Here is a 144179-nt window from a genome sequence, read left to right on the forward strand (position 1 = left end):
ATCATGTATTAGAGTTGTTTAAATCTAGTTGCATGACAGTTTTGGAAAATCTGCAACTGCACTGAAATACCGATTAGGTTTGAACTTAGCTTATCCTTGTTAATGTTTATGGTCGGAAATGTTTGTTTTCAAAGTATGAAGTATCGAACAACACAACTAGTTCCATGGTCATCTTTAGAAGTTGACAAACTTTATCTCGATCAATTATATATAAAATCTATCTAAAAATCTTATAAAACCAACAAAAATTATATGTTTGATTTCAAATTTTTTATTAACTTGTTTAAAAAACAGTTAAGCTTAGATAACAAATTACTTTGGCTTAAAACTTTAACACTTTTACTTTCAAAATATCAAATAGTTATAATTAACTTACGAAGTTTAACTAAGTTCTGTACTTTAAAAATATTATTATCAAATAGTGCACCTAAAATACTTTAATAAGGGTACTAACATAAAATAACGAAATATTGAAACAAAATAAGAAATCAATATGTATTTTTAGCATAACAAACATTTTAGTCTAAAAGACTTTTAGATTAAGATCGATTTCACTAGTGAAAATATTACTAAACGAAAAACTAAAACATAAAGTTGTCACATTATACTTTAAATGTTAAGTTTAAAGAACTTAGCAAGAATCATTACACTAAAAAGAAGTCAATGAAACATTTTTCGATCATAAAAGTTTTTAACAAGTTGTTTAAAATCTGGAAGTTTATTTGAAGTAGATATTCTTAGTAATGAATGCAAATTGGTATCAGTAAGATTTGAACGCAGCTTACTTTTGTTTATATAAATGGTTAAGAATGTTTGTTTGCAAAAATATGTAGACCAAAACAGAACAAATAACTTCATTGTCATCTTTTTTAAATTAACAAATTTTGACTTGTTAAGTAAGTCATAAAATCTGTCAATTTTTTAGTTTTGAACTTTTCTTTTTGTGTACTGCCACATTGAAGTTCAACAGTTCTATCAAAATCACTAAGTACATTTTCGGTGTCAAACGTCGACGGTGATGAAATAATGTCGAATTCTTCACTTAATTGTTAAAAGTCTGCAAAACGACGACCAAACTTGTTATCAAGTGAAACTATTGTCATCAATTGGTCATCACTAAACTTAACCCTATATTTATTCAAAAAATCCTTAATGAAAAAACAATAGCAGAAAAACTGCAAATTGTAGTCTAAACTTAAAACATTTGACAAAAATTTAAATTTGAGCAGTTTGACTTAAAAAATTTGTCGATGTTTAAAAAGATATTTTTTTTTTACTGTTTTAAACATTTAAAAAACAACTCAATACTTATCTGGAAAAGACAGCAATTTTCTACACGTCTATTTTTTATGAAAACATTATGGTAGGTAAGATCATCAAAGTTACTTCAGCAAACGATTGCTTTGGGATAATTTGAGAAAGTATTACTTCAACTGACTTGAAACAGAACAAGATACTATAACAGAATAGTGTTTTATCACCACAAAATAATAAGCCATTTTAACAAACGCTTTCAGGGTAAAAGTTTTACAGTTTTGTTTAATGAAATAGTTCAAAAAAGGTTTTGTACAATTTTTGTGATAATTAAATTGGCTGGCCGGATTTTATATAAATTTTGAAAATGCTTAGCGGGCCGGATCATCCACTTGCGGGCCGGATCAATGTTGTCCGCGGGCCGGATTCCATTTAAAATTAAAAAAGGTTTGGGGGCCGGTCATTTTCACTCTGCGGGCCGGATCCGGCCCGCGGGCCGTACGTTGCCCACCCCTAAACTAGAGCATAGATCAATAATGTCACTTAAAAATAAAGCTTCTGTACACACTATATCCGAGAATTAAAGTTTATGTACATGCTAGTAATTTAAGCAGAGTTATAAAAAAATGATTAAGCTTCAAACTAATGTACTATAAAAAGTGAAAAAAAAAACAAAATATTATATTCAGAAAACAACTTAAGATATATTGTTGAAAATAATGATTAGCCATTTGAAATAAAGTAGTACTACTTATTTGTATACTTATAACTAGTAAAAAATATTCCAATGTACATTGCTGTGCACAAAAGGACTCTTAAAGATGCACTACTGTGACTGGGTAACTAAAAAACTGCATAAAGTTTAACTTTACCTTTAGAATGAAGTAATATAGTTATACAAGTAAAGTTTAAATTTAAAACTAACCAGTTGTTGTTAATTTAGAATATTTTTTTTTTTTTGGTCGTCGCATTGGTTTTTGTTACCTGGTTTACTTTGATAAAGCTTAGATAAATATCCTTTGTAATTGCTGTGTGATAAATGTTTTAACAAAAAAAAAATAATTCTTATAAAATTGTTGCTATAAAATAAACTATTTAATAAGCTACATACATAGTATATAAATATTCGCTTGAATTTTTGTTGTTCAAAGAATGTTTTAAATAACTGGTTTGATTTGTCCAATACTCAAATTATATTAACTTATCTAAAGGTTTTTTTTTAATTTTAGGTATTTTCTAAAGGGATATCAAATTGCATTTGATAAACTGTTTTGTTTTAATTGAAAAACTTCGAAAAGAGACAAGTGAAAACACAACTGATGCAACTTGGATACAGTTTAAATGAAGAGAAAATAAAGAACAAAAGTAAATAGAGTGCAAAAGCAATCAAAAACTCTTGAAGCAGTCAATAACTATCATGGAGAGAGTTATACTATGCATATAGGTGTCTGTTGAGAAGGTGTCAGTTTTATTGCAGTAAGATTCGAGTCAAGACCTTCCAGATGTAGTTCCAGAATTGTAACTAATAATTGTTAATATAATTTATTGTAATATTATTTTCTTAAACAGAGTAATTTATTAAAAGTGTTTAATGATTTAAAGTTCTTTTAGTAAATTATCATTTAGATTAAACATTTGTTTAAGTATCTGTCTCTCAGATTTATTAAGTAAAGTCTTTATTTTTTAATATTGTGTATAGTTCTTCAATACATTTTACACTCAGTTTGTTATGCATAGATTGTATAGAATAGCTTCAAGTATGATTTAGTTATAATTTTAGTTTAAAATCAAACATTAGTTATAGTATGGGTGTGGAACAAACTTAAAAATTTAGTAATTTAAGTAACTTACAACCGTTATAGGTTTAGACTTTGTTTAAATTTAATTTTTTTCTTCTTTACACAAGCTTTAAGATTTAGCGTAAAACTTTACTTTGTTATTTCAAAAAATAGGTGTAAATAAACTATTTAGACTTAGTAAACTCAAAAAAAAAACTCGTTTAAAAAAACGGTAACAATTCAGTGTTTCTATATCTTATTAGTTAACCTCTCAAAAATTTCGTTCATTTTAAATATTAAAATTTACACATGCAGTTATAAACTACTAAGTCTTACAAAAAAATCAAATAGCATGTAAACAACGAAAACATGTAGTAATATAAGAATAAATATAAAACTGTATAAAAACCGTTTTTAAATACAAAATAACTTACTTCATTTTAAGGGTTCTATGTTTTTCTGGTGAGCATTAATTTTTTTTCTTGTTTTCAAACTAAAAAACACTTTGGTATTTTTTTATTAGAAAAGTATTCTGTAAAATAAGTATATCTAAACACATTTTCAATTCTTTTTTATTTTTTTACTCAGAAAGAATTAAAAAAAAAAAATTATTCTTGAAAATACTTTTACTAGTTTTTTACTAACATGAGGTTAAAAATGAGCTTTAATAAAACAGCAAATTCAAAAAATAACTTTCCGTTTGTCTAGACATAAGTTAAAAAGTTCATTTAATTGTTTTGTTGAACTATTTACATTTTCTACTTTAATCAAATTTATACACTTAATAAAATGATCAAGATAAAAAAAAAACTTCTAACTTTTATGTTTAACTGTCAAACGCTATTGCTTTTAAATTATACGGAAACCAAAATTGTTAAATTAAGTTTCGTACTTTTGCAATATAGAAACAACACGTAATTAACTGTATAATATTGTTATTTGAACATATAATTAGGTTTTAATATTTTCTTTTGTTACTAAAAATTTTTATTTAAATTTTGTTATTTTAATTTTAATGGATAATACAATTGAAATAATTGAGATGCTTTGAGCATGAAATGTCGTAAGCAAATAAAAATAAATTTTTTTTATATAATAACTATTTATCTCTGCAGTTTGCGAAGAGAACTTTGACATTTGTTAGTTAAAAAACAACTTTTGAAACTTATTAGCTTATACATAAAGATTGTAATAAAATTTACTGAAACCTATAAAAGTTTTTACTGCAAGTTTTAAATATCGACATTTTAAAACAAAGTATCAGAAAAACTTTTTAAAACACCAAAATAATAAAACTTTAAAAAAGAAACAAATGTTTTTTCTTTTTTTTTTTTAATCAATACATTAAATAACATAAAACTAAATATGAATCTAACTCAAGCATTTATTATTATAATTAAATATGTTTTTTTATAAATAAAAACATTAAAAATTACCTAATCTAAAGAAGAATAAAAATTACACCACAGTTGCCAGATTTTTATGAGCAAATGTCACAAAACTAATTGAGCATAAAATTTAAAATTTAAGTATTAAACATTATTTCACAATATTTAGAACTTTTGATATTTTATATTTAGAATTCTGAAAACTTTACGAAAAAATAAATATTGTTCTTTATAAACGTTTGTTTATTATATTCTAAAATATAATGCTTTATTTAATGTGTGGAAATTTTCTTATTGAAATTGAGCAACTATGTTCACCAGCACTGTAATAAGGTCAAGGCTAGTAGTACATATACTTTAAGTCATTCTGATTTGAAAATTTGCTCAGTAAGCAAAAAAAAAGTTTTCCTTGTTTTTTTGATTTTAACAACTGAAACTTTATTTTTTGACCAATTTTTAGTATATTTGGGTAAAGTAGAGTAGGGATAACGGTATTAAAAAAATAATAATAACTGCTGACTCAGCAAATGTGCAAAACAGACTGAACTAGAAGTATACTTTCCTAATTGTTTTTCTTATTCTATTTGAGCATGAATTTAATTTTATCAAACAAAGCTTAAAAATATAATAATATACATTTGCTTAATTTACGAGAGTCTTATTTAAAACTGTTAATCTGTTGTGACATGCACTCATCCAAAAGTGGCAATTATGAAAATACACATTTAATTTAATACTACAATAATTTTCAAGTATGTTTTTATAAATGTTTAAGCTTTATGCGTGTTAAATTTTTAAACAGACGGTAAAATTAAAATAAATTAAATAGATTAAAGGTTAAATCATCTCAGTTTACAAAGTAAAAACATCTAAAAGTAAAAAATAACATAAAACTTTTGCTTTAACGTAATTTTTAAATCTAAGGATTTCAGAAAAAGAAAGTTGTACATGAGTAGCGGTAGCCAAAGTTTTAAAAGAGTTAAGTAATCCAACTACTGTTTAGGTAATGTCAAACAAACATTAAAAAAACATTGTTAACTAAACTCATGTAAAACACGAAATACAACTTGGTGTTTAGCTTAAATCTCGATGTCCAAAAAGTCTTTATTCACACCAGCAGATACTTTGATTACAACTTAAAAGGTTCAAATTCTTTATCGTACTAAATACACTATATTTTTTGTTTAGGAAATATAAAACAGTTTTAAATCAATTGTTTTGTTTTATTTATTTTTATACAGCTTTAATCTAGCTTAATAAACTGTTTGAAATTTATATCAAAACTGTTTTCTTTATTTTCTTTGTATCAACTTTAAACTTACTGTTCTATTAAGTTTCAAAGTGTGACTTAGGTCTTAGATCATTTTCGCATGACAACCTTTAATTAACACAAGTGAAATTTTTAGGTCGCTTTTCTTACAAACAAATTTAAAATTCAAAAAGTAAAAAGTACAGTTATCTTTAAACTAATTTTTATTTCACATAATGCACAGTCGTACGATTTCGGTTGATTGAAGCTTCCCTAGTTCCCACTATTATGGTGATCAAAGTAATTCGTTTGAAAACACCTTTAAGTTTGTTGTAAATGTTGAATGTATATTATCATAAAAGTCCCTTAACAAAGACTATAGTACATGCCTTTGTACAGATTACATTTTCAGCAAATCTGTTAAAATATTCTGGAATTTGGGTCAAAAATGCATTAAGGGACACTTTTGCATAGATTAAATCTTACTTAATTTCATTTTTTAAATTTAATTACACTTTTAGTTTTTTACTTCTCTTTTTTTAAATATCAATGTTATCCCTAACCCTTGGTCAGTAACTTTTTTAGTTCTTCTTATTAAAACTTTAAATTAGTATGTTTATTTATTTTTAACTAACACTGTTAGCCCTAATCCTTATCTCTAGTCATTAACTTTTTTTTCTTAATTTTTTCTTTTGTTAATTTTTTTCTTGTTTTTTTACTAACACTGTTAACCCTTACCCTTATTTGGTAATTTTTTATACTCTTCTGCAAAATTCTTAGTTTTGCAAAAGTTACCCTTTTTGCAAAAAGTCCTCTTGCAAAACTGAACCATCTCCCTGTAATTTCCATTGAACAATTAGTTATTGTTTTTTCTTTTTTTTTTTTATTTGTTAATTTTTTTCTTGTTTTTTTTACTAACACTGTTAACCCTTACCCTTAGTTGGTAATTTTTAATACTCTTCTGCAAAATTCTCAGTTTTGCAAAAGTTACCCTTTTTGCAACAAGTACTTTTTCAAAACTAACCAATCTCCCTGTTATTTAACAATTAAGTATTGTTAGAAACCAAAATAAAATATCTTAAAAAATATAAGAAAGAAAATTAAAGCTCAAAAATATGGATTAATAAATGTCCTTAAAGCACCATTTAATGTAAATATTAAGTGTACGTGCATTATTTTAGACTTTGTGTTAAATAAAATTAATTTGTATATGTAAATACAAACTTTAAATTAAAAATAATTTTTTTTTAATATATTATATTTTATTCTTTATTTATATATATTTGTTCTTTTTATTCACCTTACAGTCTCTAAAATTAAGGTCTAGTTTAGATTTAGAGCTTTTCAACTCTATACTTGTCTTATCAAAGTGTAAAATTGAAAATGTAATATATTTTCACTTTGATATTGTTAATCATTAAAAAAAACACTTTAAAGTAGGTTTAAGGTATATATTTAATATTTTACACTATTTAAGACAGTATTTACCTCAAATAAAATTTAATACTAAAAATGGACCAAAAAAGTTATTCTCAAAAAACCTTGGCAATCCTGTAGAAAACTTAAATATTTAGGCCACCTTGATCTTATTATGTAGAGTTTAGTCTGAGCTATCAGAAATTTTTAAACACTTAAAAAAATGCAAAGTAACTTTTGAGATATAAACTTAATAAATTTGTACTTTTTCACCATCTAGCAAACAAAAATATTTTGAGAATTTTCCCTAAAACTTTTTTTAATTTTCCCTGGTTTTATTAATAATTTTTAATTAAGAACCCTACCCTGTTGACAGTGTTTCACATTTAAACAAATTAATATGGTCCTAAGTATTTAAAATAGTAAAATGTAGCTATCAGTTTTAAAGTTTTGTCTTAATAATGATAAATTACTATATTATTACAAATATCAATAAATTATTAAACTACTACAAAGTTGTTGATGTTTAGCTAAAAGTGTTTTTCTAGATTTTTTTTTATAAACCTGTGAATTAAATATTTATAGTAATATATATTAAAAGATTTAATTAGTTTCACTTTTATAAGTTTTATGAAATGTTATTACTAAAGATTTAATATAACTTTGTTTTCTCACAAAATTAACTTTTAAACTTAATGTCTAGCATTTAAATTATTTCTAAAAAAAAAACCATGGACATAAATAAAGTTAAAAATGAATTGTCAATTGACATGGCTACAATGCTAAAGCAAAGTTTTGTTATGGATTCAGTCAAAGAGTTGTTTACTGAAAATTCAACAGAGATGAACTTTAGTCATAGTAAGTCTTTATAAATTCTTAATATATTTTGCTCTCTTCCAACTTGTGCAAAAACATTTATATATTCATATATATTAATTTGATTAAATAACAAACAATAGGTTTATAGAAACGTTTTGTATATTAGATGTATTGTCCCTTTATATTCCTCAGTAAAGCTAAAGTTTATTATTACTGTTAAATAGAAATTTAGAATTTTTATAAATATTAAGACAAGTTAAGTTTAAAAAATACGCTGATTTTAGTTATATTACTGGTTTAAGAGTTTGTGCATTTTGAAAAGCTTTCAGATTATATAGAGATGACGGACTAGTAAAAATAAGAAGCAAATCACTGAGATCAGCTGAAAACTCTGTTAAATACTTAGTTAAGTTTTTTAAACAAAACCACTTTAAAAAGACAATAGAATCTGGATTTTGCCCAACAGATATTTTGGATGTATCCTTCAACATATTAAACTCAAGACATATTATTATCTATAGAGGGAAGTCTAAAACTTCAATTAACATAAATATAAATAAAATAAAAAGACCAGGGACTAAAAAAAACTTAAATTATTACTTTTAAGTATAAGGTATTAAGATGTTCTTGAGTCTATAACCAATTTGTTTAAAGTTGTTGATTGTAGTTTTAAATCTAAAAAACAAATACAAAGACAAGGAGTTAATCAAAACACAAGTGTTGACTTTAATGTTTTATGATATTTTAAATTTTTGTCAAATATTTAAAAAAATGTTGTACAGATTACTATAATTATCTTTAAAGCGATAATGTTATTTTGTTTATATTTATTGTTGCTTGCAATTTCTTTTTTACATTTACTTATTAAAAAGTCTAAGCTTGAATACTTTTTGTAGTCTCTACAAAAAAATTTTAAATGCTTCTTTTAAATTTTTTATTGCTGTTGTGTTGTTTAAGTGCTGCTTTATCATTAACATCATCTATACCCGTACTTTTGTTTGTTTGAGTATAAGAATAAGTCTTTTAAAGTCATTTAAAAGGCTTACCATTTTTTAACTTTTATATACAACTATAAGTTTAGTTTATAAAAATGTACCAAATATGTGTAGTGAACTAAAAAAATATTAGATTATTAAAGTTATGCTTCTGAAGGTAGTAACTAAAGTAAATATTTCTTGGTGTTGTTTTTAACTTACTAAGTTTATGGACAAATGTTTTATTAGTAAAAAGTTACTAATAGAATTAATATAGTGTATTGAGTTCTAGTATGAAAAATATTTAAGTTGAAAATGAGAAAACTAACTTAATAATGTTTAATAATTATAAGTTTTAAAATAGTTTAATTATTAAATTTAATTTTAACTCCAATTCATCAATTGGTTAATTTTACTAATACATTAACCCAAAATTTTGATAAATTCAAAGTGTAAAGTTACCTTAGTGGTATAAAAATTAATTTTATCATATTACTTAAGTATTTAGTTTCTAAATCAAATAAAAAGTACTGCGTGCAGTTTTTATGTCTAGGAGCAGCTTCTTGTATCATTTGTTTTAAAAAATTCAATGCTTTACAAACATATAAAATTTAAATGAGTTAGTGAAGTACATAAAAAAGACAAAAATATTTCATCAACTTTTTTTCTGTTGCTTTATACATGTAATTATAATAATACTATATTTTAAAGATGGAGTAGAAATGAGTCAGTCTCCTTTTCCACACTGCGTTATTGAAAATTTTGTAGAAAGTACAGACAAAGGTAGTTTTAAAGTACATATTTTTAATTTTTTAACATTAAAACTAAAGTTACCTTTAGCTTTATTTTTTGTAATGCATTGCTATGTACTTTTACTTGAATAGTTTTTGAAAATCAGAATTATGGGTAGCTGTCAAATTTGCATGAGCGTACAAAATTGCACAAAGATATTTTTGCACAAAGACACTTTTGCACAAGCAAACAGTTTTGCGGGGGTTGGATTTTTTTTACTATCACTGTTACCCCTTACCCTCGGTCAGTAGCTTTTTTTTTTCTTTTGGTTGATTGATTTTTTTTTTGTTTTCAAAGGTCAGTAAATTTGTTTTCTTATTAATTTTTCTTTTAGTTTTTTTTCTGTTTTTTTATATACATTTTCCTGCTGTTATTTTTTTAACCTCATGGAAAAATGACCCTCCTTGCAATATTGCAACATGTGCAAAATTGACACTTGGTGCAAAATTATCTTTGTGCAATTTTGTCCCCTTGTGCAATTTTGTCTTTGTCCCTAGAATTATCTACAGATGCTGTTCTGTTTCTATGTTAGTTGAACATGCAGAGATTAAAAAAAAATTTGGGTTTATTATATTAATTTTTTATTAGTAGTTGATAACATGTAATAACTGTTTTTAACACTCTAAGTCTAATGTAATTCGTATTAAACTGAATCGCAAAACTATTAACAGTCCTCCATGAAAAATTTTGTGTATACGTTTTTATTTTCAGTGAAAGTTAGGTTAGACTGATACAAAAATTTATCTTGGTTAAGTCTGCCTTAAAACAGGGTTGCCACACACTCAGGATAACTTAAGACTGTTTTAAATTTTTGAAAACTTCTGAGTTTAAACTTTTTTTACCAGGATGAGTTAGGGCTGTTTGGTTTTTTACTAAAATCTAAGGATAGTTTTAAATTTGTTTGAAAATCTCATTCTACGTTTTCTTTCTAGATCTTGAATGAAATTTAGTTGTTTCAGCTTCAATATTTTGATATTTTAAACCAATTTTGTTCAAAAACTTTATTTGTTTTGGTTTTGAGAATTTTATTTAGAATTCTTAAACATTTTAAAATATTTTTTAACGGTTTAAAGTTTTCAGAATGACTCAGGACAGTTTAAGGTTACAGGATACTGTTTTTGACTTAAAGAGAGGCAAATATGTTACAAGTCTTAACTAGAACAAAACCAGTTTACACAATGTCACATGAATTGCTATTGATGGGCGTGTGGTTCAGTTTAGTACTAATTGAGATGACAGGAAAAGTCTTGTATTTGCAGCTAATTAGCCAAAAGCATTAATATTAAATTAATAACTCTTAATGTGTAAAAAAAAGATATTTCTTAAAGGTGTAAGCAAATTTAATTTATATTTGTTTTTGGTATACAGGGTTTGTGCGCGTCAGGCTAAATCAGGCTAAGTCAGGCTAAATCAGTTTTTTTGAAAAAAGTTGAAAAAGGTCAGGCTAAATCAGTGTTTTTATTTAAAAATTTGAGAATCTCAGTTCAAATGCTCGAAAATTTTTGATAAAAAAAATTTGAAATCTTTTTAAGGTCAAATTGAGATGTAAATTTATTTCTAAATAAAGATCTAATTACTAAAGACAAAATCAGTCAATATTTGTAAAAATAAATGCTTAAAACCTTTTGTTGAATCTCTAAAATAGTTTTAAGAATCTTCATTATTTTGTTTTGAGTAGATTATATACGTCATGATTATGAAAAGTCATAAAAAAAATACAGTTTAACCATTACAGTTTAGTTCAACAACTTAGCTATTTGTTTGAATTTGTTTACATCAGCTATGTTTTTCAGAGCTTAGTTGGTTGAATTTTTTTTATTTCTAATTTAAAGGCTTTATACCAAATACTTTTTAGATTAAAACCCTTAAAAGTTTATTCATATACTTTACTGTTTGTTAAAGTTATTATAAGTATTCACAACACTAAACTTAGCTTTAAGATATAAGTACAAAGTTTTGTGGGAGTACAAATTTTAGGTACAATTCATTTTTTTTAGAAAAATAAAATAATAAAGGTTTTTTTTTTAATTTAAGTGTAAGCTTTTTAAATCTGGTATGACATCAACAATCACTGTATTTGTTTAGACTTTAGAGTTAAGGATTTATAATTATGTATCAATTTTAAGTATTAGTCAAAATACTATAATAAACATTTTTTACATGTTTTAATACTCGTGTAAGCATTTCATTTTAGATTTTAAGAAAACACGACAATGCACGTCGTATTGTTATAAATCTTCTGGTTATAATGTTTTTACTTAGTGTTTAATTAAATTGAACAATTGGGTTTAGTAATATATGTTAAATTTTTACACTAGTAATAGATAAGATATAACACTTATTTTAAAACTTATCACTGAATTTGTTATGTTAAGGGCATAGGGGGGTCAATCACCTTTTGCACAATTTAGTCTTATTTTGTTGAGTTGTAACTAAGCTATGAGTTGCTTTTGCAGATTAAAAACCTCAAGATATGTTTGAGATATAGCTGGTTGAAGTCAGAGACCACAATAGTACTAATCAAGACCCCTTCAATACCTCAAATGACTTCTAAAGGGGATTTTCCTTACTTTGAAAAAATGTCAGGCTAAATTGGTCTCAGTCAGGCTAAATGAAAAAAAAAATCGCGCACGAATCCTGGGTATATTGAAATATTTCTGATGTTGATATATTGCAAAATGAATTGCACTATAAAAGATATATAGAACGTTACAACTTAAAAAACAGCTACTTCAGTGGACAATTTATTAGATCAAATGAAAGAAGAGCTACTTGATATGGAGTATAAAGAAAAATCAAATGATCTGTATAACTTCTCACAAACACAAGAACTCATGGATCAGGGTATATTTTCAATTACTTTTATATTACCTGATTTTTTTATTCACTCTTTAACCTTCTATTTAAGATAGAATTTTTAAAATAAGTTTGTTCCTAAGTTTTTCAAAATCATGAATTTTTTGTTTTAACTATTAAGTTTGATAAATGATATCTGGTTTAAATAAACACTGACTTTTTTAGTACAAATTTTAAAAGACACTCAAGTCATTTTTAGATTTAATCCACTTGTTAATTCAGCAAAAAAAAAAGAATGATTTAAATTAGCTTGTTGAGTTTTTAAACCTAAAAGTAGCGTGAGTGATTGCACTCCTGATATATTATTTACAGGGAGTCAATCTTTTTTCGGAGAGGAAAATTTTAGTTAATAAATTTTTTCACTGTGTAAAATTTCTTCAAATTATTTTGTATATATTTTTATTTTAAACTTTCAAAAATTAGTATTACTTTTTTGTTGTTTTTCTATTGTTTTTATTCATGTATTCAAAATAAGTTTTATAGTTACTTTAGATAGATAATAAACTAGGTTACAAAGGTAAATATTTGAAAACATGTATTTTTTTTCAGTAAAATTTAGCTTACTTACTATCCATTTCTCAACGATTTTTATAATTTTTTTATTTTAAGTTTGTCTAAATTTGATACATTACAAAGTTAAATATTCTAGGTGTTTGAAAATGTAGAGTCAGCAAGCGTAAGTTACTCAACTTGCATTTAGTAGTTGTACAAAAGGTATAATCTTAGAAGCCTATGATAGTTTCTAAGGTACACCGACTACAATTTTTCATTCGCCCATAAATTTAGACTAGTTTTTAACAAATCTGTATATGTTTTATAAGTAATATTTTGTAACCCTCCATTGTATTATGATTTTCAAAATTCTAAAATATAAATAAAAATATTAAAGTTAAAGGACATTCTAAGAAAGCTTAGTTACAACTAATTCTTACTTTAACTTTACATTACTTTAAAAAAATATTAGCTGTATTAAAATAGTTTAGTTACCTTTTGATATTTTTAGCATACACTAATTTCATCTATCTAATAGTTTAAAACTTTGTTTTAGCATAGATTTTTATTAATTTGACAATATTTTCTCGAATACTTGAATAATCAAGCCAATTGAATTAATAGTTTAATTATTTATTAAAGAGTAAAAAATAGAATACTTAACTGATGTTTTTAACACAGATCTCAGTTTTAATAGAAAATCTCCCAAGCTAAATGAGTTTAAAGATATAATGAAGAAACAGCTGCAGCCTTGGCTTTGCAAATGCACTGGTATTGACCTGAATGATGAAGTTGATATGTTTTCTGCACAGTACTTCCATACTGGTTAGATATTTATATGCTGTTTATTAAAATAGATTAGTTTTAGAAGTGACCAATAAAAATAATAAAATTTTCAATTGAAACAAAAATTACTTATTTTTTACCTTACAAAAACTAAGTAGATATTTATTTATTATATATTAGTTAAAGGTCACTTAAAGCACTATAGTATTTTTCAGGTCTATAATTTACAAAATGATTTATTAACTCAAATTAAAACATTATTTTACTGATTTTATAAATGTATTACAAAACATTTTTTTTATATCCACCACATTGAATAAAGTAAACGTATAAAATGCTAACCAGTTTTTCATTTATAGTAAATAATTTTTAGCTCACTAAACTTGAATGAAATTAAAAAACTGTTTAGTATTAATATTGATAAGTTATTGATAACATATTAATGCAGACCACCTGTTGTGTCACGATGATTTGTTGGAAAACAGGAGGATTGCATATGTTTACTATATAACTCCTCATGGTTGGAGCGAGGCGGATGGCGGGTCTCTTGACATTATCGACAATATAAAAACAGGTAAATTCAAACTTGTTTGTCTTGAAGGATTTAAGTTATACAGTAGTACTTATTTTGATATAAACAGGGTTGCCGGAAAACCTGGAAGCCTTAAAAAACCTGTAATTTGACAATTTAGGCTAAAAGACCTGGAATTTGAGAAACTTTAAAAAAAAACTTGGAATTTAAAAAAATGTTTACATGTTAACTAGAAAAATTTCATTTTGACACGAAAAATCTATCATAAAGATAAAAAAAATTGTCATCATCAAAAATCTTTTTATTAAAAAACACATTAAAAGTAGCTTTACAGTAACTTTTCAATGTTTTTCTACTATTTACCACAGTATTTAAACTTAACTTTAAACTGAAAATAGACCCAAAAGTTTGTACTTTTAAAAATTTAGGTGAAATTTTGAAAACTGGGAGAAGATTTATCAAAAACATTTAGCAACTCTGTATTAAAAAAAGCTGGTAATTGTTCAGTTTTACGGTTTAATTACTAATGACAATGTTTTATTCGTAATGAAAGTTTGTTATAACGACACATACACAGTGTTGCCACTTTACCTGGAATCCTGGAAAAACCTGGAACTTTGAACAAAAAACCTGGCATTTTTAAGAATTTTAACACGTTCAGTAGTAAAATTTTGGTTTAACTCAAAAAATTTATCATATAGATAAAAAAATTTGTCATCACCAAAAATTTTTTTATTAAAAAATACATTTTAAGTAGCTTTACAGTATCTTTTCAATCTTTTTATACTATTGAACACAGTTTCTTACCTTATATTTAACTTTACACTAAAAATAGACCCAAAAATAATTACTTTCAAAAACCTGGAAAAAATTTTGAAAAAACGAGTGGCAACCCTGCATACAATGCTTTCAAAATTAAATTAGCTCGGTCTTTAAAATAACATGAAAAATGATTAACTAATAGAAATAAAAACAACTTTTAAAAAATAACCAATACGAAAGCATACTATATTTATATTTTCACCACAACTTTGATCCTTTGTCAAGAAAACACATATTTAAGATCTTTTTGTACTTTTTTGTTATAAATTCTTATTAAGATAATACACTAAGTCATAAAGTCGGGGATAAGTTTTTCTACAAAAAATAATGTTTAATTTAAAATGAAAGCTTAAAGTATTAACTATAAGTCAGTTATTATAGGATATCATAGTTTTTACAAACTTTGTAAATATATTTATTTTTGTAAACAGTTTTCAATGCAAACATAAGGACTGCAATTTTTCAATGTCCAGCTATCGGATATTTAAATAATAATTAGAGTCTTGCTTTTTTTTTAATTATTTTAGCTAGATATCTCGAATTAAAAGCAAACGATAATTAAATAATTTTTAAGTTTTGGAGTTTTCAAAATATTAAAAAGTATTAGACTTAGATAAGAAAAATAAAAATAAGGGTGACTTTTCATATAAGATTTCTTTTTTTGGAATAAAATTATTTTAATTACTGACGGTTTAAGTATTAGCAACGAACTTACTGTCAAAATTTGAAGTAGAATAGCTAAAAAATGAAAGAGACATCTTTTTTTTGTGAAATATTCTCTTTTCGAATTTTTTATTTCCCTTTCCGTAAAAAACTTATTAAACTCACCGATTTTTATGCGTTATGTCTAAAAAAAATTTAATTTTTTTTCAAACTGATAGAAGTATCTGATAGATAAGATAAGATAAAGCTCTACAAATTAAGGTCAACTAGTAAAAACATATGTGATCCCCTTAATGGTTTAAAATGTGAGTTACAAGTTTAATAGTTGGTTGTTGATTTTTATGTTCTATTCACTTGTAAATGCTACTCATTTTCTTTAATATATTTGATGGTGATATCTCATAACAAGTTAAGTTACACACCCAAGAACTTTCAAAGTTTTTATTTTATGTATTTAAGTAAAACCAATTTAGTCGTTTTTTAGGCTTGGTAATAGTTTTTAAATTAATGCTTTGATTTTTTTAACTAAACTTTTCTTTCGTAAAACAGATAAGGCTTACAAACCAGGTAGCATTGTAAAAAGAATTCTCCCAAAACGAAATAGTCTAGTTCTGTTTGTAGTCAGTAACAAGTCTTTTCATCAGGTTTGAATTTTTAACTTGTTTAGTTTTATAAATTTTGATATTTTTATTAAGGTACGAAGTATATGTCGTTGATTCAAAATAAACAGTTTTCAAGGTTGCCACAAAACCTGGAATTTTAAATAATTTTTACATGTTAAGTAGTAAAATTTCGATCGGACACAAAAAATCTATCATATAGATATAAAATATTATCATCAAATTTTTTTTTTTTTAAACACATTTAAAGTAGCTCCACAGTATCTTTTCAATGTTGTTATACTATTTACCACAGTTTTTTTTTCCTTAAACTTACTTTTTAACTAAAAGTAGACCCAAAAACATGTACTTTTAAAAACCTGGAGGAAATTTTGAAACCCTGGAAAACATTTGCCAAAAACCAGTGGCAATCCTGAGTTTTGTATTTATATACTAATAAGAGTAAACAAAATATCTATATGTTAATTCAGGTAATATGATTATGATAATAGTAGAGGACCTGATGACTCATTATATAAATTAAGTATTACTATATAAATCTAACCTTGTTAATACATTCTTAGTAGTATCTCTTTGTGATATTAACCTAAGTACTGTTCAAAGGTTTTATAATTTATTAGACATTTCAATACATATAGAGTAAATACACACTATACAGAATACATAAACATAATAGTCGATTAAATAGTACTCAGCATAAAAAAGAGTTAGCAGGTGACTTTGGCTCACCATTCTACCAAAAAGCAACGTATATTAAAAATTGTCATATTTTAGCACTAAGAAATATTTTTTTTTGCAAACTCTTCTATTATATAATTAAGAAAGCAGTGAAGAATGCGATATTGCTACATTTTGTTACTAATTTTGACTTTTGTATAAGAATAAATAAAAAATACAGTACAAAAAGCTTAAATTTTTTAAGATACACGTTTTACAAATAATGAACTTTACCACACGACCATCAACAACAGTATCTGAGACAACCTACGAGTATCTAACATCTCAACTTTGTTGATGATGGGGGGGTAAAAAATTAGCCAAATATATATGATATTTATCACGATAAATCTTGAATAGTTTAAAAAAAAAATTCAACAATTTATTACTGAATTCTTTAATAAATATTTTATTACTTTGTGTATTTTTAATTAATTTTTAATGGATAGTTGAAGTCTAAAAATATCAAAATGATACGTTTTTACTTTTAATTTTTAAGACTTTGCTTAAATTTATGTTTTCTATACATTAAATACTATTTTTTATATAATGTATTGACCAGTTTCGTTCTTAACTTTTTTTTTTCGTTTTATGCTTCAGTTATTCCCAGGTTAGTGAGGTGTTGAGCCAATCGAAAGTGAGATTTTCTGTAACTGGTTGGTTTCACTCGAACAAAAAAGTCAACCATCACGTGACAGCCTCACATAAAGATGCGATCATGAATTCACTGCCTCTTCACCAATCATTAGGCGGCAAGGTTTTTTTAGCACTGATAACTTTAGTGTATTTTTGAATTATTTTAACGTTTGAAATGATGTAAATTTAAGCAATTATATCACCTTTTTTTTAAATATGTCACAAAACATGGAAACACCTTACAGGAGGTTATACAGAATTTAGCTTTATAAAGCTTGCATTTTTTTTCTGAAAATGCCTTTAACATAATTTTACTTTTCGAACAAATCTCTAATTTTTTAATTTTATAAAGTCTTTTTGTATAGTTATTTTTTTTATTTTTAGTTACCTCAAATTTTTATAATTTAAGTAGGCAACTTTTTAGGTAATTTAATAATTATTATATTTTTTTGAACTTCGGTATTTCCTACACTGTTTTAGTTCTTTTAATTTTTTTAAACTTTTGACTGTTTTTTTTGTTCTGTTTAGAATAGCTTTGAAAGTTTTTGTATTAAGTTGAAAAACATTTTTAATTTAGTATATAAACTTTAATAGCAGACTGTGTACAGTTATTCACAAGAATTTACTACAAAAATGTTTAGACCCAACAGTTTTTTTAGCACTAAATACTTTGTTTAAGTAAATATAAAGTACAAATAAATTTCATAATAAAAAGAAATAAAAAAAGTAAAAGAATTAACTACAATAGTTATTATAAATGTTTTTAAAAGTTGTTAGTCCAAATGTTATTACAAATTCTTTACACTTAGAAGAACTGAATAAGTTTATATACTTAACTTTAAGTTAGAAATAAATCTAATTTTTCTAAATTTTTTTAACCTTGTATAACTCAAAGGTAATTTGATTAAAAGACATAAAATAAATTATTTCAATACTTTTCATTCATATTAGTTACTAACACTATTATCTATGTTTTCAAAGTTTGTAAATAAAAGTACATAGTATTTATAAAAATTAAGCATTTAAATGTGTTTGAAGAAACAAAAAACAATGAATGATGTTGTTCATCAATCCTTTCAATATAAAGAGTATATAGATGAAGGACAGAAATATTTCGAAGAAAATTCTGAAGTAACACTCATTGATTTTCTACAGGTTTTGTTAATATGTTTCAAGTATTGTATAAGATTTGTGTTTATTACAATTAAATGTATTAATTAAAAACTTTTCTTTATTGTTTAAATACAACTCAAAAAAACTAGAGCAAAATATTGCTTTTTTTTAATTGTTTTATAGAAAATTAAAGTAACATATAATGAATGATTTCAGACTCTTACTTACGACCAAATGTTGAGCGCATTGAAGTTTCTTCGCGATGAGGGAAAATTTGAATCTATCAAAATGCTGAACAGTCATAGTTACAAAGCTTTACCTTCTTCAATGTTCAAAGTTACCAATGAAAATTCTGATAATTGTGTATCTGCAAATGACAAATCAAGTGTCCATGAAGAAATTGTTCAGAATTTTGTGCGAGTTTTTACTAGCCAAGCCATGCTTCAGTATTTTGAAGCTTTGACTGGTAATTATTTTCAATCAAATAGTTTTTAATTAAACTAGAATCAATTAATCAAACTTAAATGCTTTAAATGTTAAAATACATGTTTGTTTAATGTTACAACTTGGGTAGACTAACTCATGCTATATTTAGATTTTAAAAAATATATATGTATTAGTTTGTTTTTTTTTAAATTGAACAAGTATTTTTTATAAGTGGTGTTATACTTTAATCAAGTTTTTACTTACTATGTTTTAGTCATTTATTAAATATTTAAATAGATAATTATGTTATCTAGTAGGTTAGTTTGTTCTTATTATGGCTACTAGTACTTAATAATTTCATGATTTATTTTGTTTTAATGATCATATGCTCAAAAAATACTGAAACTATTAAAGTCATCTTTTAAAACTTACATATCATATTCACAAAAAATAAAAGTTTTAACTATGTAGAATTTATAATGACATATAAATAATAATAAAGAAAATAATACGTATGTCTTTATTTTATGAACTTTTCCAAAAAAGTTTTAATAAATGTATTTTTACAGACTTGAATTTAGACCCTTTTAAAAAAGAAAATCTTTCTAAGAAAAAGCAAAACTGCCAGTAAGTTAAAAAATAAAGATTATTTAAAAAAAATTACTTCAAATACATATTTTGCTTTCTGATTTTGATCATTATAATTTAAGTGTTGTATAGTACGAATTTGTTTCAAGAAAATATTAGATTTACCAATAATAAAAAAGTTATAATTATAAAATTTAAACTATTAAAATACTAAGTTAGATAAGTTTTTGACACTTACTATTGCAATTATTTACAAAAGTTGTTTTTACATATTTTCAATTTAATATGATTCTTTTTTATGACTAAACTGAAACCTTCAGTTATTTAATTTTATATTTTTACTTTTATTAAACAAACACCTAACAAATAGATGTGAGTTGAGTTTATGGGAAAGAGGATCTTATTCTCTTCTCTCGAATTTGAAAAACACGCAGGAAAATTCAACTTCATCAATGCAACTCATTTTGTTCTTTGGAGTTCCTAAAGGTAATCTTAGTTTTTAGTTTCTATTTAAAGTACGGAAATCTTGGATCTAAAGTAAAAAATAAGTTTAATGTTATGTCTCTTCATAAAATTACATGTTTTTTCAATACTTATGAAAACTAAACTAACATTATAAGCTATAAACTTTTTAAGTCAGCCTTACTTGTTGTTAAAACAAGCTTTAGAATTATTTTTTTACTTTTATAGTTTTTAAAACTTTCAAATTTTGTAAAAGTATGTTTTTGTTAGTCCTGATTTCAAAAATTTTTGATAGACATTTTAATAACTTATGTAAAAACATTGAAAATTAATAGAATTGTTTTTTTTTTACTTTTAACTCACTACTTTAATATTTTATTTATTTTGAATTTAACAAGTAAAAACTTTAGGTTGGGATGATAGCTTTGGAGGAACTATTCATTATTGTGCTGCTGATGACAATGAACCTGTTAGTTTTACTTCACAATTGTAATTATAACCTCTTTTTTACTATAGTTTATTTGCTTTGTCAAAACTGTTATAGATTTAGCTATCTTAAATAATAATTTATCATTAATATGTCAAACCAATGTTTTTTAATCAATACACTTTTATAGAGCTCCAAAAATAAATTTTTATTACGTTTTTGGTTAGAAGATCATAAACTTATAATCAAGGATTTGCTTTCAAGTTTTGGTCTTACTACCTATGTATCATTAGACTCTCAGTAGAAGGAGATATAAGTTTTGTTCTTATTGAAACTTATAAGTCATTTTAAATCAGAAAGAGATCTATATCTCAGTCTGCCGATAGCTTGCGGTCTAATAAACCAAATGGTATGATCAAAACTTGTTATTAGCTTCAGCTTGTATCACGAAACATGAACGCTCTGATAACATTCTCCAATGTTTTCATCGATAAGATTACACTCAATTATTTGTATTTTGGTATTGTAAAAATAACAAATACAAAATTTTTATTGTCATTTTTTATACTTGACTCTTGTCGGTAACAAATATTTGTTAAAATCTGCTATATTTTTTTTTACTTTACAAGTTGTCAGTAGAAATTAAGAAGTAGTTAATTATATTTTTTAATTTCTTAATGAACATTCATTTAAAAAAAATAGAATTCAGTATTATTAATCGTTATTTTTGTAGTACTTTTAAATTGTTCGATTGAAAAACATAAACTTATCATTTATTATGACAACAGCTTAGTTTATCTTTCAAAAATAGAGCCATAATTAATATTTTAATGTATGGTCCGCCAAGCAGAAATATCTGACCCGCCAAATAATTTTTTACTACTAATTTAAAAAAATTAAATTGTAGTTATAATATTATAACCAAAGTTTTACCATGACAACACAAAAAGCTTTCACAGTTTGGATTTAGGGTCTTTTGGGAGTTTTAAAAAATGTTTTGAAATTATAACATTTAACAAAATTCATTATTAGTATATTTAAAATTATAGTTATTTTTTCAAATTAAAAATATACATTTTTGAAAAATTAGTAAAAGACAAAAAAAAAAGACAAAGCAAAACTAGTTTTACTCCTTAACTTTTAGAAGTTTTACTTGTTTCAAAATATTTTATCATCTCAACAAACTTTAACAGTTGATCAGTGTGAATCCATGTAGCAACAGTGCGACATTTCTTTTTGCAGAAGAAGACTGCAAATCTTTTGTCAAATACATAAACAGTAAGTTTGTAGATGAAAAAGAATCCGGTGAAAAATATTTTTTCACTTTAAAGCTTACTTACAACGATTTGGATGACTAAAAAGTTTTTTTTTTTGAGTTTTATTCTTTACTTTTAAACTGAATTTTAAAGTATTAAATTAAAAATCATAAAAATTTTACTCTATGTCTTCTTTAATTGTTTATTGTTTTTAACTAGTATTTTAGAGGTTAGACTATTTAAAACAATATATATTTATAATTTAACTTAGGAAATTTTTATTTGTTATTGTTTTTGTGTGATTTTTTGTAAATTAATAGTTTTTTGGTTATTCTTTGTCTTTAGTGTTTTTATAGAAAGAATAAATTTCAATAGATTATTTATACAAAAAAGGATTTTATAATTTAAGTTTAAAAAATTAGAACTAAATGATACAACTGAACATTTTTTAGTGTTTTTGTTTTGAGTTCAGTTCTTCCTCGATTATCCGACCATGTTGGATAATATTTTTTTGTAAATAACGCCGGATTAGGCTTTGGCCTGGCCGGATAAGAACAAAATATGGTTAGATTATTAACTTTCTTCAACTAACTAAAGAACTAAAACAAACAAATATAAACGAACAAAATTTTTTAAAGTGTTAAATTGATTTAACGAAAACAAATTACATCTTAAACAGTTAACTATCATCAGAACTCTTTCTGAGAAAAGAAAGAATGAAGGTTTGTTGAAGCCATAACGTTTGCCATAACTTTCTTGTTTCTTAAAATAAAACTCACGGAATCAGAAAAGTTGTGAAACACTTTCTGGTGTGGTTTCTGGCTTTTTTGTTTTCCGGCCGGTTGTGTACTACTGCTAAGATATTTACTGGCAACACTCCTAAATACAACACGGTTTCATCGTAGTTAAAAATTTGATGGTTAGAGTAGCCCTCGGTTTAATATTCTTATATTTTTAAAGTGCGAAAAATTTGAATCAAGTTAAACTTTTTAAAGATTATCGTGTTACTATAAACGTCTTGCTAAGTTATTAAAATCAAATAAAACATGCGTGTATACTATATTAGAAAGCATTTAGCTAGATTAAATAAATCTACTTATCGACTAAAACCGGCCGGATAGATGAGGAAGCACTGCACTTATTGTAAAAGTAAGCTATAATTAGTATTTTTAGATTTTTAAATTGGTTAATTATAACGTTTTTTTATTATAAAAGTGGTCTTGTTTTTTTGTCTTAATTTTTATTTAAGATGTGACTTTTGTTACGATGTAACATATTTTTGCTTACTACTTTTTAATAGCTATGCAGGGTTCGTGCGCGTCAGGCTAAATCAGTTTTTTTGAAAAAAGTTGAAAAACGTCAGGCTAAATCAGTTTTTTATTTTAAAATTTGAGAATATCAGTTTTTCTCAGTTCAAGTGCTTGAAAAATTTTGATAAAGAAAAATTGAAAAATCTTTTTAAGATCAAATGAGATGTGAATTTATTTCTAAATAAAGATTTAGTTATTAAAGACAAAATCAGTTAGTATTTGTAAAAATATACGCTTAAAACATTTGTTGAATCTCTAAAAATTTTTAAGAGTCTTCATAATTTTGTTTTGAGTAGATTATATACGTCATAATTATGAAAATTTAACAAACTAATACAGTTTAAACAATACAGTTTAGTTCAACAACTTAGCTGTTTATTTGAATTTTAATACTTCTGTAAGCGTTTCAATTTGAATTTAAATAAAACACGACGTTTCACGTCGTTTTAATGTAAATCTTCTGGTTATAATGTTTTTACTTAGTGATTAATTGAATTAAACAATTGTATTTAGTAATATATATTAAATTTTTACACTAGTAATAGATTATATCTAACACTTATTTTAAAACTTATTATTGAATTTGTTATGTTAAGAGCATAGGGAGGGGTCAATCACCTTTTTGACAATTTAGTCTTATTTTATTGAGTTATAACTAAGCTATGAGTTGCTTTTTGCAGATTTTTTAAGCTCAAAATATCTTTGAGATAAAGCTGACTGAAGTCGGAGACTATAATAGTACTAATCAAGACCCCCCAATACCTAAAATTACTTCTAAAGGGGATTTTTTTTACTTTGAAAAAATGTCAGGCTAAATTGGTCTCAGTCAGGCTAAATGAAAAAAAATCCGCGCACGAACCCTGGCTATGGTTTTAACGGAAACGGGTCAAAATTGCTCGAATACAAAGTTGCGCGAGAACAAAATTTCACTAATACAAATTTGCACGAGGAAACTAAATTGCACGAAGACAATTTTGCACCAAGGGTCAATTTTGCACGAGTTACATTTTTGCACGAGAATAAAAAAACAAAACAAAGATAAATTAATAAAAAAGAAAAAAAAAGTTACTGACCGAGGGTTAGGGGTAACAGTGATAGTAAAAACAATAAACAAAATTAGAATAAAATATGTTACCTACCGAGGGTAAGGGTTAGCGGTGATATTTAAAGTAAAATAAAAATATTATTAATAAATAAAAAAACTTTAAAAAAATAAACCTGTGCAAAGTTGTCTGCTCGTGCAAAAGTTACCCTTCGTGCAATAGTGTCTTCGGGCAATTTTATTCCCTCGTGCATAAGTATCTTCGTGCAATTTTGTGCACTTCTGAAATTTTGTCCCCTCGTGCAAATTTGACAGCTACCCAGTTTTAACATAGCAACTATAAATTTTAATACTTAATCAGTTTTACAAATAAGTTCAATTAATTTTGTCGGAAATAATTAAGCATTATATAATTTAAACTTTTAAATCTTATTATGTTTCTTTAAAAAAGGAACTTTTTGGTACTTGAACATTTCTAGTCTTAAAAATGGCCATTGTTTAAAATCCTATAAAAGTTAACACTTAATTTTATTTATATGAAAATACACATCAAAAATGGTCTGTTTTGAAAACTAAAGTCTATCTAGTGAAGTTTTAAATAGTTCCAAAATTTTGGCTTTAGTTTTTACATTATCGGTAATTTGGTTCATGATTTAAATAACATAAATCACTTGTATTGATTACTAACTAAGTTAGTTTTTTTTTTGTTATAGAATGACTGTTTTGATAATCTTTATAGTGTTAAGTTCTACAAATTTATAGTAACTTTGAACTGACATATATATATATATATATACTTTTATTTATTAGCATAGAAAACACACATCTATACCTCTTTAGTATTGTTTATTGTGTAACGTTGGACTCTAGTATCAAAACCTGAGCCGCTTAAACAAATGAAACACGAAAAGCAAATACTAAGGAGACATATATTTTTAAACTTATAATTATCTAGAAAACAAAATTAAATGAATAAAATACAATAGTTCAAAATAAAAAGTATGTAGAAAGAACTCACATTTGAAGTAGAGTTACATCACAAGATAATATTCATAAAAAGTACTAAGAAAACTTAATCTTTTAAATTTAGTATTCTAAAAATTTTTTAAACATATAAGGTTTCATAATTTATAAAACGTTCAAGTATTTTAGGGAGGTGGCGTAAAATATAATTATTAGTAATTTATGATCAATTGTAGTATATATTTTTGAAAATTTAAGTTCTTTTGAGTATTGGAGGGTTTTTATCTAATTTTACAGTCAACTTTTTTTTAACAAGTTTTATCAAAAACTTTTGACCCTCTTGCACGAAACTACATCATGTAGTAACTTAATCCACAAAATCATTGTTCTGAGAAAAATAATTTTGCCATTGGATATTTTTGAAATCATGTTAGCTTTTTTTTTTCCTCTTACAACAAAGTTTTTTTGATAGTAATTAAAAAATTGTTCCGGAACTTATCTAATGTGTGACAAATAAGTTTTTTAAACAGTTATTATGTCTTTTTTACATCTACTATAGAAAATTTAAGCCAAGTGAATTTAATCTTTCTTGGTTTAATCTAACGATATCGTCTTGTCGACATATGAAAAAGCTCCTCTTAAAATACAACAAATTTTGAAGTATTTTATAGACAGTTAACTGTTGTTTTCGTTAATTTTTAGTTGTTTGATTAGTTAGATGGTAAATCAATTTTTGTACTGAATATTTGTAATGTACAATGTTCAATTCTTACGTCATATTGTTTTTGTTTTTTTTGTAATTTTTGCATCTTTGTTTACCAAAGTGCTTTTTATTTTAAATTTGAACTGGCTGAAAATTAAAGACAATCTTTTTTGTCTTTATGAAACATATGTTCCAGTATTTCTAAAATCGTCATTTCAATAAATTATATATATATATATATGTAATAATAATAACAAATTATACAGTATCCCTCTTTTAATACACTGACATATGTTTCTTTGTGTTACACAAGTCAACACACTTCAACTGAGCTCTGTAAAAAAATAAATACAGTAAGGAAAGAATAGAAGCTAAAGTAGGTATACACATGTGTCCATTAAAAATAAAAAATTGTTGCTATAGAATTAAAATGATTGCTATAGGTTTTAATAGGTTAATAATAGATGAAATACTTAATGTTAAATCCGAGTGTTATAAAACTATATAGTATTTGTAATTATTAAGTATAAATTATATTAACTAAAGTAAAATACAAAATAAGATAACAAATCATAATATAAACTACTTACATTAAAATGAAGGAAGTACTAATTCTAAAACATTTACTGGTTACTAATCATTGAAAAAAATGTATCTAATAGTTACGTCACAATATATATGAACATTAGGACTAGCTAGTTAAATTATACTACAAAGTTAGATAATTTATTCACTATGTTTGGAAAAAGTAGTAGATGGCTTTAATTTTAAAAAAAGTTGTATGTAATTTATTGTGAATAAAAAGTAAAAAAACAAACATTAAGTATTGGATTAATAAATTAAAGAATAGTAAAGGCAATAAAAGTCACTGAAACTTGGTATAATGTGTTTATTGAATGTTTATAATCGTTAAATCAAAATTATAACAAAATTAAAGATAAATACAATTAAAAAGCAGATTAAATTTAAATTCAGAAAATTTTTAAAAATTCAAAACAAAGCACAAAAATAAAAATTATTAAGCTTTCAAAGTCTTGACCAATAATTAAGTTACAGCGCCATACATAAAACCACCATGACTTAAACTTCATGTATACCAGGGGCGTGTCTAGACTTTTTTCAAAGGGGATTCACAATTTTTTCTTTTGTTCTTAATTTCTCGCTTAAGTACGCATTTCTTAGGTATGCACTGCCAGTTAATTACGCAATATTTAGCCGAAAAACTTTGTGTTTAAAATGCTTTTTTCTGCTTAGAAATAATAAAAAAACATATAAGTAGTAATGGAGTTTTTTTTTATACTGTATTATGTTTAGATAAATTAAAACTAAAAGAGCCGAAAAATATATATTTATATTAAAAACATTTTTTCAAGTAGTTTAATCTATAAAAATTTGAATTTCACTAAAAAAAAAGGTAATTACCTAGGATGATGTATACAATAACTCAGGGGTCGGCAAACTGCGGCCCGCGGGCCAATTGTGGCCCTCGAAGGGTAAATCTGCGGCCCGCGGGCACGTTTTTTTTTTTGAATGGAATGCGGGCCGCGAAAGAAACTTTTGTGGCCCGCGAGCATGTTAATGTGGCCAGCTGAGCAACAATATGTTTTAAGTTAAATTTTTACTGGTAATTTGGTTTTGTTTTATTTCGTTTTAAGTTCACGTATAAAATTTTTTAAATAATAAAAAGACTTTACTGTATTAGCTTAAAAGTGTGAAAAAAAAAGATTAGCTTTCTAACAGGGAATTTTCTAATTTTCATAATAGCTTTCTTACAACAGCAAGTAAATATTTTAAAAAAGAGTGTAAAGAGTGCTTAGGTTTAGTAAGTCAGTTATATAACAGCTACTTAGTAAATAAACCAAATGCAAGTGTTTTTCATTTTGCACAAAAGTGGTGCAAAGTATTTAAGTAAGATAGCATTTCTTTACAGTTTAGGTATTCATTTTAAATGTATTTTATACCTAAGTTTCTTTTATAGATGTATTATTACTAAATATTATATTTAAGTGTACACAAATACATTTAATATAACATTATAATAAGAAATAAGGCTTATTTGATTTTGGTTTTAACACGTTTCGATTTTTTAGTAGTTTTTTTCACTTAAAATTATTTCCAATGCACACAAGTGTACAAAGATGCTCATATTTTAAACCACTTTTTATTTACTGCTTAAGTTAGATTAAGTTTAGTTTATGCATAAATGTCTAACATTATTGAATCTAAATGTAATTTCTAAGTGTGTTCAGAAACATTTAAAACAGTATATATGACATAAATTAAAATAGTTTTTGTTGTGTACACATTTTTGTTTTTCAAACAATGTTTTTAGGCAAATGAAGTTAAATGTTATGCATTGCATACTAATATAAACAATTGCTGTTTTTTGAAACTACCAATTTAATACAAGCTAGATTCAAGGATGGTAAATTTATTAAGTTTGTACATTGTGAATCAAATAAGTTCAAATTCAATTTTATAAATAACTAAACATTGCTACAAACTCAGACTATGACCATTTGAAGACTTGAAATCTCAGGCCAATTTAGTCTTTTTTTCAGTTATTTACTTGAATTGCTTTTTGTATACGAAAATATCAGGCTAGTTTTTTGTCACTAAGGCTGACTTTTTTTCTTTAAAGAGTGGCAAACTAAATTTATGATGTATGTTTTGGTCAATACACAGTGTTGGTTTAGATTATAATATTTGTTAAATTTTAATTCTTGCAGCTGATACAATTTGAAATACTGTTTATACTACTGTATATAAGTGTAAATAATCAGTGTTGCCATAAATTTGAGTCCCGGTAAATCTTGGAATCTAAAAATTTATACTCAAATAATCTGAAAAAAGTTTGAATTGAAAATTTTTGAAAAACCTGGAATTTCAAACGATTTTTACATGTAAAGTAATGAAATTTTGATTTAAAACAAAAACTTACCATATAGATAATTTATTAGAAACCTAATTTAAAGTAGCTTAAGAGCATCTTTTCAAAATTGATATTATGTTTAAAATTTTTTTTTTGCCTTTAGTTTAATTTATACTGAAAACAGAAAAAAAAAATTGTACTTTCACACACTTTATATTGGTGCATTGCACCTTTGCTTTTAAAATCTATTTACCTATTGCTGTGCTTTGCATTGGAACTAAACCTAGAAATTCTTCTAAAATTTCAAAATTAGTAAAAAAAACTCAAAAAAAAATTCTTAGATAACAATATATGTTTTATCAGTGCTCTCATCTTAAAAGATTGATTAAAGTCCTTATTTGTTTTATGCTGCTTTATAATCTTCAGGCATTTCTTAAACACGACTTTTGTTGTCAGTAAAGAAATAAACAAATATCTTATACTACCGTCAACATAAATTCTTTAAAAAAATTAAAATTCTAAACGGTTTCTTCTTTTTAGTAATTAGTTTTGCTACTTTATAACTTGCCTTAACTTTTTCTTCAATCAGTCTGTAGGTACTAAAGATAATCATGTGATTTGTTGGAACTGACTTAAGCGATTTGCTTTTTTTTTCGTTTCTTGCAATAACTCCTAAATAACGTTTTTCAATGCTTATAGTTCGTCTTATATTTCACATTTACTCTTTTCAAATGCAAGCTTTTTATTGCAGATAAAGGATTGCTTTAATTCTTAATAAAAAGTTAGTTATTCTTTTTCATAAAAGACTTAATAAGCTTTTATACACTTTAAAAAAGTATTAAAAGTGTTTAATAAACCGTAATTGTACATTGAAATTGACTTTTAATACTTTATTTGATTTATATTCAATTCACTGTTAGTAAACTTCGTTGTTTCTTTACTTTGTGAACTTTTTTTTAAACAGGGTTGCCAAACAAGCAGGCTAGTTTAAAATTTTGAAGAATTCAGACTAGGTTAAACCTGCTATATACAATTTTTTAAGACTCAGGTGTGTGTGAAACTTTTATTTTAAACACTTTGAATTCTCAGAATAGTTTTTACAACCGTAATGTAGTTTACTTATTGTATTTTTCTTTCTTGTCTTCTTACTTATTGTGTACTTTTTTATAATGATGATATTTCAATTAGGTATTTAAGCTTGATTAACACTAAGTTTTATGCTTTTTCAACTTTTAGTTAACTTGGCTGGTTTGATATAACTAAGACATTTTGCTGTTAAAGTGGCAACCATATAAAATACTAATTAATTACTAAAAAGGTATTTTATTAAAGTATTTGAGAGTTAATCATGTTAAAAATTTGTTTTAGATTTTTACAGAACAAATAGGTATTCGATTTATTTAGTTAGTTAATTACTAAATTTTTTAAAGAGTGTAAACTATTTTAGACGCAATTTTTTTTTTAAATAAATATTTTTAGAAACATGAAAAAAGGGTTAATAGTACAAACAAGGCATAAAAACGACCTCTAAAATATTTTTAAGTTCGAATTTTTATACAGAGTTAAGTTATAAGTAAAATTACAAAATATTAAGTTTAACCTATTAGTCTTTAAGAAAGTACATAGTTTATTAAGACTTAAGTGCATTAATCAATGTAAATTTTGTTCTATAAAGTATTCATAATTTAATAGACATTCTCGGTATATCTAAAAGTAATTTGAAGTATCAACGTGAATAAAAGTAAAACTTTCTCTAGTAAGACTAAAAGCAAAATATTATTCAAATGTTACTAAAACTAAAACTGCGGCCCGCGAAGATTTTGAAAAATTGAAATTTGGCCCGCGAGCACCAACTGCCTGCCGACCCCTGAACTAAACTAAAAATTGTTTATGTTATGTCAAATTCTATATGAACTGACAAATGTTTCTTTGATACATAAATTCTTTTTTTCTCATGTTTTTCACAGTAAACGTCTAAGAATTTATACAAATTGTTAAGCTTATTCTAATCTAAGTTATAAGACTAAATTAGTCATTTATTATCAAGAGATACTGTTAATGACCATAATAGTAAAAAAAAACATTTAGCAGCCACAAAATTAGCAGTAAAGGGGCCATGAGGTCACGACTTGAAACTTACACTAGTTATTTTAGAGTTGATGATGAAAAGCAAAAAAAAAGATCTTAGGCATTTTTTATAGTAGTTTTGAAACTTATACTACATATTATGGAATACTTTAGGGGCCATAAGCCATAAAAGGCCATATATTGAAATTTACACTAGATATTCTGTAGTTGATGATGAAGAGAAAAAAAAGGTTTTAGGCGTTTTGAATGGTAGTTTTAGAGAAATCTTGTTGGAGTGGGTCATAGCTTTTTTTCTTCTTTAAAGGGGGCTTTTTGAAAAAAAGTTTGGGAAAACCAGATTTCAATTGTAACTTTTCCCTTAAATATCAAATTATGTTTTTATAAAATTTACAAAGTTTAGGTGGACTTATAGTTCTTAAAAAGCTAAAATGTTTTAAATAAAGTTGTCAAAACTAAAATAGAGTACTTAATAAGTATATAAATCTTATTGAAGTTTTTACAAAATACTTCGTTTTAAAAGTTTCAAAGATTTTTAGCTCTTTAAGTACAAACTTTATTCATTTTTCAAGAGTATAATTTTATCGTTTTACACAATTTCAAGCTTAATATTTATTTACAATAGATATATATTTAAAAACAAAAAAATATCAAAAAATTTGACAACTGCTTGTTCTTTTATAATACCTGATGAAACATTTTTTTTTTGTTATTTATAAGGAATTTTTTTTTAAGTTTTTACCTATTCAGGCTTAATAATTATGTAATAGATAATTTTTCAAGTTCGATGACACAATTTTCACAACGAACAACTAACGTGATATTACTTTTTAGCTCCTACTAGAAAGTCCTGGACAAGACGTTTTAAGGTATCCGTGGTGTGCGACTGGATGACCTAAAGTTTCTTCGTGCACTAGGTCCTAAAACTAAATATTTTGAGTGTCTTTTATTTTGTCGTTGAATAAGCCATGATTTTAATTATAACTCTTTATAATAAAAACGCTACAAAGATTTTACGTTGTTATGTAACTGCATTGAAAACTTTTATAATAAAATAAATTCTTAAAATTTATAGCTTTTAGTCTAGTTAACTTAAGAATTTTCTATACTTTAAAATATTTTTTTAATTTGTGTTTTTATGAAAAAGCAAAAATTTTCTTTACAAAAACATGTGCTCACAACTGTATTTTGTTTTAAACTTATTTTTTTTTTAAATACTCTATTTAAAAAGTTTGTTCAACAATTAACAAGACTGTTTAATGTTAAGAACACTATTTTATGTCAATTTTATGTTAATTGTTAACAACACTTCAAGATTTTTTAATGTTAATTTTTTATGAAATAAGTAAGTTCGAAAAAGCTTTGAAAATTGATAACAAGCTTTATATTTAGAAAAAAAGTAACTATGTATTTGATTTTAGTAGCTCCTTGCTTTTGTTTAGATATATCAACGAAAGCAATACACTTTTGCAATATAATAGTTAAACAGATATACGCTTTTTGTGCAAAATTATAAACACACTTAACTAAATTATTTTAATTGCAGGTTTTTTTTTGCATTCTATACAATATCGCCATCAAAAAACACTTGCTTATTTCCAAGAAAAGATGATTATGAATCGTCTAAAACAATAACATTAAAGTCTTAAACATGCTGCAACTTAAATCAAACAACTTTAAGTTTATAACTGAAAAAAAAACCTATACTATTATATAGCTTAAAACTATTACAAAGGTTATTATTTTAGCTTATAACTATGCAGATTTTTGACTTAATTCTAATATTTTTTTGGTTTATTTTGCTTTGGTAAAAAGTATATTAAATTAATAAAAAATGTCCATAAAAAGTATTAACAAGTTATAAAACAATCTGTAATAGAAACTTTTTATAGACGGTATACTATCAAAATCCACCCGATCAAAATCTACCCGCGTTCAAAATCCACCAGATTTTATTTATTTATTTTTTTACTTTTTTTTTCACTATCACTGTTACCCCTAACACTCGATTGGTAAATGGTTCTCGAATTTTACCGGGATTTAGATCGTGTCCCCTTTTAGACAAATAATGTACGACCTAAGGACGTGCAAATTGCAATTCCGTTATTTTAGTTTTAACTAGATGTCTTAAATTACTTTTGTTTCTCGGTAACGCTTACTGGAATTAAAGGTCAATCTAAGCGTGTCGAGCAACTTAGGGGTACGTTGGTTTGATGATGAGTGAAGTAGATGTACAGTTCCTGATAAAATGTTGTTTCGGTACTTAAACAGACTGAGCTAAATCGGTAGTTATTTAAAACTCGAATTTAGGTCGTTTTATAATTTAAAAATTTTTATATAAGTTTTAAAAACTATATGTCTTAAAAAATAATTAAATTTAAACGAACTCAACATTTTTAAGAGCAAATAACTATCTCTTCTATAGAAAACAATGTAAATACAATGTAAGATCATATTTATACTAACTAACGATTTTGACAGATACTCCATGCCAATGACGACACATTTGTACTCGTATAATTCAAAACTTACATTATTACTAAAGGTTTTTTCGAAAGTACTACAAGTTTTTGAGTCTGATTTTAGTATATTAAGTTTAATGTAAAAAACTGTTTAATTACTACAAAAACATTGAAAAGATATATTTATATGTGTATTTAACAAAAAAAAATCTACATGACAATTTTTTGTGCCAAACCGAAATTTGATTACTTTACACGTAAAAGTGTTTAAAGTTTCAGGTTTTTGTGATTTTTGTTCAAAATCCAGGTTTGTTTTAGAACCCTGAATTAATAATATTCTACTAACTTACTAAAAATATTGCTTATTACTAGATATTATATAAAATACTTAATAAATTCTTTTTTTCTTCATAAAGCATTAAGATACCAAGCTCTAGAATATTTATTAACACTAAGTTTATATCATATTTTATAGCATCACTTCTAGTGAGTTTAAGTTACAATCTTGGTTTTTTACAGACTTGAGTGTAAATAATCTACAAGCTTTAAAGGGTGGGTGTCAGAATTACACAGCGACAAAATGACACGGTGCGTCACTTCGACACGGAGGGTCACTTTAGCATGGCGACAAAATGACACGGTGCGTCACTTTGGCACAGCGACAAAATGACACGGTACGTCACTTGTGCACAGCGACAAAATGACACGATACGTCACTTTGACACAGCGACTAAATGACACGGTGCGTCACTGTAGCATGGATTAACAAACTTATAAGCAAAACTAAACTTCTTTAATAATATAACTTTTAATTGTAAAATTTTGATAGTAATTAGTTAAACAAAAGATTTATTATATTTTTTCAAAACTATAGTCGCTTGATACATTTGAAACTATAAATGATACATTGCTTTTAAATTTAAGTAATAGTATAAAAACAAAAATATTCTTAAGTTTTATTTTTTACGTTTCACGACTTTTCATATTTATGTAATGAATAAAATTTAGTATTTTTTGTTAAAAGTTTAATTAATTATTAACAGAAATTGTTATAAAAAATAACTAAGATTTAATTTAATACAGAGTTATTTCGTAGTAAGAATAAGTCATGCGTGTTTTAACTCTAGTTTTTAAAAATACAGAGTTAAGCTGCTTTTGTAGTAACTAGCCATTTATATTAAATATGTATATATATTTATATTCAACAAAAGTTAATAAGTTAGGATGTTTACTTAAAACTCTGTATTGAAAATATATAATAAACTTGTCTAAAAGCAAATAATTAAAATAAACGGACCTGGAACCTAAATTTATGAAAATGTTAAAATAGTATTATGAACAGTTGAGAGAAAATTAAGAGTCTGATGCAACCATTCATGCGCATTTATATATTCATCAATTAAAAAATAATTAATCACTAGAAGAGGTTATACATACAACATTGCTGCTGCAGCCTTCTAAATAAAGCTGCAGCCATTCTATTAAAGTTAATACTTTAAATATTTTTTATTTTTACAAAACTTTTTAGTCTAAAATATAAAAAAATAAACTTAGAGTATGACAGATGTTATAGTTTTTTCTCTGCATATAAGGATTTAATTGCATTTATATTTAATACAAAATCAGTAGATAAATTTCATAATAATACACTAAAAGCAGATTTTAATTTGCTTGTAAAACATTTCTTCGACTTTATATTCTTGATTTTTATACAAAGTTTTAAAAAACTCGGTTTTGTCTTAACTCTGTTACGAAAATAATATTTGATTTTCTATTTATAATCTTGCGAATAAAAAAAGGAGTTTTTTGTAAAAATAAATACGTTTTCTAGGATTTCTAAAAACTTTTTTCTAAAATTTTAAAACAATATTGTTTATTAATTAGGAGTTAATTTCTTTCTGATGAAAAACTATTAAAAAAAAAAATTATTATATTTTCGTCAGGAAATGCAGTATTTTAGTTCGAAATTGCAACCTATTAAGTCGCCAAAAAAGCGCAAGTATTAATTTGTTTAAGCATAAAAACGTAAAATAAGAACCGCATTAGAATTTAGAATTACAACAGCAGAAAATTTGCTTTCGATAACGTCTGAGTTTTAGTTTTTAAAACAAATTTTCCTCTGTATTTACATCTACCAATTTATTGTTTTGATGTACTGAATGATTGATCTAAAATAAAGTTTGTATTTTTTAAATAAGAATGTTGCTAAAGTTTAAAAGATATGTTTATATGAGTTTTTATCTTTTTAGTCGTAAAATGGCAAGTCATTTCCTAATCTTTATTACTCGTTTCAAGTTTTAGTACTAAACTGTGTTTAAGGTTTTCCATTCGAAAAAAATCAAAAATTAATTTGCCCTTAATTTTGGTAGTCGTATTTTGTTAAAAAAGTTGCGGCTTTTGCATCTTTGTGAACGTTGTTTGATACAAACAACTAGTTGTCGTTTATTAAGCACAGCTTTTAAGCACACCTAACACCTTGCTACTGCTTAAAAATGAGTATGTTGTTTATAAGTACGACGATGAGAATAGAAGGTATAAACATTACGTGTTTCACTTTATTTTATGAAGTCACGATCAAAAATTCCTGCGGTCTTTGTTTTTAAAGTTAATCAATGTGATTGTTGCTGATTCTACAAAACCGGTTAGAAGACAGGAAACTGAAAAGTTTCCTAGAACAATAAGATCGTTGTCAATACCAATGAAGATTGAAGTTTCACAACAAATCGTTCCCTCCCTTATTAACCACCGTGTCATTTTGTCGCTGTGCTAAAGTGACCATCCGTGTCATTTTGTCGCTGCGCCAAAGTGACGCACCGTGTCATTTTGTCGCTGTGCCAAAATGACCCTCCGTGCCAAAGTGACCCTTTGTGCCATTCTGACGCACCGTGTCATTTTGTCGCCGTGCCAAAGTGATCCTCTGTGCCAAAGTGACGCACCGTGTCATTTTGTCGCCGTGCCAAAATGACCCTCCGTGCCAAAGTGACGCACCGTGTCATTTTGTCGCCGTGCCAAAGTGATCCTCTGTGCCAAAGTGACGCACCGTGTCATTTTGTCGCCGTGCCAAAATGACCCTCCGTGCCAAAGTGACGCACCGTGTCATTTTGTCGCCGTGCCAAAGTGACCCTCTGTGCCAAAGTGACGCACCGTGTCATTTTGTCGCTGTGCCAAAGTGACGCACCGTGTCTATTTGACGACCGTGTCATTTTGTCGCTGTGTCTTTCTGACCCGCTCCCCTTTAAAGTAAGTGAATAGTTTAAAAAAAGGAACTTTTTTTACTATGTAATTTTTAAAAGTAATTAACCCATTCCAAGTTAACTTAAACTTTGTTTCAATATTTTTTCATAATCCATATAAACCAAATCAAGTTTATACTTAAGTTTGAATCTAACAAAATATTCATTTAAGTGTTACCAATGATCCTCTGAAAAACCAACGTGACATCACGTAAATGTCATTAGTTTCATTTAAAAATACCTACATTAACCCTAATAAATGTTCATTTACAGTATTTTCGCTTTTTATATACGCTTTTTAAATTTATTTTCAATCATGGGGTATGTAAGTGTCAATTGCACTGTTCAATATTTTCGTTTATAAAAACTATGTATTATATTTTAAATATTTTTTTAGTTCTATGTTTTAATCAGTGGGTAGTCATATTTGAGTTGCACTGTTCGTTTTTTTTGTTAAATAAATTTGTTTTTAACTATAACTTGTTTGTTTTAAATATTACATTTGAAATACATCTTGTAAGTTCATAACTTTTGTCTGGTACTTTAAGATTATATTTATTTTGACTAAATACAAGATAAATTATTAAAAATTTTATTCTTTTGTATTAATACTTAAAGGTTTTTTTATTTAAGTAAAAAAGCATTTTGAAAATGATTTGAGCTTAAAATTACAATTTACAAAGCTTTTAAACTATACCTTTGTGTTAAACTAATCAGTTTTTTCTTAAATTAAGTTGACACAGTCAGGTTTCATAGAACAAATGATAAATAGATTTGAGGAAGTGGCAACAACAACTCTATCATACTTTAATTTATAGTTTTTTTTCTTTAATTTTACTTTTACAACATATTAACTACTCAAATCAACATGTATACTTAAACGACGTTTGTTTTGGTTGGAAATTATTTTATCAACTAAAAAATAATTTGTAGAGTATTCAGTTTCCTAATGTGAAAAAAGGGTTAATTTACCACATATAAGTTTCTTTTGACAAAAGTTTTCAAAAAAGTAGTTTTGACAACCAGAAAATTAATAAACATTTTTACATGATAATAATGAAAAAAATTAATTTACAAACATATAAACAAATTTATTTAGCTGAATTAGAAAAAAAACTCATACAATTCTCCTAAACAACGAAACAAAAGTTTTATTATTTTAACTAAAAATTTAATTTAAAAACATTTTTATTTATGCCAAAGTTTATAAATATATATATTTACATTTAAATACACAAAGCTAGATACTTTTTAAAAGTTTACCGATCAATGTAGCTTATTTACAATTTAACAAAACAACTTTTCAAATTTTTGCTTTCTACTACTTTTCAGACACAAATCTCCTCATTACTTTTAAAGCGCTTTGGCGCGCTTCGATCATAGGACAACCGACAAGTTGCTGACTTTTCAAGGATAAAACTCTCTCGGTCTTGATCACAATGAAAACTTGTAGCTGGTGACAGAACAACGACGGCGTTGCTATTCACGCCGGTTGTACTCCGCAAAGAAGCTGCAATCAACATTGAGCTGATAAAATTGAAATACTAAAGTTGATTTTTTAAGAGTTAAATTACAAAACATTAGACAATGAATATAAACGTAAAAAATTAGAGTGAAGCATATTTTCACAAAAGCATTACTCATGGTTGCCACTGATCAAGCTGAGAAAAATTTCCTGACTTTTTCCTGACTTTTTACCAAAATTTTCCTGAATTTTCTAATTCAAACTCTTAAATTAAACTTATTCTAAAATACATAATCTAACACTTGAAACTATATAATGCTTTCAATCTAACTTTAATACAGGTTAAAAACAACAGTTTTTTGCTGAATTCTATCATCAAACTTCCAGTACATCACTCAAACCATCTGTGTATGATTGATGTTTGTAATAAACAGCTCTATCAGCAAAATACTTGTATTATTACCTTATAAACACAGCTTGTCTGAAAAAAGACACAATTTTTTAGCATTTCCTAGCATAAATGTATCTAGATAAACAAACGACATATAAGGAACATATACAATTAAAACCTTGAATTAACTTTCACAACTAAAATCTTAAAACATTAACAAATTTTTACAGTTGAAACCTTAAAACAATAAAGAACACATTTTTTTAGAATTTCCTAGCATAAATGTATCTAAATAAACGAAACGACATATAAGGAACTTTTACAATTAAAACTTTAAATCAATAAGGAACTTTTACAATTAAAACTTTAAATCAATAAGGAACTTTCACAACTCAAACCTTAAAACAATAACGAATTTTTACAGTTAAAACATTAAAACAATAAAGAACTTAATCAAATACTGATTTTTTTTAATGTATGTACTAAAATTTATTTTCTCCGTTTTTTAATTAGCACTTCAATCTCTTTATCCAATAAAAATATAGTTTCCTTTATCTGGTCTGCATTCCGCTTCAATATACACATTAACTTGTTACATAAAATACTAAACTAACTGCTTAGTTATAAAGAACTCAATTTTATACAGTAGACCAGTGCTTCTGAACCTTTTTCTAGTGGCTGAACCCTTTTCCAAAGTTCAACTTTTCCGCGGAAGACCTAATTTAATTTTACATAAAATGTTTAATATAATATTTCCAGCAAAACTTATATAATTTCAGTGAAAACGAATTTTTAACAAAACTATATCATTGTTAGAAATCATTTGTAATAGTATTAAGTCGAGTCAAACTTAAAGTGCGCCAGAGGCATTCGGTATTTTATGACTCTGTTATAGATAAACGAAAACAAACATGATTAATCGCAACGTCATAAAAATCTTTCCTTGCATAATAAAAACAAAATGAGAGCTACAAACAATAACGAAATGAAGATGAACCTAATCAAATTCACAGATTACTGTAATAAACGGGTAAGATGCTTAACGAAAAATAGATAAAAAGCATTTAGTGCGAAACTTGAACTTGTCTCTTAGCAACAAGCATGTCAATGCGCGGCTGGATTTTGAATAGACTGAGACGGAGACAGGCAGAAAAGGTTGGAGTCAGCATACAGTTCCTTTGCTTCGTTTTAATGTTTGTTACATGCGAAAAGCCGGACTTGCAAAGATAAGTGGTGGTGAATGGTAAAAGAAACTTTACTGCACGCTCTGCTAAGACGGGGTACTCTGAAATTGTACATATCCAAAAATCTAAAAGCTCCTTACCTTTGAAACTAAATTTTAAATTGCTATCTTCAGATAGTTGCAGCAATTCGTTTTCTGCATCTCTAGGAAGATTCACTTCTTCTGAAGCAATATCACACATAAAAGGATTCAAAATCCATAAATTTCCGATGCGAACATCTTCAGGAAAATAATGTTGAAACTTTATAGACAAAAGATCAAGGTGGTTGTATATTTCGTCAGAGAAGTTGAATTCTATGCATTTTTCATGGGCCTCATCAAACCGGTGAAACATCGCAAAATTACTATTGCTAACTTTTTTCTTCCAAAAGTTAATTCTATTTTTTAACGCCTCAATCTTGTCTGTCATGAAAAAAATGGAATTTTGCTTCCCTTGCATGCTTAAGTTCAAAGCGTTCAATTTTTCAAAATATCGGTGAGATAAGCCAGCCTGGCCAAAAAAACATCACCTTCAAAGAACTTTACTAATTTAAAGCCTTCATCTTTAAGAAAGGTGAACACCTGTTTCTATAATTCAACGAGACGAATTAGTGTCCGCCCCTTCGACAGCCAGCAAACTTCGTTGTGATAAAGAAGTCGCAGATAGTCAGCATCTAAACTTTCACATAGGTATTTGAAACATCTGGCCTTTGTGTCACTTTTCTTTATAAAATTAACAGTTTTAATCGATGCTGAGTGAACTTCTTGTAAAGAAGAAGGAAGATGTTTTGTTGCCAAAATTTCTCAATATAAAAAACAATGCATTTATTTAGCTTCAATCGCTTTATCCTTCATTTTCCTCACTGCACCATTTTTGGACTCAGTCATAGACGCTGCACCGTCAGTACAAATGCCGACACATTTATTTCACTCTAAACCAGGGTTTCCCAAAGTGGGTGATATCGCCCCCCTGGGGGCGATTTTAGTTATTTGGGGGGCGATAATTAGTAAGGGGGCGAAAAGGGGGCGATTTTAAAATTTTGGGTTGTCATAAAAATTTTACTTTTTATCTTGATATTTTACTAATTTTAGCTTGCTATCAAATATTTGAGCCTGAGGTAAAACTTAAACAAAAAAGTCTATTGTATTTATTTAAAATATAGAGAAAAAAATCAAGTACTTATGACTCCTACTTTCAAGTTAATTATATATTTTCATTTATATATTTTCTTATTTAACAATTACATAGATCATAGACGATCGGAAATCCTCTCATTATTTTCAACCTTACATATATGTTATTTAGGATCATAAATGGTTTGTAAAAATATATTTTATCGATATTAACTATCAGCTAATGATATTTCCAATTGTTTTTTGAAAATTCATTAAGTTAGACTAAGAAATAAAACTAAACAGGGTTGCCAACTTACCTAGAAAAACCTGGAACTTGACAATTTAGGCAAAAAAAAATCTAAAAAATCTGGAATTTTTAACAATTTCAACATATTAAGTAGTAAAATTTCGATTTGACACAAAAAAGCTATCAGATAGATAAAAATATGTATCCCTTCGTGGCAGATCTTTTTGACGACTCACAGAAAACCTTCTCAGACTTACAAACTGACTTTGAACTTAAATTAATTTTTTATAAAGAACGATATGAAAGCTTTTGGACTCAACAAAAACTAAGGCAAAAGTATTCAATCATTTGAGAGGAATTTAGATTGTTGTGTATAGTTTTTTTCCTTCTAGCTACGTTGTTTAGAAAGCTTTCAGTTTAGTTATCATCATCTTGAGAAAAGTATATAATCTAGATATTTGTAAAGGAGGTGACTTGAGGCTTTATATGACTGATTTAGAATCAGATTAGAAAAACTTGCAAGCATTCATGAACCTCATCCTTCGCATTATATTAGAATTCAGTAGCAGACATTATTTTATGAATTTTTTTTTACTTATTTGATCTTTTAAAATACTTCTTATTTAACCTGGTTTGTATTGTATTTAAGTAGTCTTTTTATATTAAAAATTCTTATAAGTTATTTATTCTTTAACAGGTTTAAATAATGCCTAATAATTATTAATTACGGTAGACTTCCTCTTGAGTTTGCATTTTTAACCCAAAAAAAAGTGCAAATTTGTATTTTCTTAAATTTAACTTAAATGAAGTCTATTACTAACTAAGTATTTAAAAAAAAATACACAGTTTTATAATACAATAGCTTATATAGATCTTTTTTCTATGAATATTTGTTTTATGTTTTAGTTAATTTCATGTATATTCATAACGTTATTGCATATAAGACATCTAAATTTATCATTTTGTAAAAATAATGGTAATAATTTTTGAGTTTAAACTTTTTGATTTTGTTCAAAGCGCGAACTGAAGAGGAAGTCTACTGTATTTATAAAATTGTTTATGTTTTAAATATGTTAATAGCTTTGTTTTGACCTAATTAGTTTTTAGTTTATATTTGTCGATTTACATTACACTAAAACTTTTTATAGCATAGTAGTTAAAGTATTTGTTTGAAAGAAATTTGTTTGACATATTTTTGTTAATACTTGTTTGATCTGTATAAATAAAAAAATATTGATAACCATTAAAGTTTTTATTTCAAAAATTATTTTTCGGTTTTAAAAGAGTATAGATTTGATATCTCTATTTGAAATGACTTCAAACTTTTCATTTAAAAGATTATTAAACTCAAATTTATTTTCTAACTTGATTTATTAATGTTAGAAAATCTATATATTAAATAATTTTAAACTATTAATACAACTGTTTTTTGTTTTATCTTATTTTTTAATATATTAGCAATTAAAATAAGTTGTTTATTTTAATAGTTCAACACTAGTTTTTAGTTTTTCACTGTATTCTTCGGTAAATTATTGTAGGCTAATAACTAGAGAATAAATAAAATTAAACAGTATTAAATAAGCCATCAAAAAGACTGCTACAGTTACAAAACAAAGTTTAAACATAATTAAAAGAATTTTTAATCGATTACTTTCTGTTCACAGAATTAACTGCAAAACATTTGATTTTTTTTGAATTTAAATTAAGAAAAAAATGTTAAAATTAAGGTTCAGTTTCCTAAAGGTTATTCCAAGTCAAATACTATTTAATGGTATTCTACTACAAAACATATAGTTTAAAATTAAATTTTTAATTCTGCAACTAACTTGCTTATAATATATTTTAGCATTGAAATTAATAATTTTACTGCATTAACAGAAGCTATTCATAAAACCACTTTTCATGTTAGATTATCAACCAGTCGGTAAAACTTTCTACAACTGGATTAGAAATGGTGTTTTAATATTTATTTTATTATGTGTAAAATAATCTGTTCATTCTTTTGTAGTTTTTTAATCTCTGGTATTTAATTTTAGAATATGCCTATCTATAAAATAATTTAAGTATTTTGTGCGGCTTAAATAAGTTACTTAGTATTCACTTCTAAATGTCCGAAATTCCTTAAATGAGAGATAGTTATAACTTCAGGTTTCAGTTAAGATTTCAAATGGGTAACGTACGGTCCAGATCCAATGAAATTTCGACCCGCTAAGTAATTTGAAAACTACTTGTGCAAAATAAACAAAATTTAGTTTTTTGATGCTTATGATTTTGAAATACACTTTCAATTTGGTTTTCATTTCACAATAGTATTTCCTAGATCACAATAATAGTAAATCATTTTATTAAAATTATGCTCGAGTTTTAATTTTCTATATGTTATTTATTTTTAATTGTGCAGCCCGCAATTACATTTTTTTAACGAGTTGAAACAAGAAAAAAATTTTTAGTAAATATGAATAGCTGACTACAAAAATTTTCCACCACTACCCTAAAAGTTTCATTAGCTTCAAAACAATTGATATTTATTCAGGATTGATAACACAAGGCTTTTTGATATTTAAGTATTTAATACACTTTACTAGGTTTATAAGAAAACAACAGCAACTTATTTTCTCAAGCCCTGTAAACTACTTTGAACACAGCCCAAAAGTGCGTGCATAAGAAATACCAGACTAAATTACATTTCGAACACAAATTATTTGGCTCAAAAGTTTGTACTCAAGAGAAAAACTACTTTTTAAAATCTTGGGGGGCGATTATTTTTCAAATTTCTGAAAAGGGGGCGATTTAGTAAATGAGTTTGGGAAACCCTGCTCTAAACCCTTGCTGATGAAATAATTTTCGACACATTTCATTACTTCAACAGAAGTTGTTTTTGTATGTAATTCTCCACAAAATAATATATCTTTGTTGAATCCTTCCTGCCCACAATATCTAACAAAATGAGTAACAAGGCTTTGCCGCTTACGTCAGTGGACAGTTGAAGTTTTATGATTTATGTTTTTTTTTTCTTTCAAATTTGTTTTTTAAATTTCGAAAGGCTTCGCGGAACCCCTGAGAGACGTCGCGGAACCCTAGGATTCCGCGGAACCCCATTTCAGAAGCACTGCAGTAGACTACCGCTTAAGTACGCACTTTTTTTGGTACGCACCCCGCCTTAAGTACGCACTTATCCAGAAAGACAAAATCGAGAATCTACTCTCATTTCAGCATTGAAAATCCTAAGAAGTTCCCTCATATTATCACGGGAGGTATATGTTGGCTTTGTTGGTGCAACTTTACCTTTATCCTTAGACTTGTTCCATAGAATCATTTTCTGACGCTTTCCATTCATTTTGCTAAATTTCTCTAAATTTTTCTAAAATTTCTAAGCTTTTTTTATTCAAAAACTTTCAGAATATCTGCAAAAGAAAAACTAATTTTAATGTGACATAATATAAAACTAGTTAACCACAAAAACTAGTTAATTTTATAAAGTCAAAATAAAAATTTAAAAAGAAACAACAACAACAACAACAACAAAAAACTAAAGTTAGAAAAAACTAATGAGCATCTTATCATTGTGCACTTATAATATAAATGTTTCTACTAATATAAACTTTCTTACAAAAACAGTCGTGAAACGTTTTTCTTTCAAACAAAAAAAATCAAACTTTTTTTTAGTGATGTACCGGACTCACTATCCGGGTCCGGCCGGATATTGCCATTTTTGTCTGATATCCGGATCCGGCCGGACTCTAATTTGAAAAAAAAAGTCCGGATCCGGTTCCGACCGGATTCTAATTTGAAAAAAAAGTCCGGATCCGGTTCCGGCCGGATTCTAATTTGAAAAAAACGGATCCGGGTCCGGCCGGATCCTAACAGAGATCCGGCCGGACCCGGATCTAGTTAGTAAAAAAGAGCATACTGAAAAGTATTTTTTCAAAAACAAACCCTGTGTAAATTAATAAGAGTCATTTTCGTCAGTTAAAATTAAACACCTACCGTGATTGGCTCATTTTGTACACGTGACTAATTTACATTTGTTTACATTTAAACTATGAAATAAACATTTCAAAAATGCAACTCTTTACATATGTTGTAAAATTGAAAACTTTGGAATGAATACTTGCATTATTTGTTGTTTAAAGTTGAGCTCAGAGAATATTTAGAGTAATACGGTTGAATGTACGAGCCAATGAGAATCATATGACAAAATGTTTCAAACTAAATACTGATGCAACAAAACATCAGAACATGACAGGCAGTTTATATGTAAGCAGTTAGTTAGTTTGGTGTGCAGCTTGTAGCAACAAAATATCTTGAACTTTTTGTGAATGCTTATTGTAAGTAGTGTTCTGTTTTAAAAGTGAATATTTCAACTGGTGTTTAATTGTTTAAATATTTAAGACAGGTTTATAGTTTAATAGTTTATGAAAAATTTTACAGTTTCTTGTTTACTAAAAGTTTTATTTAATTTTTAGTATATTTTTTTAAGTCTTTTGATATAGATTTAAATAGCTCCCAGTTTTTAAAGTTTTACCAAAGTAATTAATAATTTTTTATATGCTAGTATTTCTTGTTGTGTTTTATATAAAAGATTCATCACTCAAAACTGTCGTGTCTGATTATAGAAAGTAGTCTCAGTTAGAATTTAGTATTTGTTAGATATTAATTAAATAAGGTAGGATTTAATTATGATGGGTAGTACTAATAAGTTAAGTGTACCACAATCAGTCCACAACTTTACTACCAAATTGTCAACCTTTGCTAGCTGTTCTATTGATTATTAGATTAAAGTAATTTTTTAAGTTTTTAAAAACCTCATTCTGACTCAGGCTTGTTTATACTCACTCTAGCTAGTTTTATTGACTTAAACAGTGGCAACCCTGCTAGTTTGAAAATTTTTGGGAATTTTAGAAAATCTTGGACTGCCTCAGGCTAGTTTAGATTTTATAAAAACTCAGGCTAGTTTTCTTTTAAATTTTGAATGAGTTTGAGCTGATCCAGATTTCAATATTTGGTAATTTTCTAGTGTATTTTGTTCAAGAACTTGATTTCAGATTTTTAATTGTTTATAACACCTAAATTTGTAAACCTTGTGGCTAGCTGTTCTACTTATTTATTAAATTAAAGTTCTTTTTTTTTCAGTTTTTAAAAACCTCATTCTGACTCAGGCTAGTTTATATTAGTGATGTAGCGGACTCACTATCCGAGTTTGGCCGGATATTGCCAATTTTGTCTGATATCGGATCCGGCCGGATTCTAATTTGAAAAAAATTCCGGGTCCGGTTCCGGCCGGATTCTAACTTTAAAAAAAAGTCCGGATCCGGGTCCGGTACATCACTACTTTTTTTAGCTAATGTAAAAATCAATGACTGAAGTTGACTTTATATATTAAATGTATGTATTATTTATGTAAAAACTTTTTATAGAAAAAATAAATAATTTTAAAATCTATTAAAAAATTTTTGCAGATAAGAATTATGTACTAAATGTTATTTAAAATGAAAAGACTTGTTTATTTGGCTTAATTATTTGATAGCTATTTGTAAGAAATAAAACAAACAACTAAAATTCATGTTATACTATGTCATCAAAAAGTACGCACTTCCCGTGCTAAGTACGTACTTTTTGGTCAGGTTCAATTTGCGTACAAAAGCGGTAGTCTACTGTACTTAAACAAAAGACACTTTGATTCTAAAATTATGCTAGATAAACTTTTGTGTATATATCACAGTTTCACTATGGAAGTGTCCTTGCTACAGATCATCAATACTAAAAAGCTTACAAAATCTGCTTGTTCAAGTAGGGTACTTGTTCATTATGTTAATAGAAAATTTTAGCAGTTTTATAAAGGATATTTTACTAATTTATACCAGATGAAGAAGGCATTGGAAATAAAATTAAATATTTTTGTAAATTTCTAGGAAAATTTTGGAATTTTTTTCTGACTTTAATAGATTTTTAATTAATTTTCACCATTTGAAGGCTTTGGAAAACAAGGAATTTTTTAAATTAAAACTGACAAATCTGACTTTTTTTTCAATTTCATCAAATTTCCTGACTTATCCGGACTTTTTTTCAAAACCCCCTATTTTTTACTGACTTTTCCTGACTTTTGCAATTTTTTTAAATTTTTCCTGACTTTTCCTGATTTCCTGACCGAGTGGCAACCCTGATTACTTTAATGTACATAAATAAATCTTTTAATTCAGCAACCCCACTTAAAGTTCATGAAATTTGTTGTAAAAAAATTCAAAATTAAAAATAATTCAATAACTATTGTCAGGCTATTATGAAATTCATTTTTTGATATTGTTTACTAAATTCTATAAATTAAACTTATATAGTAATAAAAAGGTTTGTAAGTTTACTGTAATTGTTTTTTTTTACATGTATATTTAATAAAGCACAAAAAACATATTTTTTAGTTTTAATCTGATCTGAGAATAAGTTAACTAACTTTAACTAGACTTTATAGTAACAAGTACATTTATAACTTGACTATAAACCGTTTTTCATTTATCTTCTATGTTTAAATTAAGTACCGTATTGAATAAAAAACCACCCACCTTTTACCTAGTTCATATGAAGATATCATAATTGCACATGCAGGTGCTATTTTGCAAATTCTTGGTGTTAATCCTGTTGTATGAAAAGTATATAACATTTAAAACATTAAACTATAAACCACAGTTTGCGTTTTAATAATTTTCAGTTTCAAAATATATAATTTGTACAGCATGATTCAAACTTTTACAGATTTTTGTTATTTAAGAAAACAACTCAGAAAAATAGTAAAATAAGAATTCAAAACGATTTTAGTAAAAAATAACAAACATTAAAAGATTTTACAAACTTTAATAAAACAATTGTAATATTGCTCTAAATAAAGAAAATTTATCATTTTAAAAATATGTGAACAAGCTTTTAAAAAATACAGTTTGTTGTTTTTAATCTTTTTGCTATGCAATTTTTATCATATCTTTTAAAACAATTACCAACAACTATAATATTTTTAGGATAAACTTATATTCAAAAGCCTAGACTTTTATATATAAAATCTGTCTTATTACCTTTTATTCAAAAGTTCTAAGGTTATCTAAAATTCTAAAAAACCATTTAACATTATGTGTTATCAATTAAACGAATACAAAAATAACTTACCAACAAAAAATCCTTTTGCACCTTGACTTTTAAATGTATTCTTTGTTATTGAGCTTAAAGATGTATATTGAGCGGCATCTAAATACAACCAATAATTATACAATATCGACTTACTGCCTTAGAACAAACATATATTACACAACCAGACGGTTGAAACGCCTTGTTTGCTTAATAACTTAAGTGTAAATATTGTAAAAACAAATATAATAACTGCATAAAACATTATATATTTTCTACTTGTAAGATAATTTTGTTTAGTAAAAATTTCACTTCTTTCGGTTTACTGAAATGAAATTAAAAATAAATTAAATGGTTTTTACTTGTCGCCGATTAGTTTAAAGAAACAATTATTTACTTATAGAAGAAAATTTGTAGATCTACAAAATATCAACTTTATACGTTTAAAAAAACTAAAGTTTAAGCAATATAAAGTGAGCAGTTAAAACATACAGTGACTAATCAAGAGCTAATTTAAAATCACTATTTACACATAACCGCGTAATATATGTTACAAAAGCATTGTGTAATTTATAAGACAGGCACTACTTAAAAAATGTTTAGGGCTTGATGCACTTAACCTTCCTCAAAGTAATGATCATTTGGTGTCAAATCAGTATTTGTACATATTAAAAAAGTATCATACGCTTTAAGAGTATATTTGTTTCCATTTAAATTGAAAAGCACAAACCTCCAAACAGGTTAGTCGAACCAAGCATGACTTGTCTTTTTGTTTTGACAACATCGAAAGGATGAGTCATGCAAGCTGAAAGTCCACCGGCAAATATTCCAGACAAAAACGATTTAACAAACAAAGACTCCATAGTCAGTTCCTTTTTCATCTTCTCGTACAAAAACCAGTAAGTAACTGAAAAAAAAAAGCTGACATTTAAACTACAGCATTTAAACTATTTAAAATAATATATAGAAAACTTTTATACGTAAATTTAAAAACCCTACAAATTTATAGGAAGTATTTATTTGAAAATACTTTTAATAAATTTATTGGCAATTTTTTTTTAATTCAAAAAATCATTAATAAGTTCATATCAATTCTATAATCAAAAATCAAATATTAAGCTTGCAAGTATTTATTTTGTTTTGTTTAGAGGCAAAACTACAGTTTTTGTAAATCTAAAATAAAGTTTTTCAACTGAAAAATGTCAAACACAAACTTTAAATTTTATTATTTTCAATTTTTTGTTTGTTGGTAGTAAAAGTGAAAAATTAAAACGTTATATAGATGACAATTAAACAAAAACAGAAAAACATGACACCGTCGTGAAATCATGGTTGTTTGCCTAGGCAAACTCATAACCAATTGAGAAGAGAAAAGTCTGCAAAACAGCTGCGATGAGTTGCAATGATAGCAAGCAATTTTTAATAGTTTCGTACACATTTAGATGATATAGTTAATTATTAACTTCAAATGACATATGAAATATTTGATTTGTATTAACACGCTTACTTTTATTTACAGAGCATTAAAAGTTTGAAAAACTCATTTTAATTTTTTAAATTAAAACTATATTTTATAAGTATTAATTGATAAAATATATATACAACAATAAAAAACTATTTTCATATTTATACAAAATATAAAAAAATTCGATTAAGAAAATATGTAAATATTATTTTTGAACTGCATATAAAACACCGATTTAAACATTTTATATGCCAAATAATTTTATTTGGAAGACATAGAAAATATCAGGTAGTAAAACTATTCATATTATTTCTATTAGTTCTTTACAAATAACGAATTTTAAGTTAGCTAACACAAACTTTATTATAACAATAATTTTACGGACTATTAACTTTTTAGTGAATAAGTTAAAATATAAATTTTTAATTTGAATAAATATTTTTTATTTATGATATCTTTTGAAGAAAAAACTGTTTAAACAAACTTAATTCACTTACTAGGTATAGTTTCTTAAGGAATAAAACTTATTAAATTTTAAACATTTTTTTATTTAAAACTATACATTTTTTACTAAACTTACAAACAAATTTAGCGCAAATTATACAAATTAGAGGATCATTTGATAACTCTATTAGATTAAAATAATTAAAACTATACTCCTTACGTTTTTGTTGATTTTTAGTTAATCTAAAATCTAAAGCTATATATGTTAAGCGTCTAGTTAAGACTTATCAGACTTACTTGAAAATGGGACGTCTCTAATCAAAGTGGGAACTAAACCAATATACATCGATCTAAGTCCTTCATGTTTCACAGACGTTCGTACACTTTTCAGCAACTCTGTTAAAAAAGTAAAATGAAAGATAAGTTGGTAATAAATATAAATTGTTTTGAATGTAAAAGTAAATTTAAGTTTTAGTCTTAAATTTTCCACAAATTTTTTTTTGGAAAAACCACTTTTAAAAACCACCAAAAAAAAAAGCTAAAATGATTAATTATCTATTTTGATTTTTTTTGTGGAAAGAAAGTTCTTAAACATGTTCTTTAAAATAAACTTATACTATATTTACAAATTTACAAAATTACCTTGAGTACTCATCTTTTTAGACTGCATTTTCGTTCTTATGAGATCTAGTGGACTCACTACTACCACAGCAAACGCTAAAAGTATAAAATTAAATTTAGTTGAACAACTGTCTTAAGTAGTATAAAAGCATTGAAAAGATACTGCAATACTACTTTAGTAACAAAGTTGTTTTATATAATAAAATTCTGTATGATACTACAAAAATTTTTGTGTATGATAGATATTTAGTATCTAACAAAAATTTCGTTGTTTTAAGGGCATAGGGGGGTCCACCTTGATTTTTACAAGTTGATCATATTTTATAGAGTTTTATCTGAGCTATCAGAATTTTTAACCGCTTAAAAAAAATCAAAGTAGTTTTTGAGATATAAGCGATCAAATTCGTGACCTCAATAGGTTCCTAATGGAAGGCGCAAATCAAAAAGGCCAAAAAAAGACCATTTCACCAAAAATATATCTCCTCCTTCATTTTTTAAGCCACCTTCTTCAAATTTTTACACCAAGTCTATTATTAAATTTTAAAAAGATTGAATGCAGGAATTTTTTTAACTTTGAAAATATTTTTTTATAAAAAAGACCACCTTATTTTTTTAATCTAAAATTCTTATTCTTTAATGTTTTTAAAATCGCAACATTCAAAGTCTTTTAAACTAAAACTTTACCCACAAACAATCGCTTCACTACTTTGTACTTAAGCCCGCTTGGTTAAGATCACAACAACAGTTTCTCGCGACAATTCCTGCCTGATGTGTCCTAATTAGGACAAAACCGGACGTAGGATTGTCTCGGATGCTGTTGTTGTTGATCTTGCGGTAAAGTTCATTGTTTATTATCGATGGCATAAAACATCTCAACTTAGTTGATGATAGCCGAAATAAATACTGGCTAAAACTATAAAAGGTAAGTTTTATGAAAGTTTGAGGTCTCTAGCTCAAAAAATGAAGGAGAATATAGATTCTAGTAATTTTTTAAAATTCCGAGAAAATTGACCCCAAAAAATTTGTCGTCCATGCGTTTGTATTGGAAACTTTTTATAAAAATTACAATATCTCAAAGGTTAAAAAGATTTTTTATTCTATAAAAACTGGCATATAGTTTGTACTGCAAGCTTTCATATAAGATACAATGTTATTTTTATCTAAATGTTTTTTTGCTGAATTAGTCATCTAATTTCCATTACATCACTTGAACCATCCGTGTATGATTGATGTGTTTGCAGTAAATAGCTCTATCAGCAAAATATTTTTTTTTCTAATTTATTAACACAACGTGTCTGAAAGAGACACAATATGTTAGCATTTCCTAACATAAATGTATCTAAATAAACGAAAAGAAATATAAGGAACTTTTACAATTAAAACCTTAAAACATTAACGAACTTTTACAACTAAAACCTTAAAATAATGACGAACTTTTACAATTAAAACCTTAAAACAATTAAGAAGTTAATCAAATAAAGTTTTTTTTGACTATTTGTACTAAAATTTAATTTCCCTGTTTCTTCATTAGCACTTAAACATCTTCATCTTATGAAGATATGGTTTCCTTCATCTGGTCTGCATACCGCTTCATTTTCTTGGCAGTTAAAACCAATTGCCTGATTTTATTTAAATCATTCTTATCTGCTTATCCTACACTTGTCGAAGAGAATATTTTCTCTAAATCTAGCCACAGTTTTTTGGGCTTCATTTCCTTTCTTTTTGCACTCATTTTATTAATTTATACCAGATGAAGGCATTAGAAATTAATTTTGTAAACTTCTAGGAAAATTTTGCAATTTTAGTCTGACTTTAAAGTACTTTTAATTAAATTTTTTAATTTGAAGACTTTGGAAAATAAAGAATTTAGTAAAATTGAACTAACAAAATTTGACGTTTTTTAAAATTTTGTCAAATTTCCTGACTTTTCCTGACCTTGTGGCAACCCTGATATTAATAATTCAAAATATGAGAAAAAAACCTCTACTGATTCCACCAGCAATTCCAGGAACGAAAGGACTGTCGTATTTTTGTGCCAGCTTATCCCTAATAAGCTCATATGTTGGATAGTAAATCATTGTTGATGGGGCTGCCATTGCTCTGTATAAAGTATTATTTTTTAGTCGAATTTAAAAAAAATTAATTGCATCAAATTAATAACAACTATATTGATTTTACTAAGAAATAGAATAATAATTTAAACTTTAAATTTTGCAATTAAATAAAATATAATTTCTTATTTTTTAGTTCATAAGATTTAAACAAAAAACATATAAAAAACTAGCCAATGATGACATTTAGGATATCTTAATAAAAAAATCAAAATAATAGATATATACATAGACTAACAAAGTAGGAGAGAGTCCACTCCACAAAGATTTCGGACCTTCTTGCCTGACCAATCTCCACAATACTTGCTAAAAAATACAATGTGAACTTTTTGTTTACTATTAATAATAATTTAGGTAACAAAATATATTTAAGAATTGAATTTCAAAATTAATAACTTTCAAAAGTTATAAATTTTGAAATGTTTATTATAATTTGTTTTTGTTATGTGTGAAAGTGATCAACTTATCAAGTATCGTAGTCACAAAAAATAACTAAAAACTGATATTAAGTAGAGTTAGTTATTTATTTTTTAGTATGTGAATCTTAATATTCTTCTACTAACTTATAACTTATATAGTTTCAGTCAAAAAAAAAGTAAGCATGCAGCACTTTAAGTTTTTGTTATATAGGTTTATTCAACAAAGGGTTTACTTTATATTAAATAAGTCAACAAGAACTGGACTAACTTATGAAATCAAAAAAATGTTATCTAAAGACAAATCATGCAATAAAGTATATAAAAAATATTTAAAATATTTATTCACTTGAAGAACTATTTTTAATTAACTAGTGGCCATTAAACTTGCATTAAAAACGATGTACTGTTAATAAGCATTTTTATAATGAATGTATCATTTATTAGCAGTGATTCTTGTTTTATTAAATATTATTTTTATCCCAAAACACATCATAAGTTTATTTACATATAAATATTTCCTTTAATGATACATCTTTTTTTACTAGTCTAAGTTTTGGCAAAAAAACACTTTACTTTTCTTGTTTAAAATCTTAACTTAGCAACAAGGCAAAAATAAGTTTATGACAACAAGTAAATTACGAGAACATAATAATGTTCGATAGGCCTACTCACAAAGTTAAGAAATACTTAAATAGCTCAGACGGCCAGACGGCTTTCACTGTGATAAAAGATATGCTCGAAAGAATATGATAATAATAAAAAATTCCAGTGCTTTAATAAAATCTTAAACGCAAAAATTAGATTCATAACTACAAAAAAAAAAGAAATAAAAGCTTTAAATCAACTCCAGAATTAAAAAGCTGCGAAAGGAGAAGGAAAACCAACAATAGTGCTATACTATTTGTATCTAGGAAAATGTCAGAAGTCTTGGTTGCTTTCCGAAATTCTCAAATTTGATAGTAAAACTATATAAAACTAAAAAAATACAGATATGATTTTGAAAATTTATCTAAAAGAGATGGTTTGAACCAAAACTGAGTTCTTAATTTTTTTTTGTTTTGTAATGTTTTAAAGGTTTTTTTAATAGTAGTAACTTAACTTCAAGTTTCTTTTTGCCGTTTTTTTAGTTTCACAGTAACTTTTAAAATATAAGCTTTAAAAGTTTTTTTAGTTTCATAAACTCCATATGGAAATGCAAAAAAAGGCAAAAAAACACTACTGACTAAAATTATATCTCTTCCTATATTTTTCGAGCAAAGTTTTAAGTCTAATCTTCATAAAAAAAAATATCTGTCAGAAGTCTTTTTTTTTAACTTAGTATTTTATTTTTGTAAAATAGAAAAAAATATTTACTCTCGTTTTTTCGATATTATTGAGTTATTTTTCAAACTTTAAAAATTTTACTGACATATCTTTCTCAATATGGCTAGGAACATTTCCTAATAATTTAACGCCTCTAGAACGAAAATTAAAGATATATTTATTGATTTTTTAAACTTTTGAGAAAACTGACAATAAAAATTACAGTATATAAGTTTCTAGCTTAAACTTTTTTTATATGACTCTATCTTAAAAGTATATTGAAACTTCTATATTCTTTAAACACTGACTTAAATTTCATATTTTAAGGTTTTATCTTACAGTCAATGTTAATTTAAGTAAAAATATGTTGGACCTTATAGCCTTAAAATTTGTTGAACTAAATGTTGAAATTTTAATTTTCTACAAAAAAAAACTTATTTAAACGCAACAGCAGTAGCTTCTTTTAAGCACAAACTACACACGGAAATGTTTCCATCAGCTATGTGCTCTTTTTAAAACCTCGACAGACATTTTAAAGTAAATATCCTAAACAGTACTTTTAAAAGTCAGTTTTATCTTGTACAAGCTGCTATAAAAAAATGATGTTTGGCATATTGTAAATTAAACTGAGTTGGGCACCAGCTGATGTGAAACTACTTATCAAGGTCAGAGTTAACTGTTGCCTTGTAAATAATGTTTTCCAAAAGACAAATAACCCCTTTCAAATTATATTTTAGCTATCATCGCAATTTCAATTGAAATTTATGAGAATAACTATAATACATAATTATAAAGTGTTAAATAAAAATACTCTGAGTTTAAGTCAGTGTAATCTTGCTGCAAATATAAATTGAAAGTTATCAATTGCATTTTTACAACTTTTAGATTCATTTATTGAAATTTCGTATATTAGTCTCAAGTGAAGTAGAAATTCTGCAGAAAAACTTTATACATTTATTCGATTTTAAGTCATATTTTTTTGTGTAATTTATCTACTTCTTTACTATGTTTATTGAGTGTTAAATTTTAATTAAATTAGCTAAAGATTGTCTACATGAAATGTATTTTATTTTTTAACTCTGCTTCTTTAAACAAAACAATATTTATACTAAATAAAAGAACAATATTTTAGCTAATTGAGACTTTTCAAAAGTGGACAAGCTTTGACTAACTGTAACTTTTTAAAAGTGGAAGGAGAGGAAAAGTAAGGTACATCAAACTGTATTTAAAACTGTTTTGTGTTTAAGGCGAAATCCCAGAATGAGACGCATGCAAATACTGATGCAATTTTAATACAATTTAGGCAAAGAGAAAATAAAGTGTCAAAACTCCTGATTTAAACCAGCCACAGAGAGTGGTGGACAGAGTCGTGTCACAGCCTTGCTGCAGTAAACATGTAATTCCAGAATGGATATTTATATTGTTTTCTTGTATTATATATTTATTTATTTATCAATGATACTTTTTATAAGTATCTATTATTTAAATTAGAAGTAGTCAAATCACATTTTTTTTAATACATTTTTAAAGTATATTCTCTTAAATTCAAATTTTGTTTAAACTTTCTAATAACATTTAAAGTAATTTCTTTAGCATATAGTCCAGGGTTTCTTAAACTTTTTTGCAAATGGCCCCTTTAGAGAATTTGAAAAAGCAATGGCCCCCTTAACTACGATAAAATACATATAAGACCTTTTTTTGTTTTTTGCTCTTCATCTGCAACTCAAGAATATCTAGTGTAAGTTTTAAGTTATGGCCTCATAGCCCCTAGGGGCTATCTTGGCCCACTTTAGGAAACCCTGATATAGTCTTTTATATTGAATATGGTTCTTTATATTTGTTAGTGTTTGCAATTGTTCTTTAATAAATTATGTTCACTCATTGTAAGCCTAGTTTTATACAGCATAGCCTTAAGTATAATTTATTATCAGTATTACTTAGATTAGTATTGTTATTATTTATTTATTATAGGTTATAGTGTAGGTTTTAAGTACATTATAACCCTACCTACAATTCCATGTGGGTTACACTAATGAAAATCTTTATAAAAAATTAATAAATTACTAAAGAAAAAATAACTTAATTGTAATTTTAAATAAACGCGTATATATAAAAATCATTTATTTAGAAAATTAACTAAATATTAATCAAAACTAAAACTTTTGTCAAGAATCACTGCGTAAAGAAGATTATAATCAAAATGCAATAACTATCACCCAGTCTAATCATATGATTTCCACTACAAGTTTTGAGACCACTTACCTCATTAGGCTTTAGAAGTGGACTCACCATAGTACTACTAAAGCGTTGTTTAGGAGTAAGATAGCAGTTTTGTCCATGTTTGTGATTTCCATACAGCTGCATGCATAATTCTTCTACACAACAATTACAATATGACATACATTTAGATGGTCCATTAGAAGTTTGAAGACGCGTCTTGATAACATCAAATGGAGTTACTGTTTAAACAGTGTAAAAATTTATAAAAAAGTTTGCTATGATATATTTAAACTGGGAACAAGTCAAATATGCACGAAGACACTTTTGCACAAAGAGTCAAATTTGCACAAAGAGACACTTTTGAACGAAGACAATTTTGCAGAAAATTTCGCAGAAGAGTTTAAAAAAATTAAAAATTAAAATTGCCAACTAAGGGTAAGGGGCAACAGTGACAGCAAAAAAAATAAAATAAATAAAAACAAACAAACAAATATGAATATAAAAAATAAAAAGACGATCAAAGGTTAGAAAATATGAAATATAAACAAATAAAAAAGTTATCGACCAAAGGTAAGGATAGTGGGTAAGAGTGATGGTTAAAAAAAAACTAAAGATAAAACAAAAAATAATTTAAACAAAAATAAATAAATAAACAAAAAAGCTTCAAACCATACAAAAGTATCTTCGCCCAAAAGTGATCTTTTGTGCAAAAGTGACCCTTCATGCATATTTGACCCTTCAAGCAGAAGTGTCTTCAGGCAAAAGAGTCTTCGTACATATTTGACATCCACCCATTTAAACTATACTTTTATAGTAAATATTCAAAAATTAACAATTAATAAATACTTACGCTCAGTTTTTGAGTTACTATCTTTTTTTAATACTTCAGTTTGATTGTTATAGAAATTTTCATTTTTCTTAAAAAATTGAAAGTTAAAAAACAATAAACCATTTAGAAAACTAAGCAGCCTTTATCTTATTATACCATAAATAATACAAAAAATACATCTAAACTTTAATAAAGTTTTAAATATATATATTTATATATATTTAATAAAATCATAAAATCTATGAGGCCAAATATAATATAAAAAATTTCATTAAATAATATGTGATAAAAACTTATGCAAAATACTATAATAAGGTGGCCTACTTTATAACTATCAGCAGAGCAACCATATGTTTTTAACAAAACTTTCCTTAGCTTAAGTGTTCTAACAGGTTTATTTAAAACATAAATTTTCATGCTAGAATGACGGTTAAAGCTTTTAAAACTACAATAGTTAAAACCACTTAACTAATAAAAAAATGCTACTTATGGAAACTTAAGTTAAAAATATTGAAGTTAATGTCACCTACCTATACTAATATGATATCAAACATATTGAAATAATGAAACATTAATTGATACTTTTAAGCTAAAAACAAAACAATGTTTTATTTATGACTTTTTGATTAAATAAACAACAACTTTTTTTCAAAATCAATACTTTAAAACAGTATTTCTGAAATGGGAGTCCGCGGAACCCTAGGGTTCCGCGAAGCCTTTTGAAATTTAAATGAAAAAAAACATAAATCCTAAAACTTCAAAAAAATGGAACACATAAAATGTAAAACATATATAACTACAGCATTCATTGATCTGCTTATCTAGCAGTAGGACTTTTAATGGGTATTCATTATCAATAGGTGTCCTGGTTGCGCAAACTTTTGCAAACTTTTTGAATTTCTATTTTTAGTGAAGTCATGAAAATACTGGTATTATCACTAAAGCAAACAATGTAAGAGCAATCAAAACAAATTCTTAATGTTTACACAATAAAACTAAATAAAAAATATTTATCAGAAACTTATTTCTGGTATATTATATTGTTTCAAATGCTGTAAAAATGTTTAAAATGACGTCTATTAGCTTGATTTAAAATTTGATATGTATAAAAGCTTATTTTTTACTTAAAAAATACTACTATAATTTAAAAAAAAATCTGGCCAGGCCTATAAAACAGAAACTGATTTTAAAATAGCATAAATTTACATAATAAAAATGCAAACTAAAATGGCAAATAACTAGAAATCACTAAAAATCTATCTTCCCCTACGTTTTTTGAGATAACTACTCAAACTTTTAGGAAATGTTCCTTGATATATTTAGAAAATTCTGTCGGAAGAAATTTGAAAAAAAATATAAAATAAAAATTATATATAAAAAATAAACAAAAAAAAGAGTTTTTTATTTTTTTAAATTCTGTTTCAACAGAATTTTTTAAATACTGCAAGGAACATTTCCTAAAAATTTGAGGTAGTTATTTCAAAAAACGTAGGAGGAGATAGATTTTTAGTGATTTCTAGTTATTTGCTGTTTTAGTTTGCGCCTCCCATAAGGATCCTATTGTTTCCTCCAACTTTGACCGGCTATATCTCAAAAATTGTTTTGAATTTTTTAAATCTATAAAAAGCATCTTGTAGATTAGTAAAAACTATATAAAATAAGATCAAAAACCAAAAAAGAGTGTTTCCCCCTATGCCCTTAAATTTCTATGTTTTAGCTAAGTTTTAAAGTTTGTTATTTAAGTGCTTTTTCTGTTTAATTATAATAACTCATGATATTTTTTTGATATTCATTTATAAAAAAACACCTAAAGAAAATGACAAAAAACTTTTAATATTAAAAAATCTTCGTTTATTTATTATAGAATCATAAAATACCTATTGCCTCTGGCGCACTTTGAGTTTGACTTGACTTAATACTATAACAATTGGTATGATTTCTAACAATGATATAGTTTTTCTAAAAAAATTGTTTTTTACTGAAATTCTTTTGTTTTTTTGCAGGAAATATAATATTAAACATTGTATGTAAAATTAAATTAGGGGTTTGACGGAAAAGTTGAACTTTGGAAAAGGGTTCCGCCACTAGAAAAAGGTTCAGAAGCACTGCTTTATTTAGCTGAAGATTTACAGCTGCAACATAAATATTTTTCACCGCAATACAACATAAAGTATTTTATATATTTGCTTAAAATTAAACAGTAACATATAATGATATATATTTTTTCAATTTGTACAAATTACCAGACAATTAACATCAAAATATTAAAATTATGACAACCTGGTACATTTTTTAAAATATCAGATAAAAACAGAAAAAAAACATAATAAATAAATATATTAAAAACAACAGGTTTAGCTCAAAAACTTAATGAGGAAGCACTTAGCAAAAACAGTCTTATATAAGCTACAATTCAAAAATTATTTAAATTTATCAGTTTTTTTTTTTTTTGAAAATAAAACATAAATATAACCTAGTGTTTAAAAGTTATAATTTTATTCTATATAAAACGAATATGTTCACATTAAATTCTTTGTTTAGCTTCCTAATTTTTTCGAAGTACAGAATATGCTTTCAAACTGCAATAAAGGTTTGTTCTGACTAAAATAGCAATTAAGGGGGTAGGGGTATAAATAATTTTTTCATAATTTGAGCTTATTTTATAGAGTTTTAACACAATTTGATTTGATTTTATAGAGTTTAAAGGCCATAGGAGGGTCAGCAATGTTTTTTCAAGTTGATATAATTTTAGAGTAGCTTCTAGGCTTCAAGATGCTTTTTATTGTTTTAAAATATTCGAATTATTTTTTTGAGATATGACCAGTCAAAGTTGGGCCGCATAATAGGTACCCTATGGTAAGGGAAAACTAAAACAGCAAAAAAAGACTATTTTATTTAAAATCTATCTCCTCCTACATTTTTTTAGCAATCTTCTTCAAAATTTTACAGTCTAATCTTTATACAATACAAAAAAACATTACTTTGGACTTTAAAAAAATTTTGTAAAAATATATTTTTAATTTTTTACATAAAATTTTAGTTTTTTAATCATTAAAATTCATAAGTAACGTTTTTTCTTTTAATATAAGGAACATTTCTTGAAAATTTGAAGAAGATTGCTTCGAAAATAAAGGAGGAGATAGATTTTTAGTGATTTTTAAATTTTCCAAGAAAATTGACTCCAAAAAATTTGCAGTTTATATATTTGTATCAGAAACTTTTAAAAAAATATCTCAAAAGATAAATGATATTTTTGAATTATATAAAAACTGGCTTGTAGTTTGTACTTAAAGCTTTCATATAAAAGCCAAGTTAATTTTTGTAAAAAAAAAGTGTTTACCCCCTATGGCCTTAACTAAGCTACAAGATGCTTTTTACATATAAAAAAAAAAAAAAAAAATTGAGATAAAGCCGGTCAAAGTCGGAGGCAACATAAGGTACCTTATGGAAAGCACAAACAAAAATTGCAGAAATTGATATTTAGCAGTCTTGCAATATTTAGAATATTCTGTAGGAAAGAATTTTTTTAATCAAAATACAAAATTAATATTAAAAAAATTAATAAAAAAAGTTTTTTTTTGTTTATCTATCATAATTTATTTTTTGTTCTGATAAATTTTTTTTAAATTGCAAGGAACATTTTCTGAAAGTTTAAGGTAGTTATCTCAAGGAGATAAGATTTTTTGTTATTTAGTCTTTTTTTGCCTTTTTTATGCCTCCCATTAGGCACCTATTGTAGTCTCCAACTTTGACTGGCTATATCTAAAAAAATATTTTGATTTTAAGAAAACTGTAAAAATAAACTTGTAGCTTAGTTAAAAACTATTAAAATAAGATTAATTGTGAAGAAGGTGATTTACCCCCATATGCCCTTAATTCAATTTTGGATTTTTGTAAGTCTTTTCTTTATCTTACAAACAATTTTATCTATTAGATGATTATTTGTCAAACTTATTTCATAAACTAAGCTTTATTAATAAAATATGATAGCTTGATTTAATAAGAAAACTTAATAAGAAGATTAACAAACAAGGTAAAACTAAATACTAAATATTATATTTAGATAATACTAGTTAGTATTGAAAATATAACAACTTATTTTTCTCATACTTTTACTAAAAATAAATTTAATAATTTAGCAAAACTCTACCAATTATAATTGACTAAAAATCACACAAAGTCAGAATTATTAATTTGGCAGACTTTAAGCGTGTTTTATACTTCAATAAAAAAAATATCAAAATAAATCATTAATTAACAATTAATTGAAACATCTACACCAGGGTTTCCCAAAGTGGGCCAAGTGGCCCCTTGGGGGCCATGAGCAGCAAAGGTGCAAAAGGGGGGTCATGAGCAATAAAGGAGCTACAAGGGGGCCATGACATATTCTGGAGCTGCTGATGAAGAGCAAAAAAAAAAGGTTTTAGGTGTTGTTTTATATTGAAGTTTTGAAACTTACACTAGATATTCTGGAGTTGCTGATGGAGAACAAAAAATTAATTCTTAGGTGTTTATTATGGTAGATTTTGAGTTATCTTGGTACAAGGGGGCCATAGCTTTTTTAATTTCTTTAAAAGGGACCATTTGATAAAAAAGTTTGGGAAACCCTGATATACACCATTAATGTTTTTGTTTAAATAATATTTCAAATTTAACTACCAAAAACAGAAGTAAGCAGAGATCCAGAACAAGCTGATATCATTCTTTGATAGTGAGTTGGTTCATCAGGATTGTTGCTTTTTACTCCAGAAGAACTCATTGTGGCACAAACAAAATTATTTTTAAACACTTAAAATACACTATCTGAAATTATTAATACTCATTATAATGTATAATAATTAAAAATTGATTTAATTCGTTTAACTTAAAAGATATATAGTAATCAACTTAAGGTCATAGGGTAGGAATGGGCAACTTACTGCATGCCAAAAAAAAATTCTGGCAGAAACCTATATTTTAGCTAAAACTCATATTGTGCAAAAAAAAAAATTCTGTAACTTATCAATTAGGTAACCTACTGCTCCCAATCAGTACTGCGTACCTAGGAAATTTTAGTTTTTAGTTACCTAAATTAAGCTTAATACAAACATGTTTTAAGCAACTCTTATAGAACAATGTTTAAAGGTGTGTTGCTTTTAAGAGGAAATGGTGTTGTGCTCATATAGTAGACTGCTTCTATATTTAATATTGGCAGTAATATATTTTTAACAAGCTCTTAACATTTTTATTAATTTTATAAGTTTACTTATTACTTACTTTGTTTATATGTATTTGTCATGGTTACTACAATCTCAGGTCAATTAGGCTAATCAGGATAATTCAAACTAGCTTGAATTTTTTTTAGAGCTCAGGTAACTTAATTTTTTTTTTTTTTTAATATAAACTTTTATTTTACAAGTTTTCGATTTGCTTTATAAACAAATAAAATTTTATTTTGAACATAGTTTTTTGATTAAAAAAATTGTACCACACCGGTAATTTTTACCTATTAAGTAAGTACCTAGTTGGCAGGTTACTGTTTTTAAGGACTAATATTTGGGGTGTGCTACAAAATTGAACTTTAGTATTTTTTAATGAATAATTCAATGTAGCATTAACAAATTAATTTTTTTTTATAAAAAAAATTAATAACAGGATTTTCATCAATAATTTGTTCAGTCAGGTACAAGGTAAAACATATTATGGCTCACCCTTATCAATTACAACTATTAGCAAATAAACTAAAATAAATTCCAAGCAAGAAACATCTAATTATAATTACTTCTTAATTACATATTACTAAGCAAGATTAGAATTATCAATTACTTACAATAATAATAACAACAACAAACACTTTTATTAAAATTAATTGATCTTATATTTTTAAATAAACTGTTGAATACAAAACTTTGATCTAAGCATTATTATAAATTTTGTCAGTACAATTTTAAAACTATGTGGCCAGCCAATAGTTTTTAGTACTAGTCAGGCCCACAAAAGACTTTTCCAGGGTTGCCACCGAATTTTAGGGTTTTTTTTAAGTTTTCTTAATTTCTTGAAGGTTTTTAAAGGTGCAAGTTTATTTAGTTTTATTTTAGTAGCAATTAAGTTCAAAGTGAAAATGCATTAAATTACTGAATAAGTACTGTAATGATACTTAAAATGTGTTTAAAATAAATAAAAACTTTTAATTTATTATCTATTTTTTAACGTATTATTTAGTATGTAAATAAATTCAAATTCAAATTTCAGGGGTTTTTAAAAGAATCAAATACCAAGTTAAATGGCTACCCTGTTTTTCTGGTAAATCTGGCCCTCTGATTTGTAAAGTTGCGGACTCTTACCATAAAGAGCTTAACATTTTTTCTTTCTTGTTTTGACAGAAACGATTTAAATATAGTAATTACTGCACATATGTTAAAAGTTGTTAATGTTTGATTGATTTCTACAAAAACTTGTAATGTATTGTAAAAGATCCTTTTGAAACCAATTATTTAAATTTAAAGCTATTTGTTGGCTAATAAAGATCCTAGCAAAACAAGTTCACTGGAACATATTTCAATAACAAACTTAAACAGTACTCTTTCTTTATTTAACTAACACATGTAATTACCTAGCATGATGTACAATAAACAATGGTTATACAAGTATTTCGCCTTAAACAGCTGATTTTGACGTCAATAGTTGTTTTTATTTTTTGAAACTTATAATCCAAAGCAAAGAGGTTTATTAGATTAGCTGTACAAAAGATTATAAAGATATTATCAGTAAAAGTTGAAATATTTTAAATAGTGTTGAATATGAATCTTTGCCTTTGAATGTGGAGCCAACTATAGAATCGTTTTTTAAACATAGTTTTAGGTTAGAAATTAATCTTTTATAAATATCATGGTTGCCACAGATCAAGCTGAGAAAAATTTCCTGACTTTTCCTGACTTTTAACTAAAATTTTCCTGACTTTTTTAAATCTAAACTCTAAAGTTAAACTAGTTCTAAAATACATAATCAAACACTTGAAACTATATAAGTCTTCCTATCTTATTTTTATACAGGCTTAAATAACAGTTTTTTTTTTAATGAATTCAATCATCTAACTTCCATTACATCACTTGAACCATCTGTGTAAGATTGATGTATTTGCAATAAACGGCTCTATCAGCAAAATACTTGTATTTTCTAACTTCATACAGCTCTAGTTTTATGCATACATATAAGCTTTAACTTTTCTTCTGAATGTAATAGTTTCTCATTTCATACTGTTTTCAAGCAGAGCTTTGAACTACTTAATCTAGTTCGACCTCAGCCTGGTCATTGTGCAACTTAAATAATGGTTGCAACAACTTTTCAAGAGAAAATTTGGCAGGAAATTTTAATGTTTCAAAATAGAAGTGGTCCAAACAATCTTCCTTTTGCTAAAAGCTCTTGAACTTTAATGCATTCATTGGACAATTTACCAAAGTTCTAAATTGTTTGATGCTAGTATCACCTTCAGAGTTGAATAACATTTTTTACTATGTTAAGGAGTGCACAATGTTGGCAAAACGCTTAACAACAATTGAGACTCCTAATTTTTCAAGGCTATGCGGATTTAGGCATGACATATTTTTACACATGTACTTCCAATAGCCATTCTGCTCCGGAAATTTTCAACTGCTTTTATAACCAAAAATTTATATTTTTTGTTGAAATTTAAGACCTTTTGTTCTTCAACTAGGTCTTTTTTCCTCAAATTTGCAAGCAAATTAGTTGCAGCACAACCAAGATCAATGGCAGGTTTTAGGGAAGCTTTATCATTGAATTACCTGCCTGGTTAAGCTGAGGTTTGTAATTATTGGGTATTCTATAATGATGCACAGCAATTTAATTACCAAGAACAAAATGTTCTTATGTATAAAGGCAAAAACAGACTGGGTACTCTGGTACAATGTCAAACAAGGCTGCATAAGAGATATCACATAACTAAAGAAATGCAAGAAAATTTATGTGTATATATCAGTTACACTATGGAAACTTGCCATAGATCATCAATACTAAAGAGCATAAAAAAACTGTTTGTTCAAGTAGGGTAGTTGTTCAATATGTTGATAGAAATTTTGCAGTTTTACAAAACATTTTTTATTAATTTATACCAGATGAAGGCATTGGAAATTAAATAATTTTGTAAACTTCTAGGAAAATTTTGCAATTTTAGTCTGACTTAAAAATTTTTAATTAATATTTTACTATTTGAAAGCTTTGTAAAATAAGGAACTTTGTAAACTAATCTGACAAAATCTGACCTTTTTTTAACTTTGTTAAATTTCCTGACTATTCCTGATTTTTTTTCAAAAACCCCCATTTTTCCTGATTTTTCTGACTTTTGTATTTTTGTTTAGTTTTTCCTGACTTTTCCTGACCGTGCGGCAACCCTGCACAAATCGGGGCACACATTATTTAATATTTTTACAGGTAATTAATTACAGTAAATTAATAGCATTAAACTTATTTATCTTAAACTAATACACCTTCAACATCTAACTTCTGTTATTTTACAATATAAAACAATAATATCAATACAATACTATCTACTGATTACAATATTGTAAATTAAAAGCAATTAAGGGCATAAAGGGGGTGCCTTTTTTGGTTTTTCATTTTATTTTATATAGTTTTTATTAAGCTACAAGTTGATTTTTACAGATTTTAAAAATTCAAAATAATTTTTGAGATATAGCCTGTCAAAGTCAGAGGTAACAATAGGATCCTTGTGGGTGGCGCAAACTAAAACAGCAAATAACTAGAAATCACTAAAAATCTATCTTTTTCTACGTTTTTTGAGATAACTACCTCAAATTTTTAGGAAATGTTCCTAGCAATATTTAAAATATTCTGTTCCGACAGAATTTTATAAATATATCAAGGAACATTTCCTGATAATTTAAAGTAGTTATCTCAAAAAACGTAGGAGAAGATAGATTTTTAGTGAAATAGTATATTTTTGCGTTTTAGTTTGCGCCTCCCATAAGGAACCTACTGTTGCCTCCGACTTTGAGCAGCTATATCTTAAAAAAACTTTTGAATCTTTTATATCCGTAAAAATCAACTTGTAGCTTAGTAAAAACTATATAAAATAAGATCAAAAACCAAAAAAGGGTGTTTACCCCCCCCCTATGCCCTAAAATGTTTAGGTTTTTTAAATTATAAAAATTAAACTTTCTTCTCTTTTTTGTATTTATATATCAAACCTAAAATTATAGTTAAAAAAGACATTAAATAGAATATAATTTCAGAATGATATTTGTGCAACATCATGCTAGGTAATTTACTCACATGTTTCAATGTGTTAACAAGTTAACTTTCATTTTCAACAACCTTCATAGCTCAGTTGTGTGTTAGCAAGTTAACACAGAAACATGTGTTAGTTAAATAAAGAAAGAGTGCTGTTTAAATTTGTTATTATTACATCATAAAAATATTCATCTTCAGCTAAATTTTGGTGGTTACATCATGATTACTGAATGGATTGACTAAAAATTAAAAAGACTTTCTAAACAACTATGCAATAAAGATTGTTTGAGCACAAAATATTACATGCATTTCATTTTGATATTTATTATTTTTGTATTGATATTCGTTATTTTATTATTTGCTTAACGTTGCAGCATTTAGTGTCGTATTCGCCAAGTATTCGATGTAATCTTGTTTGGGAGAATTCTCCTATAAAGAGCCAAAGTTAGTCTAAAAAAATGGTATTGGCGTCTTCTTCAAGGTCTGTAGTTTTGCAAATTAGTCTGAGATTTTTAAATTTTGACGTATTTTGTTCAAAAATGACGTCACAAAAAAAGTCAATTTTCGTCATTAAAAAAAGTTTTAGAGAATTCTTATATATAGAGTCAAAAATGTTCTTTAAAAATGGTAATTGCGTTTTCTTAAAGGTGTTAATTTTTGAAATTTAATTTTTAATTATCTTTTTTTTTTTAGTTATTTAAACTACTTTAAAAATATTATTCAAACAACAGTCTAGTTTTTAGACTACCCTACATTAATTAAACTATTTAATATGCAAACGTTACAGTAGAATATTTTATTAAAAACTAAACCAAAACTTACATCCCAAAAGATAAAAAAAAAACTCTATTTTAATGGTCAGATGAATGCATGGGGTCAGAAAACTCTCAAGCCCACTTGAAGTTTAACTTCAATTATAATAAACTAGTTTTCAAAAAAGTTGTTTAAAATCTGTAAAAATAGTTTATTATCTCTTTTTTTCCCAAAAAAAAAACTAGAAAGTTTTCTTGAGCACACTAAAAAAGGAGAAAAGTATTGGGTATGCCTTTTTTTACAAGTTGAACTTATTTTAAAGACCTTTGACGTAGCTTGCAGTTGGTTTTTACAGGTTTTTGAAATTAAATTTACAAGTTTAATGTTTTTTGTGTGCCGTTTTTTCTTTTTTGAAACTCTTTATAAATAAACTATATTTTATTGTATCGAGTTAATTAATATTGTTAAAAATTATATAAACAATTAAAGCTTTGACTAGTGTACTAAACAAAATTCTAATAAATCTTTTTTAAATTGTTATTTTTATTTTATTTCTTAAACTTCAGACCTTCTAAAACAAGAAGGTACTTTTTTTTGGTATATACTTATTTTTTATATGATAAATTATTTTTTGAAAAAACCTTCGAATACGTAACGAATACTACACTAAATGCTGAAACGCGTTTGCTTAATATATAGAGTCAAATAATAAGACTTTATTACTAATTGTAAACGTTAGTGTCTTTATTACAAATAAACACAAAGGTATTTCAACTTTTAATAACTTTTTAAATGCGAACGTTAAGAATATTGAAATTTTCATTAGAACAGCCAAATTAAAACTGTTACAATGATAAAATAAGCTAGTAAAAATAAATACAAATATTTTCACTTTTAAAAATTTAAAAACTACTTGTTAATTAAAATAAAAATGCTTAGTCAGTAGAGTATTTGAATCTTGATCCACGTTTCAAGTCCCACGTTATAAAAGTCCTGGAAAATGACTTAAACTGTATATAAATGGTGTACGAATTATTAACCTAGAGGTTTCTTTGTTCACCAGGTCTTTGGGACCAAATATTTTGTGTGATTTTTTATTTTCGTTCAATAAACAATAGTTTAACTAAAATGTAGGTACATTAAAAAACTTTTACTAATCTAAATTGATGACTTAATTAAATAATCTAAAAAACAGAGATAAAATACGTTTTTTACTTAGAACCTTAGTTGTTTTAAAAAACCAAACATCTGCACGCATTTTAATGCAATTTACAAAGGTAATTAAAATAAAACGGCTATAACTATTTATTAGAACAAAGAAAATAGCAAATTTTTTAACACAAAATTTTGCAGACTGAACTAAATTCAAACAAAAAGAAAAAACATATATATTTTATGAAATGAAGAGCCTAGTTGTAAGTTTTTGCTACATAGTCATATATAATACTTTAAAAGTTTGTTTTTATCTGAAGTATACATTGCTGCATATTTTTTAGTCTTGACATGCATGCCGAAGTTTGCGGACACAATTATTAAAAATTGTAGTTCGTTATTAATAAAAACTTTTTTGCTATAAAAAAAAAATAAACAAATACTAATTACACACTAATGATTTAATATGTTTAATATCTTAGTCCTTAAATGTTATACTTAAAAGACTGTCGAACGAAACGATTTTAATGCATTGTATGAAAACTACATGACTGAAATTATAAACACGGAGTTTAATTATAGGGTGAAGAAGTTAATTAGAATTTAAAACATATTTAAAAATAGTGTAAAATGCATTAAAAAATTTTTTGTCTTACAGTATGTACACAAACTAAATAATAATAAATACGTAGACAAAGTACATAACTTTTACTACTGTTTAACTAAAACAAAGAGAGCTTTTTTTACATTTTACCGCTATTTTTTTATTTTCAAAAAAAAAGGAGTATTAAGCAAAAATTATAATATTGTAATGATATAAAAGTTTGATACCATTCTCTTATGAGTTAAGGTAATAAACTGATTTATACCAAGCTAAAATTTTATTAATACCTAAAAATAATGAATACATAATTTAATGATATAAAAGTTTTATGATGTTCTTTTATGAGTTTAGGTTCTTAACCTATTTACGTCATACTAAAGTTTTGTTAACACTAAAAAAATATAAATAAGTAAGAACAAAATATCAAACAGTATTTATATTATGTATATTTTTTATATGTACAAAAACATATAAAAGTTTAATACCATTTTTTTATGAGTTTAAGTTAAAAACCTATCAATATCAAACTAGAATCTTATTTAAAAAAATAAAAAAAAACTATTGTGGCATTGTATTGAAGTTACTTTTAAAAACATATTATGCATCGTTTATTAAACGATAGTTTGAATTTTATAGTAAGAAAACATGTTCATTGGGTTAAATATAACAATCTAGTAACGGTTTACATCTGACTTACTTGTTTCTCAACATAAACAACTAAAACTTTGCAGACATGTTGTACAGGGTTATATCTTTTGTAATGGTTTCCATTTTCGGTTCTAGTTTAAATGTATTAGAAGTGTTAATACTACTTACGATGATACGCTTGAACTTTTCAATAAATAACATAATTGGTAGATTTTTTAAAGATAAGTTATTACCGCTGGACTACTAATTCATTTATTTCATTTAAACATAAAGTATGACTTTGCAAATATGTTCTTTTACGTTTAGTCTTTAGTTAACTTTTTTTTTTGTTTCAAAATTTATTTATAAAAAAATGACATTTTAAGTTTCAACCAAATAAATGAGTAAAAATGTTGTAAAATCCATATAAAAACACGTTCATTTAATAAAAAAACAACCTAGTACCGATTTATATCTTACTCACTCATTTCTCAACATAAAATACTAAATATTTGCAGATATGTTGTACAGGGTTATTTCTTTTCCTAATCGTTTCCATTTTTGCTTCTAGCTTAACTGATTTTTTTTAAGTTATGACTGCTTGATTTATACCATAAAAAACATAATTGGTTGATTTTTAAAAAGGTAGCTAAGTACCGCTGGACTTCTAACTCAATTATTTCCTTTAAAAACAAATAAAACTGTACAAATATTTTCTCTTATTTTTATAATCTGTTAACTTTCTTTTTTTTATGGCCTTTTATACTAAACCTAATGACTGAGTAAAAATATTCTACTATCAATATAAAAACACGTTAAGATTAATTTTAACATTTAATTTTGTATTATATTTGCTATATACAAATTACCTCTACAAAAAAAAAAAGAACATTTTTTTAAAACAACATAAAAATTTAATATGTTAAACAACATTATAAAAGTGGCTTATTTAAAAGTAAACTTTGTTATTTTTATACTTAAAAAATGTGTTAAAATTTGTAAAAATCATATAAAAACACGTTCAGTCGATTTATAACTCTTTTTTATTTTTTTGAGCCATATTACAGCTACATTTATTACAATAAAATAACAATATTTTTAAGAACAAAATAATGTATTGCAAAATCTCAAAGAACATTGTTTAAGATTGCTTATTTAAAATTTATTTTTACTTACACACATATTAAAAAACATTTCTTAGGAATTCGTTTTTTGATAAGTTTGCAAGTTATGTTGTAGAAATTTTATGAAAACTTTAAAATCTGTAAGAACAAACCTCCTATTTCTAGAAGTTAGTTTGTTATATCCTTGTGAATCTCATCTGATGGCTTAACCTTTAAATATCTGAAAACTTTATTTGACAATATTTGTATTGCTAACTGTTTACGTCTATATGTTTAAAATATCTATATTATATAAAATTATTTATCATTTGTTTGTTTAATTATTTTCCAACATAACAACTTTCTCATTAATTATCTCTAATTTTTCAGGGAAGTTATGCGTAATCTGAATATAGTCTGACTTTTTAAATTAATTCACTAAGATAATTCACGAGACGTTTTTTTTTCATATTCAGATAGTTATATTTTAATTTTTGCTCATGATTTACTGTCAATGTTATAAACTAAAACAAACTAAACTAAAATATGATAAATTAATCAACTGATATTAATTAGACATTGGATTTTTGCTATAATATTTTGAAATTGCTTACCAAAAACTTAGTAACTTTTTCTTTGAAACAAAAAAAAACTTTTCTTAAATTTCTTAAACTACAGTAACCTCTATCATCTTTACGCACTCGTGACGTTACGCACTCTCGTTTAGTTACGCATTTTAGAATTCTTAAAACATTAAAAAATAAAAACTTTAATTTTTATAATATTGCTGAAACTAGGTTTATTCAGGGTTGCCACTCGGTCAGGAAAAGTCAGGAAAAATTAAAAAAAATTACAAAAGTCAGGAAAAGTCAGGAAAAAATGGGGGGTTTTGAAAAAAAGTCAGGAAAAGTCAGGAAATCTGATAAAATTTAAAAAAAAGTCAGATTTTGTCAGTTTAAATTTACAAAAATCCTTGTTTTCCAAAGCACACTTCCATAGTGAAACTGTGATATATAAAGCCTTCAAATGGTAAAAATTGATTAAAAGTCCTTCAAAGTCAGAAAAAAATTCCAAAATTTTCAGAAATTTACGAAAATATTTAATTTTATTTCCAATGCCTTCATCTGTTATAAATTAGTAAAATATCCTTTACAAAACTGCTAAAATTTTCTATTAACATATTTAACAAGTACCCTACTTGAAAAAGCAGATTTTGTAAGCTTTTTAGTATTGATGATCTGTAGCAAGGACACTTCCATAGTGAAACTGTGATATATACACAAAAGTTTATCTAGCATAATTTTAGAATCAAAGTGTTTTTTGTTTAAGTAAATAATTGACTTCTTAATAACTAAGCAGTTAGTTTAGTATTTTATGTAACAAGTTAATGTGTATACTTTACCTCTTTATAATTTTTTCAAAGTTGTTTAAATTTATAAAATAAGTTATAAGAGAGGTATATGCCAAGATTAAGTTTACCTATTATTTTTATTTTTGTAGAGTAACTTAAGTTTTTAAAATAAATAACGGTGATATATTTGTTACTAATTTTATACTAAATGATAAGAGGAAATATTTTATAAATGAAAGTAAAAATAAATGAGTGCCAAAAGAAAAGAAATGAAGTCCACAAGTTGTGGCTTGATTTAGTGAAAAGATTTTCTTCAACAAGTGTAGGGGCAGCAGATGAGAGCGATTTAAATAAAATGAGGTAAATAATTTTAACTGCCAAGAAAATGAAGCGGAATGCAGTTCAGATAAAGGAAATCATATCTTCATTAGATGAAGAGGTTGAAGTGCTAATAAAAAAAACAAAGAAAATAAATTTTAGTACATACATTTAAAAAAACAGTATTTGATTAAGTTCTTTATTGTTTTAATGTTTTAACTGTAAAAGTTCGTTATTGTTTTAAGGTTTGAGTTGTGAAATTTTCTTATTGGTTTAAGATTTTAATTGTAAAAGTTCCTTATTTGTCGTTTAGTTTATTTAGATACATTTATGCTAGGAAATGCTAAAAAGTTGTGTTCTTTATTGTTTTAAGGTTTCAACTGTATAAGTTTTTAATTTTTTTAAGATTTTAGTTTCGAAACTTCGTTATTAGTTCAAGGTTTTAATTGTAAAAGTTCCTTATATGTTGTTTGTTTATCTAGATACATTTATGCTAGGATATGCTAAAAAATTGTGTCTTTTTTCAGACAATCTGTGTTTATAAGGTAGTAATACAAGTATTTTGCTGATAGAGCTGTTTATTGCAAATATATCAATCATACACAGATGGTTTAAGTGATGTACTGGAAGTTTAATGATAGAATTCAGCAAAAAACTGTTGTTTTTAACCTGTATTAAAATTAGATTGAAAGCTTTATGTTTATATAGTTTCAAGTGTTAGATTATGTATTTTAGAATAAGTTTAATTTAAGAGTTTGATTTAAAAAAAGTCAGGAAAATTTTGGTAAAAAGTCAGGAAAAGTCGGGAAATTTTTCTCAGCTTGATCAGTGGCAACCATTTATATATTTCTAATATAAAATATGTTTTTAAATGTTAACTCACCTCTCTATATCTCTAGACTTTGTAAAGTTATGTTCCTTGACTAATTGATAAACATTTATACCTCAGTTTATCAGAAATTTTGTTAACAAAAGAGGTTAAATTAAAAAAAGTTGTAGTAACATAAACAATTTTTATTAAACATTTTTCATATATTTTTGTTCAAAGGAAGAAATCCATTACAGCACCAAACGCATATTTTTGTAAAAGGCTATAGAAACAATATAAGGCTAAAGTCACATATAAATAAAGATAGAGATAAAATCTACTTAATATTAAAATTAGTAAAATTTTTCTACAAGTATTTTTACTTTATATAAGTTTAAATCTTTTTTTATGTATAGTTTTATTTTATGTTTTCATATTCATAAATAAAGTAAACAATTGTTAAAAGTAGGAAAGTCCCAACTGTCTGGTCCCAAGTCTGCTTTTAACTAGAAGCAATATCAAAAAACAGCCATTATAGTATGTATATTTGGTACCTCTCGTGTCTTTACGATTTCTCATATCTTTACGCACTTTTTTGTGGACACAATGTGCGTAAATAAGCGAGAGGTTACTGTACTTAACTCATTGTAAGTAATAGCTATTTTTAAATCTATTTAGTCTGGACTGTTTTCCTCCATAAAGATCGTTGTTGTCTCTAAAGTATTTTTTATCTTTAATTATTTTTGTTTATATAAACAATAAAAAAATAATTTTTTGGATAAGATAGCTTCATGTAAAATAGCCATGTATCATTAGTCACCTCATTTATAAGCTTAAAGGAACAAAAGTCGTTATGCAATAAAACTTTTTTTTTGTTTTTTTCATATAACCAAGCTAACACATTGAAGCACGGTTTACAACTTCACAGACAGTTTCTCTGTAATTATGAATATAAGATAGAAATTTCTTTATTAAAAAAAACTTTAGTAACTACAGTTTTTGATTAGTTGGCAGTGGCACTTAAATTTAGCAGTATCAGTGCAAAAAGCGCAGTATTATATTTTTATTATAATATTTAATTCAAAAAGTTTATTTTATCTCATTGTAATTTGCTTGCAGTATTAGTTTTTTGAGTTGTAAAATGAGAATGATTTGGAATTAATTCAAACAATTAATAGTTGTATAATAAAATTAAAAGCAATGCTAACAATGTCCTAAATTTAACCAAGTCATAAGTCTAAACTAAAACTTTGAAGTGTAAAAATAACTTTTACATATACTGCACCATTCTGTAGACTTAAAACTTTTGTTTAAAATATAATTAAATTTAATTTGTTTTATCAAGATTATCAAGATTATAATTTGACGTAACTAGCATTGGTTAAAAATCCTTAGTTAGTGATCCAAGATCCGGATTTGCATCCAGCCGGATCTTATTTTTTTATATCAAAATTTAACCAAATTTAACTGACATTTGTAATTGAGGTAGATCACTAGCTAAATTACGAAAATTAGAACAACTTTTTTTAATGATTATTCAAGGAAACTTTAGTGTTTCGAAAGTAGAAAAGAACTTTTATACATCTAGTTGTACACTATTGAGTTTATCACAAATCACAACCAGTTATGTTATTTTAAAACGTTTATAACTTTAATTTGCTTAATTTAGGCTTAAAAATAATCTGAAGGGAATTTTTAAACGTGACAAACACTAAATTCATTTTATTATGTACTGTTTACAAAATATTTTTTAGCCTATTATTTTTCTCATTTACTTCTAATTATCATAATAATATAAGAAACTTGAAGATTTCTATTGAATCGATTATCTTAGAAAAGTAAAGTCTCTGAGATCACTTGAATATAAGTATTAAACAGTTTAACATAATTTGAGTAGATCTGCTATCGGAAACCCGAATTTAAATATACATCTTAAAGGGTACTCCCCTTACGTTTTTATTTATTTTTGTTTAACACAAGCTTGAACAGTTTTTGTGATTAAAAAGTAGATATCAGATTATTCTTCTCTCTACAACAATAAACATGATTTAAAGTTCAAGCAAGTAAAAATTACATTACACGGAGTGGCGACTTAACCTGTAAATTTTAACAAAAATCACTAAAAATTGTGGAAAAACCTTGAATTTTTAACAGTTTTTACACTTTAAGTAGTTAAATTTTGATTTGACACAAAAAATCTATCATATAGATAAAAGTTTTTTGTTGTCAACAGTATTTTTATTAAAAAACACGTTTAAAGTAACTTTACAGTATCTTTTAGATGTTTTTATGCTGTTTAAGACAGTTTTTAACCTTTAACTATACTCTAAAGAAAAAATAAACCCAAAAATGTATATATTCAAAAATCTAGAAGAAGTTCAGAAAAACTGGAAAAAATTTCTCAAAAACTGGTAACCATGCATTACAGTATGTCTAAAGTATAAAAACAGAAACGTTTCAAATTTACACTTTATGGTGATTTAAAGGTTAATTTTGGAGTATTGCTGATTTATTTTCTTGATACTTACCACACTGTTCAAGTTTCTATAATATAATTTTAAATCTATCATAATCAATATTTCACTAATATTTTCCACTAATGGTTTCCTATAATTGAAATATAGTTAGTTTGCAGAATTTAAAACTTTTATAAATAATATTTACTACTATTAGCTTACAGTGTGTTTGATGTAGATCTAAAATTTTTATAACTAATATTATAAATAAAAACAAATTGTACAGTAATCTTCCTTTATTGTACCAACATATGTTTCTGTGTGTTAACGAATCAACACACTTCAACTGGGTTGAAAGAATAACTCTACCCAGTTGAAAAATACCCAGTTGAAGTGTGTTGGTTCGTTAACACACAGAAACATATGTTGGTACAATAAAGGAAGATTACGGTACAGTTTGTTTTTATTTATATTCCAGTGAAGTTATTTCACTAGGATCTTTTGTTAGCAATTGATTAAACCTATATTTTTGAACAGTTATAACTAACATTATACAGTTTATGAACAAATAATTATTTCATATTTTAATTTTTAAAGTTTTTGATTGAAAATAGGAATTTTTAAACTTCAAAACTAAAAAACTACTACTATAGGCATTTAGATATACTATAAAACAAAAACTTTAAATAAATGGAAAAAATAAAAAGATACTCTGTTAATACTCATGAAAGTATTAGGAGTGGGTTTTGTATACCTTCATTAGATCAATGTTTAGAAGAGCTAATTCAAAACAGTTTAGATGCAAATGCTAATGAAATATCAATTGTTTGCTCTCTCAAAAACTTTGTGTTGCACATACAGGATAATGGTAGAGGGATAAATAAAACAAACTTAGATAAAGCAGGTTAATAATTAGTTTTAAAATATCGTTGATAAATAAGTAACTGTTTAGTATTATATCAATACAACAACAAAATATTACTAGACAAAAAATAAATAAAGCTTATTAAGTAAATAAAAAACTGTAAATGAGTCAGGACTGCAAAAAAATCTTTAGAAATCCTACAATTTAAAAATTCTGTTGAAAAATGTCTTGAGTTAGTGATGGATTTAGTACTTCTAAATAAACTTTTTATATTGTATCAAGATTTGTTTAATTTTTTTATATTGTAGTTGACAAATTTAAGGCTAATATTGTTAATTGGTAGGTTATTACAAATAATAAGTTTTAGTGGTTTTCAAAGTAAAATTTTAAATGTTAACAACTAAAATTTGTAAGTAAAAAATTTATTGTACGTTCAATTATTTGTTTCAGTTGTAAAATTATTTACTCATTTTATATTTAACTATAATAAGATTTAAGTTGTTTAGAAATTTTATGTACAACAACAATCTTCTGTGTTTAACTTGGTGTAAAAAGCATTTGAAATCCCGTTTTATTTTCACAAAAGTTAGTACTGGAAATATAAATCAATGGTAGTTTACTAGCATTGCGATTTTTAATGAACATTTTTGTATTAGTACATTTTCTAGGTATTTTAACAAACTAAAAACTGCTAGTAATAAATTACTTAGTTTAAAAAACTTAAAAAACTAAACACTTACACTTTCAATTACTTAGTTAAAAAAGAGTTTTAATTAATTTTATGCATAACATTACTAGTGTGATAGAGAAAATTTTTAGAAGTTTTTGCAATAAGGTTGCTTTTGTAAACTTAATTTTTTTATTACTGTAGAATTTATACTAAACTAAGCATTAGATTAAAAACCTTGTTTAGTAACTAAGTTTTCTAAAAACATTGATTTTTTTTCATAGCTTTTTTACCCTAAGAAAAATTACATTTATAAAAAACATGTAAATATTTACTTATTTTTTCTACCCCATTTTTTGCTTTATTTTAGACTAAAAAAGGTAAAATAGTTCTAATTTAAAGTCCTTGATAAATTTAAGAAAATTAGTGGTAACCCTTGAGTTTTTTGACCAGTTTAATATTTTTGAATGTACAAAAAAATTTAATTGTAACTTTCATAATTTATAGATAATAATAACTAGTTTTACATTTTAAAATTTAAATTGTTATTAATTTTTTTAGGACAGAGATATTCAACAAGCAAGTGTAGTTCCTTGCTTGAATTTCACAATGAAATTCTTACCTATGGTTTTAGAGGTGAGGCACTTGCTAGTATATGTTGTCTTTCTAGATCTGTAAAAATATCTTCATCAGTTCCTAATAACCCTTCTATTAAATACTACAAAAATATCAGCAATTTCGGTCAAATTCACAGTCAAGTTGATTTAGATTTTCAGTCTAAGCATTATGGCCATGGAACAAGCATTTATATTGAAGGTCTTTTCCAAAAGGATGATATCAAAGCTAATTGCTCTGTTTTAATTTCAAAATTTGAAGATATAAGAGCTATGCTGCAGGAAATTGCTTTGATCAATTACACAGTTAAATTTGATTTTAAAGAAGCATCAACAAGTAGTTTTGTCAGATATGAACCATCAATTACATTGTTTGAAAGGTAATTTAAGTTTTTGTTAGTTTTTATTTTAATAGCACAAAGTTTTTTCAAAACTTTTAATTTCTAATAATAATTTAAAAAATATATTTTGTTTAAACAAGTAAAACATTGTTTTGGTAATAGAATTAAAAAAATTAAAGTACAGTAGACTACCGCTTAAGTACGCACTTTTTTTGGTACGCACCCCGCCTTAAGTACGCACTTATCCAGAATGATTCCAGTTTTATTGCCTAATTTTTCAATCATCAAGTTTTTCCAGATTATTTTATGTTTCCAAGTAGAATGGCCAACCTGCTGAGTTAGCCTGAGACTTTCACAACTTTTAAACTAGGGTGAGTAATCCCGAGTAGTCTAAGTGGCCTGAGATTGTGACAGTCCTGTTATTAAATGTTAATAAACTAAATACTTATAAAGTGGTTGCAGAAAATTGAAAAGAATAATGATATTTGAGCTGTAATGCTATAAAATAAATAAATCTAGATGACAAATTAAAAAAAACCTACAAATACAACATAGTTAAGTCATAATTTAATTCAAATGTACACACATTGATATTTGAAAATGTTTGGTAAACACAATGTAGTTTGGTACTTTGCCTCTAACAAAACAAAATACGAAAAATATGGCTTAATATTCTTTTTTATATCATTGACTGACATTGACTTTCTATATTAAATGTATGTATTAATTATGTAGAAACTTTTTATAGAAAAAATAAATCATTTTAAAATCTATTAAAAAATTTTGCATATTAGAATTATGTATTAAATGTTATTTAAAATTAAAGACTTGTTTATTTGGCTTAATTATTTGGTGGCTAGTTGTAAGAAAGAAAACAAACGACTAAATTTCATATTATACTATGTTGTCAAAAAGTACGCACTACCCGTGCTAAGTACGCACTTTTTGGTCGGGTTCAATTTGCGTACTTAAGCGGTAGTCTACTGTAGTCAAGTAATTTAAGTTTTTACAAAAACTCTAGAGGCTAAACACCTTCTTAATAGTTGAGGTTACCAACAACCCTTACTTATTAGTTATACTAAGCTTACCTGAACTCATTTTAATATAATAAATAATGACTACTAAAAAGTAAAAAATGCAAAGCAAAAGCTGTAAAATACACTTTAAATTAAATAAAAAACAATTTGTCCTGCTTGAACAATAAAAGTAATTAAAGATAATAATGGATTTTTTTTCAAAGTTTTATTTCATTTTTACATTAGTTTCTTATTAATTTAATTTTCGTTTAATTTTTTTAGTTTACTTAGAGTAAAAAATATAATGAAAAAAACAGTTTTCTTTTACAGATTTGACCAAGTTTTCAAATCTTCACTGAAAATTAAAACTACAGAGTTTAGTCAGCTTTTCTTTAAAAATGATGATATTTCTGTGAAGATATATGCTGGAAAACAAAGCAAAAGCATAGAAAACAAACTACAGCTAGTGTATCTTAACAAGCGTACTGTTTATTCGGTAAGTTTTAAACTTTTTTCATTTTAGTTTAGCTTTGTAAAGAGATATGTACAAATATTACAAATAATAGTTACAATATACAGTTCATTCTTTCATTCTAAGTTTGTATATTAATTATTCATTATAGTTTTAATATTAAATGATTATAATATTTTGTGTAAGTTTTTTAAGGACCAATTTTATTTTACAGAAGCAAATAAGCAAAGCTTTAGCTAGACTTTTTGTACAAGAAATTGATAAAAATGGTAGAATGTGTAACAACTCTTATCCAGCTTATGTTCTAATTATCAAGTATTTTAGTTTCTATTCTACTAACTATAATTTCAACAAATTTAATATAATTTCTGTTCAGTTTTACATACTATTTAAGTTGAACACTGAAAGATTTTCAAACAAAATTTATTTTTTTGATAACTATTTCATTTCTTTTAGCCACTAAGAAACACGGAAAACTGTGATAAGAAAATAAGAGATAATGAAACAATTTTTAAAACTAAAATGGTAATATATTTTTTTAACTGTATGCTTTTTGTACTAAAATTAATTATTTATTTAGTTTTACATCTCTTTCTTCCAGTTAAAGTTTTTTTAAAGTCATAGGAAGTATAACAATTTAACAAAATTAAAACTAGAACTATTATGAAGTGTAAGTCAGTTCTTACAGAAGTAAAAAAGATTAACTAACTTTGTTTTAAAGACGTTTTTCTAAAAAGTTTTAATTAAAAACCTAACAACCACAACTATTTCATCGTCAAAAGTTTAAGAAGTAAATTATTTCACAAAAATCTATGTAATTTTTTTATCTGAGCTAGAGACTTCAGAATTTAAGAAAATCTTCTTTTTAGTGTTCAAAAAAATTTGTCAAAATTGGTAAAACAAAGTTGAAAAATAAAAACTTAAAGACCAAAAAGAGAATATATGTAAATTTTTATATAAGTTAGAAAAAAAAATTACAGTTTTTTTTATAGATTTCAAGACTAAACTGAGAAAGTTTGAAATAAGTTGCTCAAAAGTTGTAGGAGGGGATATATTTTTAATTTTTTTACTGAAAAAATCCTTATGTGCCTTTTTAGTTTGTGCGCCTTTTATAATAATCCTATTGAGTTATCAATTTTTTAATGCTTATATCTTAAGATTTCTTTTAAAATAAAAAAATTAAAGATTAGCAGGGAGCTTACTTATTTATGTAAAAGATTAGATTAATAAAAGTGATTTACTTGTTAATGTCTTAAAATCTATACCTAAAATAAAAATAAAAATAACAATAAACACAACTCTACACTTTACAAATGTAGCTTAGTTAGTACTTATAGCGTTATAGTTTATAAAAATAGTAAATCAAATAAAAGCTTGTTAAGGCAAATTCAATCGAAGCAGTTCAACGTAATGTATAAAAAATATTTGTTATTGTTTCATTTAACAGATGTCCTCCTAGTTTATATGACATTTCAATGGAAATCAACAAAAGAAAACCAGTTTTTAGTGACTGGAGCAAAATACTTTCTTGCATCACAAAAACTGCATGCAAAACTTTGTTCTTCAATGAAAATGATGAAACTTCTTCTGTGGTAGTTATTGCAACAGTATTTTAAGATTTGATGTTTATATCAAAAAAAAAACTTTTAAATTTTAAATAAATATAAAAACTATTGAAAATTGAGGGAGGTTTGAAGCTGTTAGCTGCTTCAAACACATGCAGTTTTTTAACATTATGCTTAAATGAGTCTGTTTACATATTTTATATTAGTTTCTAAACAATGTTTTTTTAACCCTTACCATGATTCTAAAATTTTTACCAAATAAGCTGCATGTATATGAATCAGCCAAATTTTTTGTCACTAGTAATGCTACAAGTTTGGATAACAAAGTCAAGCCTTTTCCTAATACTGATAAATATTTTGGGGATATTCAAGAATTTAACCATTTTATATACATAGTTTTCTCAGATAATAAAAAAAAGTTGTCGCATTCAATGTTTTTTAATTTTAACTAGGTACCTATAAATGACATGAGTGAAAAGATTAGAGTTGCTGAAGATAAGTTGTTTATGATTAGCAGACAAGGTTAGCTAATTATTAGTAAGCTGTGTCAATTTTTTAAACCATAAAGTTTCAGTTATTTACATTTAGTTAAGCTATGGTTAAGACTTGAAACATTTTATACTTCTTATTTTATTTTACACTCAAACTATTTTGAAAAAAAATAAGGCCAATCAAATTATTATAAAAACTCAGACTGGTTTAAGCTCGTAGTTTTGTTTTCTCCGAACTAAGTATAAATGTTTTTTTTTGCTAAATGTCTTGCTAGCTTTTAAGACTTCAAAATTGACTTTTTTTTATTAATAATTAAGTATTTTCCTCGTAGTTATAAGTCCTTTATGGTTTTCAAGTACCTTTATTTGGTTAGCACTATCATTTTTTTAAGTTTTTGGCTTTTACTACTTATTAATTAACTAAATCTAAAACTCAGGCTGGCTGTTTTGCTTCGAAGACAGGAAAACCCTGCTATATGCGATTTGATTTTAGTTGTTTATTATGGTTTAAAAACTTTAGGTAATGCTAATATGTTTTTAGTTTACACATGTTTAAGACATTTTAGATAAAAGTTTATTCTAAACGCGTTCTTTATTTATTTTAAGAAGTCTGTAGTGTCAGTACAAATTTTCAAAAACTTTCAATATGCTAGAATATAAGGTTAGGTAACGGCCTGTGGGTCGAATCCGCCGCCTTAAACAAATTAATTCGATGTGAAACTTAATTTTAGATATAAAACTTTTTAGTAAATAAATTAATTGTAATATGTTTTTTAACATTGCAATGACAATGAAAATTAACTTATAAGTGAAATTTTGTGAAAATTTCGTTATTATGATGATAATATAACTTGACTGTTAGACAAATAAAAAACTATTTTTTAGTGTTCGTTTATAAAAGTAAAACGGCATGCAAAAGTCTAATTAGCCAGGTCTATAATGAACGTAAGGCTGCCAAACCTGGTCTGCAAACTAGAGAATTTCCTACCCCTATGTTAGGCTGTTTCTAATCTATAAGTTGCAATCATATGCTAAAAAATATTTTCTACTAGTTAAAATGAAACCTTAAGTTAACGGTTATTGTATAAATAAAAAATTTATATTTTCTTCAAATATGTTAATGAGATGATTTCTATAAGTTATACTTAGAATATTTGTTCTAGAAACTGTTTTTTTTTTAAATAAAATGTTATTTAGATAAAAGTTTTCACACAATAATAGAAATATAGAAATTCACACAGCGTTTAATAATTTATAATTAAAATTAAATTATAAATTTAAATAGATGTAAATTTAAAATTGCAATTTTTTTTTGAAAGTTTATAAAAAGCAGATATATAATTTTTAGCATTCAAAGGACCAATTAATAAGCCCTTATCGAAACGGGAGAGTTTCATAAATTTCCCAAATAAGAATAACTCACCTAAAAAAAGGGACACACCAAATTTAATTTGTCCTGAAGGTATGTTTTAACGTTATTTAGTTTATAATGGTATTTTACATTTCTAAACTTATTTTACTGCGAATGCTTTTGAAGTAAATAAAAGTTTGTTGAAATTCCGTATACAGATTTTGAAAAATATTATTTATCTGTTACAATTTTATTTATGCTTTCAATTAATTATTCAGTATTATTGTTTTTTTTATAAAAGTTCAATAATCAATATTAACTTTTTTTAAATTGTTTTTATACTACAAATAATTTCCTACTGCTAAACTACTACTTTATCGCACTAGCAATAACAAATTTGTAAAATATTTTGTTAATAACTTGGTAAATTTATATAATTAAAGGTTGGACTGAAAAGTTTTGCAAGAAAAGGCGTAAAAAAGTTTATGTAAACAAATTGACCGGTTCAAGTTCTTTTGTGTGCCCTAGCCAAGACTCTTTTATAGATGAATCTAGTAAGACAGATGTTTGTTGTATGTTAAGTTTTCTTAAAACTGTGTATTAATATCTTATTTTACAATAATAATCAAAAACAATTTATTGTAGATATTAGAGCAAGGTTTAACTTTTTCTAAATAAGGATTTAAAATTTTCAGACGTGTCAAAAATATCAATATCTAGAAACTCATCACTTGTAAACTCTTGTTTTGGATCATCTACTCAGTCTTCGTTAAGTCAAAAAATGAAAAACTATAAAGAAAACTGTTTATATTTAGAGTAATGAGTTATACTTTTAAAATATTAATGCTGTAAATTATTATTAAATTGAACAATAAAAAGTTCTCAACTTTATACATATAAGGAGACAAATTAAGAAAACTTTTTTCAGATTTAATTAACTACTGACAATCTCTAGAGAAGCTAGAGTGAAACAATCTTTTGTTTTTTGAATATGTTGAAAAAATCTTAATATTTGATGTAAAATAAAAATTGTCAAATTTGTTGTGGATTTAAATATCTATACTTGATAATTATCTGTAATTTTTTTCTAAGGTAGTGTAAAAACTTTCAGATCTTTATCAGAGGAAACAGGTCCGGTTATACCAAATCTGAACATTAGTTTGTTAGATACAACAATCTATCATTCTACTGACGTAAGTTCTTTAAAAAATTTATACTCTATAAACATGCTTTAACCTGTCGTTTATTATTTAAATAATTTAAGAAAATTCTGATCCTTAGTTCTTTTTATAGTCCTTTAACAACTTAATTAAAATGTTATTATCAAATTACTTAATTAAATATTTGGTAAAGATTGTGTTTGTAAAAAATTTGGTAAGTTATGCAACCTTTTAAAAAATACAGGTTGAAATCAAGTCCTTGGCTAAAGTTTTTACAAACAGGTTTAAAGGACTGAAGCTAACAAGAGATATGATCAGTAATTGCCAGGTAATTTAGTTAAAAATAGGGTTATTATAAGCTATATAATTTAAAAGTATCAACAGTGTTTGAAATGTTAAGTAATAAGATATAATTAACATATTATCCTAATCAAAACAAGTTGAATAAAGTATATATATTTTTTCCTAATTATTCGTTTTTTTGACCCAAAATAATAAAATAACACAGCTTGCAGTTGAAACTAAATGAAAAGCTTAAAACTTGGTAAAACTTCGTTATAAAATTAACATCCGATTACTTTTTAATAAATGAGTGTTTTAAAAAGTTGATGTTTTAAAATAGTATTAAAAATCTTATAATTCAAACATATTCCTATCCTGTGATCCTGTCACTGAGATAATTTTAAGCCATTAAGTTTAACATTTCCTATTAAAACTGTTAGCTAAATGATAAATTTTATATTGAACACTTAAAGTTTTCAACAGTTTAAATGAAAAATGTTAGCATTAATTACAAAAATTGAAAGAAGCATTATGTAACAGGTTTTAGGTCAGGTGGACAACAAATTTATAGCAGCAGTCATTGATCATCCTACTTTGGTTAGGAACAAAATAATATTGCTCTTCGATCAGCATGCCTCTCACGAAAGAGTCAGGCTTGATCTTTTTACTAAAAGTAAGCTAATAAAATAACTCTACTAACATCTTTTTCTCAATATGATTAAAACAAAAAAAGCTTTTCTTAAGTATTCCTGATTACGGCATGATTTTTATTTTTGGTTTTAATTGCAAACTTGTTAAAAGAATGTAGCGAAAGATGTTTACATGATTTTATGTACCAATTTATTGCTAATAATAAAATCTTTTTCATAAAAACAGTTTATTGAGCAATGCTTTCAAAATTTAACTAATTTCCTTTTCAAAACAAAATAAATACTCACAAAAATTAATTAATCAAAGAAAATACTATTAAACTAAAAAAACTATCAATATAAAACTAATCAAATTAATCATAAAAACTAAAATAGGTAATTATAACAAAAAAGGACTATTTAAAAATGTTAAGTGTAATTCTAGATCCTTTATCAGGACCTAGTTGATGGTTAAGTCTATATTTAGTTTTTTAATCATAATAGCCTCTACTGCAGGTAAAATATTTCTATTTTAACAAAACTTAATTACCTCAAAACAATTAAAAATACGACTATGATTTTGACAGACTTTACATTGTTCTATATGTAAAAATACTGCACTATTTGTAGGCTTTGTATGTTCTTTAATTCTGACGAACAGTTGTCGCTCCGTTTCTCCAATATACTGGGTATCCAGGTCACCTGGACATTGAAACTTATAAACGATGCAATTTCTGTAGAATTTATTGATCCTATCTTTCAATGAAAAATAGTTTCCAACTAAAGATGTTCTGAAAGCTATAGTTTAGAAAACCAATTGGCCAAAACCAGAATATAGTTTGTGCAAATGGTTAGAAATTCAACTTAAACCATTACTGAAAAGTAAATGGATAATCAACTCAAATATTGAATTTATGGATTCTCTAAAAACCATAAAGCCATAAAAAGATGATGTTTGTACAACCTTTGACATAAAAAGTCTATATACATGTGTTCCATTAGAGCAGGGGTCGGCAAACTGCGGCCCGCAAAGGGTAAATCTGCGGCCCGCGAGCACGTTATTTTTTTGAATGGAATGCGGCCCGCGAAAAAAAATTTTGCGGCCCGCGACCATGTAAATGTGGCCTGATGAGCAAAAATATACTTTAAGTCAAATTTGTTTGATAAATTTAGTTTTAAGTTCCTGTATAACATTTTAAACAATTAAAAGACTTTAATGATTTAGCTTTAAAATAAAAATGGACAGGTTAACATTCTACCAGGGTTTTTTCTCAATTTACTAATAATTTTCTTCTTGCAACAGCAAATTATTTTCTGAAAAAGGAAGTTAAAAAGTGCTTTAAATTAGTAAGATAGTTATATAATACCTATTTAGTAAAAACTACATTCAAATATTTTCCATTTTTGTATTATGCATACAAATGCATAGTAATGAACTAAAATGTCGTTTTTTATACCTAAGTTTCTATTACAGATGTTTTGTTTTTAAATGTTATATTCTAATTTATACAAAAACATTTTTAATAACATAATAATAATTATAATAATAATAAGAATAAGAAATACGTTTAATTTGTTTTGGTTTTGACATTTTATTTGATATTTGATATTTTAGAAGTTTTCTTTGCATTTTAAATTAGTTCCTATGCACACCAATGAACAAAGATGCTCATATTTTAAACCAATTTTTATTTGAATTTAGTTTATGCATAATTTTCTAACATTATTGTTTTTACATGTAATATCTAAGTGTGTACAGACACATTTAAAACAATATATACGACATAAATTAAAAAAGTTTTTATTTGGTATACTTTTTGATTTTTCAAACCATGTTTTTTTAGCAAAATAAGTTAATTTTTATGCGTTGCATACTAATATAAACAGTTGCTGTTTTTTGGAACTACCTATTTAATACAAACTAGATTGAGTAATGATAATTAATTAAGTTGATACATTTTTAATCAAAATAGTTCAAATTCGATCAAATAAACAAATAAAAATTGCCACACACTCAGAATATGACTATTTGAAGACTTGAAATTTCAGGCCAATTTAGTCATTTTTCAGTTTTTGCCTTGAATAGTTTTTTTGTTTTCTAAAATATCAGACTAGTTTCGGTTACTCGGTTTGACTTTTTTGCTTTAAAGAGTTGTAAATTAAATTTATGATTTATGTTTTGTTCATAAATAGTGTTGGTTTGAATTAAAATATATATTAAATTTTAAGTTCTGCAGAAGATATAATTTGAATTATTATTAATACTAATTGTGTACATATAAGTATGAACAGTTAGTGTTGACAAAAATTCCGGAAAAGCTTGCAATTTAAAAATTTATACTTAAAAAATCTGAAAAAGCCATAAATTTGAGAATTATCGAAAAAACCTGGAATTTCAAACAATTTTTTCATGTAAAGTAATAAAAGCTCGATTTGACACAAAAAATCTACCATATAAATATTTTTTATTAGAAAACACGTTTAAAGTATCTTGACAGTATCTTGTAATTTTTACTATTTAAGACTTTTTTTTTTAACATTAACTTAATTATATACTAAAAATAGAAGCTAAAAGTTGTACTTTTAAAAACTTTATATTGGTGCATTGTACCTTTGCTTTTAAATTGCCTTTATATATTGTTGTGCTTTGTATTGGAACTAAACCTAGAAATTCTTCTAAAATGTAAAAATTAGTAATAACACATATAATAAAAATTCTATAATTAGCAATATCTGTTGTATTAGTTCTCGCATCTTAACAAATTGATTTACGTCTTAATTTGGTTTATGCGGCTTTATAATCATCAGACATCTCCTAAACGCGACTTCTTGTTGATATTGAAGAAATAAACATTAACATTTTGCTAACGCAAACACAAATTATTTAAATAAGTTATAACTCTCAACGGTATCTTTTTTTAGTTATTACTTTTGCTACTTAAGATTATTTAAGACGCAAAAACTATTTTTTAAAGTTACCATTTTTCGATAGGAAATGTGGTTTATAATGTAAAAAATGTATAAAAGTGACCCATAAATGTTTTTCTAGCTCGGTTTTTATAGAAAGTTAGGTTGTAAGTAAAATAATAAATGTATTTTATTAAGTTTAACTTATTAAGTATTTAAGAAAATACATATTTTATTAAGACTTATATATATCAAACAATGTGAATTCTATTATTTAAGAAATAACAGATATTCATGTATTAAATAGGCATTCTATTTGTAGCTAAAAGTCATTTAAAGTAATTAAGTGAATAAAAGTAAAACTATCTCTGGTGTGACCAAAACAAAAGCCCAAAGATTATTCAAATATCACTAAAACTAAAACTGTGGCCCGCAAAGATTTTGAAAACTTGAAAATTGGCCCGCGAGCATCAACTGCCTGCCGACCCCTGATCTAATTTAAAACGTATAAGAAACATAATATCCTAAAAAGTGTGTGTTATACGTTTGAATAAACTTTAGTATAATTATTTAAGTGTTTGAGACTATTGTTTTAATACTTTACACTACCATACCATTAAATTTGTTACATTTACAATTTGTTTGTTTTAGTAAAGTTTCTAATATCGTAAAATCTTGTTTGTTTTCAACATTTTGTAATTTTGTACAAAAAGATTGTTGCGAGAATTTTATTCATGGAATGAAAGCTGATTCAAACTCAAGGTTGTTATGCACTAAACTTTCAAAAAAATTGCCTGTTTGTGTGGATCACAGTTGCTGTGAAGTTTTGTGGCATGATTTTAATTTGACTTCGTCTTTCCCTAATTCCAGCTATAAAAAACCTGAAGAATATTTTCGTAGATATGGTCTTACTTACTCTTTAAAAGAAAGAGGTAAACGGTATTGTTTTTATTACTGTATTGAATAAATATTTTACATGTGTTTAAAATAAATTCTACATTGTTGTTAATAACAAACAAAGAGTAGTTTAATACAGAAGTTTATGATTATGCGGACAAAATAAAAACTTTACCAATAAATCGATAATTTATTTATTTATGAAAAAAATAGTTTGAATAAAAAAATTAACAACTATTTGCTTAGGGAAACTAGATGTACTTACAGTTCCATCAATATTTACCAATATGAAAGCAGACAGATTAAGTGATTCACTTGAAAAGTTGACTAAAAATGTTGAAAGTTTGTTTTCAGAAGTTACTCAAGTATGTCTTAATTGTTATCAGCTTAGTTAGTGTCAATACTCCTTGTTTTTGTGAATAATAATAACTTTGACTTAGGAAACTATAGTATTGTAGTTTACGGCATTGTATCATTTCTTCACTATTTTATCTAAACTTTTGTAGTTTGTTATGTTTTTTTTTGATAACATCTTCCATTATTATTGTAAAAGTTTTGTTATTTATAATTATAAAGTAGTTCTAAGAATATCAATTATATTTCTATATTGCTTGTTTTATTTTTTCACTCAATCAAAACATTAATAAATGTATTGTAGACTAATAAAATAAGTTTAAATGTTTGTTAAAGTAGACTTATTGAAACTATATAAAAAAAATCCTAATGAAAGTCTGATTTGTTTCTTTGAAATCTCAGGAAAATATTTTTTAAACCTTTATAATTAATAGATGATTAAAAGAGGTAGCTACTCATCGAGTCCCATATGTAAATGCATCAAAGAAATTCTCAACTCCAGAGCATGCCACGGTAATTCATATAGTAACTTTTAATTTATTTTCAGTCCTTTCTTCAGGAATATTATTGTATTTTCTATATTTTTTGTTTTTGTTTACATTTACACGTTACGTCTCATAAATTTAGTTTTAAAGTTATATCTGTTAATAAACTGTAAATTTCTGTACATATTCGCGATGAAGGTGCAATAAGGTTTGGCGATAAGCTTTCAATAGAAAGATGCAAAAAGCTGATGTTGGAGTTGAGCAAGTGCAGGCTTCCTTTTCAATGCGCGCATGGAAGGCCCTCTGTCGCTCCCATTCTAGAATTTTCAACTCAAAGGGGAGAAAATTTATTCAAAAGCTTCGGCAACAAAATTAGTCTTTCAAAAATAAGCCACAGAATTGCCAAATGTAAATAATTTTAAAAAGGATCTGAGTTTTGTTTTTTATTTTTTAACAATTTTTTAAATAAATTTCAATTCAAGTTTTAACTGTTTTAATATATAGCTACAGTACAAGTTTTAAGTATTGCACAAGTTATTTACTAAAACTAAAACTCGGTAGATAAGTAATCATATTGAGTTTTAATTAAAAGGTCTTTACACAAAGCTCCTTAACCAATTATTTTTGAAACTAACGTAGCGTACACTTTTAACAAAATATGAAACTTAAGTTATATTTGCTGACCTCTTATATCAAACGTAATAACTTTGTTCTTAATTTGTTCCTGTTTTATATATTTATGTATCACGGTTGCTGAAAAATCCTGAAATTTGATAATTTAGACAAAAAAAAACCTTGAATTTTAAACAATTAAAAATTTAATCAATAAAAATCTGACTTAGTATAAGAAATCTATCACATACAATATTTTTGTCTCATATAGAATTTTATCTATTATAAATCACATTTAAAGTAGCACTACAGTACATTTTCAATATTTTTATACTATTTTAGACAATTTTTTTACCTTAGACTAAATTTTAGATGAGAAATGGACAAAAAACTTGTACTTTCAAAAACCTCAAAAAAAGTTTTAAAAAATTTTGGCATCCCTGATGTATTAGTTTATAACTTTATATGTTTATTAACTAAATTTTTTTACAAAACTCTATAAAGCTCTAAAATAATAACAACAAAAAAAATTGATTAATATATCTTTTTTAAGTTTTAATCTTTCAGTATTTGATATTTTAATTTAAAGTCTTTAATAGTTTATGCTTCGTTTTTTTGTTTTCTCTTCAGATTTAAATGCTGACAAATCTATCATTGAGACCGTTTACGAGGTGTGTAGTTGGTTTCTTTCAAACTTTAATTTTAGACCTAAATCAAGAAGTTTAGGATCAGATGAAGTGTCAAACATACTAGTATAGTTGTAATAAGTAGTTGGAAACTGTATATTAATATTTAGGTTGGGTAACAGATACTTGTTTTGAACTCGGACAGATAATAACTTGTACAATTTTTCTGTCAACTTTCGTTATCATAAAATACTTAATTTAAAAATAACTATTTTTTTTTGAAATTAAAATTACGCTCATTAAATAATGGCTATCTAAAAACTAAATAGAATAAACTTTTTAACAAAATTAACTTTGTTTTTTATCTAGAAAAGCAGAAAAATTTGCTTTTTTTAACTTTTTTTTGTAGCAAAAATTTTACAGTAAAAAGTTTTAAAATATCATTAATGAACACATGCGATTTTTATACATTTTACATAAATTAAACATGTTAAATATCAATCTAGTATTTTTGAAGCAAAAACTTGAGCTTCTGAATGAACTTATGTTTTACAAAAATGTATGAAATTAATATAGCAAATTTATCAAGCGTCTGTACATGCCTGGTAATATTATCTGTAAAAAATTGTATTCAAAGCTAGTTAGCTTTTAAAAATGTTAACAATACTTCTAGTTAATGTTTTTGGCTCAAACTATACAAACTATAAAATAATTATTTTTAACGTGTAGAAAACACTATGTTTCACAAAAGTTTTAGCAGTTAAAAATTAAACTAGTTAAAGAGTAAATCCACATTAAGTATAAGGTGATTTAATACTCAAGGTTACATTTATCAGTTTTAATAACGGTACATAGTATTATAAAGCCCTACTAGGGGACTTTAATATTTGTATTTAAACGTTTGAAAGACCTTCAGAAAAATAGTAAAATAATACCAATTAGCACCCTTGAAAGTAAAAAAAAAAACATATACGTCTTTTGCATTTTTAAAGAAAATAATTGAATTGTGTTTTGAAAACTTAGCGCTTGAAATTTTAAGGTTAACTACTAGTTTGATCATAATCTTATTATAATAGTTCAGTTACAGTAAGCCGACGTAGCACTCTATTCATGCTTTGAATTAACTTACAACGAAAAAAGTTTATATTTAACTACCGTCAACGTCAATTCACAGTAACCAAGTAAAAAAACTATAGAAAAAAAAATCTAATTAGTATTTTAAATAAATATGGTCAAGTCTTAAAAAGATTTTCTACAAAAAGCTGTGTAAAGAAGCACTACAATTTCTATTGGTATAATAAAATACATTTTTGATATAACTAGACAATGTAAACTGTATATAATTTCTAACTTGATGAAAATAAAACATGTTGATGGAATTTCTTAAATTTTTAGAATATATTTTTAAACGGCACGGCAGTTTAGTGACGAGCCAATTTTTTTTAAGCAGTTGTTCGTGGGCAGCAGTAGTTAAAAGGAATCCGTAGAATAAACAACATTTATATTAACAAAGCAACAATTTGTAATAACAAAACACGAATTATTACTAAATTAAGAGCATAATTGTAACTTTTTACCACAAAAAATGTTTTTAGCTGAAAAACACACAGTGGGTTGTAATTTGCCTTCCCTTTTTTATTGTTTGAATATACTGAAATATAATAATCTAATAGTTTAATCTGGGAACGGGTCAGAAAAGCACGGAGTGACACTTTAGCACGGTGTGACAATTTAGAATGGTGTGACATTTTAGTACAGGGTGACACTTTAGTACGGCTTAACTTTAGCATAGAGTGACACTTAAGCACAGCGTCACTTTAGCACGGAGTGTCATTTTAGCGCAGAATTTATTTTGTATTTTTTTTTCTTTACTTAAATAACATTAGGTACTGTATTGTTTAAAAAAATCTAAAAACAAACTATGCAAGATGTTAACTAAAATTTAACAAGCTTCAATTGAGTTAGTTTAAGCTTTACCTTAAACTAAGACAAAATTTAATTTAAAAACTATATTAACTTATTTTACAATTCAATTTTAGATAAAAATATTTTGATACTTTTACTTTAAAGTTTTCGACATAAAACTATTTTAATAAAGTTAGCAATAAATACAAGCTCTAAGATTATTATTTTTTTTTAATTGATTGCTTTAACTAACTCAACTTTAAGCGTAAGGTAAAAAAAAAAGTGAGAAATAAAAAGATTAAAAACTCTCTTATTTTGTTTTAAGCCCATAGTAAAAACTTTATTTATAATTTTTTTTAAGACAATATTTTTAAAATTGTTAAAACTAGTTTTCAGAATTGTTTGTTAAGTTAATTACTTTAGATAGTTAAACGTTATTTAAATTAACATTTTGAAAATTTACGTGCAAAAATGTCACTCCGTGCTAAAGTGTCACTATGTGGTGAAGTGACGCCGTGCTAAAGTGTCACTTCGTGCTAAAGTGACACCCCGTGCTAAAGTAATGCCGTGCTAAAGTGTCACTCTGTGCTAGAGTGACGCAGTGCTAAAGTGTCACTCCGTGGTGAAGTGACGCTGTGCTTTTCTGACACCTACCCTTTAATCTAGGGGCAAAAAGTTTAAATAGAGATATAAGTATTACAAAAGTACATTTATAAAATTACTGAATTTTAAAGTTAGTTTTCAGGTTAGTCCAAAAAAGAAATTTTCTTAATCTTATTGTCTAGTCAGTTAACTAGAGAATCAAGTGAAAGATAAGGATGTTTGTAGGTTGAATAATTTATTTGATCAATAATATTATTTTGTTCCGTTTTAAACTGTTAATAAGTTAAAAATAGTAGTAGTTTCTACGAGAAACTTTATAGAAACTACTAGAAACTTTCTAGTATAAAAATTATCTTAGTTTTAGAAAAACACAAGCTTTGAAGAAATACTTCTTTGGAACTAGATTTAAAGCTTATAAACTAATCTCAATAGTTTAGATTCCTATTTCCCTAGATCTTTTGAATTTTCTGATGATTTCATGTAAAAGAATTGAGATATTCTTAAAATCCTTAGATTTTGCAATGTTTTTGCTTAGTGCCGGAAGTTTTTGTGATAATATATTTTAAATATGTTTTAAAAACTTAAATAATTATAGTCTGACTTAAGCTAATTTTGATAGGTTTTTAATTTTTAGAAAAGGTTTTTTAACTTTAAACTTCTTTTCTTTTAAACTATACTTTTTTACCAAGTACTTTTGTTATTAATTTGGATTATGTGGACAATTTTTTTTTCAAATTTTTGCTCATAATATTTTTCATTTGTTTTTATAACTTCAAGCTAGTTTGATACAACTCAAAATAGTTTTTGATTATTAGGATTGGCTTTTTTACCTCAAAGAATGGCAACTCTGTATTTAGTATAGATGTTTTTTTTCTATTATTCTAAATTTAAAAGGTGTAAAAATAGTAAAAAAATTTAGAAAAAATATTAAAATGACCTGTTTTCGATATGGTTCGTTTGCTAAAAATGTTTGAGCTCTTTAGTCATTTTCGTTTACCTTTTATAATTTATTTCTAGCTTACTATGTTTACCTGAGCTGCTACGGCTAGTTTTTTAAACGCTGCTTGTGTACAAGCATTACTTCGATAAACTATAACTCGTTGTGTGCTATGTTTTATATTATTGATAACAGTTTATTTCATTTTTTTGTAAAAGTTGTGCTTTTTTAAAGAGACATAAATATTAAAATAATTAAAGCGATAAAAGTGCTAGATTTTATGGGTTGGTGTCGCTTTTGCACTAGTGGACAATTTTGAACGGTGACTCTTTTGCACGAGAGTCACTTTAGCACGAGGGGACACTTATACACGGAGGGTCACTTTTGCACAAGGGGATACTTTTGCACAGCGAATCTTTTGCACGCAGGGTCGCTTGTGCACGGAGTAACCTATTGCACGACGCTACATTTGCATGGCGACAATTTTGCAAAGCACCACTTTTGCATGGCGTTATAATTTCACGGAATTATTCATGCACTGCGAAAATTTTAAACGGATCTTCACTTCTGCACACTTCTAATTTTTAATTTCTAAAAGAAAAATTTAAATATTATAATTATAAAATTTTATTTTCATCAACTTTAATTCGCTTTAAAACTCAAATTATTTTAAAAAATAACGTAATATTTTTTTATAAATTTTAGCATAAAGTCTTTATTTGAAATTTTACTTAAAATAATATAACAACGTACTACGAATCACTTTAACTATATTTTTAATCCTTAACAAAATGAAGTAGATAAGTACAATTTTTTATTTATTTTCAATTTAGAATAATTTTAAATACTTTAAATAAAAACAAACTGAGTTTCTCTAAGTTTTAAAAAGAAATGTATACTTAATCTAGTAGGGTTTAAAACACGAATCTTAAGACAGATTTTTTACCTATACCCTTTTGATGTTAAAGTTTTTTTTTTGTTATTGTTATGAGTCTGTTATAAGATTTTAGTTTTCAGTTTTTTTTGTTACAGATTCAATACTAACTAGAAACATTTGATTAGCTTGCATGCAAAAGTGATGTTCCGTGCAAAAAAGTCATCGTGCAAAAAATTCGCCATTATAATGTGACGTCGTGCAAAAGTATTGCCGTGCAAAAATGTTGCCGTGAAAAATTGTCACCGTGAAAAAATGACGCCGTGCAAAAATGTCCCCTGTGCTAAAATGACGCTCGTGCAAAAGAGTCGCCGTGAAAATTTGTCCACTCGTGCAAGATGACCCTGCATGCAAAAGTGACGCCGTGTAAAAGTTTCCCCTCGTTTTAAAGTGACGCTCGTGCAAAAGAGTCGCCGTGCAAAAGTGACTCTTTACCAGATTTTATACAATAGCTACAAAGTACATACTAGAAAAAACTGTGTTAAAAAACTAAAGAGACTACGTCCTTATTTCTTGGTTGGATACTAATAGGTTATGTGTTTATTTTGTTTTGTTAATTTTTTTTTTTAATTTAATTTTAGTTTTAAGGTTTTATCAGTCGATGCACAATCAAAATATTACTGTTTTGTTAAATTGTTATTTATAAAATTAATACTTTTGTATACTGTTCAGCTTTTTAGTGTACTTATCTATTATATTTATAAAAGATAAATTGAAGTTTTTTTTTTGATTCCAGGAAAATAAATTAGACCTTTAAAAACTATTCAAAAGACCTATGATAGATTAACTAATGTACTGATCTACTAGAATACTACTTCTGCACAAAGTTTTATAACGTACAATGTACCGTACAGTGTACATAGCCCTCTAGTTTTCACTTTATGCAATAAACTATATATAGTTTATATAAAAACTGTTAAATCTTAAACTTTCTTCTAGTAAAGTGAAATTAATAACTATGCAGAAATAAGTACAATATTATCAACTTTTTAAATAATGGCAAAAGTAAGTTAATAAAGTGAATGAACAGTAGCTAAATATAAGTGTTCTCTAACATCGTTTAGCGGACATTTTTTGATAACTTTTTCAAATTTTTTGCTATTTTTTCCATAGATTACCCTACTTTTTTCTATGAAATTTTAGTGATAGCTGTTTATTATAAAACGGAATCTTTTTTAACCTAGTTGGTTTTAAACCACATCTAAAATTTGATTTTAATGACAAGATTTTTAGTAGTTAAGTTTACTAAAATAATCTTTTTAAAATAAACAAACATAATATTAATGATTAAATCTTCAAAGATTTTTTTACCATTAAAAGTGTCTTTACTTTATAGGGTTTAAATTTTTGAATTTGTCTTACAGTTTTTGAGTCTTTCAAAATTCATAAATAATTTATTAAAGCAAACAGTTTAAGTAATTTTTTTGCATAAAATTGAATAAAAAAGTAAAATCAATATACTCTTTGTAGACTTTTTTTAGTTCTGTCTCTCAATCTTAAATTAGATTAGTTAATTTAATATATTATAGTCGGAAACTAAAATATTTCTTATTAGAGAGCTGATAGCCTGTACAAAAATTGACTTAAAGGCTAAATAAGTGCAGCTATACTAATAAAACTGATTGACAGTAATATTTCTATTGCTGACAGCTGTAAATAGAGTTTATTGTTTTTGTCACAGATAAGCTGTTAAATTGATTTTGAAAATTGACTTGGAATTAAAAACACAGTGTATATTTAAAATTTTTTTTTTTATTTCTAAAAACTAAAAAAACTACAAGCATCTTTATTATTAAACATTAGAAATTTACTGTTATACCTAGTGGGAGCTTTACTGCACCAATTTAATTGCCTTTCTGACACAACAACAAGTTAGCATTACAAAAAGGTCTAATAGTATAAGAGTTTTTCAGACTTTTATAATTATGTGAATTCATTTACTCTAATATTAAAGAACTAGGTTTACTGTTAGTTACGACCGACAAACTTCAATAAAAATTTTAAGCTGTGAATACAAAATAGCTATACGAAAGAAGTTCAGTTTGAACAAAAAAAAACGAATAATTAAATATTCTAGGTCTTTATTAAGAAACTATTTTTTATTCGAAAAATAAGTTACAATGACTAAACATTAAAAACAAAAACTAAATTTTCTATCACAGCTGCATAGTTGACACAATAACAATAGATATTTTTTTAAGTACGTAAACTATGTTACGCAAAATTTACTAAACTCCAACTTACTTTTGACAAGTACCACTTTTTCACACGTTATAAGTAAAAAATTGTGCTGTACATGTATAAGATTAAAAAAAAACTTTTTCACAAATTATTCGTTTGTTTTACTAGTCTTTTTGTCATCTACAATAAAACAACTTTTGTAAATAAACCAAATAACAGTATTTGTATATATGTTAAGGTAAGATCATCAATCAATGTAAACTCTTCTGATAAACTTTCATATATTTTTTCGCATTCAAATTCACTGATTCAATTCTCTTAATTCTTTTTAACAAAATACCACCATCAAAGAACTAACGACTTATTAAAATTAAGCAGTTCCTTTTCACTCCAAACAGGTTTGTAACCAAACCTCTGCATGGCAACTGAGCAACTTCGCTGAACGCTAACAACCTCTTCGATGCTTAGCAACCGTCGCCACGCCTGGCTCGTTGCCGCCGAGTCGCGGTTCGCAGTACCATAGGGGTTGCGTTTTTTATCAGAGTTACTTCCACTTGTGTTTTTAACAATCCAATTTTTCAACTCAGCAGGAAAACTGAGTCCAACAAAGTCGTAAATTTCCGAAGCAACTTCAATCGGACGAGTTGACAGGTCCTCATATCTGAAGAAAGTTGGTTTGTTTTAAAAGACTTACATAACACATACACTTACTATGGCTTAAAAATTCTTACCGCTTAATCGATTTATAAACAAAAAAAACTTTATAGTAGCATTAAAATATACTAAAAAAAATTATACACATTAAGAAAAAATATTTATGTTATTTTAAACTAATAATATTTTTATTGAAGTAGTAAGACAATTACAAATTAAAAAGGTAAAAAAGTTCTTATCCATGCATATTTTGTCTAAGCTATATCAAATAAATTTTAAATTAATTTCAACCTTAAGTAAAACATAAAATTTTCAAGCCTATGAAGTTGAAATAAAATACGAAAATAGAAGTTTTCCTCAATTTTTCGTTAAATATTTTTTATTAATTAAACATATTTATTTAGTTTCAACTATACTATTCTAAATAAGATTTTGTTTTTAACTTAAATGAAATTATTTTTACATGATAAACATAACAAGTGGTGAATGAGTAAAAAATTATTAGCTTAAAGTTTATATACACAAGTATCTAACCTGACTTTCATATAGTTTTCTTTCAACCAATCGGGCGTTTCTTTGCTTTGTCCCTGCATTGAATTTTTCACGAGTCTTTTGCATGTCGTCTCTATTCGGTTTTTACTAAAATCTTTTTGAATTTTTAGCCTTGAACTAGCAATTCCTCTTGGGTCTCGAATAAGATGAATAATCTAATTTAAAACTTTGATATAGAAAATCATTTTTTTCTTAAAAACAAGCAGTTGAAAACAACTTGATTAAACCTATACTCATATTGTTAATTTAACAAAAAAAAAAATGCACTAAAAAAATTTAATCTAGACTCTAGAAACTTGTGTGCAAAAAAACTTATTTGTCACCGAATCATACTCAACCGATAAAATTTAATGTTTTGTTCAGGACCATTAAAAGTACTAAAATTAAATAAAATTATAGTTTTAGATACTGTACTTCAAATATACGTTTGTAGATTTATGTAATTTTCACTTTATAAACCTTTACATCCATGTTAGAATCATTTACAACTGGTTCGAGCCAACTAATATCATTTAATCTGATTACTTTTGTTGCTGACATCTGTTTTGTAAAATAATTTGAATAGAGTTTGTTCACAGAAACAAAGCTTGTTTACTTAAAGTAAAGCATTTATTTAAATCTATGTGATAAAAAAATAAACTATAAAAAGTTATATTATGTAAAAATAGCTTAATCGTTTAGATTAGTTTTAAATACAACAAACAAATGAGTTGTGCAAAATAAAATAAAGAATTTTATTTGTATACTGTTTAATACTGTAAATTAATAAAAAAAACTTTATTAAATAAAAGATAATTTTTTTTGTTTAATTTGAATTGTTTTAGTTTTAAGGACAGTTTAAATAAAAAACAATTATTAGTTTAAACAACTTAATAACAACACATGTGAAAATTTAATTTTTACATGCAAACAAGTTTCAAAAGATTTTTGGTCAAAAGTTTAAGTATAATAAGATATAACAAAATGTAAATTAGTTTAAACAGTTATATTGCACCTTTGAATGATTTAAATAGGTATTCTGTTTTATGAAAACTATAAGTAAAACACCAAAAAAAAAATTCACACTTTTTTTAGAAAGGTTTAATTGAAACTTTAATTCGAAAAGTAAGTAAAACATTTTATAAAAGTGATGCTTTTTTTTATATAATAATTTTCGATATTATATATGAAGTTAGTAGTGATTTCAAAAGATGATAATAAATAAAATTGTGTTTTTATGTAGTAAAGTTAGTCAATTTTACATTTAAAAACAACATTTTCAAGTATTAATTAACACAGTTAAGAAATAATTATAAAAAATACTAGTAGTGTGTACTTTAGAAAACGTTAACATTTAATAACCTACAGAAAAAAAAATTGTATAAAATATTGATTAAGTAGACAAATCAGACTTCACGTTGGTACAAGTTATTTATAAAGGTAAAATAATTTAAAAAGATTTACAACTGACATGTAAATTTAAGCAAACATTGTAAATTTTTTAATGTTTAAAAGTGTGTTCAATGATTATTTTATACTTTTTAACAGATGTTTATCACGTTTTAATTTTTCAAACAAGCCTTTACAACTAATTTTAAACTCTAATATAATGTTGAGTGTGTACACAAACTTCAGTATTAAAAACATTTGTTTAAAATAAAACTAACTAAAACTTTTATTAAACTAATTACAAAACCATTAAAATTAATTCGATAAAGATTAACCAAACTGTTTTTGTTTACATAATGTTTTACACAAATATTAATTTAAAGTTTAAGGTGATGGAAAAAATAATAATTCTTTTTTAATATATAAATTCTAAATTAGATACAACTTTCTAATTAATTTAGAAAAATTGTTTATCGGGGTTTCTCGAACACTTTTAAAACTTTTAAAAAAAGAAAACTTAGTTTTTCTTAAGTTTTTTTATTGTAGAACAAAATAAGTAAATAAAAGTACACAAAGTTTAAGTTCAACTTATATTTTTATTCACCAAGTATTTAACACTTTTTTTTTTAAATTAAAGTTGTTGTTATTTTAAAACCTAACTAGTGTTCAAAACTGTTATCAGAAATATACGTCGCTTAAAATACAAAGTATAAAATTATTCAGCTTAAGATAAAAAAGTAATAAAATTAACTAACTTGAAGTTTAAGAATTTCAAGCAAACTAGTTTAAGCTACATTTCGTTTATCTTGTTTTAAAAATAACCAAAAATAATCGTAACGATAACGAAAAACTTTAGATTCTACTTATTACATTTGAGAAGTTAAAAATACTGGTATTATATAAACTGATTGTATAGCAACTGTGATCAAAATTAAGATAAATTAAAAATATCTGAAACTTTAATTCGTAAAAAGCGTCGAATGCTATTGTCTGTATGTACATAAAAAGATACAAGATAGTTTTTAACACAGTATTTTTTAAATATATGTTTGTAAAAAAAGTAAACTTAGTTTTTAACAGTTGTATCTATAAAACGTAAAAAATTAAATACTTTTGTTAACTACAAATGTTTTAAGTTTGTGAAATTTTTAGAGATGTAAATTACATTTCATCGACATTTGATGCATAGTCAAGCATAAGTATAAATTTATAAAACATCATTTATTTAGTTTAGTTAGTTTTAGTTGTAAAAACTGTAAAATTATTTTTTAAAGAAACCTAGTGGTTTTTACAAAATTAGATTGTAAAATGTAACATTAAGAAAGTTAGTGCACGTTTATGCTATTTTTAGCTATAGAAAAGTATGTCCAAAACATTTTAATCCTTTAAAATGCGTTACTTTCAGTAATTTTTATTTATAGTTTGGAATTAGTGTTTAAGTTTCAAAGCCATATTAAATCTTAACTTAAACTACAAGTTAAGATATTTTTAATTCTTGAGTTAATGTTTAGGTATAACTTACTGCTTTCAATTATAATGTTTTTTTCTCGTTAGTAGTAAAATATTTTTCTATTTTAATAATATTTTTTAATTGATGCTAAACTTAAATTGAAACCTGTATATTGTAAATTACTTTAAATGGAAAACTTTATATAGAGTATTATTTAACATAATCGGCATACTTAAACTTTCTTATTTAATATTTCTAATTTATTAAAAACTCTTTTCTTGCTTTAGTTTTTGTTTAAGTATGAATATATAAAACTGGTAAATTACTTTAATCAATACTTTTGACAATAATGTTTTTAGAGTCTTATATAGTAAAAAGCATCCTATCTGTTAATAGCTACACTTCATGTACGTTACGTCAAGTGAAAAAAAAAACTTTGAAATTCAATAATTGCAAATAACCTTGTGTTGCTTGCAAAAATTATTAACTTTATTGATGTTAAGAGGCCCGCAAGCAGAGCAGGAGTTTCTTTTGTCCCTTGTAGGACACATTTCTTCTCCGCACAACCCTGATGTTTTTTGCCTGGAACAATGTTTAGTTTTTAAGTGAGAAGTTGTGGTAGTACACTGGTTTAAGTAAAAAATATTTGAAACTTTAAAAATTTTCATCAAAATAGAAACTGCATATTGGTGTGAATGCAATATTTTAAGTTAAATATAAACTATTTGGATTGTATAAGATAATAAAAAAGCTTTTTTTTATTACGGGTGAAGCGACAGAACATAAACTACATTGAAAAGAAGTTGATACGGTATATTGTTTTCAATAGTTTTTACAGTTTTGACTTGTTTTAATTCGCCTTTGTTTCGTATCACAATTTTTTGTAGCATTCTTCTATCTTTAAGAAAGAGCTACACTATAGCAGGCTTGAATTTTTTGAAGAGTATTTAAAAATTACTTATAAACTATCATAGATAAACTAATATTGAAATAATTTATTTTTGTTTAAAAAAGACCTGAAACACATGTTGTTAAGCAGGCACTGAATACCAGTGATGTCTTTGTATGCGCTCCATTTTAACTCGTCGAATATGTCTACTGCAGGACGGATGTTGCACTTTAAATGGCTTTTTATGACGTCACACATCAATTGACGCATAGAACGAGTGTCATCTTTAAACATGAAAAGAGGTTCGAAAGTGTAAAAGACGTCGGGGTGCTGATTGAAAAGCTGACCGAGAAACGTTGACCCAGATCGATAATTTGTTTGTAGAAAAACGGCTAAAAGTTATTTCAATATATATTTTATTGATTGATTGAAACTTCGTTGATTTATGTTATATTTTATTGTATCAATTGGTGTTATGTAAGTAGTGCTTAACTTTTCTTAAAGTTTAGTTTTCTGTAAAAAATCTTTACTGAACTAAATTATTTTACGCTTCTGAAAAATGAGTGAGTAAACTACTATTTACTAACAAATCAAACAAATGTTTTTAAAGGGCGTTTCATAAAACACCCTTAGCAATGACTTATAATAAAAAAACTATAAAATATTAGACGAAAACGTTTAAAGGTTATCATGTTTACAAAGCTATTTATCATAAATAAGAAAAAGAAAAATTCTTTTCATTTTGTCTAGTTTACTTTCTGTTTAAATTAGCTTCTAAAAATACACAAATTAAAAAAAAAACTTATAAAAATCAAATTACTTTTACCAGAAATATTTTAAACAACTAGTTGTATAAAATATTACTTTTAAAGTTAAATGCGTATAACTTCTTAAGTTGAATAAAATAACAGATTATATTTTGTAATAAGATTTTTGAAAAAATAAGTTTAGTGCTACAAAATTAGTTACCATGCCAAGAATAAATACAATTTGATAAAATAAAGCTTAATAATAAGTAAATATAAAACAAAAAATAACATTTTAAAATATTAACAAAAATAAAATTAAGCTAACCTTTTTGTTTTTTTGGTAAGTTGGTATTTTCTGAATCACTATAGTATTTTGGATATTTTTTGTGGTATATTTCATGATGTCGTTTCATCTTTAGTATTGTTTTATCATCAATAACTGAATTTTTTTTTTAATAAATTTTAAGCCAGTAGAACTACTAGTACCTTATATTAATTTTCATATTTTAGCTGTTTCGATTTATTAGAAAGTGCAATAAAACAAGTATCAGTGAAAACGGTTGTAAGGTAGCTGTAAATTAAAAAATATCATAAAAGTTGTTATATATATTTTAATACTCAAATTGTAATTTATAACTTACAATGAGTTTATAAAATAAAACAATACTTAATAAGGTTGTTTTTTGTTCTTCTACCACCATTGGTGTCTTTATTATGTTGAATTTCTTATGATAAATTTAATTAATTAATCATTTCGTATTTATGTTAGTTTAGATTAATTTTAAAATACCCATATTACAAACTTAAATTTGAAAATTATTTGTTTTAACCAAAATGATAGTACTTTATTTATTTCTATATTTCTAGTTAAGCTAAACTTTAATCAAAGTATTAATTTATCTAACTTTAGGGTATAGTAAACAGTTTGTTAAGAAAAATCCTTATTTTCTTCTCATAAAGTATATTTTAGTTACAAAAAGTGAATAAAAGGTTAATTAAGCATAGCTAAATGCCAAAAAATAATAAACCTGGTTTTAAAGGTGCAACTTTTAATTCTGAGGATACTGCTGCTTGCGTTGTTTCTTTAAACAAATTATTTTCTTTAATTTTTTTAAAGTCTTCTTTGGTTTTTTTCAAAGTGGATATCTTATATTGTAAGCTTTTTGTTTTCAAATTTGCGATAGTCAAATTTGCTTGCCTTTCAATGGTCGGATCATTTATAGGCAGTTTTTCATTAAAGTGTATTTTATTAAACTCTCCAGCGTAGTTTATTGGCGCTTCATCAACTTTATCAGTTTTATGGGTTCTAATTTGTGTTGTGTAGTCTGATTCTGGATAGTATTTTAATAATTCTTCGATTGAATTAAGCTCCCTGTAAAATTTGTTAAAGAAAATAAAAAGAAAGCTTTAGAAAAGAAGACTTATATGCATACTCTTTTAGTGCTTTTTCATTACATATCAAAATGTATTACTTTTTTTTATAAATTAAATATAACGCTAGTTATAAATACTAAGTTTTAGATAGTTACTTTAGTTAGGCTTGTCTTAAATTTAATTCTAGATTTTTATGAAAAGATAGTATTTTTTTTATGTCATATAGGTAAACAATATGCTTATTATGTTTTAAAATTGAATTTTTTAATTATACTTACAAACTGATTATTGGTTGAGTAGTGCCATTTCTAATAAGTCGTACTTAAGTTAGCATTATGACTATCCAATTTGAAAGTTTAAATAAGCTTTTCTTGTGTATAAATAATACAGTATTTTGTTTGAAAAAATTGTATCAATTTTAGCAGTTAACAGGTGTATCTAATTTCTTAATAAAATATTTATTATGCATTTGACCTAAATCATATCTAAAGTAAATCAGGCACTCTCTGCAAATACTTAACTTAAATACAAAAAAATAACTAGTTTTTACCTACATACTAGAATACTTAAACAAACTAGTGTTAAAATTTTAGTTCAATAAGAATAAAAAAAATACTTTGATAACAAAACCTGCTATTGGTACACTAACATACTAAATAAAAGTAAAAAACTTTATATTGTAAAACGTTCTTACCTGGTGAGTTTAAATGCAAATTTTTTGTCTTCTAAAACAATGTCTGGAATTTCCTTTTGCGTTTCTACAGCTCTTTTCTGAATCATTGATACCACGCTATACTGAAACATGTTGCAAGAAACTAAGAACACGACCAAAAGTCCAACCAAATAGCCATACCGTGACTTTGAAGGTCTTAAAAGCCTGCTGATTCGTGATGCTGAGGTCTGACGCGAATATCTTGAGTTAAGTTTTACATTGCGGATCATTGTGAAGAGGTCAAGATAAGTTAAAGTAATTGCTGAAAACGGGTATCAATGGTTTAATATTTTACTAAATAAAATCAGCAAGCATTTTAGAAAAACAAAAATCATTAATCTAAGTTTATGAGTTTCTAAAATTACTAAAAAGCAATAAAAAATTGGAGTTGTTGCTAATCTAAAACAATAACTGGTAAAGTAATGTAAGGTTATAACAATAAACTATATGCTGTAGTTTAAGTTAGTCTAATAATATTTTGCTTTAAAGTTTAAAATTTTATTTTACTGCAAAAAAATATTAAACTTACTCAAATTTATATCAACAAATCAAAATTACTAAATATCATATTTGTACACTTGTATAAAACATTTAAAAAGTTATCTTTTTTATTTTAGAAAGAAAATTATAGGATACTTAAACAGGTGGTGAAAACAGATTTACCAAGAGAATCAATTTAAATTAAAGATTCTTATACTGAAAAATATTAATTACAACTCAGACAGTTACTTATTTTCACCACTGAAAACAATATTAAGTTGCGATTCTATAATAAAAAAAGTTATAATAAAAAATTATGCAAAAATTTAATTAAATTTATAAAACTTTATATAACAGAAAATTATTGAAAAACATGTTGTATAAATTTTAAATGCTGTATAAAAATTTATTAAGTTATTGTAAAACAAGAATAAACAAAAAGGAGTTCGAATTTGTAATAGTATATGAATAAAGAAAAGTTTTATTATATGCCATTCACAGATTAAGCTGTTGTGGTTAAGCTTAGAATTTTAATTAGTTTGAAAATCTGTTCTATAACCCGTAGTATACAGTTTGATAAACCCGTTCAGCGGTGAAACTCAATAACTATCTGAATAAGTAATAATTATTTTTGATTTTGAAATACTACCATAAAGTTGATATCATTATTTTCGGGATAAATGTATTTGTATAATTACTTTAAGAAAAAAAAAATTACTTATAGTTTTATAATACTTTTTCTCTGTCAATAAAATAAGTCTTAACTTCGCTCACAAATATAACTTTTTAAACTTTTATTAAAAATTAAGAAACTAAATAATTTATTTAATTAAACTATAAGTAAGTACTTTTGGTATAAGTGTATTGAATCAAAGCATGTTTAATAATTTTTTTTCCAAATTTGACTTTGCCTTGCTACTAGTAAAATATATTTATAAGGCTTTTTATAAAGTTTTGATACAAATAGTTTGACAAGTGTTTTAAAGGCGTAATTTTTTCAATAACAATTTAAAAACTAAGTAAACTTAACAATAGAAAAGTTGACTGAAAAAATAGTATATGAAATAAATATTCTAAAATTGATATAAAAATATTTGAATCAATAAAAGAACTAGACAATAAATAAAAATATTCATTAGTTTTTTTTACCACTAAAACTGATATAATAAACTTTTTTAATAAAAGAACTAGACAATAAATAAAAATATTCATTAGTTTTTTTTACCACTAAAACTGATATAATAAAATTTTTTTATTTTCAAAGTATAAAAAAATTCCTTTACTAATAATGTAACTTTGTTTAAATGAAATAAATATTTGCTTAAACCTAAAACTAATTTTAAGAAGTAAGTAACTTGAATCATGTTATGATATAGTTTTTGTTTTTTAATGTTTAACTATAAAAAATATGTTTAAATTTTTTGGCTTTCTGTACAACTTTGAAAACAAATAACTAAAGTAAACTCTACTAAGAGTACACAATAAAGTTACTCTATGTAAATGAGAATATAGGTCAGAATTCTAGCTATGTAATTAAGAACTTATAAAACTTTTGCACAGTTTTCATGAAGTGGTGCAATTTTTAAAGTTATTTCAATTTGATGTGTGTTGTAAAGAGACATGCTTAGACAACCACTATAGTCTTAAAATTTGCTTACTGAGGTAATTAACAGTAAAAGATCATACTTGTAGTATTAAATAAAATACACAGCATAAATTCATTCGTAATTCAGTTATTTATGAGATATTGGATTAGACCACTATGAAGTCTAAAAGTAATTTCAAGTTTGAAAAATAAATACCTAAAAAAATTTTTTTTTTAATCTAAAAGATAAGTATAAAAGCAGTAGTAGTATAAATTTTACAAATAATTAAATAATATAAACATATATATATGTATATATAAATAAAATTAAAAATACAAAAGAAAAAAAAACCTAGATATTTTAATACTTTTTATCGTAATTTTTAAAGAATTTTTTTTAAATGTATCACAACAAAAAAGTAAAAGAAAACAAAGGCTATCAATAACCGTAACTACACTTTATCTATAAAGTTATGTTAAGTTAGAAAATTTAAAGTTTTATACTTTTTATTTTATTAGTAATTTCTTTAGATTAAAATATTTACTGTTAAAATGTAATGTCAAAAAAAAATTATCTTTAAGTATAAAAACTGTATATTAAAGACTTTAAAATATATAACTGAGTAGATATACTTTTATAAAAGCAATTGCTTATAGAAAAAAAAGCCGCAACTAAAAACTGGAAACTAAAAAAACATTTGTGCCAAATACATAACGCTGAGATATTTTGTTAATTATAAGCATATTTCACGAGTGTCTCACTTTTTTTTTTGGAAAAAAGTTCTTGGAATTTCCACTAACAAGTATTATTTTAAAGTTATTAATATTACTTAAATTGTACCTTACCATCATTATTTAGGTTTTATATATTTTTAATTTCTTATAACTTTATAATATTTAGATTTTAACAGTTAGTTATAAGAAATTTGACTTATTAAAATTGCATGTTGTTAATGAATGTTGATACAAATAGTCTAAATTGATTTAATTTAACAAATATAAAATTAATCTAATAAATTGATAAAAAAAAAAAAAAATAATTTGCAGTTATTTTTTCGTCTCAGTTTATCTCAAACTAAAGTTTAAGAAGTATTTATAAAAAAGACTTTTATTAAAAGACCTAATTTGCTTATGAAAAACCATTCTGAAAAACAAAACTATTTACTTTTTTTGTTTGTACGATAGTACATGTAAAATTATTTTTATCAGAGTCATTACTATGAACTATAGACAAGCTTTTTAGTAAAAAATGTATATTACCAAAACAGAGAAAATATGTAAAACTTTTGGTGAGATAACGTCTACAAAAGCTTTAAAAGATATAAAGGTGTACTAGTACTTTTTTTAAACAAATTTTCTCAACCTTTATTTATTTAATCGTGCAGTATATACTTTTTATAGCTATTTTATTTGTACTTACTTCAATAGCTTCGGCATAAAAAAGTTTTGTGTGTATCTTAATATTTCAAAGCTAATCTTTTTTTAAGTAAAAAATTAATAATGTTAATTGTGATGTATTTAAAATAGAAAACTCACATCTACATAAAAACAATTATAAAATTTCGCACTTTTCTTCTACTTTGTAAACTCCACATTCAAAAAATCTAAAACATTTTCTACTTTAGCAGTATGTAAAGCTTTTCCATAAGCCTGTTATTAAGCGTAATAAACGGCTTTTTTAATAAATATTATGGTTATTCTAAAGAACTTTGTAAAAATGTTTATTCTATCTTATCATGATTTAAACAAGTTTGTTTTAGTACAGTAACAATTTATAATCTGTAGTACCAGAGACGTAGCTAGCTCAAAAAGTTACAAATCTGCAAAGTACAAAAGTAGTGACGAATTATAACGTAATAGGGGATAAAGGGCAATTTACAATTTCCTAATAATTATAATTTTTTTTTAGACTAAAACTTTTCTGGTCCTGATCGAGTTTCCTCTGCTCGAGTTGACTCTGCTCGAGTTGTCCCTGCTCGAGTTGTCGATGCTTAATTTGCTTCTGCTCGAGCTCAACTCTTTACTACCTTTCTTATTGTTCACGCGTTGTAGTGAATTTTTAACAACGAAATATCATGATTTTTAATTAACTTTAAAAAAATCTGTAGCTTTTAAAATGCATTGCTTTTTGATAAAGAGAATCTGAGCTGAGTCAAGTGTATACAATTTTTAAATGCATTAAAAAAAAAACTTTTTAGACACTACAAGCGCTAAAGAATGTTTATATTTCAAAGTTGTCTATCAGGAGGGCAAAACTAGATATAAAAAATAATAAAAGCTAAGAAAGCAGGGTCTTTTTAAACTGAAGAACTGAAACAAAAGCGCGTTTTTTTTTTTAATTGTATACGTTTCTGTAGATTTGTATACGTGCCTGGATAGTAATAAAATAATCAAAACATTTAAAAAATGTTTATTGTACTTTAAAAAAATTAAAGCTACTACTTATTCAAAAATTACAATTCAAATATTTAAAAATGGTTAAAACATTTCATAGTAGTTTGAGTTAATAAACAATCAAACTACAATCCTAAAAATTGTTTTTATGTATATTCTAAATAGGAATGTTATAACTAGTCGAATACCTTTATCTCTGTAAACATTAAAATCCTTTAAAATTTATTCTTAATAAAAAAAAGTTGAACTTTAACTATTTTTTTAAACAAAAGTTTTTCAATTAAAGTTGTTTTGTCTTTGGTATACCTATTTGTTTTTGAATATAGTTAATTGTTTTAAACAGGGAAAATTAAAAATTTAATGTTTAATTAGTTATAGAACTTTATACAAAAATACTTAAACTTATTTTTACTCATTTTAATAATCAATTTGTACAATCAGAGGTCAATACTTTTCATCTAGAAATAAAACAAAACTATAAACATAATAACAAGTTATTTATAGGAGTAACTTTTATGCTTGCAAGAAAGTTTTAACCTATTACACATACTAACTTTTTAAATATAGGAAATTTCCAAATCTGTTGTAAAAAAAATTATTTAAAACTAAATTCAGTACAAACTTAAAAACGTTTTTATAAAAACAACAGTATAAACAAAATAACAAAACTGAAATCTAATTTAAAATAAAAAAGTGGAAGTCTTTGTACAAACTTAACATTGTAAATTCTAAACTTAATCAAAAAAAAAAAAGAGTGCTTTACTATAAGCATTCCTTGTGTTGGCTACTCCCTATAAACAAACAAAATATGCTTTTAAATAATGTACGTAAAAGAATTCGAACGTAAACTTATAAGTTTTATCCTTTTTCCCTAAAATTTACGTAAATTCCAAACCATATCTCCTCAAAAATATTTTCTTATTTATTAATTTGTCGTGGACTACTGTATGTCAAAAAGTACTAACAATTAAAAAAAAACTTATAGTACAGTTAATGTTAGCAAAGTCTTAGAAATCAAAGTCGTATTTAAAAAGCAAACAAAAAGTCTTTAGCATTTAAGAAGTTACAAACTTCCTATTTGAATATTGTGATTAATCATAGACCTTTATGCACGGTATAACAATATGTGGTACTAAAAAAATAGAAAAATAGTCTAATCTGCCTAGGGCTGACAAAATATATTAGTGTAGCAGTTTTGGTTGGTAAACTATGAAATTGATATCTTAATTTTTTGTCTGGGGTTGAGAATAAAGCAGAAGCTTTATTTATTATTTAACTGACGCTAACAAAAACAAAAAGTATATAATTTTTTTAAATATATGTGGTAAGTAGAATCTTTTAACCTTGAAATTATAAAAACACTTTATCAATAAAATTAAACAGGCATATTGAAAATATTTTAAAATTTCTAAGTCTATACATTATATTGTTAAAAATTTGTGCAAAGTACTGATTAAGTTTAACAACCTTAAATTTAAACCTATACCAATTGAAAAAGCATATTTTATGCTGTAAAATACGGTTTTAGTCGTTTAATGAGTTAACTAAATAGTTTAAATGATTTACATAGTACATTTTACAAAGGATTAGGACAATTGAGTTTGCAAAAGAAGAAAAAAATATATTTACAAATAACTATTTTAAGTATCTATATATATTTTGTTTTTATTAACTTATTTTTTTTGGTATCTACGGCTGAAGACGAATATAAAAAAAGCTTGTGAATGCCAAAAATTGATTGTACGTAAATTAGGCAGGATACTAACTTGAATGTAAACCTGTTTTAGTTTGAATTAATTTCTATATACTTTCAAGTATTTAAAGAAAAGAAATATTTAAATTAAAAGTAGTTTGTGTTCTTATTAAATTAAAATAAAAGTATAAATATAACATACAATTTTATTAAAGCAGATGACAAGGGAAATATACAATATTTTTTTTTGTTTTAGTAGTGGATTTTGAACTTGAAAAACTTATTCTCTAAATCGCCAAACACAATAATGTACACTTTTTTTGATTTTTTTTTTACACTACTTTTTTTGAGCTTTCACTGGTGAATATTTTTTCATATGTTGTTCATTGTTTCATTGTTATTTAGAATCATAGCTCTATTATTTTCAAAGCTTAAAAACTTTTTTTACATTATCTAAATATGTAAACATTATAAAGACTGTTATTAAAAAATGCTTACAATATTTATTAACTTTGCTTTATATGAAATTATTAAAAATGCTAATATTTATTATAAACACCGTTTAGGCCCCTTTAAAGGCGTGCTCTTTCGAATAGTAAATGATAGAAAAATTAGGAGTCTAATTTAAAATCAAATTAGAAAGGCTATAATACAGCTCATAAATAACTTTCTAGTGAAATATAAACCAAACTATCTTTTACAAAGCTTTCATCAATTTATTTAAAATTTTAATGCAATAACGGCTGTTAAAAACACAAACAAAAAGACCTTTTTTAAGGTAGTAGAATATCCAAGGTATAGACTTTAAAAAATATATATACTTTTGTGTTAATAATAGCCGTTTAATCGTTCCGTATTCGAGCTATATGGTTTTTGGTTTTATGAGCTATATTATAGTCTTTCTGATTTGATATTTAAAACTGTATAACTTTCTGAAATAGTAGTAAATTGGCTTTTGTTCTGACCCCGGATACGGCTTACTTGATTTCCTAATTGAATATTATGGACCAGGAGGTCAATAATACCAATTTTCTTAAAGTCCGAACGATTAAACGGCTATTGTTAACATAATAGTATATATGTATTTTTTAATTTCATCACCTTGGATATCCTATTACCTTCAAAAAAAAGGTCTTGATATTTACATTTGTTTTGAGTTTTTAACAGATGTTATTGAATTGAAAATGTCAAATAAATTGATGATAGCTTGGTAAAAGATAGTTCGGTTTATATTTCACTCGACAGTTGTTTATGAGCTATGATATAGTCTTTTTCTAATATAATATTTAAAACTGTATAACATTCTGAAATAGTAGTAAATTGGCTTTTGTTCTGACCCCGGATACGGCTTACTTGATTTCCTAATTGAGTCTGACTTATTGAAAATAAAGTTCAAATTTTTATTTTTTTTAAATGTTAAAAAAAATATTGCTAGAAAAGGATAACAATAAAAAAAACCATTTAAAATAAAAATAGTTTCAAACAAATTAAAAATTAAAAATTCTTTCTCTGTAATAAAATTTCAAATAAACTTCTAAATTTTAAGCTTTTTTTAGCGACTTACTTTTATTGGTATTCATTTCGTTTTATAAGAGAATCACTCTAGCGTTTCAAACTACTTCCGGTATTAACTAGAAACAGAAAACATTTTTTAACATGAAGTTGGTTTAGTTAGTAGTCTAAGAAAGTTTAATTGAATTATCTAAAATAACTATTTTTAAGAATCGTTATTACGTTATTCATTACAATTAATTACTTCAAGTTGTTTTTCTTTCATTTAGATTTTAATAACATCATTCAGAGTAGTTTAAAAAAAAATGTAATCATTGATAATAGTTTTATATAAATAAACCTAGAGGTTTTTTAAAAAAGTTTCTTTAATTATTTTTTTGTTTGTTGTTCTTTACAACTTCTATTTGTATTTAATATTAGGCCGTTAGAAAGTATAACACAAACACTTTTATGTTTATGAAACTAGAAGCTGGTCTAAAATATTGTTTAAACTTTAGTTTTAGTTATTTTTAGAAATTGTTTTCTGTACAAGAGTAGATTAAATTTAATAACATTAGTTCTACTACTTTACCGAGTAATATATACTTTTTTTTAAGTACATAACCAATGTATAAATTCAGGAATATTACAGATTGTGAAGCAAAAGTCTCCACCACGCGTATTATTTTATTTGTTATTTATTGTTATTTATTTAAAAGAACTTAAGAAATAAAAAACTACCTATATAAATCTTAATTTTTATCTAATAATGAAATTTTTGGAAATTTAGTTGTCAGTGGTGCTAAATAAAGAGTTATTTTATTACAACTTTGGTGTTAAAAGATTTTTTTTTAACATGGCGGCCAGCAGAAAAGATTCTCCTTTAAAATCCGCCGTTACTTATAAAAGACTGCGACCGCTGTTCTAAATCGACCTTAGCGGTATAGTAAAAAAATTTTGTGTGATCATTGGTTTACATTATTTACTAAAGTTTTTAATCAATTAGTTAATGTGTACCAGACATATACAAGGCGAAAAGTACTAAAAAACCCATTTAATAAATAAGTTTCAAAGTAATCTTTTATATAAAGACATGTCTATACTTTTATGCTTTTTGAATTCATATAAATAATTATTATATTTTACCTATAAAGATTTATTACTTTTTTCTTATCAAACGTGTTTATTAGTTGAATGCAAACTTTAAACTTTTAAGATATTGCATATGTACATTAAATATATAAGTATGAAAAGTTCATTTTATTACCAAGTTACTTAAAGAAAATTAATGAAGGCTATTAAAGTTTAATAAAAACTTAAAAAACATTCATTTAAAAGTAGTTTTTAAATGTATCAAGTATAGATAATAAAAGAAGTTATTTAATATTCTGAACAAAAAAAAGTTAAAACTAAAAGTAAAACTAAAAGTAATTTAAGGGTACTATCTAAAATTAAGCTTTATTAAAAATTTCTAAAAAATATACTCAATTTATTACTTTCAATAATCAAAATAGATATACAAATAGTTGTATACTACTTATTAATAAGAAACTGAAATATAAAAAAAGCTGAAAATAAAGTTTGTTAGTTGTACTTTTATATATATTTTTTAACTCTAAATTTAATTTTGTTTATTTAGATTCAAAACAAAACTAAATTTAGAGTTAAGAAATATATATAAAAGTGCAATTAAATAAGACTTAAACGTTTCATAAATTGAAGAAAGAGTCTATAATTTTTGTGTATATACAGATTTTACTAGTTTATAGTTCATGTTTCTTATAAGTTTAGTAACAAATGTTATTAACACTTGTTACAAATGTTCGATAACAAAGCAGTCATATAAACGTTTTACAAACCTTTGTTTTAATAAAGAATGAAAAACGTTTTGTTTAAAGTTGTCCTAGTAAAACATTTTAATCTTTTAATGCGGAAAATTTCTGTTGTCAATTAAGTTTAAGTATGAGGTATAAAGTGTAAACTGACAGTTGTCAGTCTAAAAGTTATTTACTCGTAAATAGACACTTAGGTACCTACTAACAGTTTATCAATGAACAGCTAGAATAAAATTTCGACTAAAGAATTTAGATTTTTAATAAGGAAATAGAAATTTAACAATTTAGCCATAATTTTACTAAAGTTTAGACCAGGGGTCGACAGCCTTTGTTATTCGCGGGCCGCACTTTTTAGAAAAAGAGTCGTCGAGGGCCGCAGTTATTTAAAATTAAATATAATAATTAGTAGAAATAGGCTATTTTAAACCAAAAACATAACAAAATAAGCAGTAAAATAGCACCTTTGAATAGTATTTATTAAATTAAGAGCCTAATTGTTAGTTTCATTGCAAAACCGTTAATTTTTATATTTTCTAAAAAGAATCTTTTTGGCTAAAAAGTAGCTTGCGGGCCGCAGATTTAGGCTTTGAGGCCCGCATTTGGCCCGCGGGCCGAAGTTTGCCGACCCTGGTTTAGACCAACAGTCAGATCTGATTTACTATAAAATCTTCGCTTGTCACCTAGGTTGGAAAAGTTAAATTAAAAAAAATATATTTAAAAACTAGATTTTATTTATATGATTACATAGTATAGTATAAAGCACTTTCTAGTCAAAATCAAACAAAGGCATATTTTTATTTTTTATAAAGCAGCTTGATTCTAATTATATCACACAAGTTTTTTAAGCTAAAAATAATATATTAACGCATAAGACGCAATATATTTATTTAGTTAAAAAAGAAAAATTCAGTTAAAAGAACTGAAAATTATGAAAAAATACAAAATTTAATAAATTTTACATTTATAATTCATTAACATAAAACACAAAACTTTAGGTATTTCGAGTATTTTTTTTTAATATTATTATAGTACTTATAAACTCACTTTTAAAAAATAAGAACTTAAATCCAAAATAGTTACAAAACACAAATTATAAAAGCATATTGGCTTTGGAAAGAAAGCAATGAGATTAAATTCATTTTTAAGTTGTTTAGTAAAGGAAGTTTAATAAAATTTTGACGATAATTCTATTTCTACAAAAGCCATAATTTAAATTTTTCTTAAATTGTCCAACTTTTACACTGAATATATTTCTTACTCTTATAGCTTTAGCTTTTTTTTTGCTTTAAAGAACCAGATTTGTTTTAGAAAATATGTGTTTAAGTTTATTTTCGAAGCAATATTCTAAAAATTTTATTTCAATTTTAGTTTAATTTTAAGATATGTGTTCTTATCCTTAAAAATTTTACTTAAAAACTTTCAAATAGTTTACAGAATTGCACTTGAGTTGTATAATTTTTTTTTAAAGTTACTTTTAACGTTAAAGAAGACGTATTTAATAAATAAAATTAAAACTAAACTTTTTTTCTATACGCGAAGAAAAAAAAAACGAATATGAACGAAAATAAATAAATTTAGAATATGTTCTACTTATTTGTTATGGTATATGCCCTCATCAATTTTGCAGTAAACAGTGTAGCTAAAAATTTGTTCAACGAAGAAAAAAAACTTAAATAATAATAAAAATTAAATCGAAATCTGTACTATTTTGTAAAAATGCTTTATTGTTTAAACAGCTAAAATGACTCACTTTAAAAAAAAGCTTTATTCAAGACTAAACCTTAATATATACTAAAGTAAGTTTTTCTAAACATGAAAAAAAATATTGAGTAAAAGATAAATTTTGTTTTAAATTTTGCAGTACATATGTTGTTTCTTTTGCAAAAAATTAATCTGCGAAAGATTTTGTTCTAAATAAAATTTTAAGTTTAGATTTTTTTCTTAACAATAGAGACGTTGTTTTAGTTTTTATAAAATTGTGCACATCTAAAACAGTTGTTGTTACATTCCGACTAACCCATTTTGTTTAGATCTTTTATTGGCAAAAATTAATAACAGTTTTTATATAGAATACTTTTTTACTATTAAAAAATGATGAAAACTTTGGAATATATAAAATTTTAGCGAGTATCAAAATTATATAATGAACTTTTTAGATAATAATATTTATTATATTAAGGAGTAAAAAATCAAGTTTTATTTTATCATAATATTAAAAGTTATGTACTAGTTTAAATAAAATGTTATAACATTATTGTCATAGATAACAATGGTTCTAAATTAAACGGTATAATTTATTTTATTGTATCCAACATTATAAGTATTTTTTATAGGTAAGGTAACCTAATTAAAAAAAATGTAGTTAAAACTTTTTTTTCTACAAAGTATACCACAAAATATAAAGGTAACATTTCTAAATGATGAGTTTATAAAAAAAATTTCATATGAATTTTGAAAAAATACTATTTTAGTTTTTATATTTAATAAAAGTTTTGATAAAATTAAAAAGATGAATGCTTTTCACATACTTACATAGTTCAGTCTTTACCTAGTTAGAGAAGTATATTAAAAAAAGCATTAAAACTTTGTAAAAACATAAAATTAGTGAAATTAAGTTGGTTATTTAAGTAAAAAAAACTTTTAATAAAAAGATATCTGAAAACTTACAAAAAACTTGAAAATGTTAAAATTTTCATTCAAAAATTACAAAACAGTTAAGTTATTACAATACAGCACACATTTTCCTAATAAACAAAGTTGTTTAACATAGTAGTTTTATCCTGGTTAAAAAATTCTCCTAATATTGCTTACTAAACTGAAACTTATCGTATAAAAACTAACTTAAACTAAAGTGTATAAAACTTATAATTGTCTTGTTTTAATACTTGACTAGTTTTATAACTTAGAAATACATAAGTTTGTTTGTTATAACTGTGGTTACATACTTGTCAAATTAAACAAGCTGTCTCAGTAGCAAAATACAATGTTTAAAAAGATACTAACATTACTAAACACGACCAAGTTAAATGATTGCTAAAGAACTTGTAGCTATTTCATGCGAATATAGAATAGTTAAGAACATTAATCATTTTAAATAACACTATTTTAAGTCTAGTAACTTCATAAGTCATTAACAACATTAAAAGATAACATCAGTAAATTTAAGCTTTCAATACTACGTAAGATAAACCTAAAACTAAATTAAAGTAAAGTTTATATGATCTCAAATTCTTAATGTGGTTTGTTTAAACAAACTGTATTAATAAAACCGTTAATGAGTATATAATCGATCTGGAATATCTTAAATCGTTAGTAAAACACGTGCTTAAAACTTTATTTGTAGATTTGTATATTGAAACATATAATCAGTTACAAAAATAAAAATAAATAAAGAAATAACACAATTTTTCTTTTTAGCTCCTCAGCTATCTAAATTTTTAATAAAACTGAAAGATACAAAAAGAAGTATTCAAACTAAACAAAACTAAAAACATTATAACTTAGTTTTATACTTTTAAATTAAACAAAAAATCAAGCTACGCTTTGAACAATCAAATAATAAAGTCTACAAACATCTTTAAGTGACTTTAAAAGTTATTTAATTTTAAAATTATTTATAAATGGGTCTACGAGAGGAAGTAAAGTCTTTTCTCTTGTTTAAAAATTCCTTTTTATTTAGCTCATACACAACAGCGGTAGCTTCTTCAAGCACAGTTTATACATAGAGTTATCACCATTGGCTATAGGCAGTGATCTTTTTATCACTTACTAAAATAAGATATTTAATAGTTTTTAAGTCAATTTTTTAACGTTTAAAGCTGCAAACATTCTTTAAAAGCTAAGTTTTTTTTTATTCATTTTTATTATTTGTTGTATTTAAATTATTTTCATGATTGGCATATCTTAATCTAAACTGTGCTGATTGTAATCCGATGTAAAACTTTGTCTCAAGGTCAGAGTTTACTGTGTTCTGAAACAATGTTCTCTGAAGTACAGTTGCCCTCTTCTAAACTATACTTGTAGCTACCTGCGCAATTACACTGACTTTGATGTTGTGTGTTTTTGTGTTATATTTTATTGTAATGCACCTTGATAATTCTCTTCAAATTTTCCATACTTAAAGCTATTTAGCATATCATGCCTGTTAAAAGTTTTTGTTAGGGGACATTAAAAAACAACTTTAAAAATTCAACGAGTTTTGGAGTCACTACTTTGATTTTTGCAGATTTTTTGTCTGTTTAAAACAAATTTTGGTTTTTGTATAAAACCTTTTATATAATATTCGAAAGTATAAGGTTACGTCTGATTTTTCTAGTTTTGTGTAGTTTGTTTACTTTCGTTTGTATGTTTCCAGTTTATGAATCTTTTATTAAGTAGTTGAGGAGTTGTAAGACGAAACTACAGCTTTAAATTTGATTTTAGTAATAAAATTTCTATAAATAGCCTTTCCCTAGTAAGCTCAACGAACTAATTTTAAATTTATTAAGTTATGATTTATTTTCTTTTTTATATGTATATAGGAATGTTCTTCACGGTGTGCATAGAAATTGTTTTACTATGCACAGAAAACTTAAGATTTTGAAAAAATAAATAAACGACGATGTATATGTTGTCTTTTTCTTTATTAAAAAACTAATTTTAATATCATAAAACAATTCTTAGCATCTTTTTGATTTATTGTTATACACTCAAAGTTTAAAAAAAAAAATTTATAATATAGTGTACATAGAATTTATTTTCAGGCAGTTTCGTATGCAAAGCTTTGGAAAGGTTTACAATCACTGGTACATATAATAAAATATAATATAATTGTTAGATTACTTTTTATTTTTGTTTAGACAAAACTTGTTTTTTAATTAACTTTCCGAAGCTCTCTAACAATTAACTAGTAAAAAAACAAAGACTGTTATTTGCATGAAAAACTAAATTTTTATAATAAAGGTATAACATGTTTTAATATGTTTTAATCTCTAAATCATTTTTTAAAGTTTATTTTTTTTTTTTGATTGTGTCTTCAATGAAAATAAAAACAAGTACATTCGAAACTATGCAGCTAATCTTAAATGCCGACTTAAATATGACTGTACGTTTAAAAGGCACCAAATGTATAATGCTGAGAAATTTTGTCAGCTAAAAAGAAATTCTCATGCGTAACTACAAACTACTAACTACTACAAACTTTAATTGAAAATAATCGATATAAGATAACATTACTGGAGCTACTGAATATAACAAAAACGTTTTAACTAATTCTTCTACCACTGTTTTTTTTATAAGTATTTCTAATATTTTTCATAATACACAAATATTAAAAAAATAGAAAAATATTTACAGTTATAAAAGAATACTTTATAAAATTTTTCATATTAAGATAACAAACTAAACATTTTTAGTTGAACACTTTAAAACGAAATTTTTTTTTTATTATATTCATTTTATAAAACAAGTGCAACTCTACAAGCAATGTTCAATCTTTTAAACGATTTTGCTAGAAGTTTTATTCATAACAATTTTATTTAAGCGTTTCTATTTAAACTTTTCTTTATAAAAATTTCAAGCAAGTGATACGTATGACAGCTTTAGAAGTTCTGTAGTAAATAGCTTAATATGAAGATGAGTGAGATTTTTTTTAAAGTTATATTTTTGGGTTTATTTATTTTATCTAATTATGTAAGAGTAAATACTTTTTATGTAAATATTAAGGTTACATTTACGCAACAGGTTAGACCTGCATGAAAAATTCTTACACAAAAAAAAAAAACACTAAAACAAATTTTACGTTACTTACTTATTTACGAGTTACAGTTATATTTTAGTAAGTAACGATGTTTATAATTTAATAAAAAACTAAAAAATGTTACTTAATAGAAAAATTGTGGTGTATATTAAAAAAAGTTAATTATAAAATTTTAAATGTAATTTCCTTATTATCAATAACTAGTATAAAATTTGTTGGATGAATTCATAATGTTTTTTTACATAAAAAAACTTGGTTTTTTTGTGGTAACATGACTATTATTTTTGCAATTTAACCTTATATTAAATAAATACATGTTAAAGCTGTCATACTTAGACAGTTCAATAAAACAAAAGCTTTAAGTGCGTTTCTATCTACAAACCGCAAAATAATTTCATAAAGGTATGTTATGTCGCTGCACCGTGAAACAATTTTTAAACTTGTTTAACTAGTAAAAAAGCCTGTTGTTTTTAACTACAAATTTTTGAATATTACATTGTATACATGAATAGTATAAATAAAAGTCTATTAATATACAAATCACTACTTTTTATAAATAATTTTTAAGTGTTAAAAAATTTTAAGTAAATATAATTTCCTCTCCTTCATAATGTACTTACTTCTGTAGTAAATCCTTTTTTTTTTTAAGTTTTTTAGTTTTCTTGAATTCCAGTGGAAGCTAGTGTAAGCACTTATTGTTATAAAAATAAAAAGCATTCACTAAAATGATCATTACTGATCAATATTAATTAGCGATAATTGACGAATAACTCAAAGCTTTGACACTTAGTTTTTGCTTGTTTGAAAATGTATATTTGGCCATAACTAATGCTGTTGTATTAGATTGTTGCTTTTTTTCTATGCTTATGAAACTAAGCGTTGTTTTGTCACTTTTTACTTGAATTTATATAGAACAACCAAACGAACTAAGTACAAGAACTAAAATAGTCATCAAACAAAACTAACAAATGGTATATTGTATTTTAATTTCAATGCTAATTAATACAGTTCAGTATGAATTTCAAAACCGCTAAAAGAAACAAGTAAAACTGTGTTGCTTTTCAGATACAGATGTTTATTGACGCTTTAAAATTTAATTAAACATCTAAGTTACTTAAAAAAAGTTTAATCTTTAACACAAAAAAAAAAGACTCTAAATTTATCAAAATAAATTTTTTAAAATAATTTCATGAAAACAAGACTCATACTCAGAAGTATTATCTTGCTTTTTAATTTTCTAGATAAATACTTAAGAAGTATACAAATTTTCAAATCCTGTTTAATAATTCAGACTTTTGTAAAATTAGTCATTAAGACTAATAGTCATCTCAGAAATGTTTTATTTTTAATTAAGTTTAAAAAAAACTATCAATAGTTATAAACTACTTTAATAGTTTATACGTTTTGTAACTTAAATAAATTATTTTCGTTGTACACCAATTTTGATCTGCTTAAAAACAAAAAAAAATTAAAAAAATTAAAAGTGTTTGTTACACAAAAAATAGCTTAGCAGTTAAGTAAGTTTTAAAGTTATTACTTTCTAATATCTGGAAGAAGTTTGATTTTAAATATGTATACTTTTAAATACTTTATAAGTTTACAAACTATTAATATTTTAATAATTGTATGTTTACTGAAAACTTAAGACAAGTAGGACAAAAATTTGAAAATTTGTTTAAATAAAGTAGAAAAATAGCTTTTAAGTGCTATTAAATAGTCTGAAAAACTTTTTAGAAGATTTTGTAAAACACCATGAATACTTTATTACAGTAAAAACATCTGCGTTTTAATATTCTTTCACCTTTATAATTATTTTTTACTAACTTTAGCTATAATTTTTTAGTTGCGTTATATAAGAGTTTTGCGGACTGTAAAAACATCTTAGGCATATAATTTACTATAAAAAGAAAACAAATTTTGGCAATAAAAACAATTTTATTTGCTTTTTGCGTAACCTACAATTATCAGAAACAAAGCAATAAACTTCATTGATCTACAAACAATTATTTTTTGGAAAACTTTCTAGTTCATTTGTTTACGGGGTGTAGTTAACTTGAAAAATAATTTTAAATGATTAAAGTTTTTATACCAGTACCAATAAAAATTTATTTTTCAAGTTGACTACACCCCGTAAACAAATGAACTAGAAAGTTTTCCAAAAAAGAATTGTTTGTAGATCAATGACGTTTATTGCTTTGTTTCTGATAATTGTAAGTTACGCAAAAAGCAAATAAAATTGTTTTTATTGCCAAAACTTGTTTTCTTTTTGTAGTAAATTATATGCCTAAGATGTTTTTACAGTCCGCAAAACTTTTATATAACGCAACTAAAAAATTATAACTAAAGTTAGTAAAAAATAATTATAAAGGTGAAAGAATATTAAAACGTAGATGTTTTTACTGTAATAAAGTATTCATTGTGTTTTACAAAATTTTCTAAAAAGTTTTTCAGACTATTTAATAGCACTTAAAAACTATTTTTCTACTTTATTCAAACAAATTTTCAAATTTTTGTCCTACTTGTCTTAAATTTTCAGTAAACATACAATTTTTAAAATATTAATAGTTTGTAAACTTATAAAGTATTTAAAAGTATACATTTTTAAAATAAAACTTCTTCTAGATTTAAAAATAAATTGAAGCATTCTACAACTTTTGAGAATTTTTTTTTTTCAATTTTCTTTTCAAAAAAAAAGTTTAAAATAACTATTTTAGATGCATAGATACAGAATGATAAAAAAGATGGTTATCACTTAAATTAAATTTGTTCTAAAATTTTGTATACCTTATTACAAAATTTCATATACATAAAGAATATGCTGTTTTTAAAGAGCTAAAATAATTAAATTTTATACAATAAAAAGTTTTCAATTAAATAGAGCTTAAAACCAACATCCTAAATGAGCATCTTCGCACTGCAGACATATTTGAATCCTGCATGCAATATCTTGATAATGACTTCGGTCGTCCAAACTGTAGTTGATGGTAAGAATCTTTATATTATAAACTATCCCACTAGTAACTGACCAGTCTGTGAGTCATTGCATGACTAAGGAAAATTGTGACATCTTAACTATTTTTTGAAAAGTAATTGAGTTTTGCGGACAACTTTCTGCCGAAAATAGCCTTAGCTAATAATTTATTTGCTCAGTAGACCACGGCGTTTCTTAAACAAAGCTTTATAGACTTTTTAAACTATGATATATTTACGTAAATAAAAAAAAAAGATAAATAATTAAATAGTTTATTTTTTTTTACATAAACGCTTTTTGTGTCACTCTGTTCGATGAATATCATATATCCTAATAAATAAAAAACTGATTAAATTTCAGTAAAAAGTATAATTTGCTTGCAAACAGGGTTTGATCAAACACTAAGTCTTATTTAAGTTAGTATAAATAGTTAGCTAATTGTTTACCTCAAAAAATTAATAGTTTAAGTATTCACAAACTACTTGTTTGTTGCAGTATTGGTTGATTTACTTTAAGTCTTTCAAGTTGCAAAATGATGTACTTTTTTAACTAAATTATTTAATGCATTTGAAATATTACTTTTGGAAAACTTTTATACCAATGTAGTTAGAGGTTTAAGCAAAAACATATTTAAATTTTTAAATTTATTGAAAATTACAGCGTTTTCTTTAATTAGTTTTATAACACAGTTCCAAGGAGTTTAAAATTTTTCATAATGTACATGATGGCCAGTTTAAAACTAGATTCTTTTTTTTTACTTTATTACAAATTAACTTCGTAAGCTTTAGAAGTATAATTTTCTCATCACACTCGACTTGATTAATTAGATCTTATATTGTTTAATAAACTAAAATTTAACACATAAAATATTGTACTTAAAGATTTAATTCTAATTTCTATTTTATTTTTAGATACTAATATAATAAGTTAGAACCAATATAAGAAAATAGCAAAATTAAAAGAACAAATTGAAATACTTAAATCGGATTTTGTTATGTGAACTTGTTTATTTAAATTTTTCAATACACTATTGAAGTATACTATATAAACTTAAGTACGAACTTATAGTAAAAAAGTTTTATATTTAAAAATATTTTCTTTTTAATTCAACGTCATTACACCCTATAACCTATGTAAAAATTAAGAATGCAAAATATTTAATAGCATTTTAAGATTTCTTATTAGTACAGATAAAAAGCACCTTGTATTCAAACTTTAATTAAAGTAACAAATTTTACTTAATACAAAAGTTAGTCTTTTTTCTTATCTTGCACATAATATACTTAAAATCTTTAAAAACTTAACATAATTTCAACCGTTCATAAAAACTACAGTATACAGAGTAAACCGACAAAACGAGTATTTGTTATATTTTAGTATTATTTGATCCTTTAAATAATGTGTAAAATGTTTAATAGCCACAAACTAGCAATCAAAATATAACTAAAAAAAATAATTAAAATATAAAACTTTGGTTGTTAACTTAAGATACATACAGAAGTTTAAAGTTCAAATTTAATACAAATTTTCGTCAAAATGTTTGAGCGTCGTTTTTTATTTCTTTACTTATTACAGCTTTTCAATCATTAAAAAATTGTAAGTTTAGAAACTATTAACTTAATTTGAAATAGAAACTTTCGACTTCGAAATCCATTTCTGTTAAATAAAATTAATACTAAGTTTTTATTTTAAATGGTATCTAAATGTTTAAACAGTTTGCGAGGCTAAGTTAGACTTATAACTTTCATAAAATTTAATGACTTTTTTTAAAACATTTATGACTGCATGTAAGTGCGGTTAGGGTGGGGCGTTAGAAAAATTGTCCAAACAAAACAACTAAAAGACAAAACTGTCTGAGAAGTTACAGTTTTGTTTTAGAAGTAACCTAAAAGTGTGCACATGAGTTTGAATTGAACCTTCGAAATTACCTATAACACAATAAGTTTAAGTATTGTTTAGATAAATAACAAGTATAAGTTTAAATATTGTTGAAGATGATGTAAACATGAACTTAAACCATAACATTTGTCAAAATTACTAATAATATTCATTTTTTAGAATATTCTATTCAATGACATAAAAATGTGTAATCTTAAGAAAAACTAAGACTAATTGTAATCAAAAAAAAGCAATAAAATATTTAGTGTTAAGGTTGGAACAACATATAATAGTCACTTATAAAAATACAAAAAGAGTTAAACTCTTATACATTTCATTTTAAGTAATTTAAAACTTAAAACAGGATTGGAACACATACACTTCTTTTTTTTTTTAATAATTAGAACACAGTTCTGATTAAGAACCTTATATTTTAAAAAGTTAGTAGTCACATATTATAAAAATAGTAAGTATACTATTTAAGACTTTTTGAAAGCCTCTTTCTAGTTTGCAAGCCTCTTCCTATTTATCACAAATACATGCAGTAATTGTGATGTCATTATAAAAAAATCGTTTGTAGGTTATACCTTATTTTTTATAAAACTATTGTACATAATTTGAATACGTATTATTAAAGACCTTTATAAAATCACTTTTTAATTCTAATATCATGCGTAAAATTTTTAATTTAATATTTTAGTTTGTATATTTTTTCTTAGACTTCATAGTTTTCCCAAATCTCGTTTAAATAGATAAAGGAAATCAATTTTTGTATAAAACTAGTATCTCTTAACCTTTTTAAATGTTAGTTCTTGTTGAAGTTCAAGACTTTACCTACTAAATATTTAACCTACTAAATATTTAAACTAAACAAAAAAAGCCTACAAGAAAAAAGTTAAGTAGTAGCTCTCAAAAATGTTTTTATTCTATTTTATTTTAAATGTAAGACTTAACTAAAAAATCAAAATAGAAGCAAGTTAAGCTTATACTTCTTTTTTTTTTGGTGTAACAGTTTGTAAATGTTTAGTATATATTAAACATAAAGTCGTTATAGTTTATTACTATTATTGCAAATTTATTGTCAATACGATGGACCCAGGCATCAAAAACTAGGCCACTTAAACTGAAAGACACACAAACTGAGGAATAAAAATAACACAAAAAGTTCATTTTGTTTAGAAAAAAAAACATAGTTTAATATAATTTCAAATATTTAGATTAATAGAAAAAAAAAATAAACTAGCTAAAAGATCATAATCTATTTAAATTAGATGATGAAGATTATATAAAAGAAGTATATACCATCACATCGGCTACAACGATATATAAAAAATAAAAAGGAGTGTTATAAAAAAATCTTAAATATAAATAAGATGTTGTTGATTTAAAAATGACTAACAAAATCAAAGAACTCTTTTGATATATACGTTTATATTGTCTAGGTTGACAAGTCTTTAACAATCTTTGAATGATTACTAAATTAACGACCAAAAACCGTACATTTTTTTTCATGATTAGTTTTTTTTTTACAATTTAAATCACTAACAAACAAAATTTTGAGTTGTATTAACAAAAAAGTATAAAAAAATCTAAATTTTTTGTAAAGATAAGTTTTAACATTTTTTATTTATTTAAAGGTTAAATTCTTATTTTTAGAAAAGAAAATTTTGTTTTATTTAAAAATTTTTCAGCCGCCTCGCCCAAACTAGAATACCTTATGTTGTAGACCAGGGGTCGGCAATCTGCGGCCCGCGAGCACAATATTTTTTTGAATGGAATGCGGCCCGCGAGCATGTAAATGTGGCCCGCTGAGCAAAAATATATTTTAAATTAAATTTGTTTAATAAATTTAGTTTTAAGTTCCTGTATAACATTTTAAAACAATTAAAAGACTTTACTGATTTAGCCTAAAAGCAAAAACAAGACAGGTTAGCATTCTACCAGGTTTTTTTCTCCATTTCATAATAACATTCTTCTTACAACAGCAAATTTTTTTCTGAATAAAGAATGTAGAAAGTGCTTTAAATTAGTAAGATAGTTATATAATTTATATTTGGTAAAAACTAAATGCAAATGTTTCCGTTTTGTACAAAAGTAATGCACAGTAATTAACTAAAATGTCATTTATTTACAGTTTGTTTCTATTACAGATGTTTTATTTCCAAATGTTATATTCTAGCTTACACAAAAACATTTAAAATAACATAATAATAATAAGAAGAAGAAGAAGAAGAAAAAATAAGGTTACTTTTATTTTCATTTTGACACCTTTGATTTTTTAGAAGTTTTCTTTGCATTTTAAATTAATTCCTAAGCACACTAATGAACAAAGATGCTCATATTTTAAACCACTTTTTATTTGAATTTAGTTTATGCATAATTTTCTAACATTTTTGTTTTTACATGTAATATCTAAGTGTGTACAGACACATTTAAAACAATATATATATGACATAAATTAAAAAACCTTTTGTTAGGTATAATTTTTGATTTTCAAACCATGTTTTTTGGCATAAGTTAATTTTTATGCGTTGCATACTAATATAAACAGTTGCTGTTTTTTGGAAATACCTATTTAATACAAACTAGATTGAGAAATGGTAATCTATTAAGTTTGTCATTTCTAATTAAAATAGTTCAAATTGATCAAACAAACAAATAAAAGTTGCCACACACTCAGACTCTGACTATTTGAAGACTTCAAATCTCAGGCTAATTTAGTCTTTTTTTTCAGTTTTTGGCTTGAATTGCTTTTTGTATGCTAAAATATCAGGCTAGTTTTGGTCACTCGGACTGACTTTTTTGCTTTAAAGAGTGGTAAATTTAATTTATGATGTATGTTTTGTTCTATTCACAGCGTTGGTTTAAATTAAAATACATTCTTAATTTTAAGTCTTTCAGCTGATATAATTTGAGCTATTATTTATACTAATTGTATACATATAAGTGTGAACAATTAGTGTTGCCGAAGAATCCCGTAAAAGCTTGGAATTTGACAATTTACACTGAAAAAATCTGAAAAAGCCTTGAATTTAAGAATAATCTAAAAAACCTGTAATTTTAAACAATTTTAACATGTAAAGTAATGAAATTTCGATTTGACACAAAAAATCTACCATATAAATATATTTTTTTTTAAAACACATTTAAAATATTTTAACAGTATCTCTTAAATTTTTCTATATTATTTAGTACAGTTTTTTTACCTTTAACTTAACTATATACTAAAAAGAGAAGCAAAATGTTGTACTTTTAAAAATTTTATACTAGTGCATTGCACCTTTGCTTTTGAAATGTGATTTCCTATTGTTGTGCTTTATATTGGAACTAACCTAGAAGTTCTTCTAAAATGTCAAAATTAGTAAAACAACCTGTAATAAAAATTATGAAATGAGCAATATCTGTTGTATCAGTTCACGCATCTTAACAGATTGATTTAAGTCTTAAATTGGTTTATGTGACTTTATAATCTTCAGAAATTTCCTTAACACGACTTCTTGTTGATATTGAAGAAATAAAATAAATATTTTACTAACACAAACACAAATTATTTAAATAAGTTTTCAACTCTCAACGGTATCTTTTTTAGTAATTACTTTTGCTACTTTATAACTTGCCTAAACATTTTTTTTCTGATCAGTCTTTAGTTACTAAAACATAATATGTGCGTTGTTGAAACTGACTTAACCGTTTTTTTTTTTTTCGTTTTTCGCAATAACTCCAAACTAACGTATTATAGTTCTTATAGTTATAGCTCGTCTTTTAATTCACATTTTTTCTTTTTAAATGTAATTTTTTTATTGCAGATAAAGAATTGCTATAATGTTCAAAAAAAAAGGTTTTTCTAATTCATTAATAGTTTAATAAATTTTATACATTTGTTAAAAATGCTAAAAAACTTAATTGCCCATTTAAGCTGAATTATACTAATTTTTTTAGTTATATGATTAACTCACTGTTAATATACTTCGGTATATCTTTATTTTGTGAATTTTATTTTAAACAGGGTTGTCAAACAAACGGGCTAGTTTAATTTTTTTAAATTCAGACTAGGTTAAAGCTGTTTAAGAAATTTTTATGAAACTCAGGTGTATCTGAAACTTTTATTTCAAACACTTTGATAATATCTTCGAATTCTCAGAATAGTTTTTATGACTGTCGTGTAGTTTACTAATTGTAACTTTTTGTCTACTTAAATATTGTGCTATTTTATAATAATGATATTTTAGTTTTGTATTTAAGTTTGATTAACAGAAAGATTTTAGCTATTTTAACTTTTAGTAAACTTTTAATATAATTCAGACATTTTTGCTTTTAAAGTGGCAACCGTCTAAAAGACTAATTAATTACTATTAAGTATTTGATTAAAGTATTCCAGCATTAATTATGTTAAAAATTTTGATTTAGCTTATCTACAGTATAAATAGGTATTAATTTTATTTAATTAAATAATTACTGAATTTTCTAAAGAGTGTAAACTATTTAAGACGCAAAAACTATTTTCTAAAGTTAACTTTTTTTTAAATATGAAAAGGTTACTTTTTTATAATATAAAAAATGTATAAAAGTGACCCATAACTGTTTTTGAAGCTCAGTCTATAGAGAGTTAGGTTGTAAGTAAACTAATGTAGGTATTTTATTAAGTTTAACTTAAAAAGTATTTAAAAAAGTACATATTTTTTTAAGACTTAAGTATATTAAACAATGTTAATTCTATTACAATAGATATTTATATATTAAATAGGCATTCTATGTGTAGCTAAAAGTCATTAAAAGTAGTTAAGTGAGTACAAGTTAAACTATCTCTGGTGTGACCAAAACTAAAGCCAAAAAATTATTTAAATATCACTAAAACTAAAAATACGGCCCTCGAAGATTTTGAAAACTTGAAATTTGGCCCGCGAGCACCAACTACCTGCCGACCCCTGTTGTAGACGGAATTTATAACTTGGTTTACAGCTTTAAAAGAGCTCGAATCTTGGATCAAAAATTTCTTTTTTTTTCTTATTCCAGTTGCGGACCCACTGTGGACGTAATAGTTACTTTATGTAAATGTATTTATTATTTTAAGTATTTATACTTGAGAGTCTTTTTGTCTGAATTAGTTATTTTAAGTGTATAATGAGATTATTATTTAGGTATATTATATGTTTTGGTTTTAAGAAAATAAATAGAGAGATCTCAACTACTGGAGGAGAAATAATGAATTTATTCTTTCAAGAATTTATTTTACAAACTAAGTTTCGGTCAAAGACCTCGTCAGAGCTTAAACAAATCTAAAAAGATATGTGACAGTCATGGAAAACAGCATTTAAACAATTAAGTTAAAATAAAAACAAATTTTTACTCAACATGTTTACTTAAAAAACTAAACAAATTAAATATTAATAATAAGATTGAGTTTAAGGTAAAGTTAAAATTTTAGTTAAGTTTTAAAATCAAAATAACAACAACAATAATAATAATAAAAGCTGTATGTAGCTTTCTTTTTTCTTCTAGTTAATATTCAAAGTAAACATTGCTTAAGCAAAAATGTAGTTAATAAAGTTAGGTAAAAGTTTAGGTGCATATTAACATAGCTTATTTTAATTGTGACGTAACTATTGAAAATTTAAACAATCTTGTGCTTGTAATAGGTATGAAAATTTGGAATCCCGACCGAATGTTTTATATAAAAACTTATAGTTAAAACAAGTTTTTACTTAAAAACAAAACAAGTTAAATTATAATATTAATATTGAATTTGTGGCAAAGTTTAAATTTTAATTAAGTTTCAAAATCAAAGAACAACACAAATAATAAAAAAAACTCTGTATGTAGCTTTCTATTTTCTTCTTAGTTGATTTTCAGACAGAGTAAACATTGCTTAAATAAAAATGTAGTTAATAGTAATAAGTGAGCTTAAGTTAAGATGCATTTTAATCAAGCTAATTTTTATTGTGACTTGACTATTGAAAACTTAAGTTGTTTTGTGCTTGTAATAGTTACAAAAATTTGAAGTTTTGCTTGAATGATTTAAAAAAAACTCTTAGTTTTAAGAAAATAATAACTACACAAAAATTTATTAAAAGCATGCATAGAACTTGTATTGCAGGCTACTTAAGTTATGAAGTGGAGTTTTCGAAAGTGCGGGCAGGAATAAAAGAGCTAGTACCGTTTATTTAGGTTGTCCCTTCTGTCTGCTTTGGCGATTGCGACCTTTTCTAATATGCAAGTACTGCAAATGCTTTGTGGGTTTTTGGCTTTGCCAATATGGTGGATAATTTCCCAATCTATTTTGTAGTCAATGTTGTTATTTTTAAGCTTCCATATATACTTCGATGTTTCTGTTCTGTTCTCTTTATAGTTTTTAAAGTCGCTAATATGGTTGTACCATCTTTTTTTGAAAGTACCACCCGTTGAGCCCAAATAGTTTTTTGTTTCGTATTCCGATCTGATTGTCGCTTTATATATTATATTTTCAACTAAGCATTTATTCTTAAGAGGACACTTGTTTTTTTTTGTTCTACAGTTGCAAAGTGTTTCATTTAGTTCATCGTTTTTTGTTAATAAGTACTTTCGATTATGATTTTAGATTAATTTCTTAAAATTGCTCATGCGCTATATGAAATTTTACAATCATTTCTGTTTATTATTTTGTTTAACTTGTGGTCTTCTTTATATTGTTTACCTATCAGTTGCAGAAAAGCTTTACCTATATTCGTTCTTACTGACTGACAGTAGACAGGGTTGAAGTAGATTGTTTTTCTTGTTCGTGCTGGTTTCTTTTTGTTTTGATTGTTTTGGTGGTTTGAGTTTTTAAGTTTGTGTTTGAAATTTGAGTTGGTTAAAGCATTCTGGTATCCGATTATTGATTCATTGAAAATTTCTTCGGCTTTGAGAGTCTATTGAGTCTTTTTTCGATCATTTTTGGTAGGTTCTTTTTTATAATGGACGGGTGGTTTGAATACTTGTTAATACAATTGGTGCTGGAGTTTTCTTTTTGGTATGGTTTAAATGTATTATTAGCAGTATCTAGAGTTATATCTAGGAAATTGAATTTAGTCGCGCCTATATCAATCGTTATTTTAAAACCGAGTTCATTAAAATATTTTATTGTGTTTTTTTTTCGTCTTTCTGGCTCTTGGTTACCTTTTCTGCTTATTTTTGCGAGACAGTCTTCCCTATAGAGTCCGATATCTTTATAGTTGTATAAGTGCCTAAGTTTGTTTAAGGCATACAGGCGTACCAAGTCGCACAGTTCCGCGCCGAAGAACGAATTCATTGGTACATCAAATTGGCTGTTGCTGTATTTTTTTACCCATGTTCTATTATCATAAGGGACAATTGTTTTGCATGTGTGCTCTATTAGCTTTATGTCTTCGTTTTTTACTAGTGTTAAGTTTTTTTGCAAATTTTATGGGTTTAGAAAAATGTTCATGACTAATGCTAGGATAAAAATTAACAATGTCGAAATTTACCAAGCAGTCTTTGACCGAAACTTAGTTTGTAAAATAAATTCTTAAAAGAATAAATTTATTATTTTAGTAGTTTTAAATTATCTAAAAACTTAATAGAAATTAAAAAAAATGTTTTTTAATACAGATTTAAAAAATAATATCTAGTTTACAAATAATCTTAAAAAACTAAAAGCATGTGCTTTTCAAATATGTATTATAATTTTGGTTGTTTTTTATTCATTCGAGTAAGTATTTTTAAAATAAATTACGGGTTCGGTTGTTCTTATTTACCAAGTAAAAATATTATAGATAGATAAAAAGTTTATTTATAAATTAAATTAATTTTTAATGAAAATAGATTAAAGTGTTTTAATTTAAAATTAATTTAAAATACTTATAAAAAGATTCAAAATAAATATTACATGATTAACAGTATCTTCTTTCATAAGTTTGAAAACCGCAATTAAATAACATAGAAAAAGTATATAGAAAATTTAGTCAATTAATTGTTTTGTTTATCATATAAAATGTATATGTCATACAGTATACACAACTATTTTTTTACTTTGAAATTTAAATTTAGAAAATAAATATTTGTTATTTTTCACTTTTTTTTTTGTTGGTGCTCAATTGACTTATTTGCTTACAAATTGTTTTTAACTAGTTTGGGTTGAACTTTGAAAAATAGTATTTAACTGCATATTTCGTGCTCAGTTAACCAGTAAAAACTAGTATATATTTAAAGGAATAAAGTTTATTTATGGCAAGACACCCAAAAAATCCTCAGTATAAAACTTGCTTAATTGAATTAGTAGCAGATAAGATTCATTACAAACTGGTAATTAAACTAAATTGAAAGATTTTTTTTTTATGGTAAAAAAACATCAGTCATAAACACACAAAATTTGCATATTTTGTGTGATTATGACATCATATTATGTCTACAGCAGTTGAATTTTCTTTAAATGTATGTCTTCAAGTATAAGCTTTCTTATATGTCTTACATTTCTTATCTGTATTACAATTTCTTACATTTAAAATTTATATTTTAAATGTAAGACATGTATAATTGACTATTACTATTTTAGTCAAAAAATATGTATTTTTTGGGGTGCAACATTTTTTTTGCAAATTATTTTGTTATTGTTTTCAAATTCTTCTTACAGGAGCTAAAACTCATCTGAATCATATGTTTAATTGTGTCCAGCAAACATCACCTAAATACTCACTACCCTTAGATTATTTTAAGTCATTTATAAAAGTATATTTTCATTAAGTCTTTTTGTTGTTGTTTTAATGTTTCTTGTATTGAAGCTAGATTAATGATATATGTATTTGTTTAATTTTTTACTTCTATTGATTTTTATTTGAAATTTTCCTATAAACTCAGGCTAACTTTGGCAAGCTTAACATAAATCAGGTCAGTTTTTGATTCCTTAAAACGGCTATTTTGCTTCAAAGAGTGGCAATCCTAATTTATGAAGTAAAATTGATAACAAAACAAAAAAACATAGTTTGCATACAACTAGAATGAGTAAATTATGTCAGTTTTACAATTTAATTTTAATCAGAAAACTTTGTATATTGTAAGTAAAGAATTCAAATAAAAAATAAATTAAATGATTGTTGATCAATATATTTCTTATTACACTAAAATGTATACTAAAATTATGTACCTAATTTTAACAGGTTTTTAATGACTAATAGATATGACTTCTGTTCAACAACATTCACCAAATATGATGATCAAAAAGGAAAACATTGAAGACGGACGAAGGATTATCATTCACGAAAGAAAAGATTCAAATACACTCTTAGAAATGTTATTTACCCCTTCAATTTTGGAAGGTAAAAGCAATACTTCTACTCCTTTTTCTCAAAGGAACATGCCTGAGTCTTTTAATAAGGAGCCAAGTTAGTGGTTTTTATCAAATTTTAAGTAGTTTGTTTTTTTAATTAGAACAATTTTTAATTGAAAAAAGACTTAATGAGAATAAACTAAATGTAGAAATGCTTAATTTTTTGTAAAAACTGTTCCAGCTATAAAGCGGTTCAGGGGCGTTTTGTTGTGTGTAGCATTAGAGCAGATGTTCCACCTAAAAAAAAACTTATTTGAACATTATAAAACTGTAAAAGTTATTATTTTTAAAATAAACTTATTGTTACAAGAGCTTTGTTGTATTTGTATTTTTTTTATCTTTCTAAATAAGTTAAAAAATTTCAAATTAAGGTTTTTTTAAACATTTGTAAATTTTCTGCAATCCCTAACAAATATATCACACATTGCCACAGTTACGGTCCATCATTTTTTAAAAGTTGATCTTTCTTATAAGTTACTATCTTAACTAAAATATATTTTATACTAATTAGCTCAATTTAAAGTAACTAGTAATCTAAGTCACTGAGTCTAATAGGTTCCTAACAGAAGGTACAAACTAAAAAGAAGAAATTTATTTCTTGAGTTTTTAAACAATCTTATTCAAAATCATTAGTCCATTACTAATTTTTAATAGTTCATCTATTTTAATTTTTTTTTGACAATCAAAACTCTTTAAAATTTAATGTCTCTAGCTCAAAAAAATGTAGAGATTTGTTTGTAATTTTCTTTTTTATAGCAAATTTACTACTAAAAATTTGTAATGGAAACTTTTCCAAAACTAATTATATCTGAAAAATAAATTTTAAATTTTCATTACTAAAATAAGTAATTTATATTTTATAATAGCATTCACATAAAAGCCAATGTTAATTGCTGTAAAAAATGTATTGACTTCCTAAAGCCTTAAACATTTTACACTTTAATTTCAATGTATACTTGATTTTTTTTTTTAATAAATAAGACTCTTAGTTTTTTAGTGTTGAAATATTTTTTAAATTATGAACTGTACATAAATAACTCATACAAGGTTATAACTACTTAAGTATAAATAAAAATTTTTTGATTAGTTCTTTACAAATTTAAGTTATGCACAGAAAAGTATTTTTTAAACTTGTTATTGTTTTATGTTAGGTAAAAGGAGACTTAACAACTTTCATACTCAAAGTCGTTCTATGATTGTGAATCCCCAAAGACAAGTGTTTAATCACTCAAGAAGTGCAAGTCAACAGGTAAATTTTGTTTGATAATCAAATTCGATAAACTAATTCATTTTGATAACTTAAAATTTTTATGCTTCATAGCAGTATTAATTTTGTAGTTAAAATAAATGTCAAGTTTTAGATATGCGAGGTATTATTTAGAAAACTTTAAAGCATCAATAACTTATTAGGTTTAGTATAGTCCTTAATTTACATTTTACAGATAAAAATGTGTTTGGTAAGCTTAATAAAGTTTAAAAATATTCAAACAACAGGGATTAAACTACGGTCAAATGAACTTGAATCAGAATAACAATGCAATGGGGCAGATGGTTCAGCCGCAAACAATTGTGCAGCATCAGCACAATCAGCATGGAAGCAACCAAGGCTTGGTACCTCATCAACAAGTGAGCAGTGGTGGAGGTGTGCAACGTGCAATGTTACAGAGGAGCAGCAGCAGACAAGTACCACACTCACACCCATATCAGCCCAATGCTCATCCGGTATTTTTCAGATATAAATACAATTTAAATTGTGTTTACCAACAAGTTTGATTATAGATCTAAACTGATTATTATTTTTAATTTGTTTTCTTCAAACAGAAAAATCATGCTAGATCTCTTAGCCTTCCAGCTAATAACAATCAGTTAGAAATTACAGTCACACCTGATGAAATCAATAATATGCAAATGCCACCTGGATGGCAACAGGCCAAAACTGGTGATGATCAGTTATACTTTATGAAGTAAATAAATCAATATTATTAGTTTTGTTTCCATACCAGTATTTTCCATGACTTTTAAACATATCTTTTCAGATTTAAAGTTAAGTACTGATGAGATCAATGAGGGAAACTTTGTTTACTAATTAAAACTAATAAATTGTTTAAAATTAACTTTAAACTTAGTACATAATTGTTTTCAAACTTAAAAGTTTTTTTTTGTTTTAATTTTTTTTTGATACAATATTTGACCATATTCAAAACAATATTGTTTAATTTGCAATATTTGTTCATCATTTTCTTTTTTATATAACTTTTAATTTTTATTTGTACAGTTGAAATATCCAAAATTAAAGTTTCATTGTTTACTGAGATATTTTTATTTTATAATAAGATAGTTTAACATTCTTTTTATTGAAATTTATAGTGTAAGGTGTGTGGAAATGATATATAAGCTTTTTAAAGTGATTACTATGATGTGCTGAGTAAAAAAAGCAGTTATTAATTTAAAACTAGTTTTGATATAGTAATATTCTTTTGTGTATTATTTATGTGTTTGTTGAAAAGCGAACAATAAAATTGTCACGTAGTTAAAATTGAAGAAAAAAAAAGATGAATTATACTATACAGTTAACTAAGAATTAGCTATATTGAAATTATTCTATGAAACTTACCTATATTTTTATTAAATATTTAACTATGCATTCGAAATCGCTCATAAATTTGTTCAAGTTTCTTTCTTTAATTTAGACAATTTTAATGATTGTAAATAAGATCTCGTTTACTTATGAAGTTGTGATAATTATTATCAGAGTTGATTCTGAATTCAAGTTTTTAAAGTTTTTGAAATGTATTTTTTAGCCACAACGATAAGACTACTCAATGGGAAGATCCAAGGATCAAGATAATAAAAAATGAAAAGTTGAAAAAGATACAAAAACAGAAGCAGCAGACATTACATCGTCAGAAGTCGATTGTTGATCAAATGAATTCCAAAGATCACATACAAAAGGTAGTTTAAATTTTTATATTTTGTTTTGATCAATTAAACTGTTTAAATTTAAACACAAATTTAATTACAAATTATATAAGATACACCTTGAAACAATGCATTTTAAGTAAATAGTAGTAGATATAAATATGTGAAAAAAGGTGAAGTTTCTTATATTTAATTTACGGTAGTCAAAAACAAGTTAAAATAGCTACTCCTATATTTTTAAAGCAAAGAGCTTTAAGTGGACATCAGAATGTGCGTCCAGGGCAGGTGTACCATTATCGTCAAGGTTCAGGACAACAGGACCAATGGCTAAATCCTAGTAACGATTACAGTTAGTTGTAACTTATTGTATCTGTTTGCTACGTTTATGAGTATTAGCAATTTGTTTTTATAATAGTATTGTAGTTAGTTGATCTTCGTAAGAAATTTTTAGTTTAGTTACAAGTCCTTATAACAACTTAAAAAGCTAGTATGTTTTATCGAGATGAGTTGAAAACAATTAAAGTGTGATAGGTTTCTTTAATTACTATCAAAATATAAAATGATCAAACTAAACTGAACTCTTTATTCTTTCACATAACTTAAACCAATCATTTTTCATGAAAAATTTTTATATCTAAATTTTAATGTTTAATATGAAAATATGATTTATAAAAAACTAATTACTAAATAAAAAATGCTTAACGTTTTCGATTTCTAACACTAAAAGGTTTTAAGAAACATTCTTTGAAAGTTCAAGGACTCTAGCCTAATTTAAGTAAGAAGATGTAAATTTAGTTAATTAATAAAATTACATTCAATATTATTGAATTATTATTTGCTTTTAAACTCTTTAGAGAAATATAAATGTAAAAAGGGCATACACTGTTTCACAAAATTTAAAGTAAAGCTACAAAAACGACTCTTTAAAAACTATTATAGAAAACTTTTTATATAAAAGAGTATATCATCATACTAATAAGTTATTTTCTTACTAGTTAATAAGATTGATAACTGAAATGTACCCAGCCTTAGGGTTTAAAGCACGCATCACGTCGCAACTTCACCAAATCGAGTCAAAATTGCTCTAGACATTCCCTCATCTAGTCTCTCTTTTTTAGCCTTCGAGTAACGCCTTCTTGCCAAATAAGGGCGTGACTTGTTGTTATATCTGTTGTTTTTGCATCCACTCGCCAACGCTGATTGCGTGTAATCGACAAAAAGCTTGTTGCAGAGAAACTCATTTGACTCTTGTTTTGTTTAAAATGAGTTTGTTACTAACAAGTTAAAAATGTTTAAAAGCTGGGTTCAACAAAGATATTTATTTCTAATTATATATGACAAGTTTAAACACAGTTCAATAATTTATTAAGAGCTTTATTTGTTAGAGAATTTTTGTCAAAAATTATAACTTTACACTATTAGTTAAATACTTTAACTAAAAGGTAAATTAAGGTTTTAGATATATTTTAATATAAAAAGTTTTGAAATTAAATATTATGTTTACTGTTAATTTTTTTGAATAAGTGTAGTAAACTGTTCGAAAATTTACTCAATATGTATCCTGTACTATCAAAAATGTTTTTTGAAATACGTTTAATAATTATAAGTACATAGTTAAAATACATATTATTACTTGTAATAATATTGTATAATATACTTATATTTTATTATCAAGTACATATTTTTTTACTTAAGCATCTAAATTTACAACTTTTGTTTATTTATAGCAAAAATTTAGCATTGCCCGTATAAGTTTAAAAACTGAGTGCTTTTTTTAGATTGTTTTGCACTTTATACACATATTTTGTTTTGAAAATGAAGCGTTATAGTTTTTTATACATTTATACTTTTTAAAACCAAAGCGTGTAAAATGTAATAAAGTTTTAAACTATATTCATTTTCAAATGGTCTATCAAAAGCTCAGCATATATAAATTGTTTTACAATCAGTTCTTACGCTACTTAGAAATTGTTAGGTACACTAAAGCCAGCGCCAAGTAAAAGTATTGTAAAAAGTATTTCATGCACAAAGTTTGCATCATTGATAGTTCGGCAAGGAGACGACGAAAACAAAACACGCCTTTCGAAAGCTCTCCATTAAAACGTAGCTCCAGCGCTCTCTTTTGTTTCTTTTATGACGTCAGGCGAATGCGGAGAACAGCGTCACGGTCGAGCAACTTTTCGCTTTGCTCTGAATAACTTGCTGCTGGTGTTTGGAAAAGCTGAGACTGCTTATCAGTTTTGTTTTTAAATCTACAGCGCCTCTGCGAAATGCAATCTTTAAAAAGCTGCTGTTGGTTCACTGCGAATTGCTTGTAGGCGTTTTCGTTTTTGTCGCGTTTAAAATCTTGTAGCTTTGGCCTTTTTATATTTTCTAGTAACAACGTTTAGCTTAATTATGTGGTTAATTGTGTTTTATAGTGATTTATTTGGGTGCGGAATACTTGTATTTAACTTTGTAACTTTTAAAAAACTAAAAATTTTTGAACATAAAATCTTATGTTTTGTGCGCATTATATTTGAATTATTATAATTGTATGTGAAAATATAACATTTTTAACATAAATGTTAAGTAACACTACATCTTAATTTAGATAAACACCATTATTTGATTTATACTAAACTAGAGGGTTGTTCTTTACACAAGCTAATTCAGGCTTAATTTTTATTAAAGTAATATAATAATGTGAAATTTGTTTCTGCTTAGATGTTATTTGGTGTAAAATTAAGTTTTTGGTGTTTCTATAAAATAAAAGCTTAATTAGTATTAAATTTTCAGATGTTGGCTACTACTGCTTACCACTTTAAGCTTTTTTGCATTTTTAATTGTTAAAATACACCCATCAACTCAGGCTAGTTTTGGTGACTTTTTAGAACATGCCTGATTTTTTTCTACAAATATTAGCAACTTTGATATAACCCTAAAATTTTTAAAAATAATGTAAAAGACAATAGTTTCTTAAACTAAGTCGTTTTTGATCATAAAAATCTTAACGTAAAAAGTTTTTTGTTTATTTAAAGAAAATTAATTTTTAGATCTTCATCCAACTGGACACCCATCATCCCAGCACCCTCAACAACTTAATCAAATGATGAAGGTTAGCTTTAAAATGTAAAAAAAAAATTTAGTGCTTTTAAATTTTTTTGTATCCATAATTATAAATTTATTGGTGCCCAAATTCTAATTAGTCAGTTTGCAGTCTGAATTTGGTATTTAAGTTTGGTATAAGTATTGCATATTACACAAAACCTAAACTTTCTAAAATAACAAAACTTTTTAAATTAGTCATTTTTCAATGATCTTAATCACCCAAAATTTATTTTATCCTTTATCACAAATTTACTTAGTTATAAGTAAAAAATAGGATATCTTGAATAAATTATTTGTTTTTATTCAATTTTTTTTTTTCTTAATGTTGCATAACACTAGTTTTATTTATGTGTTGAGTTTCTTCTGATCCAAAATTACCTTTACACATAGTAGCATTATATAAATTTAAGTAAAGCGTTTAAAGAAACAAAATAATTTTTTAACTGTTGGAGTTCAATTTTTTATCTCATTCTAATTCCAGAAACTTGATACCATTATATAGTTTTGTAATCGTATAACTTTACTTATTTAGTTTATGCGCTTTTTTATTGGCCTTTTTATGTTGAATGCATTAATAAAACTAAAACTATTTTAAAATTTCTCATTTAAGTTTGGATGTAGAAATCAGAAGTAAAAACCAAAATTAACCCGCAAATTTTGTACGAATAGCACCAGACAGGTGTTCCTGGAGTAAATGAGGCGGAGAAGCACTTAGAAGGATCAGGTAGTGTGCCACAGAAGCCTCCTAGTTATAAAGAAGCTTTCAGTTCGGCAAGTCAACCAACAGCACACAGCGTCCATGATCTTAATCAACCATCACAAACATATTTTCAAAAATCACTGGGAAGCAAACATAGTACAGCTCAGAGTACAGTTCCTACTAAAATACCAGTGAATCAGTTTCAGGCACAGACACATATTTCTAGTTTCAATAAAACTAATAATACTTCAGGTAGGCTGAGAAATGATATTCCACCTATGCATAATAGTCAGCCAGATTTTTCTGCGCAAAAAAATAATTCTACATACAATAACAATTACCCTATATTGTACAATAAAAACATTCCAACCCAGCAATCTTCAAGTAGTTATAATCAGACACAAGGTTTTAGCAATGTTATATCAAATAGTATTCATACTGCACAGCAAAATAGTACATCTTATCCAAGTAATCATCAACAATCTCAACCAACTTCCACTCATTTGATTTATAACCAAACAAAACCGCAGCATCACCCTTACTATAATAATTATTTACCTCAACAGTTGTATAGGCATTCACATAATGTTACTAGCCATCCACAGCAAACATCTATTTATGTACATCACAACAATTACAATCAGTCTGTGCAAAATTCAAGTGGTACCAGTGCTGTACATCAACAAGCCTTTGATAACTTTTCTGGGCCAAATCAAGGTTCTACAAATGCTTCATTTACAAGTAATCATTCTACTAATGCACCTAATCAATCGTACAGTTTTTCTCAGCAAGTTTCCAATAATTTCACAAGTTTAGGATCAGCTTATCACAGTTATTCGAAGTTACCAAGACCATCAAGTGTATATCATAGTTGGAACTTTTAGAAAATAATTTTAAGCAAACCAAATTAAATTCTTAATTTAACAAAATTACCAAATTAAGGACAACGTTTTATCAAATATATATTCAAGGATTCAAAATTATCCGGTCACTGCAAAATAAAATCAATAATACTACTTATTTCTAATTACGTTACTAAATATATTTTGTTAAACGGTCTGATTAAAATAAAGCCAATTTCAAGATTGTCATATCAAGTTGAAAAAATTGAAAACTACAAAATATTGTCATGCTGTACGATCATAATTTAAAATGAAAAGATAATGGATGTAACAGTATGAAAAAAAGATAAAATAACTGTTTAATCATTATTACTAAAACTTAAAAAATAAACAAAATAGTCACATACACGTGTCTATATCTACTAAAAAATTTAGTCTGTAGACAATAAAAGTCCTAGTTCTGACTACAATAAAATGTAGAGTAAATGAGTCACGTCAAAATATAAATAAATTCAAAAAAATAATATCAAATTCGTTTAATACAAAACTTTTTGAAAAATTTAATTTTTGTTTTATATCGTTTAGAAGCTAACGAATAAATAGACTGTTTAAGTAATTTTGTAACCAAGTTAATTTTTTTTAACAAAAGTATTTTTTAATTCCAAGAAAGTAAGTTACTTTAATCCACATACTAGAATCAGCCTTGAACATTGTTTTTACTTTTATTGTAAATTTTGTTATAAATAAAAACCTCAAACTGTATAAGCCCTTACTCATGAAATATAAGGGTGAAAATTTAAGCGCAAGTTTAATATAGTTTCCAGTAAGTTCTAAATTCCTATAACGTTCCTTCTAATAGATAGTAAGGCAATATTGGTGTAAAATCTTTTGCTATCTATACGTGATCTATTGCTAAGCTTGAAAGAGATGTTATTTTTAAATATTTTTTCTAATTATGAACGAATAGAACTCTTGAACTGTATGAAATAAAAAATATGCTGTCAGTTAAGAACACAACCTACATAAATAATTTTTCTTAAATAAGTTTTGATGAACTTATTAAAAGTTTTAAATCCTTAATAAACTTATTGCTTTATTAAAGTTAAAACTTTCGACAAAGTTCTTTTAAACCACAAATTATAATATCCCCCTTCACCTATGAAACTCGATTTATTGATTCAAAAAGGAAGCCTGCATAAATTACAACCGAACAGGTGAAGACTATTTAGTTTATAAAATATAAAACCATCGTTTTAATTATTAGTGGAATCTCATCAACATGTAAAGTAGTTTTGTAATCATTTTTTATTGTAAATGACATCGAATGGATAAAACATGTCTTAAATTGTTTTCAATATGATCGTCAAAATTTGTTTGTGAATATTTTCATTTTAACGTTTTTTAAACTAACAAATAAATTAGTTTTCATTTCGTTAATAAATATACATGTTGCATGCAGTTAATTTCATTGTCTACTAATCATCTTGGTTCAGCCATTGTCATATATA

At 25.3% G+C, this 144179-nt stretch overlaps 6 protein-coding genes across 9 annotated transcripts in view; 3 read left to right on the forward strand and 3 right to left on the reverse strand.

Annotated features, from left to right (window-relative positions):
* Nucleotides 1-7829: 7829 nt before the first annotated feature.
* Nucleotides 7830-22265, forward strand: LOC145836192 (prolyl 3-hydroxylase OGFOD1-like). Its single transcript, XM_082944009.1, has 13 exons — nucleotides 7830-7943; nucleotides 9590-9661; nucleotides 12398-12514; nucleotides 13700-13843; nucleotides 14253-14378; nucleotides 16371-16465; nucleotides 17769-17915; nucleotides 18833-18949; nucleotides 19124-19373; nucleotides 19903-19960; nucleotides 20292-20407; nucleotides 20794-20852; nucleotides 22004-22265. The coding sequence occupies exons 1-13, from the start codon at nucleotides 7856-7858 to the stop codon at nucleotides 22166-22168; spliced, it is 1554 nt and encodes a 517-aa protein (XP_082800135.1). The 5' UTR covers nucleotides 7830-7855; the 3' UTR covers nucleotides 22169-22265.
* Nucleotides 22266-37812: 15547 nt separating this feature from the next.
* Nucleotides 37813-62496, reverse strand: LOC145835967 (mitochondrial glutathione transporter SLC25A40-like). 2 transcript variants are annotated; one of them, XM_082943740.1, is made up of 10 exons: nucleotides 62358-62496; nucleotides 56939-57108; nucleotides 53167-53234; nucleotides 52799-52917; nucleotides 50839-50913; nucleotides 50494-50592; nucleotides 49018-49194; nucleotides 48330-48407; nucleotides 47735-47807; nucleotides 37813-38246 (listed from the first exon to the last, which is right to left on the reverse strand). In XM_082943740.1, the coding sequence occupies exons 1-10, from the start codon at nucleotides 62455-62457 to the stop codon at nucleotides 38216-38218; spliced, it is 990 nt and encodes a 329-aa protein (XP_082799866.1). In that variant the 5' UTR covers nucleotides 62458-62496; the 3' UTR covers nucleotides 37813-38215. The 2 variants fall into 2 exon arrangements, with proteins under 2 accessions (XP_082799866.1, XP_082799865.1); XM_082943739.1 differs by having other exon boundaries at nucleotides 56912-57108.
* A 14310-nt stretch (nucleotides 62497-76806) lies between these two features.
* On the forward strand, nucleotides 76807-90628 carry LOC145836587 (DNA mismatch repair protein MutL-like). Its single transcript, XM_082944379.1, has 8 exons — nucleotides 76807-77020; nucleotides 78210-78642; nucleotides 81539-81683; nucleotides 84903-84986; nucleotides 85481-85613; nucleotides 89620-89738; nucleotides 90162-90240; nucleotides 90411-90628. The coding sequence occupies exons 1-8, from the start codon at nucleotides 76807-76809 to the stop codon at nucleotides 90626-90628; spliced, it is 1425 nt and encodes a 474-aa protein (XP_082800505.1).
* Nucleotides 90629-98355: 7727 nt separating this feature from the next.
* LOC145836588 (carbohydrate sulfotransferase 1-like) lies at nucleotides 98356-104814 on the reverse strand. The gene is made up of 7 exons (XM_082944380.1): nucleotides 104701-104814; nucleotides 103998-104111; nucleotides 103051-103315; nucleotides 102496-102616; nucleotides 99676-99756; nucleotides 99199-99371; nucleotides 98356-98671 (listed from the first exon to the last, which is right to left on the reverse strand). Exons 2-7 carry the CDS (start codon nucleotides 104083-104085, stop codon nucleotides 98356-98358), a joined length of 1044 nt encoding a protein of 347 aa, XP_082800506.1. The 5' UTR covers nucleotides 104086-104111; nucleotides 104701-104814.
* Nucleotides 104815-104819: 5 nt separating this feature from the next.
* LOC145836589 (uncharacterized) lies at nucleotides 104820-105988 on the reverse strand. Its single transcript, XM_082944381.1, has 3 exons — nucleotides 105741-105988; nucleotides 104867-105044; nucleotides 104820-104831 (listed from the first exon to the last, which is right to left on the reverse strand). The coding sequence occupies exons 1-3, from the start codon at nucleotides 105986-105988 to the stop codon at nucleotides 104820-104822; spliced, it is 438 nt and encodes a 145-aa protein (XP_082800507.1).
* A 28966-nt stretch (nucleotides 105989-134954) lies between these two features.
* Nucleotides 134955-144179, forward strand: part of LOC145835423 (uncharacterized) — a 12667-nt gene continuing 3442 nt past the window's right edge. The window contains exons 1-8 of one of the 3 annotated variants that reach the window (XM_082943004.1): nucleotides 134955-135175; nucleotides 136272-136369; nucleotides 136615-136842; nucleotides 136942-137084; nucleotides 137922-138072; nucleotides 138283-138388; nucleotides 141075-141136; nucleotides 141799-143965. In XM_082943004.1, coding sequence (XP_082799130.1) covers nucleotides 134971-135175; nucleotides 136272-136369; nucleotides 136615-136842; nucleotides 136942-137084; nucleotides 137922-138072; nucleotides 138283-138388; nucleotides 141075-141136; nucleotides 141799-142713 — 1908 coding nt within the window. In that variant the 5' untranslated portion in view covers nucleotides 134955-134970 and the 3' untranslated portion in view covers nucleotides 142714-143965. Of the gene's footprint in view, nucleotides 135176-136271; nucleotides 136370-136614; nucleotides 136843-136941; nucleotides 137085-137921; nucleotides 138073-138282; nucleotides 138389-141074; nucleotides 141137-141798; nucleotides 144000-144179 lie in introns of those variants that run through there. The other 2 variants (XM_082943005.1, XM_082943006.1) reach the window with 2 other exon arrangements.

Source organism: Thalia democratica, chromosome 5 (assembly GCF_965202585.1).
Source record: "Thalia democratica chromosome 5, ktThaDemo2.hap1.1, whole genome shotgun sequence".
NCBI classification, from domain to species: Eukaryota; Metazoa; Chordata; class Thaliacea; order Salpida; family Salpidae; genus Thalia; species Thalia democratica.

Bases quoted from the DNA above. Each gene is read 5' to 3' on its own strand.
- LOC145836192 (XM_082944009.1), top strand. From the start codon at position 7,856: ATGGCTACAATGCTAAAGCAAAGTTTTGTTATGGATTCAGTCAAAGAG. The intron at 17,916-18,832 runs GTTTTTTTAGCA...ATGTGTTTGAAG, and splicing joins ACCAATCATTAGGCGGCAAG to AAACAAAAAACAATGAATGA. The intron at 18,950-19,123 runs GTTTTGTTAATA...GAATGATTTCAG, and splicing joins CACTCATTGATTTTCTACAG to ACTCTTACTTACGACCAAAT.
- LOC145835967 (XM_082943739.1), bottom strand. From the start codon at position 62,457: ATGAGTTCTTCTGGAGTAAAAAGCAACAATCCTGATGAACCAACTCAC. The intron at 52,918-53,166 runs GTTAGTCTATGT...TACTTTATACAG, and splicing joins AGTGGACTCTCTCCTACTTT to AGCAATGGCAGCCCCATCAA. The intron at 49,195-50,493 runs GTAAGTCTGATA...TTTTTTTTTCAG, and splicing joins TAGAGACGTCCCATTTTCAA to TTACTTACTGGTTTTTGTAC.
- LOC145836587 (XM_082944379.1), top strand. From the start codon at position 76,807: ATGGAAAAAATAAAAAGATACTCTGTTAATACTCATGAAAGTATTAGG. The intron at 78,643-81,538 runs GTAATTTAAGTT...TTCATTTAACAG, and splicing joins TCAATTACATTGTTTGAAAG to ATGTCCTCCTAGTTTATATG. The intron at 81,684-84,902 runs GTAGTTATTGCA...TAAAAAATACAG, and splicing joins ATGATGAAACTTCTTCTGTG to GTTGAAATCAAGTCCTTGGC.
- LOC145836588 (XM_082944380.1), bottom strand. From the start codon at position 104,085: ATGAAACGACATCATGAAATATACCACAAAAAATATCCAAAATACTAT. The intron at 99,757-102,495 runs GTTATTTGCAAT...TTTACAAAACAG, and splicing joins ATTTTTGCAAGCAACACAAG to ATGTCAGCAACAAAAGTAAT. The intron at 98,672-99,198 runs GTTAGATACTTG...AACTTTCTTCAG, and splicing joins GAAAACTATATGAAAGTCAG to ATATGAGGACCTGTCAACTC.
- LOC145836589 (XM_082944381.1), bottom strand. From the start codon at position 105,988: ATGATCCGCAATGTAAAACTTAACTCAAGATATTCGCGTCAGACCTCA. The intron at 105,045-105,740 runs GTAAGAACGTTT...CAAATTTTACAG, and splicing joins TTTGCATTTAAACTCACCAG to GGAGCTTAATTCAATCGAAG.